The sequence below is a fragment of the Chionomys nivalis genome, chromosome X (genome assembly GCF_950005125.1).
Source record: "Chionomys nivalis chromosome X, mChiNiv1.1, whole genome shotgun sequence".
Classification (NCBI taxonomy): domain Eukaryota; kingdom Metazoa; phylum Chordata; class Mammalia; order Rodentia; family Cricetidae; genus Chionomys; species Chionomys nivalis.
In genome coordinates, this window is record NC_080112.1 from 14,510,035 (window position 1) to 14,622,472 (window position 112,438).

At 38.5% G+C, this 112,438-nt stretch overlaps 1 protein-coding gene across 2 annotated transcripts; it reads left to right on the forward strand.

Moving 5' to 3' along the window:
• The first annotated feature begins 8,049 nt into the window (after positions 1-8,049).
• On the forward strand, positions 8,050-80,916 carry Mcf2 (MCF.2 cell line derived transforming sequence). Of its 2 annotated transcripts, XM_057759214.1 has the most exons (25): positions 8,050-8,389; positions 21,079-21,198; positions 22,000-22,116; positions 23,476-23,625; positions 26,215-26,348; positions 26,962-27,076; positions 29,547-29,666; positions 31,929-32,120; positions 33,915-34,106; positions 35,881-36,052; positions 40,930-40,982; positions 42,103-42,185; positions 45,212-45,278; positions 45,989-46,104; positions 46,366-46,435; positions 48,118-48,210; positions 59,813-59,905; positions 60,764-60,889; positions 62,910-63,131; positions 67,605-67,697; positions 69,850-69,928; positions 71,378-71,441; positions 73,181-73,299; positions 76,773-76,882; positions 80,237-80,916. In XM_057759214.1, exons 1-25 carry the CDS (start codon positions 8,339-8,341, stop codon positions 80,267-80,269), a joined length of 2,784 nt encoding a protein of 927 aa, XP_057615197.1. In that variant the 5' UTR covers positions 8,050-8,338; the 3' UTR covers positions 80,270-80,916. The 2 variants fall into 2 exon arrangements, with proteins under 2 accessions (XP_057615197.1, XP_057615198.1); XM_057759215.1 differs by lacking the exon at positions 22,000-22,116.
• Positions 80,917-112,438: the final 31,522 nt, after the last annotated feature.

Genomic DNA, 112,438 nt, shown 5'->3' on the forward strand with positions numbered 1-112,438 from the left:
GGAATTTCAGATCACAACCCTAGCGTACACTGTGGTTTCATAATTTTGGTTGTTCAACTTAGCAGATCATCTGTTTCTTCAGCCGTATTTATTATGCATACCACATGAAATTTTCTTCTTACTTGTTTATTCATTTTGTCCTCTTTGTTTTTATTTCTTGTTTTGCTTTAATTTTAGGAACCACTTTGCTAGCTTTTTCTTATTGTTGTTTTGGTTTATATGGAAATTGTGATTCTCATAAAACTCTTGATTACTCCAGTCTCCTAATCATCCTTTTTCTTTATTATGAACATGATTGTTATTTGATTTTTTTCGAGATAGGTGTCTTCTTGTAGCCCTGGCTGTCCTGGAACTTGCTCTGTAGACCAAGCTAGCCTCAAACTCATAGAGATCCACTGGCCACTACCTCTAAGTGCTGAGACTAAAGGTGTGCACCACCATCACCCGGCCTAATCATCCTCTTTAAGTCTGAAAATCCTCATTTTTGTTTTGTCATATAAATTGATAATTTGTTTAATTTGCTTTATGTTAGGTGGCCGGGGAAGGGACAATGCTTGGATCATTACATTTCCAGAAAACTGTAACTTCAGATGCATTCCAGAGGATGTAATCTCAAAAGTACTCAACTACTTGACTTCTATTGCAAGGTATCGTATTTCATTACATTCGAAAACTCTTGTTTTATATCAAATACGTATTTGAAGGGTATAAGAGGAAGGTTGCTTGTTAGTATAGTTCTTATTGTTATTGTGAATAGTAAATAAACGTCACCTAATGTATATAAATATAACAAAAGAGGAGGCTGACAGCTACTTAAATTCTTCTATTCTTTTTTTGTTTGTTCATTTGTTTTATTTTTTGAGACAGGGTTTCTTCCTTTTTTGGTTTTTCAAGATATGGTCCCTCTGTAGCTTTGGAGCCTGTCCTTTAACTAGCTCTGTAGACCAGGCTGGCCTTAAACTCACAGAGATTCGCCTGTCTCTGCCTTCTGAGTGCTAGGATTAAAAGTGTGCACCACCAATGCCCAGCCAAGACAGGGCTTCTCTGTGTAGCCCTGGCTGTCCTGGATCTCACTCTGTAGACCAGTCTTGCCTCAAACTCACAGGTATCTGCCCGCCTCTGCCTCCAGGGTGCTGGGATTGAAAACCTGTGCCACCACCACCTGCCTAAATTCTAAATATATTTAAAAATATACTGTAAAATATAGGCTGAGGATGCAAAATACATCCGGAGGAGAAAATATATAAATATGCCGAGGAGCTATGTAAGTAGATTAATACTCTAGAAGTGCTGGCCCTCACAAAGTATGGCAGTCATCTATAAAAGAATACTTTACTAGCCAAGAGTGAAGAAAACCATTTTTCTCTTTGTCCAAGGATTACATACAGCAGTGGTGTTGGGCGAACTACTAGGCAGGATAATATGATAATAAAATCAGTTGGCACTGGTGTGTGTTAAAATGAAAAAAGTAAAACCTTCCTTAGGGGGTCTGGAGAGATTTCTCAACAGTAAGAGTGCTTGCTGCACAATCGTTAGGGCCATTTAGCAGATCCCAGCCTCCACATAACAAGCCAGGTGTCTCACACAGCAGCTATGAGCAGGTAGAACAGGAGAATCACTGGGGCTTTTGGGTCTCCAGTTTAGTCAAGAAAATGTGAGCCCCACATTTAGGGAAAGGACCTTACCTCAAAAGAATAGGTGGAGAGGGAAAGAGGAAAATACCTAATGCTCTCTCTCTCTCTCTCTCTCTCTCTCTCTCTCTCCACACACACACACACACACACACACACACACACACACACACACACTCCCTTCGAGATTCTATTTATGTTGAATATAATCTATCTGTCTGTCTTTCTTTCTATCTATCTATCTATCTATCTATCTATCTATCTATCTATCTATCTATCTATCATCTATCATCTATCTATCTGACAGGACCATACTTTGTAGACCCAGCTGGCTGGCTGGCCGGCCTAGACTTCCCTATGTACTTCCTTTTGTAGACCGGACTGGCCTCACATTGACAGATCTGCCTACTTCTTTTTCCAGAGTGCTGGCATTAAAGGCCTGTGCCACCATGCCCAGCCAAGATTAAATTTTAAAGGAGGCAGTTTTCATTTAGAATAAATGAAATATAATCATTTCTCTAAAGAATAGAAACATAATTTACTGGAAGAGTCTTATGAACAAAATTTATTGTACCCATTGAGGATTAAAAGTATTTTTAGGGCAAATCAAAGTTATATTATCCATTAAACTGCCTTCCCTCAAACTCAAACAGCAGGCTGTAGTGGAAAACAATATATTTAACTATATATATTTTCAAGTGAACAAAAAGATCATTGATAGATTGCTGTGTGAAGTTAAGCTTGATGTAATGAAAGGCAGAGGGTGTTGTTTTCTTCCTACCAATATTTCAAGATTCTAAATTAATTTTCCTAATCCATCTTTATGATATAACCTTTTCCTATTTCATTTTCATATATATGCGTGTGTTTTTGTGTGAGTGAACGCCATGTCTGTGTGTGTGCCTGTGGAAGCCAGGAAAAGACAATGGATTCCTGGACCCGGAGTTACAGGTGATTGTGAGTCACTATGTAGGTACTGGAAATCAAACTCAGGACCTCTGCAAGAGGAGCAAGTACTCTGAACCTCGGAGCCACCTCTCCAGTCACCTCATTTTCCTATTTAAAAGACTGAAGTTAGTACTGAAAAAGAAAGTTTAAATATAGGGGAATATAGATTTAAAATAATTTTTAAAGAGTGCTTTTTTGGGTTTAATTTGAGATCTAGCTCTCCTGGAATTCACTCTGTAGACCAAGTTGACCTCAAATTCACAGAGATTCGCCTGACTCAGCCTCCCTGAGTGCTGGGATTAAAGGCATCTGACACTACTTCTTGGCTAAGATAGCACTTCCAAATCTAAACTTTTCTTCAAGTAAACATTAACTGTAAAATAGTCATAAATAAAGGCACATGTAACAAATAAGAGTTATTACTGACAAAAATTATTATTTCTTTTCTTGTAGACAAAATGGATCTGACTCCCGATTTACTATTATTCTGGATCGTAGACTGGATACATGGTCTTCACTCAAAATTTCCCTCCAGAAAATCTCAGTAAGTACTCTACAGGAATTTCTTCTTTACTTATACTTTGCCTTTTGAAAATATGGATTATTTTGATATTGATGGAGACAATAAATGTTGATATTGATATAGTGAGAAGGGAAAGTAGGAAGGCTTTGTGGTCTGAAGTAAAGAACTCAGGTCTCAGTGAGGAACTTGAGACCCCAATATAAGTCCTAGTGGGGAAGAATGAGGAATTGATGGTTCAAATTATAAGTGAGCAAAGACTTGTGGTTCTCTATGACTTCCGAGGAAGGCATATATTTTATGGGACCGTTTGGGAAATGGAGGTATCTATGTTGTATACCTACGACATAGAAAATTGTGAAGAAAAAATTTCAAGCAGTAGTTCAGTTGGTATTCTAAGCACCCAGAGATAAGCCCTCCCATTTTTTTTTTTTTTAACATTTTGGTGTATATTTTTCTAGACTTCTCTTTTTTTTTTTAGGATAGAATACAAAGGTAAGTATCCCCCAAATTCTACGTCGCCTCAACTGAAAATCTAATTTCAAAGAACCAGAAAGGGGAAACAGTTTTCCTAAAAGGGACAATACAGTTCTGCCCACTGCCATGAGAGATTTACATTACTAGGCTCTCCAGGATAGTGGTGCTGTTCAAAGCCTCCCTTTAATGGAAGACGAGGGAGATGAGGAGATCACAGACTGCTTTTGACAAGACGGGGAAAGTCTGTAGAAATTTCACGTGCTTCATATTCTCTATCAGAGCCAAGTTGCGGAGACTCAGTGTACTTTTTCTTTGAGATTACATTATAATCGACCATGATAAATTCTTTTTCTTTTCATTTGGTTGTTTTTGTTTCTATTACTTTATTTTACAAAACCAGAAAACTCAACAACAGATGATGCAATATTTGATACAATAAATGATACAATAGGAGTTGTGTATTTAAAACAGATAAATAAAAACATGGGTTGTTCATATTTATTGGTTGTCATGTGAAGTTTCATACATCTACACATTGTATACAGCTTAAATCAAGAAAAGTGTGTATATATATATATATATATATATTCTCAAACAATTATTGTTTATTTCTGGCAAAAATCTAGTATATTAGTATATTATTAGTAGTATATTTGTTATCTCTTGTCAGCTCCTGTGGCCTGAAGTTCTCTGTCTCCTGACTGACTCAGAGGCTACTCCCACCAGAAGAAGTCTATTTACTTACAAAGGCATGACAAATATTGAGGTTGTTGAAGTTCTGAGTCATTGCTGTTTTGCTATATTGTTTGTTGACAAACATAAAAGCATACTAACACTTAGAGCCAGATATAGTAGCAAAGTGAATAAGATCATCCATTTCATATCCATCATGAGTTATTCCTTATTTGGGGGCCATTTAGTAGGGTTTTCTGTTATTTGTTTATAACAGGTATTTAATCATAAATAGTACATCCTAATTTCTTTTACTTCTACTTTTGCTAATATAAAACTTTCTGAAAGCAGAAGGGCTCATGACTCTGGGTGATAGTCTACCAGAGCAGAGAATAGTGGCAGGAACCTGAAGCAGCTGATCACAATATATTCTTAGCCAGAAGAACAGAGAAATGAGTGTGTACATGCTAGTGCACAGCTCACTTTCTCCACTGTCACATAATCCAGGATGTTGTGCCTTGTGAATGGTGCTACCCATAGTGGGCAGGTCTTCCTGCCTCACTGAACACAATTAAGATAATCCCCCACAGACATGTCCAGAGGCCCATCTCCCAGGTGATTTTAGATTTTTGTCAAGTTGACACTTAGCACTAACCATCACACAGTGAAGAGAGCCTAAAAGTCAAACAAAGTACTAAAATAAAATAACAATACTGACTGTAGCTCTGTCGGTAGAGTGCTTGCCTACAAAGCACTGGGTTCCATCCCCAGCCCTACATGAATCGGGTTTGGTGGTACATACTTGTAATCCTTCTACTCAGAAGGCAGAGGCAGGAGGATAGACAGTTCAAGGTCATATTCAGTTACATAGTGAATTTAAAACCAGTCTGGGCTATATGAGACCATGTCTCAAACAATAACTACAGAAAGGCCTTCATGAGTGCATTTTTCCTGCTCTAAAGCATTCATAGTTCTAAGTATGATTGATACTCTTTTTTCTTTTTTTTTTTTTTTTTTTTTTTTTATTTTTGGTTTTTCGAGACAGGGTTTCTCTGTGGTTTTGGAGCCTGTCCTGGAACTAGCTCTTGTAGACCAGGCTGGACTTGAACTCACAGAGATTCGCCTGCCTCTGCCTCCCGAGTGCTGGGATTAAAGGCGTGCGCCACCAACGCCCGGCTCTTTTTTCTTGATTAAGAGACCCATGTAAAAAGCTGTGGAAACAGGACAATCAGTGAGACTTGCTAGCGGGTAGCCTAGTTCCAGGTCCTGTGACAGAATCTGTCTTGATGGAGAAAGGCAAGAGTGACAGAACAGGAGACTGAACACCTTTTGGTTTCTGTGCATGCACATGGGCATACACACACACACACACACTTTTTTTTTTAATATTTATTTATTTATTATGTATACAATATTCTGTCTGTGTGTATGCCTGAAGGCCAGAAGAGGGCGCCAGACCTCTTTACAGATGGTTGAGAGCCACCATGTGGTTGCTGGGAATTGAACTCAGGACCTTTGGAAGAGCAGGCAATGCTCTTAACCACTGAGCCATCTCTCCAGCCCCACACACACTCTTATACTCACTGTATTAGTTATTTTTTTGTTGTTGCTGTAATAAGACACTTCAACCAGAGCAACTTGTAGAACAAAGTTTATTTGGGCTTATGGTTTCAGAAGGATAAGAGCCATCATAGCAGGGAATCCTGATAGCAAGTGGCAGGCATGGTGGCAGGAAGCAGATGCTGAGAACTCGCATCCTGAGCTGCAAGCATGGAGAGGAGAGAGCAGCTGGAAATGAGTCTTTAAACTCTTGCTGGGTGGTGGTGGTGCATGCCTTTAATAACCAGCACTTAGGAGGCGAGAGGCAGAGGCTGACAGATCTCTGTGAGTTCGAGGCCAGCCTGGTCTACAGAGCTAGTTCCAGGACAGCTAGGGATGTTACACAGAGAAACCCTGTCTCAACCTCCCCCACCCAAAAACAAAAAGAAAAGGAAAAGGAGAGAGCAGTTAGAAATGATGAGTCTTTAAATTCTCAAAGTCCACCTCCAGTGACATTCTTCCTCCAACAAGGCCATACCTATTAAATATCCCTAAACAATGCCACCAATGGAGGATCAAGTGTCCAAATAAAGAGCCTATGAGTCTATGGGGGGACATTCTCATTCGAATCACCACACACAAAACAAAATTGCTCTGGAGATGCAGTTTGGTAGATGTTTATTTTTAATATTTTATCTTCTTTCTTTCTAAAGATATGTTTCATTTTTAATTATGTATGCATGTGAATATGTGAGTGTTGGTGCCCAAGTAGTCCAAAAGAAGATGTTGGATCCCTTGGAACTGGAGTTATAAGTGGTTGTGGATCACCTGACATGGGTGCTGGTAATCATATACATGGGTCCTCAGGAGAGAAGTTAGTGTTTTTTGTGGTCTATTACTCTAACATTTGCCATTTTTCTTCTGGTCCTGGGGAGAGAACCTAGGGCCACATGTGTATTACCACTGCCTTATATCCCCATGTGGTCTATTACTTTCAGTGAGATAACCATAAAGTTCAGTGTGAAGACCTTAACTTACAGCTTCCAATGCCTGAAATATAATCTCATTTTTCTCATATCACTAATCATAATTGTCTGTGTGTTAACATTGTCTACCCATGATAGTGTGCTAAGTATATTGGAGAAACATGTAAGATTTTCTGTTTGGTAATGGTGTATTTTAGATGAGACAATGTTCAATACTAAGCCAGATCGCTTAGTTCATTGATTTTTTTTTTACCCTTTTTATTACTAAAAATAAAATAGTAAAAATATAAAATAAAATAGAAAAACATACAGCTTCCAAACTAAATGAAAGAAGGTGCGTTAGGCTTCATAATTAATGAGAGAAGAATTTGAAATTATTGCTAGTTGACCTATGATAATTGTACATATAGGACTAGAGAGATGGCTCAACAATTACGAGCACTTGCTGCTCTTGCAAAGAGGACCCAGGTTCACTTCTCAGCATCTACATGGTGGTTCACAACCATCTGAAACTCCAGTTCCAGGGGATTTGACCTCTCTCCTAACCTCTGTGGGCTCTTGCCTGCATGTGGCACATAGACATATACTCAGGCTCACACATATATGCCTAGGATAAAATAAATATTAGAATAATTGTGGCCAGACCTGATGGTTCAAGCCTTTACACCCAGAATTTCGGAGACAGAGGCAGGCAGATCTCTGAGTTCATGGCCAGTCTAGTCTATAGAATGAGTTCCAAGACAGACAGGGCTACATACAGAAACCTTGTCTTGAAAAACAAAAGGAAAACTTGTATATATTAATGGGGTAAAACGTGATGCTTACACACACACACACACACACGTATATAGTGTAGTGACATGTCTATCACATAAAACATTTATCATTTCTTTGTGGTAAGAACATCCAAAATGCTCTCTTTAGCTATTTGTGGGAAGGTTAATTTGAGGGAGAATCTTCTCCATCTTAAAAAGTTCGCGTGCATATTCTCTTCTTTCAAGATTATCAGGATACAGCTTCATAAACTGTAACACTTCTCAACCCTTAAGCCCAGAATAGAATGTAGTAATACAATATAGAATTGAAGTTTAAGTCTCAGAGCAGTGCAGGACAAGAGGACAAGGTATCAGTGAGTACTACCTTCACAAAGAATCTTAGCATTCCACCTTAAAAAAATCTAACTACGCAGAGGCAAGCCAGTCCCATCCGGACTGTTCCTGAGGAGGAGAGTGCTTTTTTTTCCTCTCTCCCTCCACTATTAGGACGTGCCTGATCTTCTTGAATAGTCCAGCACAAGCTAATCCACAAGGCTCAATCAGGCTAAGTAGTTGGGGGACTGTGTCAACTCTGAATCACAATGAGCAGCAGGGAAGGACCTGTCAGCTGACTAATCAGGGCTAGTGGATTTTTTTGCAGCTCTGCCGCGGTGGTAATGGAAGCAGCCGTAGCTTTGTTTGATAGAGATTTTTGGCTGCTGCTTTTAAATACCACCCAAGAAGCAGCTCGTATTTCATCAATGTTGCGTTGACAATCGGAAAAGAAGAGTGTAATTGTGTATAGGCGAGATGGCAGAAGCAAATCCCCCGAGAGGCAAGATGAGGTTCAGAAGGAATGCGGTAAGGGCTCTGCCTGCAGTCCTGGAAAGCCTATTCCCAAGTTCAAGTGCAGGGATGCTGCAGCATGGTGCTACAGCACAAACTGCTGAGTGGGGCTTTTAAGGACAGATGGGGAGAATGGACTCTTGTATTTTCGTGAATTGCATTGATGTGATTACTGTGAGACCGGCCTAGGGTAATTTAAGGAAAAGAGGTAGAATATCGCTTCAAAATCTCAATGTCATCAAGTTTATCAGAGAGCATTGTTGGTCATGTTATTTGTTTAAGAGTGTATTAGCAATTTAGAATGGTTTGCCTGCATAGCTTTAAATAACCAGTTGAAAGAATACCTAACAAAAGGGTTTATTTTATTTTTTTTTTTTTTGACACTGGTAAATGGAGTGTGATATCCTGGATGGGTCTGGAGGCAATTTCACCACCACTTAAAAAGGCAGCCCACTTAGCTGTGACTTTAAAAGTGGAAGCATTTAAGCATCTGTAATGATGGGAAATTTTTGTAGTTTCAGGTCTTTTATAAATGTGTACTTTCAAGGGGCAAAATTCTACCCATTACCAACTGTTAGAAGGGACAGGAAAGTGGCTTGTTTTCCAGCATACGCTACAATTTTCAAGTTCCTCCTTCGGTTACTTTCCATAAACTTTCCTATCTACTCATTCATTCATTCATTCATTCATATATTCATATTCTAAATTACTCAGAAAATTTCTACCATAATCTTCAGATTTGTTTTAGAGGAATGTTGAAATAACCCAGGCTAATTTAATACCAAGCCACTCATCCACAGATCATTAAGTGTCACCTTTAAAAAAAAACCCAACAAATTGTTATTCTTATTGTTGACTTAAGATAAAAACTTGCCTGTTCAAGTATTGAAGTAACATATACAAAAGTGAAAAGCTAAAAATTACCTATAAAAAATTAAATTAAAATCCAATCGAGGACAAGGAAAGAAAAGAATTGCATTGTTGCTGACTGGCAGCAAATGCTAACAGTTGATTTTCTGATAAGCGTTTTAGCATAGAATGTTCTTTAACAATTACATTTATTTTGATAAAGTTATGTATTCAGTCCTACACATGATTTTACGTTATGAGAATAGTTGTGTTAAACTTTAGCAGCCAATTTATAATACATGTAAAATGTGCGTGTGTGTGTGTGTGTGTGTGTGTTTGCAATATTGTATGGAAGTGACATTCACGGTTTTAGTAGCAAAGGAGCCTTGATTTCACCTTTTGGAAAGTTCCTAATTCTTTTCTGTGCATACATATTTTCTCAACACTAAACTTTTATGTATACACTCTTTAATACACACACAGATACAGCACCCAGGTAGTAATTGAATATATATATCTTCACTGTGCTCCCTCTGACTCCAGTTTCAATGGTAAATATATAATAGCTCTCGACTAAAGACACTCTCAGTCCAGGAGAGAGGAAAAGTATATCTGTAAATATTTATTTCAAAAGAACTTCAGCCTAGAAGTGGGGAAGGCCTTCCATGGCAGATGTCATTTGTTTGCACCTTAAGTCACGACATGTGTTTCTCTTACCTTTCTCTGAATTTTTCCCATGATTTTTATTTCCCTAAAATAAATTACTTTAAGTGGCCCGCTAGGAGCAGGTATCTAAAAATGCAATTGATTGGATTGATTCTGAAGCCTAGAGCTTGAGTGGTAGGAAAATTTGTTTGACTAGAGTGAAGAATTTGGGCCCTTAGTTAGTGACAAAATGGCTTAATTGGGAAGGACTTTTGGATTTGGATTGATTCTGGAGGCTGTGGTAGGCCTAACAAGAAGGCCTGGTAGAATGCAAAGTCTCAAGAGAGGATTAAACTGATTACCTGGTGGAAATTGAAAGATTCACTGAGCAGTAAGGAGGGGATTAGAAGAGATACATGTGATAAAAGGGAAAAACCACAAGGAATGGGTATTGCTTAGGACTGTCCTCTTCTCCAGGGCTCTTGGCAAGTTGCCGGGCAACACTCGAGGGCACTCAAACGTTCTGTACTCTTGAGAGTGGGGATAGGGTTAGGATAGGGAGACAATTAAAGTAGCTCTTACCATAGGAAACTCCTCCCTATAGCTCCGGGTCATGGGGTTTTCCCATGCCATCATATACTGTCATGATATTAGCTTTCTCTTACCTTTGCTCCAAGCCTTCTCTCTGTGCCTCCTGTTCCCCCACCCAACTCCTGCTAGCTATGAAGTCAGAACAGGATGAATCTATTCCCTTTGATCCTGCTAATGAGCCTCCCCGCTATAGAAAAAAGCCCACAGCTCACTCTCATTTGGTCCTTTCAGCTTCCCTTTCTCCCTCCTCAGTGACAGGTCATGCAGGTCAACTCTTCCTGGCATCCACAGTTTTCATTTCATGGGCTACATGATGCTCGATTGTTTTCCATAACTTCAAAAATTGTTAACTGGTCCCATTTTGTAGAGTCAAATGAATTCATTTCTAAATTGCAAAGAGTAAATCTGCATGTATATGAAAGGTTAAGTGTAGATAAAAAGCTATTTATGACCCAGAAAGGCCTAGTACCGCTGTTTCCCTACTGTGCTTCATTTCTCACACTGTAAGAAGGGATAATACCTACTGTGATACCATAGTAGGAAAGCTAAATCGAGCAGTGTGTGTAACAAGTCGGTCATGTAGGTAATCCCTTTCCGTCAAAGGTCCTTAATAATATTGTCTTTCTTTGGCTGAAAGGTTAAAAGAGAAATGCTGTAGGAATAGAAACAGCACAGTTTGAACATTTCTAACGAAATAACTAGAGAGCTAGAGCGATGGCTCAGTGGTGACGAGCACCTGCTGCTCTTCCATAGTACGCCTGGCTTTGGTTTCCAGCACCTACATAGCGCCTCGCAAACATTTGTAATTTCAGTCCTGAGGAATCCTATGCTTTCTTCTAGCTTTTGGAGACAACAGGCGTGCACACGGTACATAGACATACATGCAGGCAAAATGCCCACATGACTTTTTTTTTTTTTAAGAAGAAATAGCTAGCCACCCCATAGGATGAGTGAATTGCCTCTCTAAAAGTATCACACAAAAGAATATTAAATAACTTTGCTTTCAGGGCTTTAATAGTTAAGTGGCATATCAGGTTTATGCCTTGGTGAAGATCATGTACCTGGGCAGTCCTGGGGCTGGTATATGAGTCAAGGACAAGACCATCTGTTCTTTAGGAGGGAAAGATAATAGAGAATATGTTTTGGGTTTGTTCTCTTTAACAACCAGGAAGAGCTGCTGCAGAAGGCAGGGTTGGGGATGTGAGCAGTGAGTGGTTGGGCACACGAGTCCAAGTCCCGTGACAGTGGGCAGCTTGTTCTAGTTACAGGTATGTGCTCTTAGGTAGCTGCTTGTTGGAATCTCAAAGGATAGAGAGAAATGTCTGCAAGAAACTCAAAAGTATTGCTGAGTCTTCTCAAGCAGTCTTTCTTTTGTTTTTATTTTCTTAAAAGAAGAAACAAAAAGACTAACCTATGTTATGACTGCTTCTCTTTGCTGTTCTGACAAGTTCTTAAAAATGATTTATGGATTTAGAATGTAGAGCTTAATTTTGGAGAAAATAGAAATTGTGCCTTTTCATGTTTATATAACCATAGAGATTAGATATTCTTAAAGCATTTAGAAATGCTGTATTACTAAACTGAAACATCACAGCTCAGTGGTCATGTTCTGTGATTGCTGTGCTCTGCATATCTGTTATGATATGCTGTTTGACTTTTCATTAAATTGCTCATTTAACATGTATTATCTGGAAATTCTTAGTTATAAACTTTTTTTGTATAGAGAATAAAATACTTTGGCTACCTTGCCTACCTTCATACACACACACACATATATATCCACATAAACATGGACAAATTAATCTTTTTTGGACAACATACTCTTAATCTGCATGGCTTGTCAATTTAAATTTTCTACAGATGTCTCTATTCCATATAGATTCTTATGTGAAGCAAAGAAAGGAGAATGAATATATATTATTCATATTGACCCATGTTCAGATATATGAATGTTTTCATTTAGTGATTGTAGCCCACAGATGTGTTTTGTTTATACTCTACAATGTTTTCACAGAATTATAGTTTGTTCCTTCCTCTTTAAAAATAGGGATTTTGCCAGGAATGGTGGTGCACACCTTGAATTCCAGCACTCAGAAGGCAGAGACAGCCAGATCTCTGAATTTGAGGCCATCTTGATCTAGCTAGATTAGCTAGAAGTGACCTTGTCTTAAATAAAACAAAACAAAACAAAACAAAAAATCCCCCCGAAAAACCAAAAAAGCAACAACTAGTCAACCAACCAACTAACCAACCAATTAACAGAAACCATAGCAAAACCTAGAGTCTTGGAGCAATGATAATCACAACTAGTTGTTTTTGACACAGCATCCTAGTAAGCAGCTCAAGCTGACCTAGAATGCTAGCCCAGGATGGGCTCCTGAGTGCTTGCATTACAGGCATGAGCCACCATACCTAGCACAACTGGGGAGCTTTAACTTTCCATCTGAGATACTTGTGAAAGTCGACAAATATTTAAGTGATAATGAATATTACACCAAAGAAAGAGAACTGAATTTGATAGTCATGGGTAGGTAAATGAAGAATACAATATTAAATTAATGCATTAAACAATGATTGTAAATAGTCATAAATTAGGGGCTGGAGAAATGGCTCAGTACTTAAGGGTACTTGCTGTTCTTCTAAAGGGTCTGAGTTCAGTTCCTAGCAAGCATGTCAGATGGTTCACAGCCTGCTGGAAACTCCAGTTCCAGAGGATCTGATAACCTCTTTTGGTCTCTTTGGGTTTCCACACGTGTATTAATACGCACACACACACACTCACTCAAACACACACTTAAATACAATATAAAATTAATAGACAAATTGGATGGCTATCCAACTCTCAATTCTCTCAAGGGGCCATTTTTCAGTTAACCCTCCCATCATTTGAGAAACCATTCTCTCTGCTATTATTCTACATGCTGGTTCCAAATGCATTTCTAGTATCTACTAATTCCTGAGGATTAGAAAAGTGAAGTTCTGCTTAGGATTTTTTCAATATAGTGCTGATGTAGAGGAACTTCCTAAACATCATTTTAAAGGAAAATGTACATTCAAAATATGAGTAGTTCCTTTACTGCTTATAGAGTTACGCTTGCAGTGTTTTTCACTACAGAATGATTCTGTAATTATGCTAACGCAATAGCTAATCTCATTTATGCAGCTACTCAACAAATGAGTTGCATTAAGTAGTTCATCTGATTTACCAGTTATTTGTTTTATGAAATTGAAGCATAACAGTTCAGACGAGGCATTTTAGTTATATCTTCCATGTTCACACGCAAGTCAATTGCAGTGAGTTTTTAATCCTGGATTGTCTTAATCAGCCATGAATAGGTGCTTGGCAAATTGTCCCGTACAAAGTGAATTTACAACCTTATGCAAATACTTTTCACAGCCCCTCTATTTTCAGCTTATGTTTTTGTTGTTACATGCTGGTCAATGAACCCGTGACCTCATGCCTGCTAGCAGAGCACCATACATTCCCAGCACATACACTCTTTAAGATACAAGCAACCAAGCAAAAATTACATATAAAGCAGGTATATTTTAAAAGACTTTTCTTTCAGGACTTCTCTAAGCTTCAAGGGTGCAAGGGTAGGACTATTATTTATTAAAGGCTTATCCTGAGACTCATACTCACAGTGAACATTATTAAAGCACTCTGCTAAGTTCTTAATGTGAAGAGGTGCTATTTCCATCTTCATTTAACAGCTGGAAAAACTGAGTACAGTGAACAGAATAATCAATTTCCATATGTCTATGACCTAATTCCCCAAACCTATGTATAGGCTATGGTAAAAGGATGGATGTGATGTGATGAAGAATCTTGAGGAGGCTAGGATTGTAGCCCAGTTGGTAGACTGCCTGTTTAACATGCACAACATCCTGGTTACACTCAGAGCTGCAACTTGAAATAGATGTGGTAGCACATGCCTCTATTAGGGAGTTAGAGGCGGGAGGATCAGAAGTTTGAGGCACAAAATTCAAAGCCAATTTGGGATACATGAGACTCTGTCATTGATAATAAAAGTAGTGTTGAGATTGGGAGATTATCCCAAATTTTCAAGGTAGGACTTGTATAATCACAAGGATCTTTATTATCAAAAGAGAGAGGAATTGTGGTTTAGCTCAGTAGTAGAGATCTTATCTTGCATGTGTGAGGCCTTGGGTTCTATCTTGAGTATCATTAAAAAAAAAAAGGAAAGGAAGTGGAGAAAGCTTCAGAGAAGAGGGAATGACAGAAGCTGAGGTCAAAACAATTGCAAGGCCATAAACCAAAGAGGTGATGGGCAGTCCCTAGAAACTGAAAATGTCAAGGTAATAGATTCTTATCTAGAGCATGGAGAAGGAAAGCAGCCTGGAATGCCTTGCTTTTAGTCCAGTGATACTAATCTTGGCCTTCTGACCCCCAGAAGCACAGCAGTGAATAGTGTTGCCTTATAGCAGCAGTAAGAAACTTGTACTCAGAGATTTTTATCAAGTATTCAACAGAATTAAAACCCTAGGTGACCTGCCTGAAAAACTAGACTCTATCAACAAGAAAAATTTGGAGAAACATAAAGGGGATGGTACAAGAATCAGTTTACAGTTTCAGTCCATAAACTGTGCATGAGGAAGAAGTGAGGATTTGGTAACATCTAGCCTAAATGGTAGCAAATGCCTACCAGCATACTTCCTTTATGTTGAGGAGGAACAGGAAGTGGAAGTGGTAAGCACTGTAGTGAACAAAAGAGTGTCCAAAAATGGGGTACTAACCAGTCAGCCTCAGACAAATGTTGTCAGGTTGGGAAAATGGGCCCAAGTACTGTTCAGTCTTTGATTTCTCAAGAGAAACAAGAAATCAAGTCTCTACCCAATACATGTGTTTTTTATTTTATTTCATTTTTAAATATTTTATATATTTTAATTGTGTGTGTGCGTGCATGCGTATACACACATGTCTGTGTATGTGTGTGTATGTGTGCATGCACCTGTATGTATAAGTGCACTCAGAGACCAGAGTCCCTGGAACTTGAGTTATAGACACCTTTAAGATGTTTGATATGGATGGTGAGGACTGAACTTAGGTCCTTTGGGAGAACAGCCAGTGCTCTTAATCACTGAGCCATTTTTTTCTTTTCTCTCCTCTCCTCTCCCTTCCCTCTCTTCCCTCTCCTTTTCTCTCCTTCCCTCTCCTCTCCCCTCTCTCTCCCCCTTTGCTCCATCCTCCTCTCATCTCTCTCTCCCTTCCCCCTCTCTTTCTAGACAGGGTCTCACTATATAGCTCTGAGTGGTCTGGAGCTTCCTAAGTAGATCAAGCTGGCCTTAAAGTTTTTTGAAGATTTTGTTTTTATGTTTATGAGTGTCAGAAACTATTTCTGTGCACCATGTGCATGCAGTACTGCAGGACCTTAGGAGGACAGAAGAAGGTGACAGATCCCTTGGGACTGGACTTACAGATGGTTGTGAACCATCTGACTTGGGTGCTGGAAACCAGATTTTGGTCCTCTGGAAAAGTAACCAGTGCTTTTTCCCACTGACTTATTTGCCAGTCCTGAGATCTAGGTTTTGTATCAATAATGTTATTATTTTCTTTTTTTATAGACTTTATTGTTTAGAGTACCTTTAAGTGCAGAACTAAATTGAACAGGGGTACAAGAAGTTCTCATAAACTCATTGTTCATTTTGTTTTTGTAGCTTTGTTCAATCGCAGGTACTGTATTATTCTTAAAATGAGTATACTTGAAACATTTCTATATAGTTTGCTTTGTTATACTTTAATGTTCCCTCTTGATGTTGATGACTGCACTCCCAAATGAGACCTTTTCTCTCTCCTTCCCTACGGAGAGCTATCTTTTTTTTATTAAATTTTTTTAATTCATTTTACATACTAACCACAGTTCCCTCTTCCTCCCCTCCTCCCTCTCTCCCTTCCACTCCTCCTCCTACTCCACCCCCATCCACTATGCAGAAAAGGTAAGGCCTCCCACAGGGAGTCAACAAAGCCTGGCAAGTTGTTAAGTTGAGCAGGACCAAGCCCCTCCCCCTGCATCAAGGCTGAGAAAGGCCTGCTAAAATGCCTAGCAATAATGGAGAGCATATCTGACTGGCCTTCTCCTGAGATCAGATTGGTGACTACCCTAGTTGTCACCCTAGAACCTTCATTTAGTAACTGATGGAAGCAGATGCAGAGAACTGTCTTATAGATATCATGAGAATGCCTTGCTGGCTCTTCCAAACACAGCATGTATAGAAAAAAAAAAAAACAGAATCTTGCTTTCCTTCATAAAACATGCTTATTTTTTTGTTCTCATCTGGGTTACTCAAATCTCAAACCTTGGAACGGATTTCACTGAGTCCCTCTATCTCATCAAGTACACTTAATCATTATGATTTAATGATGCTACTTCCTGGATTTTGCCATGACTCTTGCTACTTTTGCTCTGGTTGAGGATCTGACTGTTGAATTACTGTACCTTTCTACAAGGTCACTGCAAGTCTGGTTCTCCTTGTATCTGAATTCAGTTCTTTCTCAAGGCTCATGAGATCTAAGAGGATGTGACTAGGGTTGTAGTTTCATGGTAGGGCACTTGCATTTAGCTTTGGGTTTAATTCCTAGACCCACATCAAATTTTAAAATAAAATAAAATATGTGTCTGACCATGGTGCTCTAGTACTCAAAAGATCGATTTCCTTAACTTCTAAGGGGGGAAAACATCAGACTAGCTCCTGTTCTTGTCTGCCTCTCCAACATCTTTTCCCTTCATAATCCTTTTCCTCTACCTTTCTTGATAGGGCATCTTCAAGAGGCAGGGTAGTTCAGTGACTAAGGCTTAGTATAAGACAAGGCTTCATAGGTTATGCTTAAACACACTCTGAGCTTCACCTTATTTGTAAAAAGGGCAACTTAACTCATTCACTGAACTATGGTAAAGTAGACCTATACGTACTGGCTAAATATTTGACATAGAGTACACATTTAATATATGGTGATATAATATTGGGCCATGCTGTTTCTTTTTATAGCCAATCTTGTGTTGTAGTCCCTGTTCTTTTGTTTTGGAATTTCTTTCCGTAGCAAGTATTTTTCACGCTGTGATGGTTGGTGTTATCATTTATGAAGAGATGATGGGGTACTGGTCCCACAAGGGGTAGCAGGGGTCACCCAAGTCCTTGGTGGGTCTCCTGGCTGGTGGCCTGAGGCCTTGGTGGGAGAGAGACAGATAGATATGCCAGGAAGAGAGAGCTGAACTATAAAGTTTATTTTATATGGAAGGAAAGGGGGGGAAGAAGGGGAGAAGGGGGAAGAGAAGAGAGAGAGTCTGAAGCTACCTCTCTAGAAGAAGGAGAGAGAGAGAGAGAGAGAGAGAGAGAGAGAGAGAGAGAGAGAGAGAGAGAGAGAGAAAGAGAGGGGGGAGGTGCTTGCTTTGGTGGAAGTGGGCGGGGCTTGTCTTTTAAAGGGACAGGGTACCCAGGTGACAGACCAGACCAGCAGATTACAGTTGGCTTTGTCAATTTGACACAATCTATAATCCTCTGGGAAGAGGGTCTCAATGAGGAATTATAAAGATCCTGTTGACGTATAGAAGACTGTTTTGATCATTAATGGGGGAAAACCATGCTCACTTTAGACACCACTATCCCCTTGGCAGCTGATTCTGAACTGTTTAAGAGAGGAGAAGGTGAGCTGAGTACCAAGCCCTCAGGTGCATCCATTTCCTCTCTGTGCTTGATTATGAATGTGACCAGTTCCCGCATATTCTTTTGGCTTTGAGTTCTTCACATGATGGACTGTATAACCTGGCATTCTAAACTGAACTCTAACTCCAAATCACTTTTAGTCAGAATACTTATCACAGCTATAGAACTAAAAGCTAGAACTGCCCTACTATGTGCCAGACTTTTTTTTTTTTTCCTAGAAGCTGGGGAAATACTGAAAAAATTTGGATGGCATTTTGATTCAATTAATTTCTCTTTTTTCTTAAAGGCTATTTGGCCCTCTCATGTTTCATAACTTTTGTGGTATTGTTTCCTGTGTATATTATTCTAATTCTTTTATTTTTTGGCTTACCATGCTGTGCTGATTACTAATAAACTCAGTTATTAAACTGTCATTTTCTTGGAAGGGACAGCATTTAATTAATTTGTGTATTCTCAATGCCCGTATGTGCTTGATAATCTTTCATTTAAATGCATGGAGTGTTCACATAGCAATGAAAATAAGACTTCCTTGGATAAAAACAGGAATGTGATTTTATGATATAGTTTTCATCAGTTGTTTAGTATAGATAGATAATATTTCAGCCCCCTTTGTTTTTTTCGGTTATCCCAAGGACTTGCCTCCTTATTCTGTTTTTAAATTTTCTTATAAAATTTATTATTATGATGATATGTATGTGCATAATATGTGTTTGTATGTGAGGCACTGACATCTCTGTGGAGTCAGTTCTCTCCTTCCAACTTCATGTGAGTTCTGGGGATGGAACTATGGTCACCAGGCTTGCATAGCAAATGCCTTTACCTACTGAGCCATTTGGCTGCTCCATTATCTGTTTTCATTTTTACAGGAAATAAATACAATTTGACTTCAAATTCAGCAATTTTGTGACATAAAGGCAGGAACATAAACCAATGGAGTGGAACAGAACCCAGAAATTTATTTTCAACCAGTTTTCATCAAAAAGAACCAAGAGCATATATAATAAATGGTAGTGGAGATGTACATATATGAACAAAACTAGCTTCCTATCTTTCAACATTAAAAAGTAATTTAATTTGGATCAAGCACCTAAATACAAAATCCCAAAACTATGAAACTATTAACACTCGCAAAAAATATAGGAAGCATTCTTAAATGAATTGGTATCAGTGAAATATATATATATATATATATATATATATATATATATATATATATGTTATGGTGCTGGCTTGAAACCAGTTTTAGGGGGTTGGAGTCCTTCCTTTCTTATTTTACTTTAACGAAAGTGGGTTCTTCAGATATGTGCTGTATTTATAAATATGGGCCCCAAAGCATAAGATAAATAGGCAAACAGGATTAAATTAATGAAAAGAACTTCTGTATAAAAAGGAAACAATAAATACAATGCAGGGATAGTCTACAGAACAGAAATAATATTTTTAAACTGTTTGTTCATAGAGGGGTTAATACCTAGAGTATTAAAAAAAACCAACCTCAATAGCCAAACAAAACAAAAAACTCCTCAAAAACCCTGTCTAATTAAAAATTGGTAAATGGTATGAATAGCATTTCTTAAAAGAAGTTCTACAAATATCAAACAGGTGTATACACATGATCAGCATCACAAATCACAATAAGGCTAGAATGGCTAACATGCAAAAGACCAAAAGTAGCATGCTGACAAAGATGAAGACAGGAGAGCTGCCTTGTACATGGTAGGAATGAGAATCAGTATCATTATTGGAGAACAGTTTCTTCACAAAAATTGGGGATACAATTAGCATTTAATCCAACAATCTCACTGATGTCCAAAGAAATTAAAATGAGTATCGTAAAAGGGATACCTGCATATCCATGTTGATTGCAACATTATCAGTAATAGGCAGTGTGTGGAACCATGCAACATATCCATCCATGGATTAAAAGATAAACTGTTGGGGACTGGAGAGATGGCTGAGAGAGAGGTTGAGAGCACTGGTTGTTCTTCCAGAGGTCCTGAGTTCAATTCCCAGCACCCACATGGTGGCTTACAATCACCTATATTGAGATCTGGTGCCTTCTTCTGGCATGCAGGCATACATGTAGGCAGACTACTGTATGCATAATAAATAAATCTTTAGAAATGTATACATGCTGTAAAACTATGACATAGCATCCATTGTTTTTGATAACATGGATGGAACTGGAGATGGAAATGTTATTGAATAAAATGAGCCAGGCACAGAAAAACAGCCAATTTCATATTTTCCCTCATTGGTAGAAGCTACAAAAGCTGATCACTTGGAAATGGAACATAGACTAGGAGTCTCTTAGTATAGGGAGGGGAAGGGAGAGGCAAAGAGACATATAGTGAGGCTGGATAATAGGTGCACAGTTAAAGAGGAGGAAGTAGTTCTGGTGTCCTATGAGGCAGGCTTACTTTCACTCTGTAATTATGAGATAACTAGAAGAGTTTGAAAGTTCCTGGTACAGAAATGCTAATGTTTGGGGTGAAAGATATGCTAATTAATGATGTGATCATCACATATATGTATGTATCATTATATGTATATATATGTATAGTAGTTTCTGACAAGCATAAGCCTAATATTAATATATCAGTTAAAAAGAAAGAAAACACCAGAAACAGAAAACTAATTTCAAGATACAGCTTTAGAGCCTAATTCTTTGCAGGTTAGGATCTGCTTGTGTCCTGTTAGAAAATTCCACACTGGCAGCATTATAAGGATCTGACCCAATAGCCCTATGTCATTCTTATTTCTATTTCCATGTTTTCAGATGTTATCATCGGTCACTTCAACAGGTTGGCCTTTTATTGACTTCTGTAACTTTGAAGTTTGCTTCCTCCAATGACATGTCTTCTGATTTGTGCTCAGTTGGGAGTTTGTTGTGTCAATTGTGTCCCGGCTCACTCTTTTGTTCTTTCTTGCTATAGGCCTCTTTCCCTGGGAGCTTACACTTAGTCCTGGTTTTACGCCCTACCAGTTTTCTTCAGAGGACTTTCACGGACATTGGATTTCGATTTAGCCAGGAGGATTTTATGGTGAAACTACCAGTAAGATTATTGCTTGACTCTCTGGTCCTCCTAATGCTTATGCGTTCTGTATCTTATACTGTTTGTTTTGCATGTGTCCATGTAACACTTAAAGTAAAATTTGTCTCTCAAAAATTTAATTCTGAAATGTCTTTCAGCCATCTGCTTCTACTGTTAAAAAGGACTAGTTCAGGCAACTTATAACAAGGCAATGCCTTTTGAAAAATATGTGTTATATGTTATAGATGTATGTATATATCTATGTGTGTGTACACTTAGGAATTTTTATTTTCTGTGAACATTGTATGGTTTATATATCTGAAATACCATGATCCTTAGCTAGCCCGGAATACCGTGGTTTTTATTTAGAAAATAAGTCTTTGCTAGTTTTTATTGTTTTAAATAGCTTGCTTATAAAATTTGATACCTGAATCGTAACTTACTACATAAAGTCCTTTTGCTGTGTTCTGAGCACAGAAATTCTGTCTGTGTGTGTGCATGTGCGCGTGTACATACATTTGCATGTATATGTGTGTACAAGATTGCTCATTAATAATGAAACCTTTTAGACAAAGAAGAATTAGGGTGTTTGGGTTTCTGTAGAAGTTAATATTGGTTGATAGAAATGTTTTGTAAATAAAAACTGTTGTTATCTGAAGATGGTTAATGCATCCAGGGGAGGGGGTATGCACAGGAAAGAACTGTTTGAAGTTTTTAAACTGGATGATTCTTTGCTAAGTGTTTACTGAAATTCCTTTTGCAGTCTGATGGAGGGCTGTCATGAAGGGCAGTTAACAGTGTCTTTCTTGCTTATTTACATAGGTTGTTATGCTGAGCTCAGTTAGTGATTTGCTGACATACATTGATGACAAGCAATTAACCCCTGAGTTAGGCGGCACCTTGCAGTACTGCCACAGTGAATGGATCATCTTCAGAAATGTATGTTCCTTCTGCCCTTACTGTAGAGCCTATCCTTCATTCTATCTAGAAATTTTTCCTACTTGTGAAAAGCAATATTGGGTCTCCTACTTTTCAAATATATATATCATTCAACATTTTGATTTTCTTCTCGAAGATATTTCTAGAAATGATGAAGAGTCACTAAGGATGGCAACTGAAGGAGAGACCTAGGGAAAAAGCAGAGGAATCTCTGCCTACCCCTTCCTGTGATCATGTAGAAACAAGGAAACAAAGGTTTTGGGTTCAAATCCTAGCACTTAGATCTTGGACAACATATATCACCTCTCCAAGTCTTTTTTCTATCTACAAAATGAGATTGATAGCATATTACCTAATAGGGATCTTGGGAGAGAATGTATACAAAATGTTTGACTCACTGCTTGGTATATGGAGATCCTCAGAAAGGGCAAGTATATTCATTGCAGCCTAGTGGCTCCCAAAGTTATTAGATTTGTCAGAGGTAAGAGCTGTGGCCTCCCAGGTAGAATAAAGCCTGTGATTTAAGTGTCTTGACTTACAATCTCATGATATGAGAACTCTTCTGAAGAAAATAATGATAACCACTAAACCAGGGTCACATTTCCTAGTCCTCATTCAAACCGTGTGTTTGGCAGGTTCATTCAGCAATTCAGGTGTTCATGTGAAGTTGAACCATTAAGAGTGAGCAGTGCCTTGCCCTAAATGAAAGAGCAAATCTCTTGAGATACCTGCCAAACAGATGGTTTATATTGTGTCTGCATTGCCCTTGTGTTCCCATGAGGCACTGATTTGGAAACAAAATAGTGCAGCCTTCCTTGCCATTTTAGGGCAACAGCACCTTTGGGATAACAACTTCAGATCTTGGGCAGTACCTGCAATGAATTATTGTGACCACTTGCTCTCCAGCTCCTTAGATCATCATGTTTTGTGGAGTGCTGATCACAAACACTAATAAATGTCGATTGACATTGCTGGTCTCATGTCTCTTTAGAAGTGAACTTATTAGAAAGCAGTTTTGTTAAGTGCTGAGTTTGCTAAGGGAAGAAAGACACTGATGTTCAAGGCCATACAGCAAAGTACTCAGCACAAGGCATCTTTTAGAAAGAGTTTCTATGAGTGTCCAGGGACTGAGTCCAGATATGTAGAAATACACATTCAAGGATTTCAAGTCTGCTTTTTAGTCTCTTGGGGGTTTAGATGCAGAGTTAGCATTAATTGTCAGGGGTAGTGCCAATGTTTCCTAGTAAAGTTTGTAGCATACATGTCTGTTGTCTATTCCCATATATAGAACAATACACATTACTGATCAAATTTTGGTATGTTAAGAGTTTCCATCAAAGATCCTCTGGCTTTTTACAGGCTATAGAAAAGTTCGCTCTTACAGTGAAGGAAGTGGCTCAGATGTTGCAATCCTTTGGAACAGAGCTGGCTGAGACAGAGCTACCAGATGATATTCCTTCAATAGAGGAGATTCTGGCAGTTCGTGCTGAGAGGTATCAGATGTTGAAGGTATGTCTGTTTAGATTTTACCCTATCATCCTGCTCCTTGAAGTCTTTTTGTGTTGAATTAAGAATGGAATCCAGGCTGGGCGCACGCCTTTAATCCCAGCACTTGGGAGGCAGAGGCAGGCGGATCTCTGTGAGTTCGAGACCAGCCTGGTCTACAGAGCTAGTTCCAGGACAGGCTCCAAAGCCACAGAGAAACCTTGTCTCGAAAAACAAACAACCAAAAAAAAAAAAAAAAAAAAAAAAAAGAATGGAATCCAGGGCCTCCTGAGTGTTAGGCAAAATCTGTCACTAAACTGCAATCCTATGTCCTTGGTGGTTTGTGAGCTAGGTTCTCACTATGTAGCCCAGGGTGACCTGGAAATCACTATATAGCCCAAGGTGACCTCAATCTTGGAATCCTTTTCTCTCAACCTCCTGAGATCTGGGGTTACAGGTATGCACCATCACATCCTGCCACGTGGTATTTGTTGTTCCAGGAAGGAGTTTAATGTGTTTGTTTTACATAGGGAAGATGGAAGGTACATTCAAAATATTTTTTCTTTTATTTTGACTTTATATGTTTCGGTATTTTGCTTTTATGTATGTCAGTACCCCACATGTGTACCTAGTGCCTGTAGACACCAGAAGAAGGCATCGGATCCCCTGGAACTGGAGTTTAGGCGATTGTCTGCTGCCATGTGGGTGCTGGGAGCTGAGCCTGGACCCTCTACAAGAGATGCATGTGCATCTCTTGAGACATCTTTCCAGTCCCCCCCGCCCCCGGGGAATTGACTTTGTTCTACTCAGTTCTGCCTGGAGTAGAAGAGGAGCAGTTCTGGCAGTTTGTCTTTTAGAGGCACTTTCCTCAAAATGCAGGAAAATTTGGACAAGGGAAATCAGACAGCTGAGTGTAGTATTTGTCTCCCTTGCCCGTAAAATGCATGTTGGGTGTCTTGTCAGTTTTAAGTTCTGTATCAGGTGCAATGTTTAAATTAAGATGTGAGAAACCAAATGTTTGCATCATAATCTAGAAGCAAAGCCCGGTATGCAAGAAGGTGATGACGGCGATGATGATGATGATGATGCTAACAATGATTCATGATTATTTTGTAGTTGTCCTTTGAGACAGACTTTCTGGTAGCCTAGACTGATTTTAAGCACACAGCTGTAGGTGTCCTTGAACTACTGATTCTCATGCTTTCACCAGGTATAAGCATGTAATACCACTCATGGCTTGGCTTGCACGACTAATTTGTATGCAGCTGTAGGGGTGATGTAATGAGCTAAGTACATAGTATACATACAATAGATTTTTAGCACATAGTTTGTGGTTTATTAATATTAGTGTGATTTTTATTTATTTTTATTTTTTTGATGTTGGGAATTAAACTTAGGGCCTCATCTTTTCCTTTCTACCACACTACCTATTCTTTATGCCAAATGTCTGTTCATAACTTTGTAAGTTGTTTGGACCTTTCGAAGGAAATCTTGGATCATTCAGATATCTGATGAACGTCTGTGTTTATAGATGTCCCAAGCAAGTTCTTACTTAAACTCACATGTGAACTAAAATAAGATTTAAGGCACAAAGTGATTGGTAATAATTAATGATTATTAAGAAAGGTATGTGATTCTTTCTGAATATGCATTAAGTATGTTTTGTAACTTACAATTTCTGATATAATAGTTGTTATTATGTTAATATGGTTTGATCTGAGCACATTAAAAATATTAGCAGAATAGAACAAGATTGGTTAGAACTTTCTAACCAATGCTGTCTGTAGCAGGAAGCTCAAAACAGCATGATTGATACTTCTATCTGTAATGTCTAATTCGCCAGCTGGGGACTCCGGTCTGTAAGATAGAAGCTTCTTTGAAGCTGACATTTGCATGAGTGTTTATGCCATGTGTTTGTCAGTGCATGTGTGTGGAGGCCAGAGGATGTTATCCTTTCTCATTTGACATCCACTTTGCCTTTGTTTGTTATTTTGTTTCTTAATGTATATGGATGGTTTGCTTGCCTGTTGTCTGTGCATCATATTTATGCAATGCCCATGGAGACGAGAAGAGTGTGTCAGATCCCCTGGAACTAGAATTGTAGACAGTTGTGAGCCCCCATGTGGGTGCTAGGAGTTGAACACAGGTCCTTTGGAAGAGTAGTCAGTGCTCTTAACCACTGAACCATCTTCCCAGCTTCCTACCTTGTTTTCTGGGACAGGGTCTCTTAGTAGCCTGGAACTAAGTAGGCTCTGTTGGCTGACCAGTGAGCCTCAGGGATCTGCTTAGGTCTACCTCCCTGCTCCCTGGCACACGTATTCTAAATGTACACCATCACACCTGTTTTTTTTTTTTTTTTTTTTTTTAATATGTGTTTTGGATATTGAACTTCGTGCTTCAGAGGTAAGCATTTTAAGCAACTGAGTCATCTCCCTGGCCACAGAGCCTCATACTTGTAGATTCTGTGGTCCTGAAATACTGTGAAAGCAAAGGCTGTGCTAGAATTGCTTGTATCTCCTGTGCTATATACATCGTCTCTATCTGTAAATTCCCTTCAAATCCGTCATCTTGGGTTACTAACTGGTTGACATATCCTGTTGTTCCTTTATATAGAATGACTTAACAGCTGTAACCAAAGAAGGAAAAATTCTGCTCATGAACCTGAAAGTGCCTAACACTGGAGAAACTGTCAGTTCAAGTCTTGAGCGTCCTCAGCACATCAGCGGTGACTGGCAAACTATTAATAAGTACGTGCTCCCTTCTTTGAAAGTGTACTTATATTTTCAAACTAGGAATTTTACATTGTTTGTTGCTGTTAGGTATGAAAGTATTTCTGGACCTCTGGAAGTCTGGGAACTTCTTCTCTGGGTTGGTCTGCAGACATTAGTTTGCTTGCACAGTTACGTTCCCCAGACATTGATTTTTCTCTGCCTGAGCCAAGTGTCATAATGTCATAGACTATTTTTGCCTATAATTATTTTTTTTTGAGAAAAGATCTCACTATGTAGCTCTGGCTGGCCTGAAATTCCATATAAACTGGGCTGGACTTAAACTTCCAGAGCTCTGCCTTCCGTTGCCTCTTAAGTATTAGATTAAAAGTGTGTGCCATTAGGCTTGGCCTTTGCCTATAATTCATTCATTAACTCTTTATTGTTTTTATGGAGAAAGTATTTATTTTGCCTTACAGTTTCAGAGATTTCAATCTCTGCTCATTTGACCCTGTCACTTTGGGCCCATGGCAGAACAGTATATCATGTTGGTGGGAAGTGTTTAAAATCTTTAAGAGCTGACCAGGTTTAGCTGCATACCTGGCCCACAAATGGTTATTTTTAAATAATTCTTTGCCTTTTGTTTGTTAAGGTTGCTGACTCAAGTGCACGATATGGAAACTGCTTTTGATGGATTTTGGGAGAAACATCAGCTAAAAATGGAGCAGTATCTGCAACTGTGGAATTTTGAGCAAGACTTTCAAGAGGTCAGTTGAAACAGTTCTTTCCTTGTGATGGAGGCCCTTATTCATGAGTGTTAGAAGGCCAGGCTTTCAGCATGCCAGTTTTCATCCTGGGGAGAATAAAGGAGACGAGTTCCTTGGCTTGGAACAAAGGAAAGCTCTGCTAGCATCCAAGCCTTCATTTCTTCCGCTGGGACAAAGCACTGACGTGTCGAGTGTGACAGGGTCAGAGTCTTTCTCTACTTTCATGTTCATCCTTCAAACATTTTCAATACAAAGTGCTTTCAGGCTATAAGATATTTTTCCAAAGAAACAATGCCCATTGATTTTTAGATAACACATGCCATAGGGATGGTTATTTTCTACTAAATGCTTTATTCTTTTCTTATAGTAAGAATACTGTTTTACAGAATTGTAGTTATCAGAATCACTACATTCAATGACAGTACAAGGCCTTTATATTATCTGTCATCATTATTCTAATTCCGTCAGTACGATTGAGCATCCTTTGGGTATATACCCAAAAGTGGTATTACTGGGTCTTGAGGAAGGTTGTTTCCTAATTTTATGAGAAATCGCCACACTGATATCCAAAGGGGTTGTACCAGCTTGCATTCCCACCAGCAATGCAGGAGTGTTCCCTTTTCTCACAACGTCTCCAGCATAAGTTGTCATCAGTGTTTTTGATCCTGGCCATCCTGACAGGTGTAAGATGGAATCTCAGAGTTTTTTTGATTTGCATTTCTCTGATGACTAAGGATGTTGAACATTTCCTTAAGTGTCTTTCATTCATTTTAGATTCCTCTGTTGAGAGTTCTCTGTTTAGGTCTGTACTCCATTTTTATTGATTATTTGTTCTTTTGATGACCAATTTCTTGAGGTCTTTGTATATTTTGGAGATCAGTACTCTGTCTGATGTGGGGTTGGTGAAGATCTTTTCCCATTCTGTAGGCTTCCGTTTGGTCTTGTTGACCGTGTCCTTTATTTTACAGAAGCTTCTCAGTTTTAGGAGGTCCCATGTATTAATTGTTTCTCCCAGTGTCTGTGCTACTGGGGTTATATTAAGAAGTAGTCTTTTGTGCCAATACTTCCCACTATCTCTTTTATAAGGTTCAGTGTGGCTGGCTTTATGTTGAGGTCTTTGATCCATTTGGACTTGAATTTTGTGCATGGTGATAGATATGGGTCTATTTTCATTTTTCTACATGTTGAAATCCAGTTATGCCAGCACCACTTGTTAAATATGCTTTCTTTTTTCCATTTGATATTTTTTACTTATTTTTCAAAAATCAGGTGTTCATAGGTGTGTGGATTAATATCCAGTTCTTCTATTCGATTCCATTGGTGCTCTTGTCTGTTTTTATGCCAATACCAGGCTGTTTTCAGTACTGTAGCTCTGATATAGAACATTTTTAGATTTTAAAAAATTTTTACATTGCTAACATTTTGAAAAATATAGTCCAATTTAGAAGTAGAATTTGTTTATCTTGAGTTTGTTTAATGTGTTTTCGCCATGAGATTGTCTACCTGTAGACAACTAGAATAGTGCAGAAGTAATGTGCTCTTTTCAGGGTGTCACATCTAGAGGTCAGAAATATCCACTTATCCTGCTTTGCTGGTACGGATTTGGATTAACCAGTGTGAGCACTGTTGGGTTTCTTCACTGCTTCACAGCTCTTTCTTTCCTTGTAGCCAGTAGTAAGTACGTGGGGAGAAGATGGAAAGTCTCTGCTTTCCTCTTCGGATTTGTCCATAGAGTTCACAGCATTGTCCATAGAGCATCTGGTGATTCTTTTCTAACTCAGTCTTTGTTCTGGCAGCCTTCAGTGATAATCTTTCCACATTTATTTATCTACCATAGGAACTTCGATAAAGCAAGTTTTCCCTTCTCATTCATTTATTTGACGCATATATTTCTAGAATTTTCATGGCTTATGATTTTTTGCTATTGTCTCTGTGTTGTATTCTCTCTCTCTCTCTCTCTCTCTTTCTCGTGCATGGTTTTGAGGCCAGAGGTCACAAAGAAGTATGTCTGCTATATATGACTGCACATGTACACAGTGATCTTATATATAATTAAGTATGCATGGATATCTAAGAGGCTATAACTTAACAGATTACATTTATTTCTGTGAGCAAAATAGCTGAACGTATTTTCTATATGTATAATTTTCTCCTATTGGCATTCTTGTTTAATAGCATTTCTTATGTAACTGATCATTGCTAAAGGTAAATTCTTTTTTCCTCCTTTTTAAATTTATCTATTAATTTTATATCCCACCTGCAGCCTCTCTCCCCATCCTCCCCTTCCAGTCCCTCCCTCCCAGTGCCCTGTTTTGCCCCCAAACCACTCCTCTTCCATCTTCATCTAGCAAAGGGAAGGCTTCCAATGAGTATCGATAAAACATGGCATATCAAGTTGCAGTAAGATTAATCATAAAGGTGAGTTCTTAATAATTCACATGCTTTTAAAACCTTTATATCTTCCTTGTAGGTTATGACTAAAATTGAATTTGTATTAAATCAACAAAGAGAACTCAGTGATGCAACAGGGAACTTATCTCAGATAAAACAAAGACTTAAAAAAATAGAGAACTTGGATGAAAAATCTCAGGTAAGATTACATTTTAGTATTTTCTCTGTTTATGTTTTACTGGGGCATAATACACATGCTTATTAGACTTAAGCTGTCATAAGTATATAGTTGACACAGTGATACTAGCCTAAATCCATTTTTAAGTGTGGCCCTAGGATAACATTGCAGATGCATCATGTCGTTGTATACAATTATGTAAGTTGTAGGCTCTACAATGAGATTAAATTGTCTTGGAGACGTTAGGAAAAGATGTCTATCAAGAATGATATATAATGGGGCTGCAGATACATAGCGAGTTTTAGGCCAGTCTATTCTACATGAGACCCTGCCTCAAAAAAGAGTTATTTTGTATATGGAACTTATGGAATGATATAAGACTACGTATTGTCTAATGTTCATTATACATAGTTGAATCAATCCCAGATCCACACAGGCAGCTCTTCTCAGTCTGAGTAGCTGTTGGACCTTGGGTGAATTGATCTCTAGGCTTCAATGCCCTTTTCTAGAACTTGAAAGTAAAATGACCTTCTTTGGAGAGTGATGGGTGTGGATTTCTCTAGATGTATAGATAGTGCTTAGTATAGCCCCTAGATATTATTATGTACTCAACGGAAAAGCAGTTGTCAGCATTCTTGTTAATTCTAGAGCTTAGATTCGTGACTTTAATACTTAGTAAACTACCTTTGCTCTCCTGCCTTGTATGTGACAGCAAAGCAATGCTTTTATAGATCTAGTCTTAGAAAACGAACTCATGATTGAACCACAAGTGTGTGCAAATGCCAGCCGAGGTCGGGAAGTTGCAGTAACCAGTAAAGGAGTTAGGCGTGTGGCCCTCTGTGCTGTGTTGCCCTCGACATCTCCCCATGACAGACAGAGTGGACAGAGAGGGCAACCTGACTTTGAAGCCAGGGGCTTTATTTGTTTTGAATCCTTTTTTCCAATGTGATTTAAACGTATGGCCCAGAACCTGCCATTTTTAAGCCCCCAGTTCAGTAGTGGTTCTTCCTTCCTGTTACTGTGATAAAACACGCTGAGCAAAAGCAGATTTGGGGAAGAAAAGGTTTGTTCGGCTTAAAGTTCCAGGTCATAGTCCGTCTTTAAGGGAGGCCAGGACAGAAACCGGAAGAAAACCCCATGGAGGAATGTTGCTTGCTCCCTTCCTCTCTGGCTCACGCTCAGCTAGTTTAGATAACTCAGTCCCACCTGCCTAGGGAGGATACTGACCACAGTGGGCGGGGCCTCCTCTATCAATTAGTAATCAAGACAGTCCTTCACAAACATGCCCAGACAATCCTATCTGGGAAAGTCCTCAGCTGAGGCTTTCAGCTCATTCTAGTTCAGTGGTTCTCAATCTTCCTAATGCTGCGACCTTTAATACAGTTCTTCACATTCGGGTGACCCCCAACCATAAAATTATTTTTATTGCTACTTCATAACGGTTATGAATAATAATGTAAATACCCATGTTTTCTGTTTGTCTTCAGTGAATCCCGCGAAAGGCTTCTTTGGCACCCCTAGTGCTTGTGATCCACAGGTTGAGAACCACTGCTCTAGGCTGTGTCAAGTTGGCAATTAAAGCTAACTAGGACGGTGGTATTTTCATATGTAAGATTGAATGTCTGGTGCTTTTAAAAAAAGCAACTCTGTTTTAATTGTGGGTTTCCCAATAGCTAGGAAGGCCAGTCACTGCCTCATCTGGGCTTCAGTTTGCCTTATTTTGCTTTGGGAAACATTATGTCGCTACCATGTTTCAGTCACTGTGCTATGGGAGTCAGTAATTGACAGAATGGAAGTGAAGTCATGAGAGTCCCTTCTGCTATTCACTTTAGGTACAGCCAGAACGCTTAGGTGAGGGACAACTTGAATTAAGATCGAAATGGATTAGCTTTCATTCGGCTGGTGTTTACTTTAATGCTGGGTGCTGTATGTGCTTCTGTTTTATGTCTGTGTACACTAGAAGGCGATCTATATCCTGAGTGGAATGGTGTAGTTGACTTTCATTTTATATCCAGAAACGCTTGGACTTCTGATGTTTAATGCCAGTTGTAGCTAATTGTTATGTACAATTATGCTAGTTGTTATCAGTGTGAGGTTTTTATTTTGTTTGTGTGTGTGTGTGTGTGCTATTTTACTGAATGCAGAAAAATGACATGACATCATGTTTTATGGCCATTTATTTCCCCTGCCAAATGTATTCTTTAATGATGTTTTTCTTTGCCCCCCAATGCTCTAAGAGCAGAGATCATCCAGTCCTGATTTTTCTCCTCTCTTTCTAATCAGGAGCTGTTAGCCAAGGCCCGGCTTGTGATACTGCATGGCCACAAGCTTGCCTCAAATCACCACTATGCACTTGATTTAATCTGCCAGAGATGCAATGAGCTTCGCTACCTTTCTGATATTTTGGTTAATGAGATCAGAGCAAAGCGGGTACAGCTGAGCAGGACTTTCAAAATGCACAAGCTCCTGCAGCAGGTAATAGCATGGAAAATGACTCATTTCCGAGAAAGATCATTTTTTTCTTCTTGGGTTCTCTAATTTTCACATTCTTGCCCATATGCCTTACGCTACCCCTTTCCTAGTCCCATATATTTGGCCATACATTTTATAGTATCTTTTTCTTCAAAGGTCAAGGGGTCAGGGGCCATAGCTTTGGATTTAAATTTGCCAGAGGTTTTAAGGACGGAGCCTGCTTATAGATTTCTGTCTATCTTCCTATGTACTCTTCATGGCAGATTCCGTGGAGTACTAATTTTGTCCTGTTCTCAATGTGGAGACCATGGCAGTGATGGCTTCCTTTCTATTTTAAGTCTATCTCCGAAACTTGGTGCTATTCTGTAGTTAGAGTACTTAAAAGCCTAGGGGACGTTTTGCAGAAGCCTGAAATTCCTTCCGCATTTCATAGTTCGGCACTAAAAATTGACTGGTGACTGAAAAATTCTTCTGCCATGCCTGTGGGTCAGAACTCTTTTGTGATTAAGCAGTGAATGAAAAGACCTGGTCATGGCAATGCAGAATGTAAACAGCAGTCCCATTTGTCAGCATCGTATCTGCACTAAGTGTGCTAATCTGTACATCTCTTCTTCTGGTTCAAAAAAACCCCACCCTTTATTCTTGTTCTTGGCAATCATTAAGCATTGCTATTACACTTCATATTTTACTAGGAGTTTCATATTTCAGTTATTGATTTGTAGAAAATAACATGCAACTGAGAAAATGGTCAGACACCTGCTGCAGAAGAAATTACTAGTTATGAAATAAATGCAGTGCTTCCCAACCTTGGCTGTGCATCAGTAATCAGGGGAGTGCTTTAATAATATGAATGGCTGCCTGGAAGCCCAGAGCTACTGAATCAGAGCTTCTGGGGGCAACACCAGATACCATTTATTAACAGCTCTGAAAGCATTTCTTTCTTTCTTTCTTTCTTTCTTTCTTTCTTTCTTTCTTTCTTTCTTTCTTTCTTTCTTTCTTTCTCTCTCTCTCTCTCTCTCTCTCTCTTTCTTTCTTTCTCTTCCTCCTTCCATCCCTCCCTTCCCCCTCCTTCTCTCTCTCTTCCCCTCCCTCCTCCTCTCTCTGTCTTTCTTTCTTTTCTTTCTAATGGCAACAGACTGTCACTATGTAGCTCTGGCTGGCTAGGAACTCACTCTATAGACCAAGCTGGCTTCAAGTTCATAGAGATCCACCTGCGTCTGCCTCCTGAGCGTTGGGATTCAAATTGTGTGCCATCAAGGCTGGCCTCTGAAAGCAATTCTTATTGACAGATAAGCTCCAGCGCACAGGTGGTTCAGTGAGTAAAGGCACTTGCTGACGGGAATTATAACCAGAGTCGAATCCAAGAACGCACCTCCTGGAAGGAGTGATCTGTCTCCCACTAAATTGTTCTCCAACCTCTACACGTGTGTTGTGGCCTGCGTGTGCTTTGCACAGCCACTCACATTCCCCTCCCCTCCACTAAGTTGTAGTAATAAAAAAGATAGCTCCCTTTTCAACATTTTAAATGATTTAATTATTTTTATTTTATGTGCATTGGTGTTTTCCCTACATGTATATATGTGTAAGGGTGTTGAGTACCTGGAACTGGTATTACAGACAGTTGTGAGCCACCAAATGGGTGCTGGGAATTGAACTTTGGTCCTCTGGAAGAGCAGCCAGTGCTCTTAACCACTGAGCTGTCTCTCCAGCCCAAGACAGCTCTTTTACTGGCAAACCCACATCCCCTTTGTCCTTTCTTACATTTGCTGCTCTGATTTTCACGATTTTCCTCATCAGGCACGTCAGTGCTGTGATCAAGGAGAATGCCTCCTGGCTAATCAGGGAATGGATCAGTTTCAGACTAAAGAAGATGCTCAGAAAGCCCTTCAGGATGTGCAAAATTTCCTTCAAATGGCTGTGCCCTTTATCAATTATGATATTGAGAATTTGCAATATGAATTTGATGTGCGCCTTTCTTCTGAATTAAAGGTGAGAAGCATTTTATTCAAAGACACACAAACTAATTACCATGGGGCAAGGGTTTGCTACCCCACAGCTGACTTTACATCAGTCCTGATATAAAGTCAGCTGTGGGGATATATCTACAGTTCTCTCTCAAGAGAATTGAGGGATGAGAGTAGTGCCACTGTCAAGTATCAAAGAATCCAAAGGCATGCGTTGGCTGTATATGTAAGACTAACTTACACCATGAGCTCTGAGTCTATTATTGTCATATTATTTGTTTGTTTGCTTGAGACAGGGTTTCACTGTATAGCCTTGGTTGGCCTGGAACTCTGACCTCCTGAGCGCTGACTCTTATAGTCTGACACTATTATTTTTAAGTTTTTCAAATGTGCTATGAGTTTTCATGTATATTTTGTTCTATATCCTCAGAGAGAGGCCCTTAAGTGGAGTAGAGTGTTATGTCCAGTTTTATGATTGATACATTTTTCCCTCAGTTTGTTTATATTGGGACTTTGGTTTTATATTTACATAGAGAATATACTAATTTGCTCTGTTTCTTTCGTAATTTTGTTCTAGTTATATTTTAAGTTCAAAATAAGTTGTTTCTGTGTTTGTGTTATATGTTTGTATTTGTATGTGTGCATGTACGTGTGAGCACATGACATACAGAGACCAGAGATTCACATGCTATGCCCCACTTTGTGTATGGGTTCTTTGGATTCTTGTGTAGAAAGCTTTTTGCCCAATGAACCATCTCCCTAGTCCTTAAACAGCAATTAAAATAATTATTCTTCTAGACTATAAAGATATATCACTTTGATACCTACATATTAATTTATTTGGTATGCAGTACCTCTACATGTTTGTGTGGGTGTGTACACGTGTGCATGTACATGCTTGTGTGGTTGTGTACATGTGTGCATGTTCATGCTTGTGTGGGTATGTACATGTATTCATCTAAATGCTTGTAGGTATGTATACACATGTGCATCTACATGCTTGTGTGGGTATGTATATGTGTGCATCTACACGCTTGTGTGGGCATGTACATATGTGCACACTGGTGGGAGCCCAAAGTTGACCCTCAAGATGGTTTTTAGTCTCTCTCCTTATGCTGAGACATTCTCCAGTGAACTTGGAGCTTTCGCTGATTCAGTTAGCGTGGGACACTCCTGTCTCTGCTATCCCAGCCTTGAGATGATAGAAGTTCCTGCCTTGCCTGGATTTTATATGACTGCTCGGGTTCTGAACTCAGGTTTCCATGATTACGTACCAGGCACTTTACAAACTAAGCCATCTCCCCAGTCCTGGAATTAAAATTTGAAATTGTATCTGAAGAATTTAATAGTAGTTGTTATGACTTATTTCATTTTAGTTCATTACATGTTTTTTTGAGACAAGCCTGGCTATGTAGCCTTGACTGACTTGGAACTAGCTATGTAAACTAGGCCAGCCTTGAACTCACAGAGATTCACTTACCTCTGTCTCCTTAGTGCCTTAATTAAAGATATACTCAACTATGCCTAGCAGTTCATATAATTTTATATTTTATTATATATATGTGTGTGTGTGTGTTTTAACTGCATGTGTGTATAGATGTATTCAATGTAAAATGCCTGGTGTTTACAGAAGCTAGAAGAAGGTGCTGGATAATCCAAAAACTAGAATTGCACATGGTTCTGAGTGGTCACGTGGGTGCTGGGACTTGAACCCAGGTCCTCTTCAAGAGCAGCCAGTGTTCTTGACTGCTGACCCATGTCTCCAGCCCCAGCTTATAGAATTCTTATGTAATCCGTAGGCTCAAATGCAGACTGTACAACTCAAGCTTGAAAGTATTCGAAGTATATTTGAGAACCAACAGGCTGATTCCAAGAATTCAAAAGGTAGATCTGAAAGTCCAGTTCAGTTTGTCATACCTGCACCTGAAAATTTGATGAGGTCCAGAGCAATGTTTTTTTCGCCTAAACATGGTAAAGTAGCTTGTTTTCACATTTTATTTCTTTTTTGGTCTTGCTATTGTTTATTTTGATATAGTTAATATATCTACTAAATTCTTTTTCAATGCTGATAAATTTAAAATCTTTTAGCCTCTTTGTGCATGTTTAAATGCTGTTGTACAAGACAGAGGTCAGAATGAGATTCCTTTATGTTCATAAGCCTTAGTAGTAACACTGAGTTTCATCAGATGATGGACACCTCAGCATGGAGTATTGTAGCTTGAGAAATGAGTATGACAAGTTTTCAGCATCAGACTTTAATTTTTTTTTCCTCGGCAGTTAGAGAAAAGGACATGAAACTTATATTTGCATACATGTAGTTACAAGCATAATACTCATTGGTACTCCAGTAAAAGCGATTATTATGTAATCCGTAGGCTCAAATGCAGACTGTACAACTCAAGCTTGAAAGTATTCCAAGTATAGTTGAGAACCAACAGGCTGATTCCAAGGACGCAAAAGATAGACCCGAAAGTCCAGTTCAGTTTGTGATACCTGCACCTTATGTGATCCTTGCATACGAGTGTCTTATATAATAGGTTGATGCCGGTAAATGCTACTTGTGTTAGTAATTTCTTGTTACAGATTCCATTTTTATGTTTTACTCATTGAAGTCTATTTAATTGTGTACTCTCCCGTTCTTTTCTAAGTTCTATAGGAAAAATAATAATTCTTAAAAAGGTGTTGAATTAGTGCGAAAATAAGAATTAATCCCCCAAGGGTTTCTTGGAGCTATCTCAGCAGCTTTTAGGGAGAGAGCAGTTTTGGTCTTTTGTACAAGTTAGGTTAGTAGGAGAGGTAAACATATGACTAAATTCACTCTCTTTGACCTAAATTGAATCAGTCATTTTACTAGTGTATGAAACTACGTTGAAATGCAGAGAAGCTTGAACCAGAGGTAATGAATAAATACAACTCATCTCCAACATGGGTCAAATTACAAATGCAATGGAAGTTATATGGTTAGTAATTCCAAAATACATACATATACTCAAAATAAGACTGTGTGAGCAATGGTGTAAATGAATAATGTTGACTATATTAAAAAACATACCAAGATACTGGAAATATCAAAGGTAATGAAAAAAGTAAAAGAATAACAGTAGCACAATGAGCTGATTAAACACAACAGTTGATATTTCTAAGCACAAAGTTCGATTTCTGGATACTTTAGCTGTGTGACCTTAGGCGGCTACCCACTGTTAACTTCAGTGTCTTTGTCTGTAAAGTAGGGACAAATACCTTCTGGTTTAAGAGGTGATTATAGTGAGAAAGTGAAACAGAATGCAGAAAATGACAATTACTCAATAAATTGGACTCTCTCTTCCTTCTGATTAAATCTCCTTTCTTAGCAGACCCCCCAAAGCTTAAGTCTTCCTGAAACAGAGAACTTTGGTTCGTGACCAGGCTGTCCAAGACCCATTCATGTCATTAGTCATTCAAAGAAAATTTTGTTTTGTATTATTTCATTTTTCTTTCTTTTTCATATTCTTATTTAATGGCATTACACTTTCTTTCTGCAGTGGGAGTTGGATATTCTTTCTTTCAAGCATGTAAACTTTTTTCAAAAGGTACCCATCTTTATTATATTACTTATCATCAATACAGTTTATGAGTTTGTACACATGAAAAACCAGTTTGGCACATAAAAACAGCAGCAGTTCATTCATGAATTCTACTTCAAATAACTTTATCTATTTTTTCATACCAACCATCCATTATTCTCTTTTGACATTGAATTTCCCTTAAAAAATGACTGTGTAAAGAATAAAGTATGCTTCTAAAGTAAATTTTCTTTCATAAAACGACCACTTAACCAAAAGAGAGAGGAGGCAGGAGAGATGGCTCAGTGGTTAAGAGTACTCCCTGCTCCTCCAGAGTACCCTGGTTCACTTCCCAGAATTCACATGGCAGCTCACAACAACCTGTAATTCCAGGAGATCTAATGCCTTCTTTTGGCCTCTGTGGGTACCAATAGACTCTACCTACACTCACATAGATATAATTCAAAGTAAATAAAAATACATCTTAAAAAGAAAGAGTTTAGTGAAATTAATGTGAATCAGGGTTTTCTTCACTTTAAAGACTTACACCACTCATATCCAGATATTTGTTGGGAATAGCTTGGATTTGCTTCAGCTTAAGACTACTTGGTGTATTTATGAGGGAGAAGACACCTTAATGAATAAATGGCTGGGAGAGGCGATTTTCCCCATCATCCATCATGGTTTGTAAATGAAACCAAATCACCATTTATGCTGTGAATCTTCTGAACATTTACCCTACTGATTATCTGTGGGTAATGCAGGATATAATAACATATTTCAGACAAGTTTTCAGAACTTGGAATTGGTAAACTAAGTAATTGACCAAATCAAAGTGTGTGCTAATTTTTTCATCAAAATGAGTCAAACTGGTTTTTTATTCTGTTTTTGCTTCCCCCCCCTTTCATCAAACTGAATCTTCCACCTGGCATCGTGCCTGGAAACGAGCAGGATGGCATAAGATGTTTGATGAATTCGCATTGAGAACGGAGGGAAGTTGTGGAAGGGCAGTGCCATTGAGGAATAAAGTGGAAGCTATGCTTGGGCTCCGAAAGCTCTGTTTATAGTCTAGGTTTGTCACCTATGCTTCAGACTAGTATTTGTAACATGGAATTTCCCATAGGAAACAGTCTCACCATCCCTACAAGAACATATCTCTTCTGTAAATCTTTTCTTCCTCATCTTATTGATTGGTACTATGATGGCCCCATTTGTCCGAATTTAGTTCTTCCTGCTCACTCCTATACCATTGTTTTTGTCACTAAATATGCCTTTTATGCGTCTATTTATTCCCATCATTACTTCCTTTATTGACACTTTCTGAGTCTAAGGTAGCATCACTCATGGCCTTGGCAATAGTCTTTTTGGCTCCCATTGCTACACTCTCCTTGTTTCCTTTTCTCTTACCTTGTGGAGTTTGCATAGATTGCTGTTTCTCTGGACTGCTTTTGCCTGATTGCTTCATTGCCTCGTTGCTAGTTCCTATCTCTAGGCTGCCTCCTCTAGACATGCTTTTCTATATCCTGTGCTGGTCACCTGTAGCCTGGCTCAAGCAGGTGTCCATCTCATGTAACAACAAGCTTCCTCATTTCTTCTCAGCTGCAGCCAACTTCTCTGTTTGCTGTTGCACTTGCTAGACAGGACACTCTGCAAGGACAGGATCTGTGTGCAAGTCACCTTTGCATATCCCCAAACACAGAAAGTAGCTTGTCACATCACACAGGTGCTTAGCCATTTTGTATGTCTCTACATTGTTAAAAGAATGAGTATAGTTACCTCACTTTTGAGAAAAAGGTATGTTATGGAGGCATACACACATACCCTTTTGTACCTCTGTGTGTTTGCAAACAACCCATAATTTACATTTAGGAATAAATTTGGATCTTTGTATGTTAGATATCTTTAAAGTAAGGCACATCAGTACTTATCAAGAAACTGATTTTATATGGTAACTCACACTAAGTCTAATGTGTAGTTATATATAACTTGCATATGTCAATACTTTTAAATGAATGGCAGTGAAGTACACATTTTATAGACTATGAAAGACCATCCACTTCCTCAATGTGTCTGCCATTAGCTTTTGCCAATGAGAGGAGGATAAAGGGTATATATCTTCCATGCTGAGGCCAGTACTCAGGTAACAGCTTTCAGAATTTGGAACTTTATATATTCTTTGATTTGTCCATGCTCTTTACTTGCTTGTTTCTGTGAAAACATCTTTTGTCAGTTCTGGGAACTGAACACATGCTAGGCAAGTGCTCTGTCATTGAGCTATATTCCCAGTTCACCCTACACCCTGTTTTTTTCCCAGTGCTGGAAATTTATTGTTTAAAAATAAAGAGTAAAACTTTGAATTTTGGTGAAGGGGTTTTTATGAGCATTTTATCAATTATTTTGGAAGTCCTTTATGTAGTGTTTAGAAACATGTGTGAGTTTAAATACCACCTTTACTTCCTGAACAAGGTATTAGTCTTAGTGCTACCTGTAAGATGAGATAGATACTGTTCTTCATTGCTTAGTGTAGACTTGAGAATGAAAAAAGAAAACAAACCATTGGGCTTAGTTCAGGGCCTGGTTGGGGTAAGTGCCAAATAAATGCTGAATGCTATATTTACTAGGTTCAACTTGGAGTTTTTGTTATTAATTTTTAAGTTAATATATAAAGCAATGAATTTCATTATGGCTTTTCATACATAATTTATTTGCATTTGTGTGTTTGTGTGTGTGTGTGTAACGGTACACATATGGAGGTCAGAGGACAATTTACTGGGGTTGCTGCTCACCTGCCATCATATGGGTCTTGGGGAGCAAACTTAGCTCATTAGGGTTAGCAGTAACACTTTTTCTTGATCAACTATCATGCCAGCCCCATAATTTGTTTTTTTCACTACCCTCCCCAAGTACCCTCCCCTGGTCTTCCCTGGTCTCATACATGTAGGGCTATGTATGAGTCAAAGAAGTCTTTGATCCAGTTAGCAAGTGAAGTACAATCTGATGGAATGTTTGTGTGGCAGAATGCATACTAAGTATAAACATAATTGGGACTACTTAACACCCCTTTCTTTTGGCAAGTAGGCGATTGTGTGGTTAATGAGGAAATGGGTAGTATATAGCAAAATGATATTCCATAAAAAGTTGGATTTATATAGACATCTAACCAATTGCTGTCTTCTGTAGAGTAATTTAAAATACTAACAAATATATTGAAGCATTCGCTTTCTTTTCAATAAACACACACCCATGTTGTCATTAAAAGTGTTGACTTTAATTCTGGTTTAACGTTATTTTACATTTCCCTACCAGTGAAGAAGTCTTGGAGACAGACTCAAGCTCAGAGCAACATGCAATTAAGTAAAGTAAGTGCAATTAATTAATGAATTCAAAGTTGGCTGTGCTGCTATAATTGCGGAATTAGTACGGGGATTTTAGGCATGTTTTTCATTCATTACACTGAACTTGTACATTTGAAAACCTACACGTACAAGAAAAATCTGCTGCCTTGTGTTTAATTGAAGTATTGGCATAGTCCCAGTGTGTGAGCAGTATTTCTTAAAGTCCTGGCTCAAGTTCAGAATCATCTCTGCAGAGCTGTGTATCAGTTCCAGTTCTTGTTCATACTGCCCACCTCCACCCACCTAAGCAATGCTTTATCTTTCTACAGATAGTGCTTTCTTTCATGAATGAGTGTGGCACTGTAAGTATGAAGGATAGAGTCCAGTTTATCATGGACAATGCAGAGACTGACTCAGGATTCAGGAAACACATCTATTTGTTTCCTTTTAATTTTTCTCTTTCACTTCTCCCTCCCTCCCTCCCTCCCTCCCTCCCTCCCTCCCTCCCTCCCTCCCTCCTTCCTTCCCTCCCTCCCTCCCTTTCTTTCTCCCTCCTTCCTTCCCTCCCTCCTTTTCCCCCCTCCCTTATTTTGAACTGTCCTGGAGCTCAATATGTAGACTAGGCTGGCTTCAAACTCATAGAGATCTACCTGCTTTGCTTTCAGAGTGCTGAGGTTAAAGACATGCGCCGCTATGCCCAGCTTCTATTGGTTTCTTGATGTGCACAATACTTTACTCATTTCAGTTTTCATAGTCTTAGCTACCTGTGGTCAATGGTGATTCAAAATATTAACTGGAAAATTCTAGAGAAAAAAGATATAATTATATAATTTTTATTATAAGAGATATTTTATTATGCATTATTATTTTTAATCTTACTGTGCTTAATTTATAAATGACATTTCTTTATCATGCATATGTATCTATGAAAAGTGCAGTACATAGAGGATTCAGTACCGTCCACAGTTTCAGGCATCCTTGAGGGTCTTGGCATGTATCCTTGGGGAATAAGTTTTAAAAAAATACAGTGTTTTCTATCAGTTTACCTTCAAAGTTAGGATTGAAGTTAATTTGGTATTAGATATATTTGAGAAAGTACTATACCTACATAGACATGATTGAACTTTTATTTTCATTATTTCAGATTGAAGCTGTTAAGGATAGCCAAGAGAAGAGGAATTCTGATCACTCTCCCAGATTGGACAATAACTTGGATATTTTAAAGAAGTATTATTTCTTTTTTAACCTACGTTCATATGTACACCTCTTCACAGGAGACTCTGGTTCGGTGTCCAAGGCTCATGTGTTTAGAATTATGTTTTCAAAATAGGGTCCTAATGAGGATATTAAAAGAGTACTAGCAAGGTGTCACACATCCTGGATTTAGGTTTGAGGAGCTGAGGATTTTTATTTGGTAGTACTGGGGATTGTAAGGCAAGTGCTCTACCGTTAAGCTACATCCTAGTCCGCTTTTAGGACTTTTGTATCTTTCATCTCCAGATTGAAAAGGAAAATGAAAGAGTTTGATTTGTTTTGTTTTTACCAGTTCAGATCATGTGTTTATTTATTTTTCATCAATTCATCTATCTATCTATCTATCTATCTATCTATCTATCTATCTATCTATCTATCTATCTATATTTGTATTTTATGTGTATGAATGTTTTGTCTACATATTTGTGTACCATGTGTGTGGTTGGTGACCAGGGAGGCAGAAGAGGGAGTCAGAGCTCCTGGACCTGTAGTTACAAATGGTTATAAGCCTCTATGTGGTTCCTGAGAACCATACCTGGGTCCTCTGCTAGAGCAGCATGCGTTCTTTCCAAAGCCTGTGTTTTATAGTATTGTTGAAATATAATTGGGAAAAAGTGTATACATTTAGGATATACAATATGAAATATCTATATCTATATAATGTTTGTATGTATGTATGTGGGGGGTGTAAGATGATTACTATAGCAAGTTAGTTAACACTGATTGTTGCTTTTTAGGATAAAAACATAGTGTGTAAATTCTACTTTTTATGTGTATTTCTTATGTATAAGATACCTCATTGATGATAGTAGCCATGTTGTACATTAGATTCCCAGAATGATTCCACTAATAAATGAAAGGTTGTACCCTTGGGATTGGGATGTACCATCTGTTCTAGTTTGGTTTCTGTTGCAGTGATAAAGACCAAAAGCAATTTGGGGAGGAAATGGTTTATTTGGTTTATATTTCTAGATCACTGTCCACTATGAGACGAAGTCAGGGCAGGCTTCGTGACGTAGAAACTAAAGCAGAGGCCATGGAGGGATGCTGCTTACTAGCTTGCTCCCCATAGCTTGCTAAGTTTTATTTATTTATTTATTTAATTTTTTTTTTTTTTTTAGACAGTCCAGGACTACCTGCCCAGGGGTAGCACCACCCAGCCTGGGCTGAGTCCTCATACATCAACTGAAAGAATGCCCCCACTGACTTATGTACACAAGTCAGACTGGGCAATTATTCAGTTTTTGTTTGCTTTTCCTAGGCTATTGTAGTTTTGTGACAAGTTGACAGTTAAAGCCATGACAGTTTCTTTCAGTTTAAAAGAAATGAAAATCAATGAAGTGGTTTGTGAAAAGCCATACAGGATTCTAGATACTACCTCATAGATATTAACAATGCCCCTTTACATCCTTTTATATTCTTATGTTAATATTCTAAACTTGAAAATATTTACCTCTAAGTTTCATATCATGATCTGGGCCTAGAGGTGCATTCCTTTAATCCCAGACCTTGGGGGCGGGGGAAGAGGCAGGTGAATCTTTCAAGTTTGAAGCTGGCCTGGTCTACATAATTCAAGGACAGCCAGAGGTACATGGTGGAACCTGCCTCAGAAAACCAAAGGGAATAAAGTTTCAAGTCTTGGTGTTGGAAATAGCCAGCAGTTTGCATCAAATTGCATGGAGATGTATATGTATCCCAAGATTATTAAAGATAATAGAAAGAGACTCATTTTGAAAGAAAAACTACAGGGTCTAAATTCTTTAAAGTATAAGAAAGAAAAGAAGAAATATACAAAGGTAGAGGTTAAGTGGGTGGGGAGTAAAATTTAAATATGGCAGTTGAAAATCAAATGTATTTTATTTGATAGAGATGGCAGGCAATAGTGCTGTAGAGTCTTAAGTTTTCCTCCTATCCTATGTGAAGATAAGGGTAATGATTTTACCATGCGTCTAGGAACTGGGGATAGCGTGGAACATGCTCGGCTTGTGTTGGTTTTTGAAAAGGAAATTAAGCTGTCCAGAAAGATCAAAATTTGCCTTTTAATCCCAAATAGGTTTTGTGAGATTTTAGTGTTGTTGGTTGTTTTTATTATTATTATTTTTTTGAGGGGCCCGCCACCCAGTTCCCAAATAAATCACATATAGAGGCTTATTTTTACTTACAAATGCCGGCCTTAGCTTGACTTGTTTCTTGCCATCTATTCTTAACTTTAAATTATCCCATCTTTTATCTTTCTCTATTTCTGCCTATCTTTCTTTTTATTCCATGTCTGGCTGTGTGGCTGGCCCATGATGTTGTCTTGTTCCTTGATCTACGTTCTTCCCAGATTTCTCCTCCTATTTATTCTCTCTGCCTGGCAGCCCTGTCTATCCTTTCTCCTGCCTTGCTATTGGCCATTCAGCTCTTCATTAGACCAATCAGGTGTTTTAGACAGGCAAAGTAACATAACTTCACAGAGTTAAACAAATGCAGTGTAAAAGAATGCAACACACCTTTACATCATTAAACTAATGTTCCACAGCAAAAATGAATGTAACACATCTTAAAATAAAATAAAACTCCACAACATTTTAATAAATTTATTCTTAATCTAAGTGAATTAGAAATCACTTTTGTGTTAGCACATAGCCTTAAACATGTTTCTTCCTGCCCCCCTCCCTCACCATGAGACAGTCTTGGTATGTAGCTCTGGCAAGCCTAGAATGAATGTTAACTTTGAACTCAGAGATTCTTCTGCCTCTGCCTCTTGAGTGCTGACATTAAAAGTGTGTGCCACCACACCCAGACTTCTTTCTTTTAAATCTGTTTAAGAGCCTTCTGGGTGGTACTGATTCCAAAAACCATAAAATAAGCTTCATATTTTGATGCTGGAACAAAATCCTCAGGTAGTTCCACAAGATTAGCTTATTTTCCCTTAGATTATGTCTAAAGATAATAGCTGAACCACTGTACCGTGATTTGTGAGTAGGACATTGACTGGTAATTATGGTTCGTTGCAGCCATGTCCTGAATGAGCTGATACAGACAGAAAAGGCATATGTTGGAGAGCTGTTTACTGTTTTGTTGGTAAGTGTAGCAAATTGTCGTCCCCCGGCTGCATTTTCTTGACTTGTCCCTGGCTATTTCCATTAGAAAGTATTCTAAGCAGTTTTGTGTTTCTCTCTCCGTCCTTGGTTGTCCCATGGTAACAGGGTATATTTGCTGTTATTTGAGAATACATGTTGTTTAGTGACGGCACTTATATTCCTTCTCAGTAGTGGGGATACGTGATTTAGAATTTCTTATAGAAAAGAAAAGCTGTTCTCTTAGGGACATGGTGCATTGTTATAATTATTCCCAGGCTGCTACTTAGAGGTTGAGATGGAAAAAACTGAGGGTGGGATAAAAATACTCATTTGACACAAATGCCATGATACTAATTTGGTCTGAACAGAAATCTAAGCACTTACTTTCAATTTAAGGAGACCTTTATATTCTGTACTATAATTTTTCATAGTTGGTTTCTGTTTGGTTTCCAGCACTACAATAAAAGCCTTGAAGGCCAAAGTACTACCTTTTTATTCTAACCATGTAGTGGAAGCTTTGATTTTCTTATCCTGCATTCTAAAAGAAAAAAAATTCCACAGATAATTCTGATAACTAAGGGATTTAAATGTTAAAATTCAAACAGCTGTACCCACAAGCCTTTTATACACTTTGATGTACTGATATCATCAGTGACTCAACAAAACATTAATATAAATACTTAAAATGCAAAAATTATTTATTTTTCATAGGGCTACAGATCTGAGATGGACAATCCACAGATGTTTGATCTTATTCCACCTCTACTGAGAAATAAAAAGGATGTTCTCTTTGGAAATATGGCAGAAATATATGAATTCCATAACAAGTACGTAATTGCTAAACTGAAGTTTTTGGTGATTTTATTTTTTCTAAAAGAGTTACTGCTAAGTGTCATGGTACACATCTTTAATCCCAGCATTAGTGAGGCAGAAATAGGTGGGTCTCTCTGTGAGTTCGAGGCCAACCTGATCCATGTAGTGAGTACCAGGACATCCAGGAGACCCAGTTTCAAAAGATGGAAATAAAGAGCTACTTACTGGTTTATTATATGTCAAAAATAACTGTTTTTTCTCTCCAAATTTCACAGCATTTTTATGAGTAGCCTGGAAGATTGCTCTAATGCTCCAGAAAGAGTTGGACCTTGTTTCCTGGAAAGGGTTAGTCTGATTATTTGTTTTGAAATTATGTAAATTTTGGCAACCCAAAAGAACCTCTTGTATAAATCAGGCTTAAAGACAAGACATCCCCTTTCTTTTAATGTCCTTATGTTTTTGGAGAAGACACAACAATTTTAGCAAGTTCTTAATGTAAAACTATTTTATTTGAAGAAAATGATGTGCAGGGTGATCAAGGTACACTTTTATTCTATGATATTAAATGTTTCAATTACTCAGGTAGTAGCAATGGTAATCTCAGGAATCCAGTGATCACCCTAGCTAGGAAGATGTGAAAGATGGGAGCATATTAATTGAATCACTGTGAACTTGGTTAAAGTTAGAATAAAAGATGCAGTTTTAAAAAATAAAACTTAAATGATAAAGAGTCTCATTATGTAACCACAGAATTTTTAAAATCCTCATCTAGTTATCTAGTTTTTCGTCTTCCTGAAAGATCAACCCTTTTCTGATTGGGAATCAGTTAGATTAAAGAGATTGTTGAAAATTTAGAATAGCTGTTTTTACCTCAGAAATTGTTGAAGAGAATAAGCCTGAGAAAAAATGAGAAATGAGAACAGGACTAAGAAAGAAGGTATGACACTACCTTTCTCTACATGTTCTAAACATAAAAATGTCTGAACTAGGGATAAATTCATCATCATTTTTAAACAGCCGTTGGTCCAACATCACTAGTTCTTAACACTGTTACTTTGAAAGACGTGATGGTGCTTGCACTTAGGAGATAGAATCATGAGAATTTTGAGTCTCAGGCCATCCTGGAGTACTTAGTGAGAGCCCATCCTTAAAAATAACCAACACTGTGCTACTTACAGGACATTTTATATTTACTGTGTACCTTTACATATATATGTAAGTTATTTCCCAACTTGATGAGGTCTCATATTCTATGTGTCTTTGTCCCTGTCAAAGTTGGCAGAGTTCTTGTCTAGTAGTAGTGGTGGTGGTTTAATAAATGTTTCTTGATGATATGTCAATTCAATAGCCATCTATTTAATATTTACTGTCTACCAAGCACTATGCTGGGCGATGTGGATAACAAGCTAAAGAGCATTTAGGTAGAGAAATAGAAACCCTAATTCATGTACAGAATGAGTTATCCTCCATTAGAGATATACAAAGGGTCCTATGGCACACCAAAGAACATTGTCCATAGCCTGAGGATATAAACAGCGGCTGTATAGAAGAAACTCATGAGATGAAAGTTAAAGTGTGAGTAGGAAACGGATGAAGATTAGGGAAAATGATTCAATGGAGAACAAACTGTGCAACCATGTGCTTAGATGTGATGATGTCCCAGTGATGAACCATAACTACTTGTAACTTGGAAGTTAGCTGCAAGCTCTTTTATTTAGACAGCCAGCAGACTAGTAGTACAGAAAACTAATTTTGGGGACCTTATTAGATCATGGTAATAAATAGTTCAAAAAGATAAGGCTTTTCTTACTCTGTCAAATCTGGTAGGCAGGTGTTCTGAAATTGCTTATAGAATTATATATCCTGTTGTCTGGCTCAATGGGCATGCTGTCCGTGGAACACAAAGCAGGCCATTTTATGTCACATTCACTACCATGGTTGGCCACCCACTATGTTGTTCAGCTTTTTTCAAATAAAAATTCATATTTATAAATTAGTAATATATTTGCTTTTGTTCTTTATTACAGAAAGATGATTTTCAGATGTATGCCAAGTATTGTCAGAATAAACCCAGGTCAGAGTTAATTTGGAGAAAGTATTCAGAATGTGCCTTTTTCCAGGTATTAATCATTTAAGTATTGAACATATTCTTTTTGAAATATATTGGAATATTTGTCATTAACAATTTCATTTTCTGCTTTGACTAAATTATATATATATGTATATATATATAAGTTATATATAAAACAGCAACTCTTCTCAAGCAAAGTACACACGTATATTTATACATATAAATATATATTTGCTGTTCCCCAGAGGCAACCACTTTTAGCTTTTTCTGGTATTTACCTCCCTATCTCCAAATAACATGCTTGTCTTTCTCCTTTCTGCTTTAGAAAATGAAGATTTAGGTCTCTTTCACTATTTTTTGTCCCACGACCATATCCGCATGAAATTCTTTTTCTCCAAAACTTCCAGTATATTTTTGTTAGATCAATTGGCTATATTTAACTCAATTATTAAGACTGGAATTTCTTTGGGCAGATGACTCATATAGTAAAATATGGTTGCTTTTCCTTCTCTCTCTTGTGTGTATATGTGTGTGTGTGTGTGTGTGTGTGTGTTTTACCATTTTTTTTCTCATTTAATTTTCTATATGCTTTGCTTTCTTCCTACTCCAACCTCTTTCGATTTTAGGAATCATAGAGATTTTTCCTCCTCATATTTGTATATACTATCTTTAAATTTTATCTTAGGGAAATACCTTCTAGAGTTTTCTGACCTGCTTTCATCTCAGGATCTTGGTGCATATCAGTTGGAGGTACTTCTTACTGGTCTTTTGAGTAGCCTGACCTACTGTCTACATGCCAGTTCTTTTTATAAAAAGATTTATTTAATTTTATGTGTATGCATGTTTTGCCTGTATTTTTGCATGGGCACCATTTATAGGTGGAAGTTTTTGTCTCGCAGCTGTTCAGTCCCAAAGAAACACAGAGAGACTTGTATTAATTATAAGCTATTTGGCCTATTAGCTCAAGCTCATTACTAACTAGCTTTCACAACTTAAATTAACCCTTAAATTTTTTTTGTATGTTTAACCACGTGGCTTGGTACCCTTTCTCAGTAAGGCATTCTCATCTTGCTTGCTCTGTGTCTGGTGACTGACTCTCTAATTTTCCTCTTCCCAGAATTTTCCTAGTCTGGTTGCCCTGCCTAGATGTCCTGCCTGGCTACTGGCCAATCAGCATTTTATTAAACCAATATGAGTGACAAATCTTTACGGTGTACAAAAGAATTATCCCTCAGTAGTACCTGATACCTATGGGAGTCAGAATAAGCTAAGGGATCCCATGGAACTGGTGTTTGGATGGTTGGAGGCACTTCATGGATTCTGAGAATTGAACCTGTGTCCTATGCAAAAGCAACAAGTGATATAAACTGCTGAGTCATCTCTCTAGCCTCATGTCATTTTCATTGTTTTACCCCCTATTTGGTAGAGTAAATCTAATAGTTTATTTAGAAAGTATACATGTTAGGTAATATATTTGCATGTTTTTGAGAACTTGTATGAGCAAGTGTATTTATTGTTCCCTAATGCTTTGGTGGTTAAGATTATTAAGTATAGGATTCTAAGAAAGGATTATTCTCAGAAATTTGAAGATGCTTTTCTGACTTCTAGAAAAAATAATGACTCCACTTTGTTACTTTTCAAGAGATATAGTTGTCTTTCTCTGAATGATATGGAACTAATACTTAGAATTTCTTTATTGGCATTGTTTTCTTAATTATCTTGGTATTGTGGGCATAATTTCTTTTTATTTTTGTGGTAAACGTGTGGAATCTAGGGTCTTTTATGTGCTAGGCAAGATTCTAAAACTGAGCTGTACCCTGTCCCTTGCAGATCACTCTGAAACTGGAATCTCCGGTCTAAATTAACTCATTTTTTCCTTCCACATAATTTTCCTTATTTTCGTTCCTTGAACTATTGTACTGATATTAGAGTCCTAGCCTATTTCTATAATTATCCTTTCTCTATTTCCCAAGATTTTTGTCTTTCTGCTCTGTATTCTGGAAATTATCTGCTACTCTTTCTGAGAGTTTTATTTCTGCTATCATATTTTTAAATTATACTGGCACATACTCTTTGTACAAGGCCATGGATTTTATCACATTGATTTAAGTATATCATGTGTATTGACGATAGTTACCTCTATTCGTTTTTTTCCTACAAATGACATAATTTCATTCTTCATTATCACTCAACAAGACTGCACTCAACACCACCATATTGTCCACTCCCCTGTTGAAGACAATGCAGGTTGGTTGCCTATCTTGCCTGCTGCAAATAGTGTTGCAGACATAGATGTGCAAGCATCTCTCTAGTATGTATCCAGTCTTTCTCTGTCCCAACTGCAAGCTCCAAAATAACCACATGGAAACTTCTTATTAATTATGAAAGTTCATTCAATAGCTTAGGCTTGTTTCTAACTAGCTCTTATAACTTAAATTAGCCCATTTCTATTAATTTATTCTGCCCCATGACTTTATTACCTCATCTCTGTAATGCCCATCCTGCTTGACCTGTGTCTGGCAGGCAACTTCACTCTTCTTCCCACCATGCTCTCTGCCCTGAAAATCCTGCCTAACTATTGGCCATTTAACATATTATTAAACTAATTAGAGTAACACATCTTTATAGTATACAAAAAGATTGTTCCACAACTTTCCCCCTTTAGTCTAAATATGAGTGGAAGGTTTTAACTTTAACATAGTAAAGTTATATGCAATAAGAAGAGTTATCAGGTATTATCAAAATAGAAGGAAAAGGTATTAACTTTAACTAATAAAACTATATGTAATAAGAGCAATCAAGTAAGAATTATATTTACAATGTCCAGTCCATTTGTATTTGGAATATTTGGAGAAAATACTCTATTATCTCTTATTTTAATGTATTTAAAGTTTTATACTTGAACAATTTTCTCTTAACTTGTATTACCATCTTAAAACTATCTTTTCCGGCCTCAAAAACATTTTTAGATAAACAAATTAAGCTTTTAGGTTTCTCAACCTTATAAACTTTATATCTCTTATCTAAGTTTCTTTCTATAATTTTATAATAAGGAAAACTGTAAAACTATAACTATCTAGTCTTCAATCTCAATCAGAAACCCAAGAAGGATAAAATATTACTTGAGTAAGCAGGAAGTACAGAGCAAACAACTTCCAATCCTATAGAAATTATACAAGCATCTAGCTGGCTGGACAGTCACCCAAGATTTCTCTGCAACATTGGAACATCCATCTTTGGCCTATAGACCCAGGAGATGTGACAGACTTTTTTGTGAAGTAGGAATTTTGAAGGGCTGTCCTACCTTGTCTTAACAAAATTTGGCAGATGTTATCTTTTGTGTCCTGCTTGTCCAATCTGGATATTATACTGTCAGCAATTGAGGAAAGGGCAGTTTATTTGCCTAGTAGCTAACTTTTGCCATATAGAAAGCTAACTCCATATGAAGGTTCTTTGATTGGTGCTGCCAGGAGCAGATGTATCATATTGCATGAAAAGCTTTATGCCAGTAAAATATTAAAATGCCATATTCTGTAGATCTTTGAAATTTTTAAAGACCATCTCTCTATTTAAATATCTGTTTGACCTTGAATATAGTTCTAACATAAGTATAAGTTTGATTGTTAATAGATAACTAACTACTAACCTGTATTTCTTTATTGTCATAAATAGCTTTCAAGGACTAGAACTTTACATTAAATTTATAAATGGAGCTGCATAGGTAAAATAGCTTAAACATAAAATAAAACGTATAATACAGTCTAACAAAAATAACCTTAAATTTGTATCAATATACAAAAATATCTTACACAAGAGTAGAAACATATAAACAGTGTAACAAAATAACTTTAAATGGGTATCAATATACAAAATTATCTTACAGAAGAGTATAAACACACACACACACACATATATATATACAGTATAACAACAATAACCTTAAATTTGTATCAATATATACAAACCCATACCAGTATAAAATATTTGAGAGTATTTGAGAGTAGTTGATTTTTTAGGTTGAAGGTAGATACAATATCTAAACTTTTATCCTAACATTTCTTTTTTTTCTAAATAGTTTTATTGAGCTATATATTTTTCTCTGGTTTCCCCCCTTCCTCTTCCCTCCCCTTCTATCCTCTCCCATAGTCCCCATGCTCCCAGTTTACTCAGGAGATCTTTTTTTTTCTATTTTCCGTGTAGATTAGATCAATGTATGTCTCTCTTAGGATCCTTGCTGTTGTCTAGGTTCTCTGGGATTGTGAATTGTAGGCTGATTTTCTTTGCTTTCTGTCTAAAACCACTTTTGGTGAGTACATATGATACTTGTCTTTCTGGGTCTGGGTTATCTCACTCAATATGCTTTTTTCTAGATCCATCCATTTGCCTGCAAATTTCAAGATGTCATTTTTTCCACTGTATAGTAGTACCACATTTTTCTTTATCCATTCTTTGATAGAGGGGCATTTAGGTTATTTCCAGGTTCTGGCTATGATAAATAATGCTGCTATGCATGTAGTTGAGCACATGTCCTTGTGGTATGTTTGAGCATCCTTTGGAATATATACCCAAAAGTGGTATTGCTGGGTCTTGAGGAAGGTTGTTTCCTGATTTACTGAGAAATCACCATACTGATATTCAAAGGGGCTGTACCAGTCTGCACTCTCACCAGCAATGCAGAAGTGTTCTCTTTAATCCACATCCTTTCCAGCATAAGTTGTCATCAGTGATTTTTGATCTTGGCCATTCTTCTCTGAGCTCTTGATTTGCATTTCTCTGATGACTAAAGATATTAAACATTTCCTTAAGTGTCTTTCAGTTATTTTAGATTCTTCTGTTGAGAGTTCTCTGTTTAGGTCTGAACTCCATTTTTTATTGGGTTATTTGTTCTTTTGATGACAAATTTCTTGAGTTCTTTGTATATTTTGGAGATCAGACCTCTGTCTAATGTGGGGTTAGTAAAGATCTTTTCCCATTCTGTAGGCTGTCATTTTGTCTTGTTGACCATGTCCTTTGTTTTATACAAGCTTTTCAGTTTCAGGAAGTCCCATGTATTGTTTCTCTCAGTGTCTATGCTACTGGGGTTATTTTTATGAAGTGGTCTCCTGTGCCAATGGGTTCAAGTGTACTTCCCACTTTTTCTTATCCTATCATTTCTGTATCCCATTTTTCTTTTCAGAATGAAATTCCTGAATCTAATTTTCTTTGCTTAGTATCCTCCCTGACCATGACCAATAATAACTTGTGCCTAACCCTCCTAGGTGATAACAAAGATTTATTGAACAACAAAAAACCTCCCACCCCACTTCTTGGGAATGAGGACATTATGCTTTTAAATTGCTTCCTGTTTCTTGGGGCACTGACATCTTTTGGGGACCCTGAGAAAATTAGGATAATGGTAAATTCCTGGCTAGAATAGTCTGTGAGGCTGGGCCATCTCAGCCAGCAGCCTTGAAGCTGTTCTGAATGTAGAACTCTGAGGAAAGTGCAACAGAGGTACTCTGAGAGGCTGGATCACCCGGGCCACCTGTTTTCATTGGTGTCTGGTCCTGTGCGCTGAAAACACATAAACTTTCAAAGGTAACATACATATCTGCATATAGCTACGCATAATACAACTATGGACCGTGCATTGTATACAAGCTAGCCAGAGATGATGTTTTGTTTCCTGTTTGAGCAAGCAAAATATACAGCACCTGTCTTGTATTTTTCTAGGTTTATTTCTTTATGTCTGATGCCAGGATTTTCAGGGGATTTACCCCAATCAAACCTGATCTCTATCAGCCTTGAATGAATCCACAGCCTTTCCTTTTCTGTGGAAACAAAAGCACAATCGCTTCTCCAATATAACTTATTTTTTTACTTCCATTTTGATGTTAAGACATTTTTGAAATATATAGGTTGGTTTAAATTAGTAGTTTGTATGTTCCAATGTCTCTCCTCAGCCATCATTTGATTATCAGCAATCACAAGATTTAAAGTCAATACAACACCATACAGGTCCCAGATTCCCCATGTAGTTCCTATCTCTATGTGACTTATCCTTTTTATAATATTTGGTTTCCTCTTTAAAGACTTTATCTTATTACTTTTTCCATTTATTTTTACTTTTTAAATTTTATGTGCATTGGTGTTTTGCCTGCATGTGTGTCTGTTTGAGGATGTTGGATCCTGGAGTTACAGTTATGAGCTGCCTTGTGGGTGCTCTGTATTGAACTCAGGTCCTCTGGAAGAGCAGTCAGTGCTCTTAACTGAAGAGCCATCTCTCCAGCCCCAATCTTATTACTTATAAACTATTTTTTCTATGACTGCCTATACTCATTTTTTTAAAAACCCTACACACATTTCTTTTAAACACTCTATAACCTGTTTAGGTTTTTTCCCCCATCTGGACCTGTTTTACTGTGTGTCTGTAACCATTTCTGTCTGCATGACAAAACGGAAACATCTTCCCAGCTTACTCAAGGTGTGCTGGCGACTCAAACCCACAGGCAGCGGCTCAGAGATGTGTCTCTGTACCACAGACGGCATGAGAGACTATGGGACTAGGAAGCCACATTTACCTGCATTTTTTTTTGTGTTTGGAACCTTCTTGAAAGCTTTCTCGGGTCTTATGTGGAAATATGTGCCCTCACATTTGATGCCATTTTTAGTTGGACTTTTTGGTCAGGACTGTTGACACCCCCCAAAATGACACAGAGATTCTATCAATTATGAAAGTGTGGCTGATAGCTTAGGCTTGTTTCTAACTAGCTCTTATAACAACACATATTTATTAGTTTATTTTCTGCCTTGTGGCTTTATTACCCCACCTCCATCATGACCACTCTCCTTGCTCTGCATCTGGCTGGTGACTCTGTCCTTCTTCCCAACATTCTCTCTGCCTTGAAAATCCTGCCTAGCTATTGATCATTTAGTTTTTTTTTTTTTTTATTAAACCAATCTGAGTTACACATCTTCACAGTGTACAAAAGATTATTCACTAGTATGCTGAGTTGGAGTCCTAGGGGTGATATAGCTGGGTCATATGGTAGTTTTGGTTTCAATTTTTAAGAATATGTGTATGTGTGTATGTTCATATGTTTGCAGATGCATATGTGCCTGTGTGTGCACATGCATGCGTACATACATATACACATATGTGCCTTGGGTGAGTTTTATTCTTGATTTTTTGAGACAGAGTCTCTGATTGGTTTGGAACAAGCTAAGTACGGTGGGCTAACTGGCCACCAAACATCAGAGATATACCCATCTCCTTTTTAGTGTTGTGATTATAAGTACATAAATGCTGCAAGTCACTAGGCACATCTTTGTTTTTAGATTTTTAAAATGCAAGTGGTGGGGTATCTAATTCAGGTCTTCATGCCTGCAGGTATATTAGCAACTGAGCTATCATCCTGGCCACAGTTTTAGTTATTTGAGGAACTTCCATATCAGTTTCCACAGTGGTATGTCTGTCAGTTAACAGTTTTCTGTACTCTCTGAGTTACTTTTAATGGAATCCTGATTTTTGTTCCAGAACTTCTTTTCAATTATCTATATGAATGCAATAATAGATTTTCCTTTTAAAGTAGTTTTATTCTCTCTGCATGGTTCCAACTGCATTTAAATCGCTTTTCTGTTCTTTTTCTTTATTAGCACTTGCTACTCATCTTGGATGCTTTCCTGAAATGTCTGTTAATTGTTTATTTACATTAGGGACAAGCACATGAAATCTGATTCAGAGTTTCTTGTGTGTTTCTGGGTTTACTGAGAATGGTTCTCAGTCTTGGATTGCTTGTCTCTGGTTGCTTCCTTTGGTGTGCTCGTGAGAGATGGGGGATTTTGCTAATACATCTATCTTTAGGTACTTTCTCTTCTGCTGCTTAGATCTTCCAGACTGCTGTTCAATAGAAACATAATTGGCTGCTATTGTGCTTGAAGAAAAGGACGTGAGTTTCAAAGTTGTTAGATATTTAAGATATCCAGCTCTTTTCCTTGTTTTCAATATAGTGTTCTCAAATTAGTTGAACCTTATATACCTTGGTCCAGAGGCCCTCTGGTTTACTTTTATAGATAATCATTCTTCTGTATGTGTGTATGTGTGTACACGTGAGTGTGCGTGACTCAGTTGCGCTTATTGCAGCTTTTACATTTTTTATTTTAAATTTTAATGTGCATTCAATATTGGTTTTGGTAACAGATTTATTAATATGCAAATAAGATACTGTAAAATTTATTCCTTTAAAGCAGTGGTTCTTAACCTTTCTAATGCTGAGACCGATTAATACAATTCCTCATGTTGTGGTGATTCCTAACCAAATTTTTGTTGCTATTTCCTAAGTGTAATTTTGCTACTACTATGAAATGTAATGCAAATATTTGTGTTTTCCAATGGTCATGAGAACCACTGCTCTAAAGTATATAATTCAGTAGTTTAACTATATTCATTAGATTGTATGGTTATCAACCCAATCAATTTCAGAACATTTTTACCATTAAAAGTTCCCTCCCTAAAGTCAGTCGTGGTAGCATACACTTGTTATTCTAGCACTGACAGGCCTGAGGAAGAAGGATCTTGAGTTAGAGGCATGCCTGCGCTACATAGTGATTCTACCTTTGAAAACAAACAAATAATAGCAACCAACTAATGGACAAAGTCTCCCCCGGACAAAAAAGAAAAGGAAAAAGGATTTATGCAACCTTTTACCTTTCCATCATTACCTCTTATTCACTGACTTACTGAATTCTCCTAATCCATTCAACTAACATTTAGCTATTAGTTGGATTTCTGTTTTAGTGGGTTAACCTATTCTGAGAATTTTATATAAGCAAAAACACTTTATGGTGTTTTTTTTTGTGTGTGTGTTTTTCGAGACAGGGTTTCTCTGTGGTTTTGGAGCCTGTCCTGGAACTAGCTCTTGTAGACCAGGCTGGTCTCGAACTCACAGAGATCCGCCTGCCTCTGCCTCCCGAGTGCTGGGATTAAAGGCGTGCGCCACCACCGCCCGGCACTTTATGGTGTTTTTAATGTGGCTTCTTAACACAGTGGTTCTCATGCTTCCCAGTGCTGTGATCCTTTATACAGTTTCTCCTGTTGTGATGACCTCCAACCATAAAATTATTTTTGTTGCTACTTTATAACTGTAATTTTGCTACTATTATGAGTTGTAATGTAAAATATCTGATATTCAAGTTACAACGGGGTCGTGACCCACAGGTTGGGAATCACTTATTTTACGTAATATTTTCGAGCTTAATACCGTTGTATATAGTAATACTTTATTCTTTTTCTGCTTGAATATTTTGCTTAATAGATAGATCATAGTTGATTCATATAGTCATTAGTTGATGGGCATTTGACTTGTTTCTATTTTTTGTTTAACATAGCTATTATGTAATATTTTACAAATTTTTTTTATTTTATAATGTATGTGTGCTTTTTCTGAATGCATGTTTGTGTACCAGGTGCATGTAGTTCCCTCAAAGGCCAGAAGAGGGTTTCATATTCTTTAGGACTGGAATTAGATGTAGTTGTGATCCACCATAGCTATATATCTAACAACTTCAAAACTCACGTCCTTTTCCTCAAGCATAGAAGCAGCCAATTATGTTGCTTTTGAACAGCAGTCTGGAAGATCTAAGCAGCGGAAGAGAGAGTATAAAGATAGATGTGTTAGCAGAGTCCCCCCATCTGTCACGAGCACACTGAAGGAAAACAACCAGAGACAAGCAACCCAAGAGTGAGGACCATTCTCAATAAACCCAGAAACACACAAGAAACTTTGAATCAGAATTTCACATACTTGTCTCTAATGTAACCAAACAGACAACACAAAAAAATTTAAGCAATTTTTTTTCTTTTGGCTATACACCTAGGAATAAAATGGGTCATTTGGAAACTCTATATTTAATGTAGAACAGGATCTTACCATATAGCCCTAACTAGCCTGGAATGCATTATATAGACCAGCTCAGCCTTGAACTCACAAAGATACATCTGCTCCATCATCCTTGCTTATGTTTAATGGCTAGCTGTTAAAGTGTTTTCCATAATGACTGCAGTTTTCCGTTACTACTAGAGTGGATGAGTTCTGATTGGCCCATATCCTCATTAACAGTTGTTGGTATCGATTTCATAAATATTTTGAACTTTTCTCTTTCAGAGTTACGGGTATTTCTTTGAGAAGGGCTTGGGGCATTTTCTAACATAAAATCTGAACTGTTTTTGGCAAACAGTTCTCGCAACTTGTAATCAGATACCATGTGTGAATTAACTTTTAGTTTTTAAGTTTTGCAAATATTTTCTTCCTCCTCAATTATATTTTTGTCTTGAGAAAAATATATTTTATCTTTCTAATTGGGTTTTATGAAGGAGAACAAAATGGCTTGTATCAGACTATCATATTTAATTATTGATTGTTTATTTTTATTCACATTAAATTATATGCAGATTTTTTTTTCACATTTAGTGGAATGCCCTGTATCTTATTCAGGTATATCCTCTTTCCAGTCCTTTTGTGTTGTGCACTTTCCACATGCACATTCATCCTAACTACCCCCATCTTCTATTAACTATGGTCCCTACACTGTTCCCAGGACCCAATGTCATAGCCCCTATATTTATAGTGGCAGCAAGCCAGTTACTGAATGAAATACAGCACCAGTTGATGAAGTCTGTATTTTTCTTGTGATCTTAAAAAATATTCTGTTCTCATACCCAGTCAGATTTATATTTAGCACAACCTATTTCTTTTCTGGGCCTTTGCCTGTAGAGTGGTCTTTTGTTAATTTTCCTGGACAGATTGAAGAATGTTTTAATCATTCTAACCTATTGTCATTTCCTGCTTTCTCAAATTTTATGCAGTTTATACCAATGTGAATTTATACGTGGCAATCTTTTAGACTTTGAAATGCTGTAAATTTCTACCTTCCAAATCCATCCATTCGTCCGTCCGTCCGTCCATCTATCCATCCTTCCTTCCTTCCTTCCTTCCTTCCTTCCTTCCTTCCATTCCTCTTCCTCTTACTCCCCTCCCTCCTTTGTGATTTTCCTGATACATGTTCCTTAAGATGTAAGAAAGATTCAGGTCTGGGGTCTAATCAATGAGCACTTGACATTTGACATTTTTCAGGAACATGTATTTTTATTCATTAAAATTATTTAAAGATTTTTTTTATATATGAGTTTTTTGCCAGTACACACACACACACACACACACACACACACACACACACACACCATGTATTGGATTCCTTAGAACTAGTGTTATGAATGATTGTGAATCACTGTGTGGGTACAGGTGCAGGGAACTGAACCTTGGTCTTCCGGAAGAGCAGCAAGTGCTTTTACTTCTGACCCATCTCTCCAGCCTTGGTATATGTCTTTTAAAAATAAATTACTTTAAAAATAAGCTTACAAAGTAAGCATTCTATATGGAATTTTCATACATATTTTGCTTGTCACTTGTACCCCTCTATATTTCTTAATTTAACATTTATTATCTTTTTTTGAGACGGGGTCTCTCTATTGTGCAGTTTTAGCTGACTTGGAGCTTGCTATATAGACCAGGCTAGCCTCAAACTCATAGAGCTCTGCCTGCCTTTGGCTCCAGAGTGCTGGGATTAAAGGTGTCTAATACTGTACCCAGCTGATCATTATCTTTTAATGACAGGAATGTCAAAGAAAATTAAAACATCGACTTGGTCTGGATTCCTATTTGCTCAAACCAGTGCAACGAATCACTAAGTATCAGTTGCTTTTAAAGGTAATTACATGAAGCATTTGCTTGTTTCTTTACTTTAAAAATTATTTTATGTGTATAAGTACTTTGTATGTCTATATGTGTAGCATGTGTCTGCCTGGTACCCATGGAGGTTAGAAGATGGCATCAGAGTTATAGAACCCAGGTCTTCTGCAAGAGCAGTCAGTGCTTTTAATCAGTGAACTATCTCTTTAGACCCTAATTAACGTTATTTTTGGAATCAGATCTAGTAGTCATCTGTAAGGAAGTGATTGACTAGGGAACACTAGCAATAGGTTGGAGAAGATGAACTTTAGGTATAAGATTTTTTTGCATTGTGCTTTTTCGTGGTGATATACGAATGACAATCACAAGGTGATTAAGCTATAAGGAGATCTTCATCCTCCATATAAGTTCTATTCATATTTAAGCATAATATTTTTAAAAGAATTTTTATATTAAGGTCAAAATATATACTTATTCATTTTAAGATTATGTTTCCTTTTGGTCCTTTCAATGAGAAATGCAAATGACACTCCCCTAGTTTAATGGAAAGGGGTTAGTAGAATCTATGTTATGTACAAATCCAACATAGATTCTTTTAAAATGTGTTTCATGATGTGTTTTTATAACTATTGTTTTTAGCTTTAAAGCATTGAATGGTTGCTCTTTGTTTTATACTCTAGAATTATTATTCTACTTCTCCAATTTTGACATTGTTATTAAATATGTTAATGTGACAGACAATATGAAAGAAATTACTCTAAAAATGACATTATCTTTGGATTACTGCTCAAAAGCATATTAGCTTCAAATAATTAATTTTTCCAGCAGTTTTTAATATGTGACTAATATTGTTTGATTCTTGACTTCTACTCATAGGAGCTCTTAAAGTACAGCAAAGAAGGAGAAGGAACAACTCAGTTAAAGGAGGCACTTGATACAATGCTGGACTTATTGAAGTCAGTGAATGACTCCATGCATCAGATTGCAATCAATGGCTATATTGTAAGTAAACTTTAATGATTGTTGGAGTTTTAGGGGGTAGACTTACCAGAATCCCTTTTTATCTTTTGGATTCAATTGGAAAATAACATAGGAGGCAGACAAATGGAAATAAAAGTATAAGCATTATTATTGATAAGCTAAGTGGAGGATTGGTAGCAGATCAGCAGCCAAATGGAATCTGATGACATTTTCCTGGTCTGTAGCAGCCTGCCTTCAAGTCTGAAACTTGAGTCAGTTAAGCAGACTCACTGTCCCAGAACTGATACTTACCCTAGTCTGGAGTAGATATGAATAAAAAGGCTCAACTCTTCATGGCTTGCCACCTTTCCCCAGAACTGCTCCATCCAGAGGGTGGTACTTTATCATGAGTGAGGTAATTAATCAAGAGTGAGGAAGAGATATGAGCATTGCTCCAGCTGAAATAACTCCACATGGCAAATGCCAAGAAGCCAACAAAAAGGAAGGTTCTTTTATGTGGCACCTTCGTAGCAATTTTAAATATATGTGAGACATGGTGTGTTTCAAAGTAAAAAGTTATGGTACAGTGAACAGTTTCAAAACTCTAAAAAGATTTTACTTCTATTGATTCTTTGTGGATTTTACATCATTCTGATCCCACTTCTCTCCCTGTCCCCTTGAGTCCTCCCTCTGCCCTTGTAGTCTCCCCCTCCAAACAAAACCAAATTTAAAAGAGAAACCAAACAAATAAAAGAAACAAAACAAAAATAAAAATAGCAACAACAAGAGAATCTGAGTGTGGACCATTGAGTCACACAGTGTGCCCTTTAGTCTGTTCATCTTTACTTGCGAGTGTTCATTGCTGTGAGCCATTGGTTTGGCTAGAGGCCTTTGGTTTCTGCTACACCACTGATAATGGCTTTCACGGGGGCTCTTCTTGGGTATCTTGTTGTCCTGTGTGTAGGGATCCTGCTGTTTTGGATCTGTAGTTTCATCCCTTTCACATGCTCCAACAACAGTTCATAGATTTGGTGGTTGCTGGGGTGGGCCAACTCATAGCCCTGGTTCTGGGCCTGCCTGGGTGATGGTTGGAGTGGTCAGTCCGCTAGCTTTCCCTCATCATCGCTACCAGAGCAAGCCCTCCAGCTCTGCCTTGGTTAGCTTACCTAATACAGCCTACAATAAGGAACCAGGTCAGTTCTTGCCATGAGACCTTCAGATGCAGGTCCTCACCCTCCCACCATCAGGCCAGCTCTTAATGTTTTGCCCTGGGGAGGTACAGCGTTCTCTTTCCTGATTGCCATAGGGGGCAGATGGAGGTTCTTTGTCCCATAATGTTTTGTCAAGACATTTAAAAATTTTTTTACAAGTTCTTTGTGTATGTATTATGGCTCCTAGTTTTGTGTCTTTATAGGATTCCTGTGTGTACAAACATGTATGTCTCTGCATCTACATGTGTTTCTTGTGTTTTTTCTTTGGTTCTTTTTCTCCTGTTTGCTTCATCCTATTCCAGCTTGTTTATTGTATTTTAGTTCATTTTCTTTTATTATTGGTTTGTTTTCTAAGGAGTGACAGCAAGGGTATGAATCTGGCTGAGAGGGAAGGTGGGAGAGGACCTAAGAGGAATTTGGGGAGTGGTAACTGTAATCAGAATATATTGTATGAAAAAAATCTATTTTCAATAAAAGAAAATAAAGGATAAAAAAGAAATTCATGCCACTATTCTGCCATCTTGGCCATTATTGTGTCTAACCTGGTTCACTGCTGGTTAATGATAACTGACTACCCACCTAGCAGCCTGCATAGTACTACTTTCTAGTACTATGAAAGTTAGCCTGTAAGGGTAAACGATGCAGGGCAGTATGAGATTGATTTATTCATTTCCTGTGACCAAATGTGACGAGTCCTCAGCAATAAAGTCTTATGTAATGATCTGAAAGAAATAAAGTAGGCAAAACATGCTTCAGAGTACTAGTAGGTCAAGCTAAAAACTACGATGTCAGTGTCTGACACATGGATATAGCTCTGCCTTCTCTGAATTGGTTTTGATTTTTCATTCTAGGGGAATCTGAATGAGCTGGGCAAGATGATTCTGCAAGGTGCATTCAGTGTTTGGCTAGGACACCGGAAAGGTGCTACAAAAATGAAGGATTTTGCAAGATTCAAGCCCATGCAGCGACACCTTTTCTTGTATGAAAAAGCTGTTATGTTTTGTAAGAGGCGTGTTGAATCTGGAGAAGGCGCTGATAGATATCCATCATACAGTTTTAAGCACTGCCTAAAAGTAAGAAAACTCACATTGTGTGATACAATATTATCTTATATGTATTCCACCTTGAATACTTTTTTTTTTTAACTTAAGTAGGTTTTATACTTTAGTTACTCATCCCTCTGGTTAAAAGAAACAACAAAACAAAACAATGCATGTGTGTTCATGTGTGAACTCAGACACGTATATGCTACAGGTCAACTTTGGAGGTCGTAGGACATTTCAGGTGTTGGTCCTCCCCTTCTACCTTGTTTGAAACAAGGTGTGCTGTTGATCATTGCTATGCACACCAGTCTTGCTATCCCAAGAGCTTCCAGGGGGTCTCCTGTCTCCACCTCCTTTCTGCCATGGGAACACTAGGATTCCAAGCATGTACTACCACATCTAGCAGAACATGGGTTTTGGGAGTCTGAAATCAGGGCAAGGGGTTGGGTCCAGGTGTACAGCTTTGATTCAACCCCCATCACTGTCGTCTCAGATGTTCTCCAAGCGGCCCTTTCTGCCCCGGCTCACCTGTGAGCACTCTTTCAGTGGTCCCGGATAAAATTCTTGGTCTCATTACCAAGAAGCTTTTGTTATAGGAGAAACAAAAAGCAAAGGGTTTCCTCCTCCTCACTGCGGTTTAAAAATGGAGAACTCTTGTGCTTAGCGTATTCCTACCCTCCTGTCTTTGTTCCTCCTCCATTCCTTAGCCCCATGCTTTCTGATTACCCAAAGCTATCTATAGCTGGACCTTCCTAATATATGTATTCCGTGCTATTCTTTGAAACTATTTTATTCTCTCTAGAACCCAAACTACCACTGTATATTAGTCTTGTGTTAAAATTAGGACACGGTTACTTGTGAAAGTCATCAGAGGCCCAGGAGTACTTCTAATCCACCTGAGGTTCTAGCTGACAAATTTGGTTATTTCAAACCTAATGAATTTTATCTTTCAAGTTTAAATTCTAAAAGTAACACATTTGTTTATGGAATGATTGGAAGATAGAACATTCTTACCTTCAATTCTCCAGTCATGGTCCTTTGAATCATTTTTCCTGAGTTTTTTTGTTTTTTGTTTTTTTTTTTTTTCTTTTCATCTGGCTTTCCCAGTATAGTTGAGGGCTGATGGAAATTTAGCAATGATTATGTGGCTGGACCTGTCACGGGCTTGAGGACATAGTTTAAGGAGGCCACCTGATAAAGCAGGCCCCACCTACTTTTGTTTTTCCTTAGACTGGTCAGCTGCCTCTAGCTATATCCAGCAAAATTCCAACCTAGAACCACCTCCCTGAATGTTTCCCATTGTCCGTTTTGTATTCAATTTTGAATCCACAATAACTCCACAGATTCTTCAAAACTCCAATCATTTTTATCACAAGTACTCAATTACTCTTTTAATATAGTCCACCTCTAAGTCTACATATCTGACGTACTTATAACTTTAATAAACATCAATTGAGAACCAAGACATTGTGATGTCTTTGTGACAGGTTTTAGATCTTGCCATCTGTATGCGTACTCCTTGAAAAGGTACTTCACCTTTGTAGGCATGTTTTACATAAACCAATTTGATTCACATTCTGTTTGTGAAATGATCTAGTAACTGCTTACTGCAGAATTTATTTGCATTGATTTCCTATTTTATTTTAAATTTGATACAATGATAGACATGTCAACAACAGAGTGTTTCTGAAGTTAATTAAAGTAGAGAAGGACTAATGAGGTAATGAAACCAGAAGGGTTACAATAGTTGCCATGGAAACAGGAGGAATTGATGCAAGAACCATTTCAATGGAAGGCAGACATAAGGGCTTAGTGACTTACCAGATATAGAAAATAAATACTACTTGACATTTAAAAGAAGAAAATCTGTCCAGTTTTTCTTCTGTTTTCTGATATAATTGTATCTTTAATTGAAAAGAACTAGTCAGTGGTGCTGGCAAAATTTTAGATAAAGATTTCTGGGAAAAGGGTGATGCTGTAGACTAAGAAAGACGGAAGTTAGACTGTTTCTTAGATCTCATTATGCTTGCTTCTTCCAGCTGTTTCTCATGAGAGTCCATCATTACTGGTCAGTGTGCTGCTAAACATAGCTGAACAACTTCTCTCCCCTGAAATGGATTTTTTTGACTGCATAACAGCAAGCTGGAACCACACAGCCTGCTCATGTCTTTCTAATGACTATATACTCTAATGCAAGCACGTAACAACCGTAGAAAAGCCATATGTCAGGTCATAGGTAACCAGGTAGAGACGTCGCTTCCCCAGATCCATCAGATTGTGTACCTGCTTATTATCATCAACTGTTGTTTTCATTGAACACACAACAGTGCTAACTTTGTGTCAGATAAAAATGGTTTGATTTCCCAGGAAATGCCCACATGTATTTAAGTAATGATGTGTTATATATTTTAGCAATGGGAAATAGTAAAACAGTTGCCATTCAAATACAGAAATGGAGGCAAAGCCATATATTCAAAGCTCATTATGAACTGGGGAGAAGGGTAAAGAGCTTGTCATTCAAGTATAAGGACTAGAGTTCAGATCACTCGTGGGTGTGGCTGCCCCTTGTAATCTCAGCTCTAGGGGATCTTCAAAGCAAGCTGGCTAGTTAGATTAGCTGGATCAGATGAGCTCTGGGTTCAACAAGAGGCCCTGAGTCAATAAATAAGGTGGAGACCTATTGTAGAAGATACCCGACATGAACCTCTGGCCTCCACACATGTATATATATGTACCCATGTACATGGGAACATGCATACCCATATGTACATACCTCTACAAATACTTATATGATCTGAACATACCGTTTACTCCTTATATCTCTATATCAACTCTATGAAATACACAATTTACCAATTTTATGGTTGAAATAAGGGAATTTGAGAAAAATTCAGCACCTTACACTAAGACACACAGCTGATGAATGTTAGTGATGGATGGAGGTCCAGTCTGTCCTTCTTTGACTTGGAAGTCTGTTTGTCTGCTACCTATCATCCCATTGAGACAGTTATGTGATGAAACGTAATTACTTTTGGAAAACAATAGGATCCAAATAGTCTTATATCGAAATATTCAAGCAGAGATAGATTAGAGTGGCACAGAAAGGCTATATTTGGGATCATTTGAAAGTCACTTTAGACTGTATTCAAGGTGGATGTCAGAGGCTCTTTAACGAACATAGCTAAGTTGCATTTCTAAGTATAATTGTTTTCCTTTACCTTAATGCAGGAATCTCATGAGCAATACCTTTAATGTTTATTAGTTTTAATTTGGGTTATTTCGGGGGTTCGTAAGTGTAATGGAGTGTGATATTCCTATAGACAATTAGGAAGGAATTGAAAAAAAAGAGGAAAGGCAGAGAACAACTTAAAGAAAATGTTACACAAGAGACTGAGGTTGTCCCCCATGGAATTAGGCAAGGTTAGCAGCAAATGGTGAAAGATAATTTTGCAAAGCACAAACCAGGATTGTTGTAATTGGAGCCGTTGGGCGCCACTCTGTTGTAATTGGAGCGGCAGGGCTGCGTCCCCGGCACCCAGCCGCCCACATGGCTAGCTTATAAACCAAAATAATTACACGGAAACTGTATTCCTTTAATCACTGCCTGGCCCATTAGCTCTAGCCTCTTACTGGCTAGCTCTCATATCTAGATTAACCCATTTCTAATAATCTGTGTAGCACCATGATCTGGTGGCTTACCAGGGAGATCTTAACCTGTGTCTGTGTCTGGTGGGCGAATCATGGCGACTCCTGACTCGGCTTCTTTCTCCCAGCATTTTGTTCTGTCTACTCCACCCACCTAAGGGTTGGCCTATCAAATGGGCCTAAGCAGTTTCTTTATTAGTTAACCAATGAAAGCAACAGATAGATAAAGACCCACCTCCATCACAGGATGAGAAGAAAGTGGTGGGAAGGAAGAAATACTTCATACAACACAAGTTTTACTGCCCTGAGAAGGTTCTCATTCCAGTTAGGTATTTTCTTTGCTGTAGAGGCTGAGGGATTGGTGGGAATTGAAAAACCTCTGGGAATTTGTCTGGTCCTTCCCTAACCCATAAATTTGCTACTTATTAGTCATAGGGAATAAACTTGTCAAATCAAATTATTCTGGTCAATAATTACTTCAAAAAACATTGAAATTAATCAATTTCAAGTGGCTTTTCCCATTGATGTTTAATAAATTATACATCTAACAAAATTCTGTTTTACTACTGTATAGTTAATTTCCAGCAGAATTCAACCTTTGATAGGCAACCTGGATATTCAGATGTATGCCATTTATATCAACCACTGGAATGGAATGTGGTATCTGAACTCTGAGTGCATATTTCCACAAAAACACTTAAGTCATCATGCCTATGGCTTCCCTTTTTCTGCTCATTGAAAATAAAATGTGTATTTTGCTTACCTGAGACATTCTGTTCCCAGAGATTATGACAGAGCATGATGAATGTAATTTCATATTTGTAATCCAATGATCAGGAACAATTTGATTTGTTGTAGATGGAAGAAGTTGGAATCACAGAACACGTGAAAGGCGATAACCGCAAATTTGAAATATGGTATGGTGAGAAGGAAGAAATTTACATTGTTCAGGTTGGTTATTTTCCTGGAAACCATAATCATCATTAAAATGACAAATTTTTATTTTATTTATTTAATTTATTGACCCATCATCTTCAATTTGTATTATCTATATATTTCTGGGTGTGGAAGCATCCACTGGAGAATGTTAAACCTACTAGGAGTTTCTTTATTAAAGAAAACTGATTCTCTTTACCCCAGAAGCCAGAAATAATCTATTACTCTTTACTTAGTAGTGGGAACTCTGAATCCCTTCCCAGCACTCTGCATTGGAATGTTGGTTGACTTGGTCTTGTGAGGTCCTGGGCATCCATAGCTGCCATGATTTCCTGAATGCAGTGGTCCCATCACATCCAGGAGATACTGGTTTGCTTTGATCCTCCCAAACCTCGGGATCTTAAATTTTTTTCTGTCCCTTCTCCTGTGGTGGTTTCTGAGCCTCGTGTGTGTGGGGTGTGATATAGAAGAGGCCATTTATGAGTGAACATGCCATACTCAGTCTCTACACTTTAAACAGTTCTAAGCTTCTTTGTTAACCTTCAAACACTGCACAAATCAACTTGTCTGATGAGCTTGGAGAGTTTTGCTCAGGTAGATATTAATTTAGAGGGCAGTTTGATATTATACCTATTTAACAAAATAATATTAGTAGGTTCACATGTAGAGCTTATGAGCTCCCCAACCAAGGTTCTTAACCAACTTTGCAATACTAGGCCTGTGTTTTCTCTAGTGGAGCAGACCTTAAATCTATCAGGAAGCAGTTGGTTACCTTCATAACATTCATGCTAAGGATTTTAGGTGTGTGTGTGTGTGTGTGTCTGTCTGTCTGTCTGTCTGTGTCTGGGAATTTGTGCGGTGCTTTACGAAGCCAGTAGAGAGCAACGGATCCACTGGAGTTGGAGTTGAAGTTCATTGTTTGCTCTCCTGAATGGGTGCTAGGTATCAAGGTCTGGTCCGTTGCAATAACAGTGCATGTTATTAACCACAGAGCCATCATCTCTCCGGCCCCAACATTAAGATAAAAAGACTCTGTTCAGTTTCCAACACTCATGATAGGTGGCTTACAACAATCTATGGGAATTTGACTCCTGATTTCCATGCGCCTTGAAGGCATGTGCTGTGCTTAACATACATGCAGGCAAACCATCCATACATACTGAATAAAAGTAAATAAATAGATAGTTTAAAAATGATTTAAAAATCTGAAAAAAAAAATCTGAGTTGGGCCGGGTGGTGGTGGCGCACTCCTTTAATCCCAGCACTCGGGAGGCAGAGGCAGGCAGGTCTCTGGGAGTTCGAGGTCTACAAGAGCTAGTTCCGGGACGGGCACCAAAGCTACAGAGAAACCCTGTCTCAAAAAACCAAAAAAAAAAAAAAATCTGAGTTAGTAAAAAAAATGTTGGTTACCTTTTATAAAATCTCATTCCTTTCAAGTTTGGCTGCTACTTTTTTTTGCATCTATGAAGTTTCTACAATTAGCGTTGAGTTTCCTTTGTCAAGATCCTGGGCAGGTGTGCTCTGAGGCCCACCCTGTTTCAGGGAGGGGAGTAGACTCAAGACATTTCAAGATAGTGCTGTGCTATTTTCACTAAGTCTGTGTCACGACTTGTGGCTGACCCATATGTTATTAGCTGTTACAGATGTTCAGTTTTTTTAATTTTGTATTGATCGCAGTACATAAGCCCTTCTTGGTTTGCTTTAAGTTATGAGTTAGTACCATATAAAAGACTTACCTTATAAACAATGGGAGAGCATTTAGGGAATCCATCATGTAAGTATAAGTTTTTAAGATGATTATGTAATTAATTTTAACTGTGGAACTACTAGAGCTTGCTTTGTTTTTAACAAAATTGAAACAAAGTGGTGTGTGTGTGTGTGTGTGTGTGTGTGTGTGTGTAAAATCCTCCAGTGAAGTAACAGTAGCTGAAAGGATCTCTGTATTTCCTCCAGTTGTTATACTCTTTAAGGCAATTTTAAAATGATTTTGATTATAATATCTAATCAGATTGCTAGTGATCAGCCTCTTAAATGCTTTAAGAATTAAAAGGCTAGAATTGGAATCTGGTGTTTCATAGAGTGACTCATGTTTGATTACATTTTTCATTATTATAAAAGCATTCTTTTCAAAAGGAAACATACCTTTTCCTTCTGTTTTAATTTTTAGGCTCCAAATATTGATGTGAAGATGTTATGGTTAAAAGAAATAAGGAACGTTTTGTTGAAGCAGCAAGAACGTTTGACTGGTAATTTCATTTTTTTTATTGAAAATAGAATTTTTTCTCAAATAATATATCTTGATTATAATTTTGCCTTCCTCTACTCCTCCCAGTTCCTCTCTACCTCCTCTCCCATCTGGATCCATTCCCTTTGACTGGTCATTTCAGGCTTCCATGCTTTATATGGAGAAGCATAATGACAACCCACTAGGTTGGGTTTTGTGAAAAGGCTTCCTGGGAATGGGGCTGATAATTTGATAATAATGAAGGGATTCATTAAACTACAATAAAAAAGTGACATTGAGATTCAGAAAGCTTTAAAAAAAAAACCCAACTGCTAATTTAAATTCTAAGGTGAGCCTAGGTGCTTCAGAACCAGTTGAGATCAACACAGTATCAAACTCTAGTCCTTCCTGGGGGGTGACAGTGAGTAGAACCTCACAGAACCAGTGTTCAGAAACGTTGGGATGAAGAATTGGTTACACTTTTGAACTTGTACTTACAAAAAAGTCTCTGCTTGTGTGTATGATGTAGATGTACATACTTGTGTATGTGACTATAGGTGTGTGTGTGTGTGTGTGTGTGTGAGAGAGAGAGAGAGTGCGTGCATGCTCATGTGTGCATGTGCCACAGTGAGCATGTGGAGATCAGAAGACCAGTTGCATTATACCTTCTTTGAGGCAGGCCCCTTTTTCATTGTTCACTGCTGCATAAGACAGGCTAACTAGCCCTGGAGCTTCTGGGAATTTTGACTTTACCTCCTATGAGTGTTGTGATTAAAGATTGTAACTGGAGGTTTCTCTTCTGTCTGCCAGTTCCTGAATTACCACTATGAGACTTAATATTAATTACAAACTGTTTGGCCTATTAGCTCAGGCTTATTATTAACTAGCTCTTACAACTTAAATTAACCCCATTTCTATTATTCTATATTTTACAACAAAGCTTGTGGCTTGTTACCTCACATATTGCTTCCCGGGTGTCAGCTGGCTACTTCCTGACTCTGCCCTTCATCTCTTTTTATGTTTGCTTGGATTTCCTGCCTGGCTCTATTCTGCCTGGCTGTTGGCCAAATGAACTTCTTTATTAACCAATGGTAATAAAACATATAGCATACAGAAAGGCATCCCACACAACATCAACAGACATGTGCTATTGAGCCCTGTTTTTTTTTTTTTTGTTAGTTTTAGATGCAGGTCCTCATTCTTGTGTAGAAACTGCTTTGCCCACTGCGTGTTACCCCAACCCCTAGTTTGTATCCAAATACACAGTTTGGACTCTACAGATAACTTTAGATGGGTCTTCTTGTTTGTTGGTCATTTCAAATACCTGAAAATGCTGTGTGTGTATTTCCATCTGTCTCTCTATCTCACTCTCTCTTTTCTCCCACCCTCTGTGGTGTACGTGAAAGTCATCCTTCAAAGAAGTAAGAAACATGACTTATAAATGACAGATAAGCTTTGTTTTATTGTTCAGCTATGAAACAGCTGGATCAGCCAAGAGAATTGGATGAACTTTCTCTTCAGCAGCAGAAAGCTGAGTAAGTGATCATTTCACTCAGAAACATAATTCTTTAAATTTATTTAGATTTATTTATTTCTCTTTATGTGTATGAATATTTTGCCTACATGTACAAACGTGCACCACATGTTTGCCTGGTTCAGGAAGGTCAAAAGAAGTGTTGGATACTGAATTTATAGACAGTTCCTAGCCACTGTATGGATGCTGGGAACTGAACCTGGGTCCTCTGCAAGGGCCACAATGGTTCCCAATCACTGAGCAATATCTTCAGCTCCCAGACGTACCAAACAATGTAATTATAACAACCAGCCTTCTGTGATAGCAATAACTCATCAGATAATGTAACCACACTGTTTTCTCATATCTAAGCCATATATTGGAGTCACATAGTGACCAACAGTCCCTATAAATTGCAAGGCTGTTTTTAAAATATTTAAGTACTTTGCACTTGATCTTACAAAGAATTGCATTCAGACTGACGGTAAATGCAGTGGTTCTCATTCATAGCTTTCTCTTTAGGGTACTTTTACTTACTTTCAGTCTGTTGGAGAAACAGTATGAGAACAACAGATAAAGGACTGGTTCACATTGTGTAGACCCTTGATGAAGAACCCTTGGTGGTGGTTTAGATATTTTTTGTATATAGTTAAGGCATAGATCTAGGTAATGAAGTTAGCCTGAAGTTCTTCAGGATGATGGCAAAGTTGTACATGGCAGCTCGGCACTGCTGCTTTAAAACTCAATCTTGACATCCTGCCTTTAACAATCTTTAAAGCTGCATTCTTTGCATCTGAGTGTACATAGAGATTTTCCATGCCATTTCCAAAACCCCGACAGAGTTCACTGAGCTACACTAGTTGCATGGTACTGGAAACACTGAATGACTTACGACATATACTGTCTTTTTTCCTTAGTCACACATATCTCCCAGAGGTCTCTAAAATCTGAGACAGCACATGATTTTCATCGGGATCGACTCTGAAGGTCTTTTTCTGACAGGGTTTGTAACATTCAGACACAGAAGTGAAGATTTTGTTGTATGAAGTAGTTGCTGTAACAGTAGCTGGTGAAAACTTAACAGTGTGAATCAGGATAAAATTTCTTCTACACCTTCCCTGACACATTGTAACTGGAAGTTTCTCACCCATCTACCAGTTCCTGAATAACCACTCAGAGGCTTAATATTAATTACAAACTGTTTGGCCTTTTAGCTTACACTTATTAACTAACTATTACAATTTAAATGAGCCCATTTCTATTATTCTATATTTTACCACGAGGCTCGTGGTTTATTGCCTCACATCTTGCTTTCCTGGCAGCTGTTGGCATCTCCCTGACTCCACCTTCTGTCTTCCCGTATCTGTTTGGATTTCCCGCTTAGCTATATTCTGCCCTGCCATAGGTCAAAGTGGTTTCTTTATTAACCAATGGTAATAAAACATATTTATAGCATGCAGAAGGGCATCCCACATCAACACATTAAGGTGAAAAGTCTTCAGAGCAATACAGGTTGTACACATACATGTCTTGGGTTTAGAAGGGAGTAATATTATCTTTGCATAAAAGGGGTATGCTGGCTTGAATCCTAGGACTTAAGCTCTTGAAACTGTTTTATATTAACTATTAAATAAGGGCACATCAGCTATTGGAATGGATTTTCAGCTTATTGTTAACACATAATATCAAGATAGACCATTTTAAGTTTTGCTATTCTTAGACTATGCAAAAGCTCACCTATTTTTATGGTGGCTTTTTCAGAAAGCAAGAGGAAGCTCTTCTAAATGCTGTGGAAGTGGAAAAAGAGGTAGATCAAGCCAGTGGCATGGTGGAGGTCAGGAAGGCAGTTGTGCCAGTTCAAGCACAAGTAAATTGCACAGGTATGTGTCTTGGTTATCTGAAGAAAAGATTCAATAACTATGTGAGTTTTAACTTCTGTTGCTAATGTGCAAAGAATCTAGTCATGTGTTATTTTTGTATAAAGAAAAGAGAGTTAGCCTGTTTTAGAAGACTTTCATTTCTTGCACACAAAAACCACTCTTATGGAAACTACAGAGCACTGTTTGTCAAAGTGTGATCCTTGGCCCAGTAACATTAATATCACCTGGGAACTTGTTTTATAGAAGAAGGTTTTATTGGCTCTTTCTACTTCAGATCTTCTGAAGCAGAAACTTTGGGTATGAAGCCCAGCTACCTGAATTTTGACCAACTTTCTATATAATGCTCATCTGTGTTCAAGTTTAAGAACTCTTGCAATAGGCCAGGCGGTGGTGGCGCACGCCTTTAATCCCAGCACTCGGGAGGCAGAGGCAGGCGGATCTCTGTGAGTTCGAGACCAGCCTGGTCTACAAGAGCTAGTTCCAGGACAGGCTCCAAAACCACAGAGAAACCCTGTCTCGAAAAACCAAAAAAAAAAAAAAAAAAAGAACTCTTGCAATAGAGGACAGGAATGAATGCAACACAGATATTGCCTTCAGTGGATATACTGTTTATTTACCATTGGTTTTGTGACTAGAGCTGGAAAATTTGTTTTCTTATGAGAATTATGTTATTGAAATGATGGTACATAATGCATTTGATTCATCTAATCAGTGCACCAGGAATTTTGTAGAGTTGCATCTGAAGTCTAATTAAAATACACACAGCTGCCATCTTTACAATGCTAGGAAGGTAGATTATTCAGTAAGCGATTAAAATGGAGTGTGGTAAGTATCATAATAGGGAGGTATAAGGTACTATACAAGCATACGAGATTCCCTAAATAGCTTTGGAAACAATAACATAGACTCCCTGAGAAATGCCAAATACTCAGGACTTAATATAGTAGTCCTTAATCCTACTAGTTGAGGAGGAAAAAGTAATGATGACCATGTTCAGTTTTTAGTTATCCATTTAGAGGTTGTTTCCTTCAGATCATTATGTTGTGACTCCCAGCCCCAGAAACAAAGAGAGAACCTAGTATCAAATGCCTTCATTTGACAGATATGGAAACCACATCAGAGAAGGTCACATATTTCCAAGGTGACATGAACAGTTGACTGTGGCTGAGATGGGAGTCTGTAAATGTGTAACTTAGATTTTGTCTTAGTTTTTTTTTTCTGGTGCTGTAGGAGCATACCCTGACAAAACCAATTGAGGGGGCTTGTTTATTACAGTGTACAGTTCTTGGTTACAGTCTATCAGAGCAGGGAAGTCACAGCTGTAGGAGCCTGAAGCAGCTTCATATTCACAGTCATGAAGCAAAGAGAAATAAATGTATTCATGCTGCTTGCTTGCATTAATAGTTTCCTTAGATAGTTTTCTTTATGCTTATAAAGAAATGATGCTGTCCACTTTCAGGCTAGGTCTTACTATATCAATTAAAGTCACCCCCACAGGCTTGTCTGTGGACAGAGACTTCTCTCCCACCAGGTCCCACATCTGTTTAGTCCAAAATAAACACATAGAGGCCCTCATTAATCATAAACTGATTGGTCTATTAGCTCAGGCTCCTTATAATTCTTATAACTTATATTAGCCCATAATTCTTGTCTGTATTAGCCATGTAGATTGGTACCTTTCATCAGTGAGACATTCTCATCTTGCTTCCTCTGTGTCTGTGTGACAACTGCAGACTGACTCTTTCCTCTTCCCATAATTCTCTTGTTCTTGTTGTCCGACCTCTACTTCCTGCCTGGCTACTGGCCAATCAATGTTTATTTAAAATACAAGTGCCAGGGTACAGACCATTGTCCCACAGCACTTCCCACAGCCTCACAGAATTTTCCAGTCAGGACTTGGCTATAATCCTAAATTTTCTTTAGGTCCCCATAAGATTATCAGTGCCTCCAATCAGCAGGAAGTATCCTGGAAAACTACACCCACATTCCCGCAAAATGGATTATAGATATTTATCTTTGTTTAGAGTGTTGGTTACAAGATGTTATGAATAATGGTCTGGACAAAAAGATAAAAAATAATATTTGATTCAGAGTTCTTGTTTAAAAAAAAGTGGGGGACATGCTGTGGGACAATGGTCTATACCCTGTCACTTGTATTTTAAATAAATGCTGATTGGCCAGTAGCCAGGCAGGAAGTAGAGGCAGGAGAATGAGAACAGGAGAATTCTGGGAAGAGGAAAAATTCAGTCTACAGTCATCACCCAGACAGAGAGGAAACAAGATGAGAATCCCTAGCTGACAAATGTACCAAGCCATGTGGCTAACACAGACAAGAATAATGGGTTAATATAAGATGTAAGTATTAGTTAATAAGAGCCTGAGATACGAGGCCAATCAGTTTATGATTAATGTAGACCTCTGTGTGTTTTCTTTGGGACTGAATAGCTGCAAGATTGGGTAGGACGGAAACCTTAGTCAACACTTGTTCACAGGCCAACATTGTCTAGTCAATCCCTCACTGAGATTGTCTTCTCATGTGATTCCAGGTTGTGTCAAATTGACAGTTTAAACTATCACAGATTACTTCGTCTCAAGCAGTTCAAGTCTAAAGAAAAAAAAGGAAGGAAGGAAGGAAGAAATAAAGGGAGGAAGAAATAAACCTCATATCTCCTGCCTATCACCTCATTGTTTTGGCAAGGGGATACATGGTCTTAGTATGTAGTACAGGCTGGCCTGGAACCTACCAGGCTAGCCTTGGACTTGTAGAGATCTACCTGCCTCTGCCTTCTGCATGCTGGGATCAAAGGTGTGCACACCTGGCTACATGCAGGCTCTTATAAGGCATAGGATATGTAATGTATGATCTCTGCTTACTAAGAGAGGATCCAAGACAAAATAATAGCAACACCAGGTGGAATCTAACAAGTACTATTTGAATGGGATAAATATAAATATTATAGAAAGAATATTCAGAACCATTTTTTCGTGTGTGTGGAGGTAAGAAAAACAATATATTTTGAAAATGTTTAGCATTACTTTTTTGTTGTTGTTGTTGTTGTTTGGTTTTTTTTGAGACAGGGTATCTCTGTGTGTAGCTCTGACTATCCTGGAACTTGCTTCGTAGACCAGGCTGGTCTTGAACTAACAAAGATTCACCTACCTCTGCCTCCCAAGTTGGGATTAAAGGCATGTGTTACCACCACCTGGCTTAACATTACTTTTAATAATGTCCATCAACCTCAACTTCCAAAAATTCTGAAATTTTGAAGAAGTATATTGTAGTCCAAATCCTTTCTGAAATGTCAAATTAAAAACTAGTGTAACCTATGTGCAGTTTTGTTTTGTAGAGCAAGACTGTGTGTACTATTGGCCTGTTGAAGACCGCAGCTTTGACTATAACAGTGAGTTTGCTTCTCCTGTGGTGGAGAACCAGATCTTTTAAGTAACTGATATACCTGTCATTTTACTTGTAGCTTGGACTCAGGTGTCACCATCTGCAGAAGGTCTTGGAGCATCTGCGGAATGTTCAGACAACTATTTCTACCCTAGTTACAATGACAATGAAGAAGATCGGCCACAAATGGTTAGTATAACATACTACATCAAAATTACAGAGGCAGTTTTACGGATAAAACAGATAGGGCACATAAAGAACAACTTTTTGTCAGAATCCTTGAGAATCATTGAGTATATTCTATATCTAAATGAAATGATTTGAGGTGAGTCCTATAAAGATTCACTAGTCACTTCTCTTTATGTAGAATACATCGCAATTACACACAGGACACTACTGATGTTAAATAATCAATTTTCAAATGCCTACAAATATATCAGTATGATTGTTATTTTTAATTTTTTTCCACTCTGGAGCTCTCTGTGGTAGCCCAGGCTGGCCTCCTGCCTTAGGCTGTCAAGTGTGTGATTTCATGACCCTCTCAATTTTAGATTTTTTTTTAAAAGTAAGGTGTTTATTTCATTACACCTTTCTGTGCATATGGAATTTTCTTTTAAGCTTAATATTTGAAATTATAAATTCAGAAGAAGCTAACAAAAATACTACTGAAATGTCTGTGTTCCCTCCACCTAGTTATCTTCTATAATTAGAGGATGATACCAAATCTTAGGAATTGACATTCGTGCTAGCTTTACTCAGATGTCACCAGTTTTCCATGTACTTTTGTATGTTTGTATATGTATTGCTGTGTAATTTTGTTCAGAGCTGTGTTTTCTACTTAAATATGAGGGATATACACAGATGTAATGCAAGTTTCAAATATACTCTAGAAATTACTTTACACAATAATTTCTCAATATTAACAGTATTAGTGTGAGAAAGACTAAACTCTTTAAGTTATAATTTACAAAGGAAGAAATTAAGGGCTAGCAGGAAATTTGTCATAATGGTCTGTATTTGTAGTGCTCATATTTTGAATGATCGAATGCTTTATGTTCTTAAAATATTGAGAACTTCAATCTTTAAGTGACTAGAGAGATGGTTTAGCAGCTGAGAACAGTGGCTTCTCTTCTGGATGACGTGGGTTTGATGTCCAACACTCATGTGGCAGCTCACAACTATCTGTTACTCCAATTCTAGGGGATTGTATGCCCTCTTCTGGCTTTCAAGGGTCACAGGCATATAAAATACACATGCATCTTTTAAAGAAGTTTTCTTTTCTTTTTTTTCTATTTATTTATTTATTTATTTATTATTTATTTATTTATTTATTTATGATTTCTGCCTCCTCCCCGCCACCACCTCCCATTTCCTCCCCCTCCCCCAATCAAGTCCCCCTCCCTCATCAGCTCAAAGAGCAGTCAGGGTTCCCTGCCCTGTGGGAAGTCCAAGGACCTCCCACCTCCTTCCAGGTCTAGTAAGGTGAGCATCCAAACTGCCTAGGCTCCCACAAAGCCAGTATGTGCAGTGGGATCAAAACCCAGTGCCATTGTCCTTGGCTTCTCAGCAGTCCTCATTTTCCGCTATGTTCAGCGAGTTCGATTTTATCCCATGCTTTTTTAGACCCAGTCCAGCTGGCCTTGGTAGTTCCCGAAAGATCATCCCCATTGTCTCAGTATGTGGGTGCACCCCTCACCGTCCTGAGTTCCTTGCTCGTGTTCTCTCTCCTTCTGCTCCTGATTTGGACCTTGGGATTTCAGTCCGGTGCTCCAATGTGGGTCTCTGTCTCTGTCTCCTTTCATCGCCTGATGAAGGTTAATATCCAGGAGGATGACTATATGTTTTTCTTTGGGTTCACCTTCTTATTTAACTTCTCTAGGATCACAAATTATAGACTCAATGTCCTTTATTTATGGCTAGAAACCAATTATGAGTGAGTACATCCCATGTTCCTCTTTTTGGGTCTGGCTTACCTCACTCAGGATAGTGTTTTCTATTTCCACCCATTTGCTTATGCAAGCTTTATCTGTTGAAAATATATTTTATTATACATTAAAATGAGAAATAACAAAGATTTAAATTAAGAAATCTATTATAATTTTGAGTAAATATCATTTTTATTATAAAGTGACTTTCTCTTTTTTTCTTTTTGAGATGGTTTCTCTGTGTGACACCCCATGGCTGTCCTAGAACTCATTCTGTAGACCACACTGAGCTGGAATTCACAGAGATCCACCTGCCTTTGCCCCCTGAGTTCTGGGATTAAAGGGATGCACCACCACCACTTGGGTGACTTTTTTTTAAGTTAGAAAGTAGTGAGAAATAAAGCACTCTTTTAAATATCTTTAACATCTGGTTTATTTAAAGTTATCCTGAGCTGGGCCTGTGGGCACATACTTTTAATCCCAGAACTCATGAAGGAAGAGCACATAGATCTCTGAGTTCAGAGCCTGCCTGGTCTACAAAGTTGAGTTCCAGGATAGCCAGGGCTACACAGAGAGACCCTGTGTCAACAAAACAAAACAATAAAAAAGACATCCTAATTTTCATGTAGTTTTGAATCCAATTTTTTCTACTATCATAGATCAGATAAACTGTACAAAACTCCTGCATACATTTGAGAATGAGAGTACAAGAGGCAAGTAATATCCGTATGTAAACCTGACCTTCCAGACCTATTGAATGGCTCTCAGAAACAAACCCTAAATGGTTTACTTCCTGTAATTTGCAACCTACAGGTTTACATCAACTATAATAATAAGTGAAACTTCCTTAGTTTATATCATTGGTAGATGAATTCAATTGGATTAGTTGGTCAGATATGAGCAATCAGAGGAAACCGTTTGGGATTTGAACACTGCCTGTGTGTGTCTAGAAGGCTTGTCAGAACCAGGCCTTCTAGCATTATTTATCTAGTTTTGGAGTCAGAAAATAAAGTGAGTCTGCAAAATTGACTAATGCTTTCATCACAGGTGTTGGGAATTCAGGAAAACCTATTAGAGTTCATCTCTGAATACCTTCCTGAGTCATGCCACCCAGGAAAGGATACACAAGAGCAATGCAGTGCAGTCCACAATGCCTGCACCTTAAAGTTTAAAAGAAGTTATGAGAGACCGTGTCTCAAAGGGGGTGGATGATGTTCTTAAGGATGACACCCAATGTCCTCTAGCCCCTACATACATGTACACACACATACATGTTCACCCATATCCACACACTTGCAGTCCAACCACATGGACATGCACACAATATGTACATATACATATACAGAAACTAAAAGGAGCTGTTCATTTGACTTCACTTTACAAACACGGGAATCGAGATGCTGGTGTGTGCCGATAATCCCAGCACTGAGAAGGCTAAAGTGAGAGATTTGGGAGCTTGAGGCTAACCTGGGCTATATAGTTAGTTCCAGGCCAGCCTGAGCTACATAGTAGGACCCTGCTTCAGAAAGACACACACATGCGAGCGCGCACACACATGCACGCACACACACACAGAAACAAACACCCTGAGAAATAATGGGTTCCACTTCTATTACAGACAGCCGTGTCGGAGGTGACTCTGCTGATGTAAAGAAGCTACTATGTCAACTGGCAAGTAGATCTTGCAGCCTGCTTCTCAGCCCATGTGGAAAACACCACCCAAAAGACTTTCAGCCCAAATGATGGGGATTTTTTTTTCAGGTTTATTTGCTTGAACATGCAAAGAAGCAACAGCATATACTTCTTTCTTTTCTTTTACTTTAAAAACATTTTATTTGTAGTATTCTTTATTCCTCAAATTGTGCAGTAAGTGGATAAAACATTGTGCTGGATAAAATGTCATCTCAGAATACTTTTGACTTGAAAATTGTTTCTTCTCTGTCTACTTTGTAACCAAATGCAATCAGCGTGCCTTCGATTATTTAGCTTATTATGAATTAAGTTAAATGTAGGGCTGTAGACTAGTTAAGGCCAAGGGAAGCACAACTTATGATTTAATTCGCTTTTTAGACCTAGCGCTCCTTTTAACCTGCACAAGATAATGCAGAGTCAGAAGTCCTGGGGCGGATGAGGGGCATTAGTAAATTCTCTTCAGGGCTATTGCCTTTTCTATGTGCCAAGATGAACTTTTCCTGATAGTAGTTTACAAAGAATTGCATTTAAAATGTAATATTTTCATGCTTGTTTCTTTTTCTCAATTTATGCTTATAATTCATGTAGCAAATTAGTTGTGCTCTATTCTGTACATTTCATGCTGTAATTTTTCTTTTCCAAATAAAAATGAAACCTTTGGGTTCCACAAATCATCCTTTGGTTTTTGTTTGTTTGTTTTTCCCGTCTCAGATTGATCCCATTTATTTGTCTTTCAGAGAAGACTTGCTGAAGCTGTCACATTTGTCATTGAAGCAGGGAGTGAATTCTTTTCGTGGCCATCAACAGGCAGTTAGGCAAGTTGTCAAGCTTGTAACATGTGGGTTTTCTTTACAACTTCACAGTCTGAGCGAAATCAGGCCCTAGTCGACTGAAAGCAGAGCGCTTCAGAAGACTTTTGAGGGAGAAGCTTCCCCGTGAGGATTCTTAGGGTCAATGGTAGGAGTGTTTGCAATGGCTACGGTGACCTCAGGCTGGTGCACGTGGATAGCAAGTCCACGTGTCTGACATGTCTGTGTCTTCCTTACAGTCTTCAGCAGCCGAGATCACGGGGATGCCTTTCATCTTCATTGCTTCAGCCATGCTTACAGAGCCTGCTGAAAAGCTGGCTAACTGTTGTTGAGTGAAACAGGCTGTGAGACACTCGGAGGCTATGCAGATGTGTTATTTGCTTAGGGCTCAGGTGATTTAGTTGGTCACTGGACTTTCGTAATGTGACAGACCACATTCCATTTGGTTGTTTAAGTCATTTATTAATCACATATCTAATGCACACCAAGTGTCAGGGTCTTTGCTTTGACATTTTACAAGAGAACCATAATTCTCTTTATCAGTTTAAATATTGACATTTGAGCTTATCACCCAGCTCTTATACATTTGACCTTATGTAGCAACGAGGGCAGCCATGGTTCTTCCCACATGTTGTTTAATTGGGAGACTACCAACAGTGGGAAGACATTGCTTGAAAGACTGAACGAGGCCCCCATACTTATTCCAAAATATATTAAATGAAACAATTGTGTCTTCGTAATGTCACTAACTTAAACTAAAAGCCACCCTGAAGGAAGGTGAGCGTGTGTGTGAAGCTTGGAGCTAGAGATGTGGTTCAGTAAGTGAGAGTCATTATTGTTCTTGCAAAAGACCCAGGTTCACTCTTAGGGCCAACATGGTGGCTCACAGTTATCTGTAACTCTAGTTCCGGGATTCAATGCCCTCTTTGGACCTCTCTGGACACCAGTAACACATGTGAAACATGCACTTACATAACGTGCTCATGCACGTTAAATAAAATGAATAAGTCTAAAAAATAATAGTGAATCTTTAAAGTAATAACCTGTTTGTCCCCAAAGTCCTCTGTAGGTTATTTGAAGGGCTCAAGCATATGCCATGCGAGTGTCTGAACACATGCAAGAGCGCAATGAGAACTCGCTGCAGTGTAACCCATGTGCCCTTGATGCTAATCCAGTGTTTATTTAGGCGGTGAAAAATCTAAAGAGAAGAAAAGAAGGTCTGATTTGAGGAGATAGTTTACAGATTTTAATTGGGTACCCATAGGTTTTGGAATGCCCAAATTTACAGATATGATTAAACTGTCCAATATTTGAGAGCCAAAATTCCCTGATATTTGCCTAGTATTACACTGGTGTGCGAAAAATCTTTCTGCAATTAGAAATAAAGCTGCAAATAAATTATGCTTGCTAGCATTTAATGTTCCCTTCAATAGAATGCTGTTTGCGAATCAAAAATTTTAGACGTGTTAACCTTCTTACAAGGTTGCTAGGTTGGAGAGATTTCATATACTGTGGTATCTAGTTAACCAGTCCTTTTAAATGTTATACTAGGGCTGTACTTTTATGATGTTAGTCCAACTGTCCAAGAATGCTTCACCAATGTATGTTTTTATTTCATTCGAGGAACATGTTATTTCTGTGTGGATGGCTTCCCCTCCATGCACATATACATATATTCACGCACACACACACACACTCATGTACACTGGTGTCTGTACCCAGACGTCAGTGTGAATACTTCATGAAGCAATGAGATGTAACTTAGTGTTTCTGTTAACTCTGTCCTTAGAAGGGAAAGAAAAAAATTCTTTATATATCAGTATTCTCACAGCTTTTTTATCCTTAGTGACATTTACCTATCTATAAAAACACAGGACACAGATAACAAGATTGATATACATGTAATTCATATGCAGTGATGGATTTTGCCTTGTATTGAATTCCATGTGATGGTACACAGTTCTTTCCACACATATAACAGACTAGGAATAATTTACTTGGTACCAAGTTTCATGTATCAAGCGAAACCAAGACTGGTGATGGTAGTGCTCAGTGGAAATACTGGGTCACATTAAACGCTAGCAAGCATAATTTATTTGCAGCTTTATTTCTAATTGCAAAAAGATTTTTCACACACCAGTATAAAAGTAGGCAAATATCGGGGAATTTTGGCTTTCAAATATTGGACAGTTTAATCATAATTATATCTGTAAATTTGGACATTTCGAAACCTATGGAAAGCCAAAGTGCTCTAAGCTCTGCCCCTCTGAAAGGCTTGCTGCACTAATAGTTGAATTATTTAGATCATTATTGAATTCTTTAGATGACTAGTAATCAAAACAATTTTTTTTTTTTGGATTTTTGAGACAGGGTTTCTCCATAGCTTTTGGTTCCTGTCCTGGAACTAGCTCTTGTAGACCAGGCTGGCCTCGAACTCACAGAGATCCGCCTGCCTCTGCCTCCCAAGTGCTGGGATTAAAGGCGTGCGCCACCACCACGTGGCTCAAAACAATTTGTTAAATCAACAGTCGGAACTGATAATTAGATATTTAAAATATACTCTCAACAATTGTACCACCCACAATTATTTTTAAGACTTTAAAGAACATTCACTAGGTAGAACATGTGCTATTTTATGAAAAAAATTTTTAATTAATTTTAAAAAAACTATCTTTTCTCATTTTACATACAAATTCCAGTTCCTACTCCCTTCCCTTTTCCTGCTCCCTTCACCTCCCCCCCATCCCACTCGCCATCCACTCCTCAGAGAGGGTAAGGCTTCCCATGGGGAGTCAACAAAGTCTAACACATTGCTTTGGGGCAAGACCAAGGCCCTTCCCACTATGTGTAGGCTGAGTAAGGTATCCCTCCAAAGAGAATGGGTTCCAAAAAGCCAGTTCAAGCAGCAGGAATAAGTCCTGGTCTCACTGCCAGTGGTCCCACATACTGCCCCAGCCACACAACTGTCACCGATATTCAGAGGGCCTAGACTGGTTCTATGCTAGTTCCCTCGCTGTCAGGCCAGAGTTGGTGAGCTCCCATTAGCTCAGATAAGCTGTGAAGTAACTATTGACTAAAGATATTGGAATCATTTAGTATGTCTTAGGGTTTCCATTGCTGTGATAAAACACCATGACCCAAAGCAGCTCAGGGAGGAAAGGGTTTATTTCATCTTATACTTTGTAGTCCATCATTCATGGAAGTCAGGGCAGGAGCTGATGCAGAGGCCAGGAGGAATGCTGTTTCCTGGCTTAGTCCTCCTCACTTGCTCATCCTTCTTTCATATAGTACCCACCACCAGCAGCTCAAAGAAGGTACCACCCACAGTGATCTGGGCCCTCCCATATCAATCACTAATTAAGCAAATGCCCTACAGGATTGCTTACAGGCCAGTCTGATGAGGGCATTTTCTTAACTGAGGTTCCCTATAACAACATGATACAAGTTTGTGTCAAGTTGATATCAAAACTAGCCAGCATATAGTTTCAAGGTATTATGTTAGCAACCAATATCTCCAAGTATTTAAATTTTAAACAGTATATGTGTAAATAACACATAGGCTCAAGATGAAAACACAGACGAAATTAAGTTGATTTCAAGTTGTATGAATAAGAAAATGTAGCACCAAAATTCACTGATTTGCTAACGAAGGAGGGACATGTGCAGCTTTAAGTGCTTGCTTTATATGCTTAAAATCAGTGTGACTCATCATATTAACACAATGAAGGGGAAAATTATATGTAATCAGTTGAATAGACACAGAAAAGCTAGTGACAAAAAACTCTATAGTCATTTGCAATAAAACACTGGAAAGAAAAGGGCCTTTTTCTTTTCTTTTTAAAAATAATTTAGTTGGATGGAGATAGAGACAGAGACCCATATCGGAGCACTGGACTGGGCTCCCAAGATCCAGTTGAAGAACAGCAGAAGGAGGGAGAATATGAGCAAGGAAGTCAGAACCGCGAGGGTTGGTCCACTCACTGAGACGGTGTGACTGATCTAATGGGAGCTCACTAAAGCCAGTTGGACTGGGACTGAATGAACATGGGATTAAACTGGACCCTCTGAATGTGGCTGACAATGGGGCCCGACTGAGAAGCCAAGGATAATGGCACTGGGATTTGTTGCTACTGCATGTACTGGCTTTTTGGGACCCTAGTCTATTTGGATGCACATCTTCGTAGGCCTGGATGGAGGGGGGAGGGCCTTGGACTTTTCACGGGGCCTTTCTTAGGACTAGGGGAGAGGGAGGAGAGTGAGTGGGGGAGCAGGAGGGAAATGGGAGGAGGGGAGGAAGTGGAGATTTTGAATGGTATTATTTATAAGGCAATAAAAATTGAAAAAAAATAGTTTTATTTGATGTGCATTGGTGTCAATGTATGTCTATGTGAAGGTATCAGATCTTGGAGTTACAAACAGTTGTGAGCTGCCATGTGGGTGCTGGGAATTGAACCTGGGTCCTCTTGGAGAACAGTCAGTTCTCCCAACTGCTGAGCCATCTCTCCAGGCCCCCAAAAGAACCTTTTTCAATCTGGTAAAACTCACTGATGAAAAGCCACCAGCTAACATACATAATGGGGAAATACTAGACGCTTTCCCTCCAAGACGAGAAACAAGTCACAGATAGCTCCTCTGACAATTTCCATTAAGCATCTTACCAGAATTCTTAGCCAGCACTGTAACTTCAGGAAGAGATTAAGGGCAGCAGCATCGTGATTAGTGGATTATACAAGTGCACAAAACTGTGAGAATTCATGTATTAGAACTACTGGCTATAGTGCACAAAATTATTGTACAAGAATAAATTAATTGTAATTCTGTCTTCTAGCAACAAAGAATTTTTTAAAAACCCTAAAATTAGAAACAGCAATCTTTCTAAGACCCTAAAGTATTAAATAGGAAAGCATATAATGAGACGTGCAAAGCTTCTACACTGGTGAAATATATACAACTTTGCTCACATACATTTAAGATGGTGTAAAAAGTGATATACCATGTTTGTAAATAGGAATTCTCAATGTCAAGAAATCTGTAATTTACCTTATTATATATGAACTTGAACAAATGTACATGTCGGTTCAAACCTTATTAGGCATTTTTTGAAAAAAAATTGTATTCTAAAATGTGTATGAAAAGATAAAACTTTAAAATAGAAGAATTGTGCAAAATTTGGAGGACCTGATTTAAATACAGGGTATAAATTACAGTAGTCATCAAACTATGGCATAAATATAGAGATGTACCTATATCTCTGCACATACAGAGATTTCAGACATCCTCCATAGAGAAATTTAAAACATCATTTGATTTTTAAATGGACATAAAATTACATTAAATAGAACAAAATTTGCAGTTTGTAGAATGACTACATCTACCTAAACAGCATAAGCATCATAGTATTGTCTTTTTTGATGAGAGCATTTAGCATACACTTGCTTTTTGTGTTTAGTTTAATTTTATTGAAAATTGTTTCATACAATATATTCTGATCTCTAAGATCCTTCTCACTTCTCTATCCACTCAACTCCATTTCTTCTTTCTCTCTCTTTAATGGGCAAATAAAAAACAAACAAAATAAAATGATACAAACAGAAAAAAACAAAAATGCATGATAAACACATTCAGACATACACATACACAGAATCCATAAGAACACAAAATTAGAAACCATAGCATATAAGCAAAACGACTTGTAAGATAGGAAATGCCCAAACAAAGCACTATGAGACCAACAACAATAACAACAAAACAAACAAACAAAACCAAAAAAAACCTCCCAAACTAGCACTGAGTTCATTTTCTGTTGGCCATCTACTGTGAAACCTACAATTAAGAGTTTGTTTTTGCAGTGAGACTCCTTTGCAAGCAGTTGTCAACTGGAGATAGCTTCTTGGTTAGGTATAGTGGCTTGTGTCAACTTCCCACTTTCAGCATTAGGATCCTATCTGGCTTGAACCTGTGCAGGTCCTGTGCATACTGCCATAGTCTCTGTGAATGTATATATATGTGTCACTCCTGTTGTGTCTGGAAGGCGCTAACATATACTTTCTCAGCATTTTACTGAATACACTCAGTTTCTATTAAAAACAGTTCCCATATGGTCCAGTAGCCTCTTGAACTTATTCCAACATCATCTCAACCCAAAGTGCTCCAGATATTGGTGCTTAAGGCACAGAAACACGTGCCATATTATATCACTCATACGTGGAATCTGCAAAAAAATTTTTAGTCATGGTGTTATGTTAATGGATTGGTGAAAGGGAGATTGTTTTGACAAATGGCTTTGAGCAACTATGTATTTACATGGAAAGAAATGAGCCTCCGTCTTTATACCTGATTTCATACAGGTTTAACTGGAATTGAACCATAGATCTAAACATAAACGCCAGAATTCTGAAGCTTCTTAAAAGCAAACACAGGGACTAAGGCTACCAACCCAGAGTAGTGAGGGCCTGACTAGAGGGCAGGCCTCAAGGTCCCCGCCAGGGAAAGCGGGCCCCCGCTGCTGGGGCTGCAGTCTCTGCTGTGATCTCCTGGACCTGCTCTGCCTGCGCCCTACTTCCCTTAGTCCCTGGCTCATTGGGGCATCCAGGAGTTCCTGTGTAGGTGCCGAGAAGTTTCATCGGGACGGGTGAGTGTGTGCTATCCTGGGGCGGACGGTCCCGGTAGAGAGCACAAACGCCCCTACACTAAGGCTACCCAACCAGAGCAGTGAGTGCCTGCCTAGCGGGCAGGCCTCAGCAACCCCCGAAAGGGAGTGCAGGCACCTCCAGCTTGTACTGCAGTGTCGCCTGTGTTCTACTCGACCCCGCCCGACCCCTTGCATTCGGCCTTCTTTACGCGGGTCATTGGAATACCACGCATCCATGTTTTGGTGTTGAGGAGTTCATCTGGAAGGGAACGGTTCCTGCCCCTACACTGAGGAGATACACCTAGAGAGTTAGTCACAGCAAAGACTGGTCCAAGACATCAGGCCTCTCCTGGCTCCATTTGAAGGAAAAGATGGGCAGGCGCCAATGCAAGAATTCCCCCAACAACTTGAAAGGCAACGTGACATCACCAGGATCCAGGAATCCCGAAATGAGAAGTGTACACCCTAATCCAGAAGAATTAGAAGAATTCGACTCAAAAGTGAATTTTATGAAAATAATAGAGGACCTTAAACAGGAGGTGAAAAACTGCCACAACCAATTAGAGATTACAAACAAAAAGGTAGAGGAAATGAATAAATCTCTCAAAGATACCCAAGAAAACCAAGAGAAACAAGAAAAAGTAATCAAACAGGTAAGGGAAACGGTTCAAGACTTGAAGAATGAAGTGGAAGTAATAAAGAAAACACAAACCGAGGGAAGGATGGAGATGGAAAATTTGAATAAACGAACAGGAACTACAGAGACAAGTACCACCAACAGATTACAAGAGATAGAAGAAAGAATCTCAGACACTGAAGATACCATAGAGAAAATAAACACTCTCATCAAAGAAAACAGCATAACCAACAAATTCTCATCACAAAACATTCAGGAAATCTGGGACACAATAAAAAGACCAAACCTAAGAATAATAGGGATAGAAGAAGGAGAAGATCTACAGCTCAATGGTCCAGAAAATATATTTAATAAAATTATAGAAGAAAACTTTCCCAACCTTAAGAAAGATATTCCTTTGAAGGTCCAAGAAGCATACAGAACACCAAATCGACTGGATCAAAAAAAAACATCTCCTCGTCATATAATAATTAAAACACAAAACATACAGAATAAAGAAAGAATATTAAGAGCTGCAAAGGAAAAAGGTCAAGTTACCTATAAAGGTAAACCTATCAGACTTACACCTGATTTCTCTATGGAAACCATGAAAGCCAGAAGGTCCTGGATAGATATACTGCAGAAACTACGAGACCATGGATGCAAGCCCAGACTACTATACCCAGCCAAGCTTTCGTTCACTATAAATGGAGAAAACAAAATTTTCCAGGATAAAAACAAATTTAAACAATACGTAGCCACAAATCCAGCCCTTCAGAAAGTAATTGAAGGAAAATCACAAACCAAGGAGTCCAACAATGCCCACAATAACTCAGACATCTAATGACCCTTCACCAGCACAACTTGAAGAAGGGAAACACACAAACTCTACTACCAAAAGAAAGAAAGAAAGAAAGGAAAAATGACCGGAGTTAACAACCACTGGTCATTAATATCACTTAATATCAATGGACTCAACTCACCTATAAAGAGGCACAGGCTAAGAGATTGGATACGAAAACAGGATCCAACATTCTGTTGCTTACAAGAAACACACCTCAACCACAAAGACAGACATCTACTCAAAGTAAAGGGCTGGGAAAAGGTTTATCAAGCAAACGGACCTAAGAAACAAGCAGGTGTGGCCATACTAATTTCTAAGAAAGTTGACTTCAAACTAAAATCAATCAAAAGAGATGGAGATGGACATTTTTTACTCATAAAAGGAACAATTCACCATGATGAAGTCTCAATCCTGAATATCTATGCCCCTAATATAAAAGCACCCACTTATGTAAAAGAAACGTTACTAAAACTCAAGGCAGTCATCAAACCACACACACTAATAGTAGGAGATTTCAACACTCCTCTCTCACCAATGGACAGGTCAATCAGACAGAAACCTAACAGAGAAATAAGAGGATTAAGGGAGGTAATGAATCAAATGGACTTAACAGACATCTATAGAACATTCCACTCAAATAAGAAAGAATATACCTTCTTCTCTGCAGTTCATGGAACCTTCTCGAAAATAGACCACATACTCGGTAACAAAGCAAACTTACACAGTTACAAAAAAATATCGGTAACCACCTGTGTCTTATCAGATCACCATGGATTAAAGTTAGAATTCAACAACAATGCTATCCCCAGAAAGCCTATGAACTCATGGAAATTGGACAGTCAACTACTGAACCACACCTGGATCAAGGAAGAAAGAAGACAGAGACAGAGACCAACATTGGAGCACTGGACTGAAGTCTCATGATCCAAAGGAGGAGCAGAAGGAGAGTGAGCACGAGCAAGGAACTCAGGACTGCGAGGGGTGCACCCACACACTGAGGCAATGGGGATGTTCTATCGGGAACTCACCAAGGCCAGCTGGCTGGGGACTGAAAAAGCATGGGACAAAACCGGTCTCGCTGAACATAATGGACAATGAGGACTACTGAGAACTGAAGAACAATGGCAATGGGTTCTTGATCCTATTGCATGTAATGGCTTTGTGGGAGCCCAGGTAGTTTGGATGCTCACCTTAATAGACCTGGATGGAGGTGGGTGGTCCTTGGACCTCCCACAGGGCAGAGAAACCTGCTTGCTCTTTGGGCTGAGGAGGAAGGAAGACTTGATTGGGGGAGGGGGAGGGAATGGGAGGTGGTGGCGGGGAAGAGGCAGAAATCTTTAATAATTAAATAAATTAATTAATAAAAAAGAAAGAAATTAAAGTCTTTCTTGAATTCAATGAAAACGAAGACTCAACATACTCAAACCTATGGGACACTATGAAAGCAGTGCTAAGAGGAAAGTTCATAGCATTAAGTGCCCACATAAAGAAAACGGAGAAAGCACACATTGGAGACCTAATAGCCCACCTTAAAGCTTTAGAAAGAAAAGAAGCAGACTCACCTAGGAGAAGTAGAAGACTGGAAATAATCAAATTGAGGGCTGAAATCAACAAAATAGAAACACAGAAAACAATCCAAAGAATCAATGAAACAAAAAGCTGGTTCTTGGAGAAAATCAATAAGATTGATAAACCCCTATCCAAACTAATCAAACGGCGGAGAGAGAATACGCAAATTAACAAAATCAGAAACGAAAAGGGAGACATAACCACAGACACAGACGAAATTCAGAGAATCATTAGATCTTACTACAAAAACCTGTATGCCACAAAATTGGAAAATGTAAAGGAAATGGACACTTTTTTAGATAAGTACCATATACCAAAGTTAAACCAGGACCAGGTGAACAATCTAAATAGACCTGTTAGTCGCGAAGAATTAGAAGTTGTTATAAAAAACCTTCCCACCAAAAAAAGCCCAGGTCCAGACGGCTTTAATGCAGAATTCTACCAGAACTTCCAAGAAGACCTAATACCTATACTCCTTAATGTATTTCACAATATTGAAACAGAGAAGTCATTGCCAAATTCCTTTTATGAAGCTGAAGTTACTCTGATACCAAAACCACACAAAGACACAACCAAGAAAGAGAACTACAGGCCAATCTCACTCATGAACATCGACGCAAAAATACTCAATAAAATACTGGCAAACCGAATCCAAGAACACATTAGAAAAATTATCCATTATGATCAAGTAGGCTTCATCCCAGAGATGCAGGGCTGGTTCAACATACGAAAATCTATCAATGTAACCCATCATATAAATAATCTGAAAGAAAAAAACCATATGATCATTTCATTAGATGCGGAAAAAGCATTTGACAAAATTCAACATCCCTTTATGATAAAGGTCTTAGAGAGATTAGGAATACAAGGGTCGTTCCTAAATATAATAAAAGCTATTTATAGCAAGCCATCAGCTAACATCAAATTAAATGGAGAGAAACTCAAAGCTATTCCACTAAAATCAGGAACACGACAAGGTTGTCCACTCTCTCCATACCTCTTTAATATAATGCTTGAAATTCTAGCAATAGCAATAAGACAACATAAGGGGATCAAAGGGATTCAAATCGGAAAGGAAGAAGTTAAACTTTCATTATTTGCAGACGATATGATAGTGTACATAAGCGACCCCAAAAACTCCAGCAAAGAACTCCTTCAGCTGATAAACACCTTTAGTAGCGTTGCAGGATACAAGATCAGTTCCAAAAAATCAGTTGCCCTCCTATACACAAAGGATAAGGAAGCAGAGATGGAAATCAGAGAAGCATCACCCTTCACGATAGCCACAAATAGCATAAAATATCTTGGGGTAACCCTAACCAAGGAAGTAAAGGATCTATTTGACAAGAACTTTAAGTCAATGAAGAAAGAAATTGAGGAGGATACCAGAAAATGGAAAGATCTCCCTTGCTCTTGGATAGGGAGGATCAACATAGTAAAAATGGCAATTCTACCAAGGGCAATTTATAGATTCAATGCAATCCCCATTAAAATCCCATCAAAATTCTTCACAGATCTTGAGAGGACAATAATCAACTTTATATGGAGAAACAAAAAACCCAGGATAGCCAAAACAATCTTATATAATAAAGGATCGTCTGGAGGCATTACCATCCCTGACCTCAAACTCTATTACAGAGCCTCAGTATTGAAAACAGCTTGGTATTGGCATAAAAACAGAGAAGTCGATCAATGAAACCGAGTAGAAGACCCTGATTTTAACCCACAAACTTATGAACACCTAATTTTTGATAAAGGAGCTAAAAGTATTCAATGGAAAAAAGAGAGCATCTTCAACAAATGGTGCTGGCAGAACTGGTTGTCAACGTGTAGAAGAATGAAAATAGATCCATATCTATCACCATGCACAAAACTCAAGTCCAAATGGATTAAAGACCTCAATATTAGGCTGAACACACTGAACCTGATAGAAGAAAAAGTTGGAAGTACTCTACAACATATGGGTACAGGAGATCACTTCCTACGTTTATCCCCAGCAGCACAGACATTAAGGGCAACATTGAATAAATGGGACCTCCTGAAAATGAGTAGCTTCTGTAAAGCAAAGGACACTGTCACTAAGACAAAAAGGCAACCCACTGACTGGGAGAAGATCTTCACCAACCCTGCAACAGACAAAGGTCTGATCACCAAAATATATAAAGAACTCAAGAAACTAAACTTTAAAATGCTAATGAACCCAATAAAAAAATGGGGCACTGATCTGAACAGAGAATTCTCAACAGAAGAAATTCAAATGGCCAAAAGACACCTAAGGTCATGCTCAACCTCCTTAGCGATAAGGGAAATGCAAATTAAAACAACTTTGAGATACCATCTTACACCTGTCAGAATGGCTAAAATCAAAAACACCAAAGATAGCCTTTGCTGGAGAGGTTGTGGAGAAAGAGGCACACTCATTCATTGCTGGTGGGAATGCAAACTTGTGCAACCACTTTGGAAATCAGTGTGGCGATTTCTCAGGAAATTTGGGATCAACCTACCCCAAGATCCAGTAATACCACTATTGGGAATATACCCAAGAGATGCCCCATCAAATGACAAAAGTATCTGTTCAACTATGTTCATAGCAGCATTGTTTGTAATAGCCAAAACCTGGAAACAACCTAGATGCCCTTCAATGGAGGAATGGATGAAGAAAGTGTGGATTATATACATATTAGAGTACTACTCAGAGGTAAAAAACAATGACTTCTCGAATTTTGCGTGCAAATGGATGGAAATAGAAAACACTATCCTGAGTGAGGTATCCCAGACCCAAAAAGAGGAACATGGGATGTACTCACTCATAATCGGTTTCTAGCCATAAATAAAAGACATTAAGCATATAATGTGTGATCCTATAGAAGTTAAATAAGAAAGTGAACCCAAAAAAAATCATATAGTCATCCGCATGGAGAGGGGGAAGTAGACAAGATTGCAGGGCAAAAACTGGGAACTTGCGGGTGAGGTGGCATGGGGCAAAGGGGAAATGGGATGAGAAATATGAGAAGGGGAGGATGGGAGGAGCTCGGGGGATTGGGATGGTTGGGATATAGGAAGGATGGATACGGGAGCAGCGAAGTATATATCCTATCTAAGGGAGCCATCTTAGGGTTGGCAAGAGACTTGACTCTAGAGGGGTTCGCAGGTGTCCAGGAATATGTCCCCAGCTGGTACCTTGGGCAACTAAGGAGAGGGAACCTGAAATGACCCTATCCTATACTGATGAATATCTTGGATATCACCTTAGAACCTTCATCTGGCGATGGATCGAGGTAGAGACAGATTCTCAATTTGGAGCAACGGTCTGAGCTCTTAAGGTCCAAATGACGAGCAGAAGGAGGGAGAACAAGAGCAAAAAATCAGGACCACGAGGGATGCACCCACCCACTGTGACAGTGGAACTGATTTATTAGGAGCCCACCAAGGCCAGCTGGTCTGGGACTGAATAAGCATGGGTTGATTCCGGACTCTCTGAGCATGGCGGTCAATGAAGACTGATGAGAAGCCAAGGACAATGGCACTAGGTTTCAATCCTAATACATGAACTGGCTTTGTGGGAGCTTAGCCTGTTTAGAAGCTCACCTTCCTGGACGTAGATAGAAGACCTTGGTCTTCCCGCAGGGCAGAGAATTTGGACTGCTCTTCAGTATCGAGAGGGAGGGGGAATGGTGTGGGGGGAGGAGAAGAGGAGTGGGGATAGGGGGAGGGGAGTGGGGGGAGGGGGCAATATTTGGGAGGAGGGGAGGGAAATGGGAAACGGGGAGCAGGTGGAAATTTTAATTAAAAAAGAATAAAAAATAAATAAAAGAAAAAAAAAGAATAATGAGACGAATGCAGTTCACGGTAATAATACTGAAAATTGACTTCCATTATCATTATTTGATAAAGGATTTGATAATCAATAAAACCCTACTTTATTTGTGTGAAAAAAAAAAGCAAACACAGGGCACTGTGTTCTTGGCATTATGTATTTAATAATTTCGTATATAAGGTAAGAAGTACCATGAAAAAATATCAGACAAAATATTACACATGTAGAACTGAGTACTATAGAATAGACTTCAATTGTTTTTAAATTTCTTTTATATTTTTAAAAAGAAAAACTATCTTTTTTCATTATGCATACCAATCCCAGTTCCCACTCCCTCCCCTCCTCCCACTCCCTCCACCTTTCTCCCACCCCGTCCCCATCCACTCCTCAGAGAGGGTAAGGCACACTGCTTTGGGAAAGGTCCAAGGCCCTTCCTACTATATATAGGCTGAGCAAGGTATCATCCAAAGAGAATAGGTTTCAAAAAGCCAGTACAAGCAGTAGGTATGAATCCTGGTGCCACTGCCAGTTGTCCTGCATAGACTTCAATTTTAAACACTCCAATAGGATAAATTCAAGGCAATGTTATTCTAAACACTATCAAAAGTTAATTGGTTCTATTAAATCATGTTTCCTCCAACATAGCTGATTTCATGTTAGCCTAACTGAAGACTTATTTTGAAAATGCAAGTCAGACATGACAGGGCACTGCTGTAATCCTAGTGGTCAGAATGAGACAGGGGCTAGTCGGGGCTACACAATGGCACACTGTCTCAAGAAAAAAAGAAGCAACAAGATATTTGATTAACAAGTTGTGATCTACTTTTGTTTGTTTATATAGTTAACGAGAAAAAATTGAGTTCCTTAAAAAGTTGTTTAACACATCTTTTAAAATATATAAATCAGGTTTTTCAGCCTTAAATACATATAGACATGAGCAATATTAAATGGACTCAGTGGGTTGTATTTATGGCTCAGAGAGAGAGAGAGAGAGAGACAGAGACAGAGACAGACAGACCATAGTTAAGAAGAGGTCATGAACTTGGGAGGAAGTGTAGGGGCATGGGAGGAGTTGAGGGGAAGAAGTTGAGATTTCAGAAATGTAAGTACAGTGTTTGTGAATGAAATTCTCCAAAAATGTAAGAAAAAAATCAGATTTTTCGAAGCAATTTAGAAAAACCAGTGCAGTCAAGAAATAGCAATGCAATGTTTTTGCTAGAAAATAGCAACATTCCCATGCTCCTGCCATCAAAACTCAGAATTAAAATCTCAAAGTTTTTCTGCTTGACTTCTATTTATTGTTGACATTTGCATTCAGCATTAAGAAGATTTATTAAAGTTTTTATATAACTTATAGCCATCATTTTAAATATAGATGTCCTCTTACTTAATTCAGGACAGAATTAATTACTTTAATTTTTAGCTAACTAATGAAGGACATATAAAATTACATATTTGATTAGCTTTAATTGGAAATGACTCCATTACTGTAACCCCAGTGGACTGGGAACTTATTAAAACACTTTGACAAGTAAATGGTAAAACAACAACTTGAATCGCTCCGACTGTGCCTATTTTTGAAGCATGTAGAGTTAACTATGTGTGTTCATATGAAAGTTCTTGGAAGAAATAATGTTGTTTTCTAGTTACTTTTCTTTTTCTTTTTTCTTTTTCCAAGAAAAATGGTGATTTTTTTCATCACATAGGGCTTTGCATTGCTCTTGAAAAAGTCATAGAATAATTGATTTACATGTCATCAACGATCAAAGCATTTATTTTACCCTGGTGCTGTGTGCTTAGATAAGGTGAAAAGGTCTCATTCGTTTTCATTCCTCGGAAAATTTCAACTTCAGTCATAACTTAAATAACCATGACTTGGGACTAGAGAGAGAGTTCAGTGGTTGAGAGACCCAGATGTTCTTGCCTGGACCCCAGGTTTGGTTCCCAGCACCCACAGGAAGCTCACACCTTTCTGCAACTCCAGTCCCAAGAGATGGAAGCTCTCTAGTGTTCTCCATGGGCACCAGGCACACATATGGTGCACATACATATATCTAGGTAAAACTCTCATATGTATAAAATAAAAAAAACAAGTCTTCAAAATATTGAAATAATATGCCCCTATGCACAAAATGTCATACAGTGGTATTAGAGTCAAGATTTTAATAATTTAAGACACTATCAAGTTCTTTAGATTCAAATGTAGTTATGGTCTTGAATGTTGTAATCACTGTAAAAAATGTTGTATTTGAGTTTTTTCATAAACTTAACTGCAGTATATTAATTTTATTAGGCCATGAATGTGTGTTACTATAAAATATAGCAGCAATTTCCCTTGAAGTCTTCTAAATTTAATTACATTGTAAATGTACTTACAATGCAAATGTAGTTGCATTAATTCTACACTACAATATCTAGCCTTAATTCCTTAGTGAATTTTTTCAGGTTAGTATGATATCATTTATAGTTGAAAATCCCTTTTTTTCCTCTCTCTGAGGGAAACTGTCCTGTCTATTTTATGTCGACTTGGAAGAAGCTATAATTATTTGGGAAGGGGGACTCTCAGCTGAGACAATACCTCCGTAAGCTTGGCTTGTAGGCAAGTCTGTGGTGCATTTTCTTAATTAGTGATTGATATGGGAGGCGGAGCCCATTGTTGATGCTGCTACTTAGGAACAGGTGGTCCTCAGGACTATAAGAAAGCATTCTGAGCAATCCAGAAGGGAACAAACCAGTAAGCAGCAGTCTTCCATGGCCTCTGCATCAGTTCCTGCCTACATGTTCCTGCCTTGAGTTCCTTCCCTGACTTTCTTTTGTGGTGGAATGTGACCTGGAAGTGTTAAGATGCAAGAACCTCTTTTCTCTCTAGGTTGCTTTTGCTTATGGTGGTCTATCACAGCAGTAGAAACCCCAAGACAGTACCGTAAGTACTTTCACTTAATTTGTTTATCTTCAGTTTTTTGTTTTGTTTTGTTTTCTGAGACAGGGTTTCTTTGTGTCCTGACTGTTCTAGAACTCACCAGGTTGGTCTTGAACTCAGAGATCTGCCTGCCTCTGCCTCCTGAGTGCTGGGACTAAAGGTGTATGCCTCCACCACCTGGCTTTATCTTAAGTTTTGCTTCATGATTGTATGTGTGTGACAGACAAATTGGGGATCAGTCTGACCAGAACCAAATTTTGAAAAATGTTGGTAAAGTAGTGCTTTGCTCAAAAGTTTCTTTGCTTCACAATTAAAGCAGTTTCAGGCCTTAGATAGCCACGAAAATGTCCACTTCCATAATCCCCCCTGGAAAGTACCTAACTATGTACATTTGTTTGAATTGTCACTTGCTTTTGCAAAAATCTCTTAGTTGAGAGTGCTAGACCCAGCAATCTCTTTATATTCTACGTAGAAGCTAGAATTTGTATCTTAAGGTGGGGGGCATGGCAATCTATAACATTGTCTTAATTGAATTTTCCACTTTTGGAACATTGAGTTTGTTTTGGATAACTTAGTGTGCATCCTTCACATGATAAGTAGTACCTTTTTGTGCGATTATTTTGAGTTCTTGAGGGATTACCATCAGCGAATTAGTTAATCAATATTTAATTCATATCCAGATAATTACCTGAGAAATAAAATGTGTATTCAAGTTATTTCTGTGTTGGCTGAGGAGTAAATATTATTGTTGAGATTTCCAAAATGATGTATTGTTCTTGCAGTATGGAATACATAGATGTTAGAAAAGTCATTATGTGGGTGATAATATTCTGTTAAGAAGACATTCAGATGCCCCAATGAACTAACTGGGGACATTGCCCTGGGCATCTGGTAGCCATTCCAAGTTCAAGTCTCTTGCCAACCCTTAGGTGGCTCCCTTACCTAAGGTATGAGTTTCCCTGCTCCCCTATCCAACCTTCCTTTATCCCCAATCACCCCGATTCCCCCATTTCCCCTCATCCTCTCCTTCACACTTTTCTCTCCACATCACCCCTCATCCCCATCCCACCCCTTAGTTCATTGGGGCACCTGAGGATAGGGAACCTGAAATGAACCTACCCTATAATCATACTGATGAATATCTTGCATATCGCCATAGAACCTTCATCTAGCGATGGATGGAGATAGAGCCAGAGACCCACACTGGAGCACCGGACTGAGCTCCCAAGGTTATAATGAGGAGCAGAAGGAGAGAGAACATGAACAAGGAAGTCAGGACCATGAGGGGTGCACCCAACCACTGAGACAGTGGGGCAGATCTATCGGGAGCTCACCAAGGCCAGCTGGACTGCTACTGAAAAAACGTGGGATAAAATCGGACTCTCTGAATGTGGCGGACAATGAGAGCTGACGAGAGGCCAAGGAGAATGGCACAGGAACTTTCATCTGGCGATAGATCGAGAGAGAGACAGAGACCCAAATTGGAGCAACGGTCTGAGCTCTTAAGGTCCAAATGAGGAGCAGAAGGAGGGAGAACATGAGCAAGGAAATCAGGACCACGAGGGGTGCACCCACCCACTGTGACAGTGGAACTGATCTATTGGGAGCTCTCCAAGGCCAGCTGGACTGGGACTGAATAAGCATGGGTTGAAACTGGACTCTCTGAACATGGCGGACAATGAAGGCTGATGAGAAGCCAAGGACAATGGCACTAGGTTTCGATCCTAATACATGAACTGGCTTTGTGGGAGCTTAGCCTGTTCGGATGCTCACCTTCCTGGGCCTGGAGGGAAGTGGGAGGACCTTGGTCTTCCTGTAGGGCAGGGAATTTGGACTGCTCTTCAGTATCGAGAGGGAGGGGGAATGGACTGGGGGGAGGAGAAGAGGAGTGGGGATGGGGGAGGGGAGTGGGGGGAGGGGGCAATGTGTGGGAGGAGGGGGAGGGAAATGGGAAACGGGGAGCAGTTGGAAATTTTAATTAAAAAAGAATAAAAAAAAATGCACAAAAAAAAAGAAGACATTCAGAGTGTATTTTGGAAAAGGGGAGCCAGAAGAAATACTCCACTTGAAGCAAAATTAGGTCTGTGATTTTGGTCAGGGTTTAGGAAGAAATCAATCTCGTATCAGTCACGGACCTCTGAGAAAGTGCTTATTACTAGTAAGTACAAAAATACAGAAACCTCCTTTCTGCAGGCAGTGGATTCTACAGTCAAGTGAGCAATCACACAGCAAAACAAGTCACTTTTATTATATGCCAGTGACTTCTCCCTTCTGCACAATGTTTTGGGATAGTCACCTTGGAAGGGTCTTATGGGATAAAACATGTAGAAAACAAACAGTATTAAGGATAAAGCTTAACTTATTTGTATTGCCCAAAAGGAAATTGCTAGAACACACAGATAATCAGATGTTTTATTTTTCATTTAAAATGTGAATATATTTTAGGTCTCAGAATGTAGCTCAGTAGTACAACATACAGTTAGCATGTACAACGACCTACATTTAATCTCTAGTACCAATATGGGAAAATAAAAACAATTTATTCCTTTGTAATTCAAACTACATTTTGTCTATTAAATTTCATGGACTACTCAAAGCTACTGTTCCCTTAGTATTTTGTGAGGGTTTACCTGCTGCTATTTGAGCACTTGATTTTTCACATGTATAAATAAACTCATTTAATTCTGAGGAGATATTTTTAGCTTGTTTACCACTGAATAGGACTAAGGATGCATATTAAGAACAGTCAGTGGTTGAACTTTGTAAAGATAAGCTCCTTAAGTTAAATGAAATATGCATGAAACCCAGAACAAAACAAAATTGAAAGCATTTCATTGATAAATTTTATCTAAATATTTGAGAGGAACATACTAATTTGATTATTTCCCAAATAAGCCAAATGTAGTCAGTCTGCAGAGCAGGCAGCAGCATCCAAGTGGGGTGAAATCCCAATGAAGAGAACGATTTTGAGCATGAGAAGAACATGGTGGGCTGAGTTCCCTTGGCTAACAGCTTGAGGAAACTCTAAGTACACCTTTTCAGATGGCAAGTTATGATCTATCACACGATAAACGGGCAAGAAACTTAGTGGGCTGTGCTTTTACAAACATAATAAATGGAAAAAAAGGAAAAGTCCTAATGCTATTTTAGAATTTAATGTTAGAAGCTAAAATAATTTTCTTCCTGAACATAGAAAAGATACGAATACATCTGTACATTTTTAGCCACAGTGCTTTTAAGATACCAGCGTCTGATACAAAATAGGCGTTCTATGAGATTTACTAGCTTAAAAGTCTTTAAAACAATACCAAGTGTTGGGAAAGACTCAATGGAAGAGCTGTGTCAGACATTTGATGGTCTCATAGCAGCAAATACCAAAGAAGGGAAAAACACACAAATTAACATCACCAACAACGAAAACTAAATTAACAGGACATAGCAATCACTGGTCATTAATATCCCTTAATATAAATGGACTCAATTCACCTATAAAAAGGCACAGGCTAACAGATTGGATATGAAAACAGAATCCATCCTTCTTCTGCATACAAGAAACACACCTCAACCTCAAATACAGACATTGCCTCAGAGTAAAGAGTTGGAAAAAAAATTCCAATCAAATGGACCTAAGATACAAGCCCGTGGCCGGACGGTGGTGGTGGTGCACGCCTTTAGTCCCAGCACTCGGGAGGCAGAGGCAGGCAGGATCTCTGTGAGTTTGAGGCCAGCCTGGTCAACAAGAGCTAGTTCCAGGACAGGCTCCAAAGCTACAGAGAAATCCTGTCTTGAAAAAAAAAAAAAACAAACAAACCAACCCAAAACAAACAAACAAACAAAAACAAGCTGGTGTAGCTATTCTAATATCTAACAAAATAGACTTCAAGCTAAAATCAATCAAAAGGGACAAAGAAGGACATTTCATATTACTCACAGGAAAAATCCATCGAGAGGAAATCTCAATACTGAACATGTATGCCCCAAATACAAAGGCACCCTCATATGTAAAAGAAATACTTCTAAAGCTTAAATCATACATTAAACCCCACACACTAATAGTGGGAGACTATATTAGTCTCACCACTGGACAGGTCACTCAGACAAAAAATAAACAGAGAATTAAGAGAATTAACAGATGTTATGACTTAAATGAACTTAACAGACATCTATAGAATATTCCACCCAAACAAAAAAGAAATATACCTCATGGAACCTTCTCAAAAATTGACCACATACTCGGTAAAAAAACAAGCCTCAACAAATACAAAAATTTTGGAATAACCCAATGTACCTTATCAGATCACCATGGTTTAAAACTAGAAGTCAACAGTAATACTAGTTCCAGAAAGTCCACAAACCCATGAAACAATGCTCACCCGAATCATCAATGGGTCAAGGAAGAAATAAAGGGAAAAATTAAAGACTTCCTAAAATTCAATGAAAATGAACACACAACATACCCAAATTTATGGGACACAATGAAAACAGTATTAAGATGAAAGTTCACAGCACTAACTGCCTACATAAAAAAGCTAGAAAAACCCCACACTAGTGAATTAACAGAACATTTGAAAGCTTTAGAACAAAAAGAAGTAAACTCATCCAAGAAAACTAGATAAAAGAAAATAATCAAATTGAGAGCTGAAATCAACAAAATAGAAACAAAAAAAAAAAAACAATACAAAGAATCAATGAGACAAAGAATTGGTTCTTCGAGAAAATCAACAAATTGAACAAACCTTTATACAAATTAAGCAAAAGGCAGAGAGAGAGAGTATCCAAATTAACAAAATCAGAAATGAAAAGGAGGACATAACAACAGAAGGAAATCCAGAGAATCATCAGGTCATATTTCAAAAACCTGTACTCCACAAAATTGGAAAACTTCAAGGAAATGGACAACTTTCTGAATAAATATCACTTAACAAAATTAAATCAAGACCAGATAAGCAAATTAAACAGATCTATAACTGCTAAAGAAACAGAAACAGTCATCAAAAGTCTCCCAACCAAAAAAAGCCCAGGACCAGATGGTTTTAGTTCAGAATTCTATGAGACTTTCAAAGAACTAATACCAATACTCCTCAAATTCTTCCACACAATAGAAACACAAGGAACATTGCCAAACTCTTTTTATGAGGCTACAATTACCCTGATACCAAAACCACAGAAAGACATTACTAAGAAAGAGAATTACAGACCAATCCCACTCATGAACATTGATGTAAAAATACTAAATAAAATACTGGCAAATCAAATCCAAGAACACATCATCCACCATGAACAAGTCAGCTTCATTCCAGAGATGCAGAGATGATTCAACATACCAAAATCTGTCAACATAATCCACCATATAAACAAACTGAAAAATAAAAACCACATGATCATCTCATTAGATGCCAAAAAAGCTTTCTACAAAATACAACATTCCTTCATGATAAAGGTCTTGGAGAGAGCAGGGATACAAGGAACATAACTATACATAATAAAGGAAATATACAGCAAGTCAACAGCCAACATCAAACTAAACAGAAAGAAACTCCCAGCAATCCCACTGAAATCAGGAACAAGACAAAGTTGTCCACTCTCTCCATATCTATTCAATTTAGTTCTTGAGTTCCTAGCTAGAGCAATAAGATAACAAAAGAACATCAAGGGGATACAAATTGGAAAAGAAGTCATACTCTCACTATTTGCTGATGATGATAGTTTACATAAGCAATCCCAAAAATTCTACCAAGGAACTTCTACAATTCATAAATACTTTCAATAATGTATCAGGATACAAGATTAACTAAAATAAATCAGTAGCCCTCCTGTACACAGATGATGTAAGTGGGCTGAGAAAAAAAATCAGAGAAACATCACCCTTCACAATAGTGATAAATAGCATAAAATATCCTGGAGTAACTCTAACCAAACAAGTGGCAGACTTGTATGACAAGAACTTTAATCTTTGAAGAAAGAAATTGAAGAAGACACCAGAACCTTGAAAGATCTCCCATGCTCTTGTGTAGGTAGAATTAACATAGTAAAAGTGGCAGTTTTACCAAAAGCCATCTACAGATTCAATGCAATGCATCAAAATCCCAGCAAAATTCTTCACAGACTTCGAAAGAACAGTACTGAACTTCATATGGAAAAGTAAGAAATCCAGGATAGCCAAAACAATAAAAGAACTTCAGGAGACATCACAATCTCTGACTTCAAACTCTATTACAGAGCTACAGTACTGAAAACAGCATAAAAACAAACAGGAGGACCAATGAAACTGAATTGAAACCCGGATATTAATCCACACACCTTTGAACACCTGATTTTTGAAAAATAAGTAAAAAATATCAAATGGAAAAAAGAAAGCATATTTAACAAGTGGTGCTGGCATAATTGGATATCAACATGTAGAAAAATAAAAATAGATCCATATCTATCACCATGCACAAAATTCAAGTTCAAATGGATCAAAGACCTCAAAATAAAGCCTGAACCTTATAGAAGAGAAAGTGGGAAGTATACTTGAAGACATTGACACAGGAGACCACTTACTAAATACAACCCCATTAGCACAGACACTGAGAGAAACAATTAATAAATGGGACCTCCTGAAACTGAAAAGCTTCTGTAAAGCAAAGGACACGGTCAACAAGACAAAATGACAGCCTACAGAATGGGAAAAGATCTTCACTAACCCCACATCAGACAGAGGTCTGACCTCCAAAATATACAAAGAACTCAAGAAATTGGTCATGAAAACAAGAAATAATCCAATAAAAAATGGAGTATAGGCCTAAACAGAGAACTCTCAACAGAGGAATCTAAAATGGCTGAAAGTCACTTAAGGAAATGCTCAACATCCCTAGTCATCAGAGAAATGCAAATCAAAACAACTCTGAGATTCCATCTAACACCTATAAGAATGGCCAAATTCAAAAACACTGATGACAACTTATGCTGGAGAGGTTGTTGGGTAAAGGGAACACTTCTGCATTGCTGGTGGGAATGCAAGCTGGTACAGGCCCTTTGGATGTCAGTGTGGTGATTTCTCAGAAAATTAGGAAACAACCTTTCTCAAGACCCAGTAATACTACTTTTGGGTATATAGCCAAAGGATGCTCAATCGTACCACAAGGACATGTGCTCAACTATGTTCATAGAAGTATTGTTTGTCACAACCAGAATCTGGAAACAACCTAAATGGCCCTGGACTGAAGAATGGATAATGGAAATGTGGTACATTTATACAATGGAGTGCTACACAGAAAAAAAAATAACGACAACTCGAATTTTGCAGGAAAATGGATGGAGCTAGAAAACATCATTTTGAGTGAGGTAACCCAGACACAGAAGACAATTATCACATGTACTCACTCATAAGTGGTTTTTAAATATAAAGCAAAGAAAATCCTGTTGTAAGGAGGGGCTGCTTATTTGTCCCGGCTGTCTGACTAGCTTACACCTGAAATAATCACACAGAAACTTTATTCATTAAAATACTGCTTGGCCCATTAGCTCTAGTTTCTTATTCGCTAACTCTTACATCTTAATTTAACCCATTTTTATTAATCTCTGTATCACCATGTGGCAGTGGCCTACTAGAAAAGATTTGGCATGTCTGTCTCTGGTGGCTCCATGGTGGCTCTCCCTCTGCTCTTCTTCCCAGCATTCAGTTCTGTCTTCTCTCCCTACCTAAGTTCTTCCCTGTCAGGCCCAAAGCAGTTTTTTTATTCATTAACCAATGAAAGCAACACATGAACAGAAAAACCTCCTACACCAAAACTAGCCCACAAATTACAATCCCAGAGAACCTAGACAACAATGAGGACCCTAAGAGAGGCATACATAAATCTAATCTACATGGGAAGTAGAAAAAGCTGAGGTCTCCTGAGTAAACTGGGAGCATGGGTACCTTGGGAGAGGGTTGAAGGGGAGAGGAGAGGCAGGGAGCGAAGCAGAGAACAATGTAGAGCTCAATAAAAATCAATAAAAAAAGACAAAAAAGTAAGAAAAAAAGAGCCGTGTCATACCCTGCTGCTGAGAGCATAAGTTGGTATGAGTTTTTAATGAGTTGTTTGCTAATATCAAGTGTAGTTAAAGTATGTGCATGAAGGTTTACTAATTTCTCTGGTGGACATCTACCCACATAACTGCCAAGATACTTTTACTAGCATTTCTTGGCAGAAGGAAAAAATTGGAGAGAACATAAACAACAAACTGGTAATCAGATAACTACATTCTGGAAGGTGATACAATACAATCTGTACAGAAATAAAAACAGATGTCCTAGAACCAAACATAGTATCACCAATAAGTATAATCTCATATGAAAATATAGCATAAAACAACAGGATAGCATTTACATGAAATTATGAAATATAAGCTGTGCAAATGATGTTTTAATGCATGACTTAGAGTAAACAAATGTGATTCAGGATAATGAAAGTAAATCAACGTTGACAGGGGGAGAGGAGACAGAGAGAGAGAGGAGAGAGAGAGAGAGAGAGAGAGAAGAGATGGGGAGCAGTACCCAAGAGTTCATGTTATTCTCCATACATTTTTATGGTAGTAATATCTTCATATGAAAATATTCTGCTTTCTTTTAGTACTAGGATAGTAGAATTAAATGTCCTCTCTAGTGATGATTGAAATTGCTTCAATCTTACCTTCCATGTGTCCCTGTGGGTTTTATTTTGTTGTTGTTGTTGTCTTACACGTGACTGAGAATCAGGCGAGACCTCTTTCTCACCGTTTTTACAAAGAGCTACAAATTCCTATGAACATATATGTTTGCACAATGGAAAGTCACCATAAGATGAATATTCGTGGATTTATAAAGACGGTGTTATGTGGAAGAAATACTTTCACTTAGGAATGTGTGAGCAGTTGTCATCTGAGAACCTCTTAATGGTCACATTAACTCAATGTTTTTACCTCATGAACGGTCTCCTTTCAAAATTTTGAGGCATGGTCTCACTGAGCAGGCTCAGCTGACCTGGAACTCACTCCATAGACCAGGCTGGCTTCAGACTCTCAGAAACCTCCCTGCCTCTGCTTCCTGAGTGCTGGGATTAAAAGGATGTTCTACCGTGCCTGATTCATTCCACTTCCTTTTAAATATTTTTATTTATGTGTATGTGTGTGCAGCCCCTGCTGAGGTCAGAAAAGGGAAGAAAATCCCCCGAAAACTGGACTTAGAGTTGGTTGTGAACTGCCTTTTGGGTGCTGGGAACCAAAGCTGCTCCTCAAGAACAGCAAATACTCTTAACTGCTGAGCCGTATCTCTGCCCCCCCCCCACATTTTCCTTCTTAAAGTTTTTTTTTTTTTAAATTATAATATGCAGCATGCATTTGGTACTCATTCACAGCAATAATTGAGTTTCTTGGCCCAGTAGAACTTCTGAAGATGGTGGCTGTTTGGCTCAGGGGCTGGTCCTGTATACCATTAAAACAGCTCTAAAGGTAAGAGTCCAAACTCTGAGAAACTCAATGCACACTTGCTAGATAAATAAGCCATTGTTAGATATGAAATGGAAGGGAGAACAGAGATTGCTAACCCCACTCTTGTGCAAAATTCCCAAGTATCTAAAGTAGGAGTAAAATATTTATCTTGAACACAAAAGACAATAAATATGCCAGGGACTGGAGGGATGGTTAAGAATGCTGGCTGCCGATGGGGCCCCAATGCTGAGAGGGAGAAGTGGACACTGGCTTCCATCCATAACCCAGAAGCTAGCTTCAGCTGCCAAGCACTCGCAAAGGAAGTTAGTTCTCTCCAATAGAGTCAGTCTTACTGGGTGTATAAACCACATTTAAGGATAGGCCTCATGCCTAGCAGTAGATGGCCAGCACAAAGTAAACCAAATGGTATTTCTGTAGACTTTTTGCCTCCTATTGCTTTGTTTGGGCTTTTAAAAAAACCCTACCGGTCTTTTGTTTGTATATCATGGCTTCTGATGTTAAGTTTTCATGTTTTGTTTGCTGTTTGTGTGTGTGTGAGTGTGTGTGTGTTGTATTTGCCTGTTTGTTTTCTAAAAAAGGCAGGGAGGCATGGAGTTTGGTGGGTGTGGAGGATTTGGGAAGAGATGAGGGAGAAATAGCCGTGGTCAGACTATACTGTATCAACGTATTTATTTTCAATTAAAAAAAATGAACACCGGTTGCTATTTCAGAGGACCTGGGTTTGGTTCCCAGTGCCCACATGGCAGTTTACAATGGGGCGTAACTCCAATTATAGGGGTTCTGTGTCCACTTCTCGTTTCCATGGCACAGATTAAACATACCATACACACACATGAAGGCAGAACACTCATATGCATAAAATAAAATAAGCAAATCTTTAAAAGACAATACACCTATATGCAGATGTCTTCAGAAAATAAATGTAAAAAAATAAAAGTAACCACTGTGCCGTCAGAAGGGAGACCGATACAGAACCCTACTTTCTTCGTCGTCTCTCCCATTACAGCTCCGAAGGCATTCTCACTGATGCTTGGGAAATGGGAAGCAAATCAGCACAGAAGACTGACTGCCTAGAGCAAGGGCCTCTTTCTCGGTCCTTACCATACATTGCTTTCCTGATCTGCAAACAATAGGGACCTCTCTCAGCAACACTTTCTCTCTTCACTGGGCAGCTTTGTTGTTGTTATACCGTATACTTATGGGTTCAGAGCCTAATTTTCTTTGCAACCTTGTTCATCCTAGAATTTGTACCTAAATGAGCTAATATCAAAATTTAACATCTCAGACAAGCTGTTGTTCTGGACACAAGGATTTCATTTCAGCCAGTGGTTCCCTAGATGTTTTCACATCTATGCTCTCTTCTGCATGCGCTGTTCTCAGTCCTAGATGATAAAGATTAGGAGTAGAACCCTTGGTGCTGGAAATGATGGCCCAGTGGTTAAGACCACGTGGTGCCTCGCCTTACAGCCATATGTAACTCTAGATCCAGAGGATCTGATGCCTCCTTCTGGCCTTCAAAAGAATCTATTATGTACTGCATACACATGGTACATAAACATACATGCAATTAAAGCACCTATAAATATAAAATACAAATTAAAAAATCCTTACCCGGGCTGGCCTCGAACTCATGATTCTCCTGTCTCTGCCTCCTTCAGGAAATCTTACTGGCATGTGCCACCACAACTGGCTTCTTTAAACCTTTAATAAACAATTAAATCTTTAGAACCATGCTTCCTTTGTTTATAAAATAGAAAATTTAAGGGACAGATAATGCTGTATAGTATATATGATGTCCTCTTCTTTCCTCCACAGGCACTAGGCATACACGTAACATACATACATAATGCAGGCAAAACGCTAACACATAGAAACCAAAATAAATAAAAACTTTCAAAAAGGAACACTTTAGACAGAAATCAATTTAACACTATTTATTTGAGCTGGGTCTGAGCATGATTTATTTGAGAGCTCTGCAGCAGTGTGAGCAGGGAGCCCTGATAACAGAAACAAAAGAACGCGGCAAGACTCCTTCCTTAGTTAAATGGCAGTGGATGGTTCTGATTAGTAATCTCTCCAGTTCCCTCCCCCGTTCACACAGGGCTTTAGTATACAAAGGAAGAAACCCTACTCTCATAGACTCCCAAATAGTTTTTTATTTATTTTATTCATTTATTTTTAAATTTATTTTTATTTTATGTGCATTGGTGTTCTGCCTGCATGTATGTTTGTGTGAGGGTGTTGGGTCCCTGGAACTGGTGTTACAGGCAGTTTTGAGCTGCTATGTGGTTGCTGGGAATTGAACCTGGGAAGAGCAGTCAGCGTTCTTAACCACTGAGCCATATCTCCAGCCCCCCAAATGTTTTTTAAACAAATTTTTATTGATTCTTTGAGAATTTCATGCAAAGTATTTTGATGATACTTATTCACCTTGCCAATCTCCTCCCAAATCCATCTCTACCTCTCTAATTGCCCAACTTCACAAGTTCTCATTTTTTAACCCATTGAGTGCAATTTGTACTGCAGAAATACTGCTGCCTGTTGAGCCTGCCCTGCAATGGGGTGGTCATATCCTTGAAGAAAACCTACTTTCTGTCTCCTAGAAGCCATCAGTAGTTGCCAGTAGGTCCTCAGCTAGGGATGGGCTTTATGCCCTCCTCCTCCTCTCCATGCTGGGGTTTTTGTCTGCCTTGAGCTTCTGTGTGCTGTCATAGTCTCTGTGTGTTCCTATGGGCACTGCCTTGTTCTGTTGTGCCTGCCCTCCAATGATCAAGACCTTGGGAGGGGCTGTAGACATTACTTCTCTCTCTCCCAGGGAGGAATTTTAGTAACAAACGTCATAAACAAGCATGCTTATTTTTGTAATAGAGTTCAAGGAGAAAATATTTTTATGTACAGAGGGATATTTATTAAAACTTGTACTACATGTGGGTCTTTGTTTAAATTTTAATGAGCTCAGCAGCAAACCATGTCGTAGGTGCAGATCTGTAATCATTCTGCAAGTTTAAGGTTGGCAGTGAGTTGGTAAGATTTCTAGACTGGGAACTCCAACTGTCCCATTGCACTGAAGTCGCTTTAATGTTTTAAAAGTACATTTATTTGTGTACTTTCATCTTCATGCCATGGTGTGTGTGTGTGTGTGTGTGTGTGTGTGTGTGTGTAGGTCAAAATTGTGAGGATTGCTTCTTTATTTCCATAATCTTGGTTCTGGGGATAGAATTAAGGTGGACAGGCTGGGTAGCAGTTGCCTTTATCCACTGAGCCAGCCATCTTACCAGCCTCAAAGCATCTCGTTGAATGCAAGTCTGTGGAATCAGGAATTTCCCTATTTCTGTCACTTACCTCTCACCCCAAAGGGTCGCTCTTGGATTACAGGGAGTTGCTCTGGCCTTATCCAAAGAGCTCTGTCGTGTTCTGTGGGGTGTGGAGAAAGTGCCTTGACCCGATTGTAGTAACTGGTGTTTCTTTGTAGATTTCTGAATGAAAGCCTCTGCTACCCTTACCTTTATTAGAAGTTGTGATTAACAAAAAAATCTGATGGACAGGATGAAAAAGGTCTGCTTGAAACTGTGGGAGGGAAGGAGGAGACAGATCTGTGGATGTGGAATGGTTGGAAAGAATGTGTTCCCAGTGTTCCCACAGTCTTTTTTTTTCCTGCTACAAATCCTTCAACAGCCTCAATGGTTGACAGAACAGTCTAGATGTTTGTGGTCATAACTGAGATTTCTAGATGGCATAAGTCTCGCATTGAAAAAAGCACTCTGATTGCTGTCCCCAGACAGGCCTGTCAGCAGCTGTAATGTTTGCCTGGTTTGCATAGCTGCATGACATTGGTAGATGTCCAACTCCAGTGGGCCTTTGAAGGCCTCTTGGAGCTCCCAGATAGCTTCTGCAGTAGCCTGTAGTCTCCTAGTGCGGCCCGTGTCTACTTCCCCAGCGTGATCTCAAAGTCTAAAGTACTACTGTGCTGGAGTTGTGTGCCAGATGCGGCCGAAAAACATATTCTACAAGTCAAATGGCACATCTGGAAGGCCCAGTGCTCACAGCTGGAATAAAAGCCAGACACCAGTCCTGAAGGTTCATATCCATGTTGTTACTAAGTTCCTGCTATGAGCCAGGGGCTGCAGGTTCAGTTTATCTGACTGCTGCTCTGCCTCCCAGGCTACCTGTTGTTCTTGATTTTATCACTTGCTTCCCACTCAGAATATCATTAATAAGAATGCCAGGCAATTTTCATTCCCAGACATTCTGAATAGATTTCCATCAAGCAGATAGCCCTGGCTGCTGTGTGAGAACAGACAGCAGCGTGAGTGTACTCTAGCTGCAAGTGCTGTGTTTCATAGTGCAGGAGAGGCACTCTGAACTCCCTTCTAGACTCTGCCATTGCATTACTTGGGGCCAGCCTTCTCTTGACCTCAGTATCCTCATCTGTAAAAGTGCAGTGGATTGGATGGCACTTACTAGGCTTTGCATTTTTGACACTCTTATGTTGAAAATATATAGAATTTATAAGGAAGCACTTTGTAAAGGTTTGTGTTCAGGAGAGTACCCTTTCTTTTTCCCCTGGCAGAGAAAATCAGACCATATTTGTTCTTGACATTATAAAATGACCAATATTTCAAAGAACTAAAAGCAATCAGATTTAAACAGCAAGGTAAAATGTGTGCTTGATATTAACACACTTTTCTTCACTCAGCAAGAGTTCTATTTTAATCTGTTACTTCCAATATTATATCAGCCTGTTTCAGCCCATTTAGGTTAAGTAGCTACAACAATTTGCAATGTACTAATGACTCTTATATAGTGACTGCATGTGACCTAGGCAGAATCCATTGAGGCCTTGGCTCTAAGACTGCTGGCTTGTAGGTGCACTTAAAGGCCCACATGTTTAGAATTGACAACATGTCGCATATGGCTCAGAATGGATTCAATCATTTTGAACACATGGGAGAAAGGGTAATTATGGCTCAGAGGTTCAGAGGCTTAGAAGCTCCTCCCTGTGCCACATGGAGAGGCAATGGCTTGAGGTATGGGACTAGTTCACCATTGCTTCTTTTGTAAAGGATGGTCTCCATGACAACATGACTCTCTTTTTCCAACTGAGCACTGGGGTCGTAGAGCCTTAGTTATTCAAATTTGAAGTAGCATGCTTCATGCACAAATTGACACTTACAGTGACTCATCTCTCCTCCTCTCCTTTAGTTAATGATAAAAGAACTGATTTCTGTAATCTAGGTTTGGTCCCCTTTTAGAATGCTCAGTGCATGGCTAATTGCTCTCACTCCAATCCATCTAACATTTAAGTCATTTATTTTTATTCATGTGTATCTGCATGTGCCTACTTGTCTGTAGTGCACCACATGTGTGCAGTGCCCATGGAGGCCAGAAGGGAGCATCACATCTCCTGGAGCTGGAGTTACAAATGGCTGCGAGCCTCTTGATGTGGAGCTGGTAATTGAACCTGGGTCA

Coding starts and splice junctions, on each gene's coding strand:
- Mcf2 (XM_057759214.1), top strand. CDS start 8,339: ATGGCAGAAGCAAATCCCCCGAGAGGCAAGATGAGGTTCAGAAGGAAT. Junction 21,199..21,999: donor ATTTTATGGTGAAACTACCA/GTAAGATTATTG, acceptor TTATTTACATAG/GTTGTTATGCTGAGCTCAGT. Junction 48,211..59,812: donor CAGAATGTGCCTTTTTCCAG/GTATTAATCATT, acceptor TTTTAATGACAG/GAATGTCAAAGAAAATTAAA.